Source organism: Paroedura picta, chromosome 1 (assembly GCF_049243985.1).
Source record: "Paroedura picta isolate Pp20150507F chromosome 1, Ppicta_v3.0, whole genome shotgun sequence".
Lineage (NCBI taxonomy): Eukaryota > Metazoa > Chordata > Lepidosauria > Squamata > Gekkonidae > Paroedura > Paroedura picta.
Window position 1 is genome coordinate 126,183,907 of NC_135369.1, and position 144,179 is coordinate 126,328,085.

A 144,179-nucleotide genomic window follows, 5' to 3' on the forward strand; every position below is an offset into this window, starting at 1 on the left:
ACCCAACAAGAGCAGCACCATTTAATATGCCTGATTGCAGCCATAAGTCCATGAAAAATTTATTAATGAAATTGTAGTAACTGAAATCCTGATGCAGAACACCTCAATATGGGACTGGTTAGATTAGTTCACAGGGATTTCAAATTAGCAAGAAAAATCACACAGTATAAACTTCTATCTACCAATCACAACTTGCTAGATTCTCTACAGTTGCAATGCAAAGGCATTTACAGTACTCTGGCAGGCATTATTACCAGCTGAACTGAAAGATGCACTCTGACTATTTCTGCATTAGGAGACATACCTTGTTTTATCCTCACTTTGGATTTCCTTTGGATGCTGCAAGTTGACTCTAAACTTTCCATGTTTGGGCTCTCCTCTCCTCATTATCCAGACTGAAATTCATGATAAGTCTTGCGCGTCTGAATCCCACAGAGGTAGCCCCCATCATGCTTTGCTTTCTTCCCCCTTTCAATTTCCCCCCTGCACAATGATGCATGCTTGACTCTTTCTTTTCATTGCACCCCTTAATTCCACCATTCTGTACCCTCAGTTGCCTCCCCTCTTCCCCCCAAAGTTTGCTGAATGTATTTTTTAAAACAAGGTTATTGCATTGCACTGCTGCTGTGCAAGACTGCTTTTTAAATACTTAGAAACAGTGTTGCAATGTGATTACGCTCCCCTTTTTTAAGCAGATTTTTTTGAATGGAGGGAGGGGAGAGGGAGGATGGCAGTAAGGAAAGGGGTGTACCCAAATGGCTTAAGATGGCAGGTGTGAGGAAAAACTCAAATGCATGCATTTCCCCTTGGGCATCCCTGAATTAGATTTCACTTTGACAGATAAAATGGCTGTAACTGGGAATTTCCAATACATGTGGTAAGTCAGAGGGCAATTCGGGACTATGACTGGAAAGGCATATTTTAATGAAATGAATGAAAAAGCCAGCCCTTTAAAAATGCAAATCCAAACAATATCGCTAGTGCAGAAATGGGCTCTGTTGTAATAAGAATTGTATACCCTGGTTTTCCCTGCTTGAAGGAGTCTCAAAGCAACTTACAATTGTCTTCCCTTCCTTTCTCTACAGCAGAGGTAAGTGGGGCTGAGAGAGCTCTGACAGGACAGCTCGGTCAGAACAGCACAATCAGGACTGTGAAGAGCCCAAGGTCACCGAGCTGGAGGAGTAGAGGATCAAGCCTGGCTCACCAGACTAGAAGCCGCCACTATTAATCACTGTGCCAAGATGGATCTTATTTACCTGAGCTATTGCTTTATCTGGGACAGTATTGTGCTAGACACTCATATCTTCCGGAGGAAAAGGCAAGGCAGGCTACTGGGGGGTGGGGATAAAAAGGAGATATAGAATTTCCTTTATAATAGGCAGTTGGCTATTGTGCAGATCTAGAAAGTCAGAATAAGACAACCTGCAGGGAACTGAGGGAAGACCAAACATAAAGCTTAATGAAACAATGAACATCAAACTTGGCTATTCCTTCTTCATGAGAGGCAAACCACTTGGCCAGCAGACTGAGGAAGAGTATAAAGCCTTTCTTCCCAATTACTTTTTAGGTAAAGAAGTACTTCCTTTTATTTGTTCTAAACCTACTGCTCAGCAATTTCATTGAGTGCCCACAAGTTCTTGTATTGTAAGAAAGAGAGAAAAGTACTTATTTATCTACCATATATACTCGCATGTAATCTGAGTTTTTCAGCACAGTTTTTAGCACAAAAAAGCCCTCCTCAGCTTATACGCGGGTAATTGAAATAACAGCCTGCTCCCAGCCAGCCAATTGTAGCATTGCCTTTGCAAGCTGAACTTTTTGTAAGCGAGATAGTTTTTCCCAGCCAACCATTGCCTTCTGCAAAGATCTTGAAAGCTGAGCTTCCTCTGGCAGTTTGTAGGACATCAATGGTTTGACTGAGGGATTTTGATATTCCCCCCCCCCCTTCTTTTCCTATTCTTTTGGTTTCTGTGGGTGGGGTGGGTTTTGGTGTACTTTGGGATTTACTGTTTCTTTCTCCTAATGTTTTTTCTTCTTCTTTTATCTGAGGGGCAGCATTGTTTGCCTTTTCTTCTTGGGGTTTCTTTTAAAAGTTTATATTTACAGTTCTTTCTTTCAATTTTCAGTTTTACAGTTCTTTATTTCAGTGTTTTGTTCTGGTGGGGGGCACTGTAGCCCCCAGTTTGGTAGCTGTTGTTGTAGTAGGTTGCCAACTTTGGGTACTGTTGTTCTGCTCTGGTTTGCTGGCCTGGGGGCACTGTTTGGTTCTACTACCAGAGCTGTTCTCACAGAGCAGTTCTGTCAGTGCTCTCTCAGGGTGTCTGGCATCAAGAGAGGAAGGGAAGGCAATTGTAAGCCACTTTGAGACTCCTTTGGTTAGTGAAAAGCGGAGTACAAAAGCCAGCAGCTATTCATCCTCTTGACTTTACTGTATTTCTTGGATCGGAAGGCTGGATGGGAGAGCCTGTAATGATGGTGCATGGATTAAGCGTAAATTTACCAGTAGCTGCTGCATTTCCCACCCTCGGCTTATATGCAAGTTTGCCCAGATTTTGTGGTAAAATTAGGTGCCTCGATTTATATGCAGGTCACCTTATATGCGAGTATATACGGTTCCTTCTCTGTTACATAATTCTGTAAACCTCTATCATGTCACCCCCTCAGTCATTGTTTCTAGAGCCATAACCTCTTTGACCTTTCTTTGTAAGGAAAGTGTTCCACCCCTTAATCATATTTGTTGCCCTTTTCTATTATTATTATTATTATTATTATTATTATTATTATTATTATTATTATTATTATTATTATTATTATTATTATTATTATTATTAGATTTATTTCCTGCCTCTCCCGATAGGCTCGAGGCGGGTCACAACAACTAATCCCATTAAAATTCCCATTAAAACATCAATCTACTAACATGACGGCTAAAAATCCCATCCCTCCCCCAATTATCAAAGAGGTGAAAAGGAAAGGATAGGGGAGTAGTGTACACTCCAACTCCTAGGGGGGGAGCGATGTCCCTGATTCGCTGACCCCAACCTCAACCATAGACCTGGTGGAAGAGCTCCGTTTTACAGGCCCTGTGGAAAGCTGACAAATCCCGCAGGGCCCGCAGATCACCCGGGAGCTCATTCCACCAGGTAGGGGCCAGGACTGAAAAAGCCCTGGCCCTGGTTGAGGCTAGGCACGCTTCCTTCGGGCCGGGGACGACCAACAGGTTCTCACCCGCAGAGCGTAAGGCCCTGCAGGGGGCATAGAGCGGTAGGCGGTCCCTCAGGTATGTGGGTCCCAACCCGCATATGGCCTTGAAGGTTAAAACCAAAACCTTGAACCGGATCCGGGCAGCAATTGGCAGCCAATGCAGCTGCTTCAGCACCGGCTGGATGTGGGCCCTCCAAGATGTTCCAGTGAGGACCCTGGCAGCTGCATTTTGTACCAGCTGTAGTTTCCGGATCAGGGACAAGGGTAGGCCTGCGTAGAGCGAGTTACAGAAAACTAGAATTTAAACCCGCTGTGACTGCAAGACAATGGGCGCTAGAAGGAAGCCTCCTGCGCTTGGCTCCCCTGACTGGCGAGTGGGGCACAGCCTGCCCGTGGCTTTCTGCGGCCCTGGGAGCATGGCCGACGCATCTGCGATGTGTCTGGCATGCTTCCTGGCCACGGGAGGCTGGGTGATCGGTGGGGAGGGGGATGGGCGTGGGAGGGTTCCCCAAAGTGCCCAACTGTATCCAGAATTAACATGGAAAGCTTTCTCTATTATTACAAATTCATTAAAATCAGCACCAAGGCTACCAGTAATCTTCCAAATACTGGATCAGAATATTTCCCTCTATATTTTTCTTGTAGGCCTCTTATTTTAAACCCATATGTATGATTCTTATTGCCCAAATTTTCCACATTGCCTTCAAGATCATGAAATGCTTCTTCAGCGTTTAGTACCCTAGCTTCATTAATCTTGCTTTTCAGATCTATTGCTTCTGCTTTTTTATCTATAGAAAGGCTACGGATAGTTTTAGCCCATTTATTTAGGTCATTTTATGTTAGTTTTGTCTTCAAGGAAATCCTGGAAAACAGTTCTGAGAAGTGTATGTATTCATGCAAAAATTGTGGTTAAAACTAAAATGACTGAAAAAGAGCAGAATGTGAGAGGGGGAAATGCACAAGGCACAAAGAAGAGGTCCAGCAAAAGTTAACATTCAGAATCTTGTACGTTTCTAAAACACACGTGAGCCAATAAAGATTTTATTATTCTTTTTGTACGTGACTAACCCCTCAGTTATTCTAAAGGGGAATGTCAGTCTTGCCATTAGATTAGCAATACAGGCCTGCCAGTTTGCATGGGTCTTCAGTTGCTTGTCTCTTCCTCACTGAGTATAAACACAGATAAATGAGATATCAAATACTCATCTCCCTGTGGGTGCTGCACAGGGTGTGTGTGGGAAGAAGAATCTGTGCATATTCATGTACTTTCTGTATGCGGTGAAATATTACCCACATGATGTACCAAGCTAAAGTTAAAATAAATTTTTTAGAAAGAATCTTGGCAGTTGCATGGTTAGCTTTGATGTATTAAAGTTGTTGTCAGGCTGTAGTCTTATTTGTCCTCAGAGAGCTGTACTTGCTGCTCATGGGAGCATTGACTTTTCATATGATAACACCTTAGCAAACATGACTACCAATGATATGACAAGAATTTACTCTTGTATGAATATACAAAATACGTTACAATGGCAAATGTTAAACATATCTTTATTAACATGGTTGGCATTCCCCCCCCCATTTACCTATGTGTAATACACTCACACAAGCATACATCTAAATAATCTTCTGTGATGTTCTCCCACTGAGCCCATCATCATTTGAGTCTCTATCCTCTATTACCCTTTTGCTATTCTTGACTCTTCTGGAGATGACAGAGTACAACATGTAGTTAAAAACACCCACAAGCCATAGGGGAAATCTGTCATCTCCCTGGCAAAGCCTGCAGAGCATGAAAGCATATAGCAAAACACCAGGCAATTATCCTCGGCTGGAATAATTACCTTGTAGTAAAGAAGAAGTCAGGTCTTATCATCCAGACACTTACTCAGGTGAGTAAATTTATGAAAATAAAATCACCAAAATAAAGCAAACAGGGCTTATTAGAATGCAAGAGGGTTGGTATTATAACTTAGAAATGTAGATTCATTGGGGGGGGGGGTAGCGGGGGAAGTGGTTTATGTGTATTGCTCCTATTTTGTATTACATATTCTTTTATTTTGTATGTAAAGACTAGTGAAAAATGTTCTACAGAAAGGGAATAGAGCAGGGTAAAGAGGAGCACTTTTTCTTGCTCCACTCACTCAGTAGTGGTTAATACGTTTGACTGGACCCAAGTGCAACTTCCTACTCAGTCATGAACTTCAGTGGGTGACCTTGGGCCAGTTACACCCTTTCAGTCCAGTCAAGCTACAGAACTTTACACTTGCTGAAGCTTCCAAGCACTCTTCAAGGGTAGCCCCAAGTAGAGTGCATGGGTGTGCATGGGAGTGCATCCAATCTAGATGTAACTAAGGTATGGATCACTGTAGCTAGATCTGATGAAATAGGTGCTCTTAATGCACTAGATGAAGCTGGGTGAAGGCAGTCCAAACCACTATAGCGATCTGACTACCTAAGAGAGCTGTTGTGTCAAGCAGCATTCCCACTCCATGAACCAGACTTTTCAAGGGGATTATAGCCCTATCCAAGACAGAAGGTAACTGAAGTCCCTGGTCTGCCTTTCTTTTAATGCAGAGAACCTCTGTCTTGTCAGGATTAAATTTCATTTTATTTATCCTCATTGAGCCCACTACTGATTCAAGCATGGGTTCAGAACAACAGCCTTCTTGGAAATCGTTGCAAATGAATATGGGGACGTATACAGTTTGGAAATGCTTGCTGGATTTTACTTTTTATTTTATATGTATCCCTTTTATTCTTTGAGGTTGCTTACCATAGGATTGGAAATATTCCTTGAGGTTTGGAGGTGGGGCCTCGAAGCAGTACAATGCCTAAGTGTCCACCCGCCAAAGCAGCCATTTTCACCTGCAGAGCTAATCTTTATAGCCTAGAAATAAACAGCAACAGAGACAATGGTAGAGGCTTGCAGGCTGAGATTGGGGTAGAGGTGTGCAGGTGTGTCCCACCTGGGCTGTGGGCTCTGGCCAGGCCTTACCAGCAACAGTGAGTATTTTTGGATGCAAACAGACAGATGAGCAAGGGTTCTGTGAATCTGGAAATTGCAGGAATATCTAAATAAGGAATATGTAGACCCTGTAACTGTAAACAGTTTACAAACAACTGGCTGGAGAGACATAAGGGCTGAAGTAACTTTGCTCAAGCTTGGCGAATAAAAATCAGTATTTGCCATGAAGGTCCTATGAAATCAAAGGCATAATTGGCCCAGAATTTCAAGTGGAGTTAGCTTGGGAATTCACATGCAAAGGATTTACAGGAAAATAGACAGTGAAACGTTCGTGGGAACTAGGCTTTCCACTTTTATTAGGCAACTGTTTGGCTTTGAGGACAACAGGAACTGCAGTTGCCACCAGTAGGCCTTAGGCTTCAGAAGGGCTGACATCACTAGCCAAGCAACAGACTGTGCTAGCTGAGTCCAGAGAAAGCAAGGTTTGGAGGTGGGGCTTCAAAAGGGCACAGTGCCTCAGAGTTCACCCTCCAAAGCAGCTGTTTCTGCCTGGAGGGCTGATATTTGTTGCCTGGAAATGAGCTATAATTCCAGGAGATCCCCAGACCGCAGCTGGAGGTTGGCTACCCCTGTCCTGGAAATATTCCTTGAGGTTTGAATGTATGACCTCAAAAGAGTATAATGCCTCTGCAGCCACCCTACCAGCCACACAGAACCCCCTGACGTATTTCACGTAAAGAAAATATTGCAGAAAGAAGATGGCAGATTGGTGTAGGTTCATGTTATGGAATTCCACATTTCCTAGGTATGCATGAACCTGACTTGGATTGCTGAGCACAGAAAGACTTCTTCTTAGGCAGTTTCCAAGTAAGGTACCAAACCATTAGCTAGCGCCCATCTTCTGCTTCACATTCCTTGAGATGAACAATATTGATAAATTACTCTCATTCCAGCATAGATTCCCTCTAATGTATTCCCCCCAATGTATGATTTTATATGGTTGAAAAATACCAAAATCAGTCTTGATTTGTCTGAATCCTGTCCAAATTACCATTTCCCAATAAGTTTAAATGGCCAAACCAACTTTGCTCAAATCGCCAAATTGTGATTTGGTGTGATTCGGCAATTTGAGTAAGAAGCCATTTAATCTTTAAAGGGGAAAAAAAATCCCCGTTTTGTCTTTCCTAGGCTCTGGGGTGGGGGTGGGGGTTTGAGGTAGAGGCACTAAACTTGCAGCATGGCTGCAGGACCTTCACCTCAAAAAGAGCCCCCAAGTTGCAAAAAGATTGTACCAGGAGATCCATCATTTCCTATGATGAGAAAGAAGATGCCTGCTCCAGTGTAAGAAAAGCTGTTTCACTGCCTGACATTCCTTTGTTAGGAACAGCTCACAGGTTGTTTCCTTCCAATAAAAATACATAGAAACTTCACGTATTACAATGAAACGGTTATGGAAAGGCTTAGTGTGTAGATTCTGTATCTTAAAATTTGTGACTCTGCTATTCCTATTTTTTTGCCTGGTGCATACCACAGAAACATGTTCTAGTGTACTGTTGGTGCAACGCAAACTCAGTGAATAAAAAAAGCTGTGTCAGCATCGTATAGTGGTTAAGAGTGGTGTCCTTTAATCTGGAGAACTAGGTTTGATACCCCGCTCCTCCATATGCAGTCAGTTAGATGACCCTGGGCCTTGTTAAAGTTGTTCTCACAGAGTAGTTCTGTCAGAGCTATTTCAGCCCCACCTACTTCACAGGGTGTCTGTTGTGAGGAGAGCGACGGTGGGTGATTATAAACCGCTTTGAGACTCCTTTGGGTAGTGAAAAGCAGGGTATAAAAACCAGTTATTTTTCTTCTCACCAGCTTCTGTTGTTGCATGTGAAAGTGTGCTTAGGTGTTCTGAAATCAAGGGCATTCATTGTCTTCTATTTGAAGATTGGAAAATCTTAGTGCTGGTGTAATGGCCACTATATGTTCTTACAGACTTATATAAATCAGTATGTTTACACACTTAGAGTCAATTTAATGGAGCATCTCTGTAGAGACAATGATAAATTGCCCTGAAGGAGCTTCAGCTTATTTATTTTCTAGAAGACACTGGTAAACCCAAATCCTTAAGGAACACTCCCTCTATGTATCACTAAATTGCCTGTTAGTTTCTCTGTTTTTGTTAGGTGATAGCTAATTTGAGCTTATTTTGAGAAGCTTGAAAGTACTTGAGAAAACAGTATTCTAAAATAAGGCAATGAATACTGGAGATGCAGAAATGAGTTTTTTGCTCAGTTTATTTCTCTTTATGGTGGTGTTCTTTGTATTTGTTAAGAAGGACATTCCTCATTCTGTCCTGTACATAACACAGATAACAACATGGAGCTAAACTAATGGAGCCTTTTAATTCTAGCTTCTGGGCATTCATGATGCTGGATGGATTGCAACAGTCCTGACCTGAAGAGCCACTTGCATCCCCAGTGGGGATATAAAAGGACAGAAATTTATTGATTATAGTTGCAGAAGTTTGGCTTGGCATGGAGTAGTGGATCCAGGTATCCAGCAACCTGTCTGCTACCCAATGGAAAAACTTTGTCCTTCAGCTCACCTGCTGCGGGGATACCCTGGAATGGCAGCTCAAATAATACCTGGGAATTCAAATAAGAATTCCTCTACCACCTGGAAGTGAGAGAAGCCTTTTAGCTGCAGAACTGGGCATGTCTCCCCAAGCCTCTGCCTCCAAGTGGGAGTGAAAGGAAGCCAAAAGTGAATGAAACCTAGTATGCTGGGTAGCAACTTAAATACAGGCCAGGCAGATCAGAGGAAAAACTAGCCCTCTCAGGTCTACTTTTCCAGATCTGACCACCATCTGCCTGGCCAGTGAAGAGGGCTGTAGGGCAGGTCTGTATATCAGACGCCACATGGAATCTGACCCAGCTTGCCATAACATGAGCAGGATAAAAAAAAACGGGGTCTCCCAGGACCAATGCTTATGAACTTATCCATTTGCTCAGGTCGTCATAGAGACCCTGCTTTAGGTGCTGCTGATATTTAGTGCTTTGGGAGCCCTATTTGGGTGGAAAGGTAGCACTAAAAATATTTGAGATAAATAAAATTTGTCTCAGTAAAAGACCGAGGCATAGCTCCAATACATAGATTCCATTCTTAAGAGTTAGAGCTGAGGTTGGGACTGATGGGTCCTTTACCAGTTTATATGCTTTCACTATAATATGCCCACTAAAGCAGCTTACTTCCAACTCAGTCACTAATTCAGTAGTCTCAGGGTCAAACTAGACATAATAGTGAATGCCACTATCATTTTAAGGCCTAACAATGTAATTTAAGAATGCTATAAGGGAAGCCCACAGTGTGGTGCCATGTGATTTTTCAAGTTCTGGAACAGTTATTTGTCTCTGTATATGTGTGAGGGTCTTTGGCATTTGAAAAGGAACAGGGAAAAAGACTGCATCATCCCATCATGCTGTAGGGCAAATCAAGATTGGGCTGTCATGGCATTTTTAATTGCCTTATTAAGCTTTAAAATGGTGGTAACATCCATAGGTACTGTCATAGCTCTATCCACATGGTCAAAAACATGGCATGCTGAAACACAGGTAGGGAATAGGACCCTATTTGATTTCATTGTTCTTTCCAAGTGTTCACTGTTATTTTGTAGGCTGACCCTGACACAAGTGAAAGGTGTTATGTGCATAGGCTCTGATTATACAGAGTCTTGTACATGAAAAGGCTCTGCTCACAAAAGGTCAGGATAAGCATAAAGATTAGGAGTAGGGTCACTTAGTACATTTTCACTCTGTATTTAGATCTTCACTATATCTAGATTTCTGCCTTGGAAACTGAATTATAACTAACTTGTAATAAGTGATTCTGTGAATACATTCTGCAATGTCCAGGGTGTGATGATGCCCCTTCTTCACTCATACAGAGTGCCTACCATCCCATACTACCTCTCTTCTTCAGGTTATGGTTTATACATAGATTAGGATGTATACTGGATATATACTTACTACCATTCTTGTCTCTTAAAATCTATGGAGAGTCATGACCATCTCACATCTCAGGTCAACTCTTTCACACCCAGAGACATCTACAGACAGCATAGCCCAGCCCCCATTAATAATCTGCCCTCACTCACACAGGGCTATTGGTGTAGGGACACCACCAACATCCCATCCAGCATGAGGTGACATAGGAGGGATGGGAAAAGGTTTGCTTGCTTTTAGAAGAATGCATCCCCATTCTTATATATTTGAATATTTCTGATAGGATTTTTGGCTATGGAAATTTATTCTCAGAAAATTATACCCCAACTATCAAAAATTTATTTTTTTTACCTGACCATATAATGTATGTTGAGATAGGAAATTGCCTTTTTGTATAACTATTTCACTATTAACTATGATGACCATTAGTTCTGTAGACATGAACCATGAAGAAATGACAGTCTAAAATATTTCATAGACAAGTGTTTGTTCATTCTATCTGCAGCTGCACAAGGAGATGTGATTATAGGCATGGGAGTTCAATTGACTGTGAAGAAAGCATCATGCATCAGTTTTACCAGTTGTGATAATGGCACATTATTAACTCTGCCTTGCATTAGATAAATTGCATAATTAATCTGCTTGTGTTGTACCTTTATTTTTTCCTAAAATGATAAACATATTAGCATTACCATACTGTCAATGCCATGCTTAAATTCTATAATTTGTTTTTTATAGATTCTTTAGAACAAAATGTCTTTTCCAAACATTTTTGGTTTTATCTAAATGAATATGAGATCATTTACCCAGATAGGTACTAAGTGCTCAATTGTGCTTTTCCGTAACAGTGTTCACAATCTGTTGTTTTCTCTTTATAAAAGCTACTGTTTCAATATGAACACATTAGTCATGTTAATCATAACACTCTGGCTGATGGCAGACCTAACTCTGCCAATCTCTTAAAAGCTGTTTGGGAAATAGGAAGAGAGTCATAGGCTGACACAAAGTTGAACTGCAGATCAGTGTTTTTTTAAAGGTACAACTAATGAATATATGAAACTGCCTTATATGGAATTAGGCCACTTGAACCTTTTAACTGGAGATGTAAGGAATTGAACCTGGGACATTCAGCATGCAAAGTAGGTGCTCTACCACTGAGACATGGTTTCTCAGTGCTATAATTTTCACAATTTTATCCTAATATATTACGAATCATCCTTTGTTGAATCAGAAGGGTTTATGTCTTTGATGTACCTTAATTAATATATAAAATTGTCTCTAAGTACTCATAAGAACTCTGAAATATAGGGAAAAGGGGACCTGCTCCTCTACCTCCAGTTTGTAAATTATCAGGGAGAAGGTTGAAACCATTAGACTTTACTGGGAATTAGATTCAACCTTGCAACATTTGTTACGCATTGATTTATGCTTAGAAAACATGGGATGCTCCACAGTTTACACCACTACATCATAAGCAACCACTTAGGATTATGCTTCTGTGATGGATTGCACTTTTAAAAACTTACAAGCGTTGTGTAATTTGATAAAGGACTGTAAAGGGTTAATTTTTCACAGAGACAGAGGAGTGAAAGGAGGATGATCCAGAGTCTGAAGACCAAGCCCTATGAGGAAAGGCTGAGAGACATGGGAATGTTCAACCTCAAGAAGAGGAGGTTGAGAGGGGACATGATTACTCTCATTAAGTATTTGAAAGTTTGTCACTTGGAGGAGGGCAGAGGAGCAGTTCCTGTTGGCAGCAGAGGATAGAATGTGCAGCAGAGGATGGGTTTAAACTACATGTAGAATGGTACTGGCTGTATATCAGGAAAATTTTTTTTAACAGAGTAGTACAGCAGTGGAATCAGCAACCTAAGTGCAGCAGACTTCACCTGATACTCAAGAGGTTGATGCAGAAACCATTTCTAGTGACACAGAAGAAAATTTACAAACAGCTCAGAATGGCAAATATGGGCAATTTGAGGAACACAGGTAACTTGTTTCAGGAAGTCCATGCTGCAGCAGAAACAGAAGATCTGATCTGATGGTGAAGCCAGAGAGACAGTCTTCAAGCCAGGAGCTCAAGTTCTTGTATTGAAGCCTTAGAGAAGCTGAAAATAGAAGAAGGATTTTTCAGTGTTATAAAGAAGGTTTCAACTGCAAACTTTATGGTAAATGTAAATGCTGAATGGGGGCAGTGTAAAATGTTTCGTGTAACCATGTTTAAGCTTTACCATGATAGAGATACCCTGGTTCTTAGAGGAGGGCAAAAAGAAGAAATTACATTAACTAGTTGGGGGGAGATAACCAAAGGTAGCATAGTTTGTTGTTGTTGTTGTTGTTGTTGTTAGGTGCGAAGTCGTGTCCAACCCATTGCGACCCCATGGACAATGATCCTCCAGGCCTTCCTGACCTCTACCATTCCCCAGAGTCCATTTAAGCTAACACCAACAGCATGGTTAGTGAGGTCAATTTGATATCAACCCTGACTAAATCTATTCCCCCTTGTAAAGACCAGCAATGGCACATTAAGACTGTTTTAATAGAGTTTTATTCACATGAAACATTTTTAAAGTCTGTGCATGTACTGATTTTACCTCAGAAATGTTCAACCTCTGGTTTCACCTGGCCTTTCCCCTCCATGTTAAATATAATATTGTACTGTGAGAGGGTAGGGTAGCAAGAGTTCTTCAGCAAAGAAGAAAACACATTGCTAGGGCAGCTTAGCCTATAATGTGAAAGAAAAACATAGGGGGAAATGGAGGCAAAATCTTGACTCTGAAGGTGGGAAGCAAACGGGGCTGTCATAGCCTCTTATTACAATAATTGGCTATTTTCTGATAAAACAAGCCTACAGTATAATTAGCATACAATGTGACTTTCATGCTGTGTTGCTCTTCCCAACACAATAAATGAAAAGGAGAAATCCATCAATGAAAATGAAGTCTAAAATGATACACTGAAGGTTTAATTATTTAGTTAAACATTTTTATACCCTTTCATTTCATAACAAGACAGCTTATCAGTCAGGACAAAAATGCTATAAAATCTAGCAACAAATAGAACTGAATGTGAGGAATCTATATAAGAACAGTGAATAAGAAAGGAAGCAGTATCGGTCCAGAAGAAAATTCTTGTTATCACCCACCCATGTCACTTCCAAATGTGCAAGATCCAAAACAGGGTTTCTGTTAACAACCTCAGTAAATGTGCAGACTTATGTGGCAGAAATCATTTAGAACGTTATGAGTTAAAACTGACATCTTGAATTGTGCCTGGAAGCTTAGTGATAACTAGAATTGGTGAAATATTGGAAATTTCCACACAGGTTATCTGTCCCTGGTTCAATGGTGCTAAGTGTGTTTTTCTTGCTTTTCCATTTGTGTACCTCCTGAGATTTCCCTGGCTTTTAAATGATCTTTCTCAAACCTGCTTTGCTCCAAGAGAAAGATCACAGTAAAAGCAGGATGGATGCTTTGTGGGAGAAAAAAAAATCAAGATTTTTCTTCATACATGGCAACCATTTTCCTTGAAACTGCCCCATGGCAGCCACTCCTCCAACACACCTAGGCCTCCTACATATCTGTGGGGCTTTTAAAAATTGGGTCTAGAATATAACAGGTTCTCTGAACTCTCAGCTTTCAATAAAAAAGAGTTAGTCTCTAGCTACTTCTCTCAGACCAATGCATAACCAATGTATGGATTGTGGCAGCGAGTCAGCCCCGATTATGCATCACGCTGCCACCATCCCAGCCCTGGCTCAGCACAGCACCCCGGAAAATCCGTGGCAAGGGAACACGGAATTTTCCAGCATGGCTGCTGCTGTATATAATGAGTCTTATAGAGATACACATCAATAGGCATATCCTTGAACAGACTTGACTTTTTAAAGTATTAGGAATTCAAAGATCCTATTATATCAATATAGCAATATTATAGCACTGAATTATTTAAAAAATTGTAAAAGTTCCAGTGGCTTAGAGGAGGGGATGCTGCTTGCTGTAGTGCTTAGGAGCGCGGACTTCTAATCTGGCAAGCCGGCTTTGATTCTCCACCTCTCCTCCACTTGCAGCCAGCTTGGTGACCTTGGGCTCACCACAGCACTGATAAAGCTGTTCTGACTGAGCAGTAATATCAGGGCTCTCTTAGCCTCACCTACTTTACAGGGTGTCTGTTGTGGGGAGAGGAAAGGGAAAGTAAATGCAAGCTGCTTTGGGACTCCTTCTGATAGAGAAAAGCAGCATATAAAAACCAACTCTTCTTCTTCCTCTTCTGCTTCTTTGGCAGGGAAACCATGGGGAAACCTGCCATATGAAAGCCCTGTTGCTGCTGCAGTTTGTTAGCTGTTGCAGAAGTAACAGGAAAAGCACACAAGGACATCTTAGGGTGGCCAGGGATATGGTGAAACAGTTATTGGTCTGGATTTAAAAGGTCATAAGGACTACTTCTGCAGCCTGGAATCTGAATTTACCAGGAAGGAAGTCCTGAGACCCAATTCTGCACAACCTTAACAAAGGACAGAGAAGCTGAAGACTAATATCACTTCTGGACTAATATAATCTCCTGCAGATTTAGGCATCCCTAGCATCATTGTGATTACACCACCAATATGTTGCTGATTGGATTAATTATTTCTGATTGTAGCCACTGAAATGTGTAGTTTGACTGGATTTTCATCTATGCATGGTTTTTTGAAGGAACAAGAAATTGTAATTTCCCACTCTACTTTGCATCTTTAACTGTGCCCCCTTCTCTCCCAAATGCCTCCAACAAGCATGGCCATGGTGTTACTTGTCTGATTTACAGATTTATTAACATATTCATTCAATACCAGCAGTGTAAGACACCATTTCTGGGACCACCTTTTCCTCCACCAGCTGGGCTTTTAAAATGTTATTCATTTTGACTTTTTTTACACATATATATGGGCAGGAAGATGAGTAAATGTATTGCTCCTCCATAGTCATCTCAGAGCCTGCTCAAGTAGGACAGTGTTGACTCAGAGCAACACTGAGTTCCCAATCATGGAAGGTTTAAATGAGTAGAATAGCTCTGGAGTTGCCTTTGTTATTAATGCCCAAATTGCAAGGGTTTTGCAATGTAACATTCCATTCGGCATGATCATTTTATCTATTCAATAAAGAATGATTGGGAAACACTGGCACAAAACAGCCCTCTGCTGCCTTTCCAGTACTCATTGATCAAGACAAACCTTTCCCTCTGCCCTGGCTCAGTTTGCACCTTTGCATATTCATGTTGCTCCAGGGCTCTCACTCCCAGGTCTAGAATTACCTGGTTTAGCAGGTTGCTGGATCCATCTGTTAATGATACAGGAAGTCCAGCTGGTAAGCTCAAAATCTACTAGATTAGAACTAGCTTCTAACTAGTTTAGAAGGGGTTTGGGATGTTTGCTGCACAAACAAACTAATCCTGGGATTGGCTCACTGGAATAATTCCTATCAGCTATGGTAAATTCGTCTTGTGAGCCCGTTCATAGCAAAGTTTGTGGCAACCTAAATACAGTTACATCCTTCTAAGACAAATGGGTCAGGATTTCACTGCCAGCCTCTGAGAATGAGATGTCTAAGAGGCATATCAAAGGGAAGTTTCATCTTTCAGCTACAGCGGACCTAATATTCATTTGAAATAAGTGTATCCAATAAGTTCTGCAAGGTGGTAATGAGTAGGAGAACCATAACGCCCACACAATAACAAACAAATAACATTGCCTTGAATAATTATGACCAGATAAAGGAGCATGAAGTCTTATGACACATTAAGAACCTCTTTGTTAAATCTTCATCAGTGTACTATAATACTCTATGCTTTCACTACAAGCCACCTTTAAAACTTTTTTGTTTGGAACGAACTCAGTTGCATCACATTGAAATGTCTCAAAAACTTATTTGTGTAAAAAATAAAACAAAAAACCTTCTAAGCAAAGAAGTTACTTCATTTGTCCAATCAGATTATGATTGATCAATCCTTGTGGGTATAGTTTAGCAACATTTCCAGAATATTTTCATGAAAAATCCCCCTCCCTTTTAAAGAAATATGAGCTCTTGACCCATTTTTCTCCCAATTATATAAAAGGAAACCACTTTGTGAAAACTGGAGCTGAATTTTGAAATAAAATATTAAACTCCATGGAATAGCATAGAGATGGGAAAAATCTTTTCAAAATATTCAAAGAGAATGTTTAATTAATTTTCATCATAATTTTGACTATTAAGGGAACATAAAAAGTTATACTTTGAAAAAGAACAGACTATAACTGTTTTCTCTTTACTGTCTGTTATGATAACATTGCCAAAAGAGATTGCGTGCCCAAGTGTGATTTAGTATGGGTAGAATTAAAATAAGGCATAAAACTTCCATATGTTTGTCATATGAATGTCAACAAATTCATGGATACAAAAAACTGTGAGGATCCAATTCTCACATGACATTGTGAAGACACTAGGGCTTCTACCCTGTCGCCATTTGTGTCATTGTGTAAGGTGCTCCTGAACTTTTGCTCTTGGCAGAGATGAAGAAGTGAGCAGCATCTCATGAAAGCTGCCCCCATGACCCATCTCCTTTGAGGGGGCTCTTTAAGCCTTGCATGATGGCTGTTACCCATAACAGCCATCCATGATGGCTGTTATCCACAGGCAGAATTCTCTTTGTACCCCTTCCTTTTTCTGATTCACTCATCCTCTACACAAAAACAAACACGTACACTCCTTTTCAGAAAAGAAACTATTGCTACAAGGAGCTGTCTTGAAACTGGCCACATTGCATATCTGGATGCAAAACATCAAGGGATGAGAAGAGAGACTTGTGTGAAGCAGTCACAAGCACATTTGGCATCAACAACTGCAATGTAGGGCTGTTTCTAGTGAGCTCCTTGTGGCAATTGTTTCTTTTCAGAAAAGGAAGGGTGTGTGTGTGTGTGTGTGTGTGTGTGTGTGAGGAGAGAGAGAGAAGGGAAGGGAAGGGATGGGAAGAGAATCCTTTTTGATGCAAATGACAGCAAAAAGCAGATCTTAAGTAGTCCCCTCCAAAGAGGATGCATGTCTAACACACACTGGGAACAAGGCAGCAGCTATTATGCAACTGGAGTGTGTGAAATCTCAGGGCTATTCCACACCCGTAAAATAAAGTGAAAGGCTTACTTTTTGCAGATGCCATATTTTTGGCATTTTGCATATCGCCAACATCCAGGTCCCAGCAGCAAACAGGTCCTCCATTTTAATGTGAAAGTTGGGGAATCCCGAAAAGTGGATTTCCCCAGCTATCTGGCACAAGCAAGAGAGCACCCAGCAAGCCACGCACCAAGGAAATGTGCAGAGCTGAAGTAGCATTATCTCCGCCTCCAGTGCCCACTCTTGCACCCACCTCCCTCTCCCTTCTACCGAATACGAGGATTTTCTTTTTCTTTTAAAGCAAACTATCTGGAGCAACGAATACATGTTAAATCACCCAAGCAAAGCAAAAACAATCCCCCCCCCCAGTTAGCACACAAAGCATGCCTCTCTAAAGTCGCCCCCCTAAAATTGGGAAAAAGACTGCTTCAAGGTTAATGATTCCAAAGGGGGTGTCATTAAAAAAAGCACTATGCATCTATGATTAGATGATTAGATGCATAGGTGTCTAAACAGAGAAGGTTTACTTTTTAAAAATTAGCTTGCATTGCGGGCCCTTTAAAACAGGGAGAAAGGTGATTGGCTGCCTGGCTTGATTGACAGGTCGCATGTATAGCACATTCCTCTCCTCTGCCATTTCAAGCCAGTGTGCTAGAGTGTCCAGAAGTGCGAGAAGCTGGCAGAGGGAAGGAAGAGAGTCAGGAAATGAGGAATGACCAGAGGTGCGTTATTTAATAACATTATGCCACGGCGCTGGCGTAACGCTATTTTTTTTCAATGTGCAGAAATGCCCTCATATTCTTGCCTCCATGCAAGATGAGGTAGTTATGGCCCTGCCCTAACTCGCGCTATAGGTGGGTGATTTGTAGCTTCAGTTACGTGGGAAACTGCCTTGCACTGTGGAGGTTGAACTTGGGCTCTTGGTGCTGGCCAAGTGCTTAGTGCTGCTGGTGCCCCAGCCCAGGCTGCTCACAATGCTCCACACCACCACCAGCCAGCCAGCATGGTGCAGGTGCCCCTCAAACATCCAAAACTCCCGCTGCTGCAATGGTATGGTGTTGGAGACAGCAGTCATTGTGGGTGCCCCCAGTGGGACTAACATCAGTAGCTTGCAAGCCCCTGGCCCACTGCTGTTCCAGGTGAGAAGGTCAGACTGGCCTCTGACCGAAGCAGCCCCCACGTTCTGCTGCTCTGTGGGGGTGGGCACAAGAGTCCTTCCCGTTCCATAGTCCGCATCCATTTCTCAGGTTAGCCAAGTGCTTCCCTAAAGATGTCTTCACATCAAAAAGATTTCATCATAAAATTTAGACAGATGGAGCTGAAAATGATTAGCATGGATAGCTTGAATTTTTCTTTCTGGATCTACTGAATATTCTAGTGAAACCCTAGAAGAGCCATCAAATTTTGCTGTTTGTGCACAAAAGCTTCTGGTATTTGTTGTTGTTAGGTGCGAAGTCGTGTCCGACCCATCGCGACCCCATGGACAATGATCCTCCAGGCCTTCCTGTTCTCTACCATTCCCCGGAGCCCATTTAAGTTTGTACCTACTGCTTCAGTGACTCCATCCAGCCACCTCATTCTTCTTTTGCCCTCAATCGCTCCTAGCATTAGGCTCTTCTCCAGGGAGTCCTTCCTTCTCATGAGGCTTTAGCATAGTCAATGAAGCAGAAGTAGATGTTCTTTTGGAACTCCCTAGCTTTCTCCATGATCCAGTGTATGTTGGCAATTTGATCTCTAGTTCCTCTGCCTCTTCGAAATCCTGCCTGTACTTCTGGAATTTCTCAGTCCACATATTGCTGGAGCCTAGCTTGTAGGATTTTGAGCATAACTTTGCTAGCATGAGAGCTTCTGGCATAGGATGTACCAAACAAAAATGTCAATTATCAGTTCCACCACATGATGCAACAGATATGGAGCAATATCTAACAGAATCCAAAGGCATAGTGGCTGGAAATCACACTCTTCTCCAAAAGCCAGACATTCGTGTATTGATTTTGGTTATTCAATGGAAAGCACTTGGCAAATGCTCAAATATGCTCTTTGTTATTCCTTTTAAGTGTAGGGATGCTAAATAAAGATAATGATACTATCAAGGGAAGAAATATGGCACATTTTGAGATCAAGTGAAGGCTGCGATCTTCAGACCATAAATAGGCCCTTCCAGTGATGTTACCAAATCAGCATATATGTGAAGTTCCTGTAGCTTGCAAAGGCATTCCCTTACTAGCATGGCACAGACAGATGCAGTTCTGACTAATACTAAATTTGGGATCTTAATCCTATATATACCAAAGTCAAGACTGAGGGAGAATAAGCTTTCCTAAAAAGAAAAAAAAAGATTTTATATAATTAACAGAAAAGAAACCAAATTTTTGCAGTTTGCAGAGTAAAATGCTTTAGGAAAACAGCTCCAAACTTTTCCCTAGTAAACTATCAGCCTATCAGGGGAAACTGAATGGAGAAAGCAAGACATATGAGTCAGGGCTCAAAGATACATCTCTGTGGAGATGGCCTCAGGCTACCCATGTGTGTGTATGTGGGAGGGGAGCTGACTTTTACCTGAAGTAGTGGTGGCAATAATAAAAGGAACAGCTAGACAAGACTAGTTTTGCCCACAATATGACAGAGATTATGACAATCTCTTATGTGGGGCTTTTGTATGATTGATGGGACAAACGTCCTGCATTCCATTACAGTCTTAGCATGACTCATGGCTATATTAGTTTAATACGGGACCCATGCTGAGATGTATACATGGGGAAACAAGCCCAATGGAGGTTTCTGTAGAGTGAGAGTCCCAAGGTTGGGCAGGTTGAAGGCAAAGGGACCCAGATTGACCCTCTGAGGCTTCAGGCCAATGCCTGATGATCTCTTTGTCTTGCATTCATCTTAGAGGAACTGGTGGACAAGATTCCTCTTCATCCTATACTACATATGATTCATGCTCTCTCTCTTTTTTTCTACCACCACCTGTGTATAACTTCTTTGTGCTCCACTATGACCTCCCTCCAACTATTGATGCTAGTGGTGGCTGCCCCAAGGGTTAATTGTGATCGATTCAGGAGGCTCAATCAAACTGATGTGGATGGAGCATTAGCTTCAGTAAGACTGCCCACTTGCTCCTTAGATACACATCCCTCATGGCTTGTTAAAGCAGGCAATGAGAGAATTAGGAAGCCTCTCTGGGAGATTATAATCTGACCCTGTCATCAGAGGCCTTTCTGGAAGGTTTGAAGGAGACAGTGGTCTGGCCCCTGCTGGAGAAACCATTGTTGGATCTGCAGGGCCCTGACAACTACTGTCCAGTTCTGCATCTGTCGTTTCTGGGTAAGGTGATTGAGTGGGCAGTTGTGAACCAGCTACAAGCATTCCTAGAGGAAGCATCAGTTCTGGACCCATTCCAGTCTGGTTTCCAGCCTGATCATGGGGTTGAAATGGCACTGGGCACCCTCATGGATGACTTTTGGAGGCAGTTACGGGTCTGAGATGGGTCAGAGCTGCCAGTGTTGCTCAACCTCAGAGCAGTGTTTGATACTGTGTAAAGCATGAGATTTTAGCTCACTGCCTCATCACCAAGGGGATAGGGGGGTCAGCCCTACAGTGGCTGATCTCCTTCCTTCAATGATGGGGACAGAGGGTGGCTGCCAGGGAACAGCAGTCGCATCACTTCAGTCCCATGTGGAGTGCCTCAAGGCACAATTCTCTCCCTGATACTATTTAACATCTATATGTATCCCCTTACACAGCTGGTCCAAGAGCATGGGCTGGAATATCATCAGTATGCTGACGTTGCCCTGCTCTCTCTGTTGATGGGCAACCAACTGAATACACTCCCAGTTTTGTTGTCCAGGCCATGAACGGGTGGCTCCAGCAGAGCTGTCTGAAGCTTAATCCCACAAAGACAGAGGTTCTGTGGCTGGGAAAGAAGAGACCTGGGCTGAATCTGCACAGAGCTTTTACTCCAATCCCAGGTTCAGTCCCTGCTGTCTTCACTGAATGTGATTTCCAGTTTGATTTTGGGCAATTTAAATTTTCCCTCTGCAACAAGCAGGATTGATCTGGAGTGACCTGCTTGACTCACAAGCGCGGGGCCGGGAAGCCTCAAGGCTTGTTGAAACCCCTGGAGGTCCCAGAACGCCCCTGGGAAATCATCTCCATGGACTTTATCACGGACTTGCCCCTCAGTCAGGGGAAGACGGTGATCTGGGTCGTGGTGGACCAGTTCTCTAAACAGACACACTTTGTGCCGTGCACAGGCCTGCCCACGGCGCAGCGCCTTGCGGAGCTATTCGTCTCCCACGTCATGAGACTGCACGGGTTCCCCCGTAAGATAATCAGTGACCGGGGGGCCCAGTTCGTTGCCAAGTTTAGGGGGTCCCTAATGCACCTAGCGGGCGTGTCCAGGGGCCTCAGTTCTGCCTACCACCCCACCACAAATGGCCAGACCGAGAGGGTGAATCAGGTGCTGGAACAGTACTTGCGTTGCTTTCTGAACTACCACCAGGATGATTGGGTCTCCCTCCTCTCCCTGGCTGAATATGCCTACAATAACGCCCCGCATGCTAGCATGGGAAAATCCCCCTTCGAGGTGGTGCACGGGTACGCCTCCCCGCCATTCCCCACTTTGACCAAGCCTCCGGGAGACCCCACCGCCATTCCCCCGGGGGTGGATGAATGGGCCGCTAGGGTCCTAGATGCCTGGGGGGAAGTGACTGATGCCTTGTCCAAGGCAACAGCCGATTTCAAGAAATGGGCCGACCGCAAGCGGCAGGCCCCCCCAGCCTATGCAGTAGGGGACGAGGTGTACATTTCCACAAAGCATTTGAAGAACCGGAGGCCCTGCAAAAAGCTCAGCTACCAATACGTGGGCCCCTTCAAGGTAATAGCAGTATTGAATGAGGTCGCTATAAAGGTGGAATTGCCCCCGGCCTACCGAAAGGTGCATCCCGTGTTCCATGTTAGCCTAGTAAAAAGGGCTCCCCCGCCCGACGCCTGGCACCCCAAGTCCCGTCCTCTGCCACCCGTCATGGTGGGCGAGGACACTCACTACGAGCTTGCGGACATAGTTGATTCACGATTCTTTCGCAAGCAGCTCCAATACTTGGTGTCTTGGAAGGGCTTCCCTGACTCCGACAACGAATGGGTGGACGCCAAAGACGTCGCTGCCCCCCTCCTCCTTCGCAAATTCCACTCCCGCTTCCCGGACAAGCTGGGCCCAACCCCGACCGCTGCAGAGGGATGAGTGGGTTGGAGGGGGGCCTTAAGGGGAGGCGAGTGTCATGAACCCCGATTCATGCCATCCCGATGCTGCATTTCTCACACTTCTCTGATCTTACCGGCCGACTCTGGCCAAGGCCATAAAGCGATAAACCTGTCCTCTGGTCTTCTTACTCCCTTCCTTTCCCAGCGGGAGAGGCTCCATGCGAATGTATCAATCTTACTGTAAGTGTTCTTGTGGAGACAACCCAAAGTCTCAACAAAGTGCCAACCGCTTGATAAGGTTCCGGGCCATCTGGCGGCTTGGGAACCAACTCTCCTCTGTTACTTTTCCACTCTCCCGCCGAAATACCTTCGGCCCCCCTCCCCTATTTGGTGGGCTCTATAACTGCCCCGCGTGTTCCCTTGTATTTTGTTATTAACAAGATCTTTGCTTAAGAAGATCTTGGCTTGCTTTAGCTTTCTGTGGACTTTGCCTAATAAAGCTCTTTCTTGAAATTTGTAACCGGCTGTTGGATTCTGAATGTGCTTTTACCTGGGACTCCACAGGCTGGGCTCAGCCTGATTCCTGACAGACCCTACCTTTGCCCCACAATATCCTGGAGGGGATATAACACTCAATATTTGAAAAATCGGCATGACTAAAGGTGCAGCTCTCTGCAAACCACACTGACACTCCAGTTTATAAGACTAGATTTATTTCAGATATTACCAGGGTGGCAAGGGATGCAGAACTATTACCAGGGTGGCAAGGGATGCAGTCCTTGCTGCCTGGCATCCTATTTCTATATGGTGGCCAACCAGTTGCTCTAGAAGTCCAACAAACAGACCATAGAGACTAGTGCCTTTTAGCACGGTTATTTTTTATAGTAGAGATTTATGGCAATGGCTTGTGCCCAGACCAAACACCACCATGTAACATATGTAAGACAAGTAGACTGAGGGAAAAATACATGTGACATTCAGGTTTTGTGACTGGAATTCCAGATATATTTTGAGGCATTAAAAAGAAGCCTTGGCAGGAATTCAACAGGAATGGGCACTGAAGCACTGGAGACATGTGAATTCATGCAGTTTCCCAGATCAGAAACATCCTCTACACCTCAATGGCACTAAGCCATAGTAGCAGTAGCGTATAGGGAGTAGGGATGCCAGTTCATTGGTATGCACTTAAAGACTTCTTGGGAGCCACTTTCTATTTTGACTGTCACAATCCCTGATCCAGGCTTTCACTTTTTATAATTTTTAACCACTCTAACACAAATATTTCAGGCTGGAGGGCTGTGAATCATTTCCCCATCCATACCTCCTTTTCTACTAAAAAGTCCACCTTCAACTTTTGAAATGTGAAACAAAGTGGGTCTCTTATTTTTCCTTTATACAAAATCCTTTAATCCTTAAAACATGGAGCATAGCAGCTACCAGTCATGATCTCATAGAATCATAGAGTTGGAAGGGGCCATACAGGCCATCTAGTCCAACCCCCTGCTCAACGCAGGATCAGCCCAACGCAGGATCTCTTACCCCTGGATCTTATAGTATTTGCCATGGGTTATGTGGATTGATGAGAATATGGGAGTCAACAAACATGCAGATGTTTATGACATTTGTGTGACATTTCTTGTGTTCACATTCTCGCATGAAAGAAAACACAGGTTACCAGAGCTGGGAGGTGCTCTATGGTTAATAGTTAACAAAGTAAGTTGTCTAAGAAGCTGAGATTTGGAAACAATAACAAGGCTTAACATTTCTCTTTTTTAAAAATAACAAATAGCAGTCAAATCCTTCCTGTCTAACCAATATTCGAAAGTTGCTATTGGACTCCCTGCCTATCTGTGGATACCTCCTATCCCTTAAATCATAGAGTTGGAAGGGACCTCCAGGACCATCTAGTCCAACCCCCTGCAGAATGTAGAAAATTCTCCCTCCAAAACCTCATTCCATTTTTAGTTGGTCAATGGGTGTTAAAGTACCTCAGCTTGTTTCTCCCACTCTAGTATTCTACTCTGTGTTTCATACCTGATTTGTCAGACCTGAATGGGGGGGGGGGGTGAAAAGATGGCAGAATATTCTACATTTCCTCACAATGAGTACATTTCCTCACAAGGAAGATCTTTATAGCTGAACCATAAAGATTTTGAAATTCCGAGGGAGTCATAATATCACTATTCTGAAACAGGAAGTGACTTTCATTCCACTGAGTGAGGGCAGAGGGCAGGGCACATCACTGACAGGTCTTCCACCATTAACAGGCAAGTGGCAACCCTACTGAGGAGAGTTAACCTCCCTTTCTACAGCACCATGGTCATGATCTAGATGTAGCTATCCTGTAACTTAGTGGTCCCCAACCACCGGGCCGTGGCCCGGTGCCGGGCTGCGGCTCCCTCTCCCCGCCCCCCCCGCAGTAAAAAACCTCCCAGGCCGCAAGCTTGCGGCCCAGCGAGCTTCTTACTGTGGGAGGGGGGAGAGGGAAGCAGGGCCGCGCATGTGCATTGTGCATGTGTGGCCGCGCCGCGCATGCGCACATGCTGAAATCGCACTCTGTGATTCTAAGGGATAGGAGGCACTTTCGCGCATACGCGGCATGCGCGGCCGGGCAATCACCCTCCCTGCTGCTGCTGGTCCCCAGCCTCAAAAAGGTTGAGGACCACTGCTGTAACTTTTATGTGAAGTACTAAGTCTAGCATTTAGGATAATACAGAGTTTGACATATTTGATATGTTAGTTTTTTGTGATGGTTAGGTGCAAAGGGAAGCAAGAGGATTTATCTTGGATTGTAGCATGATTTAAGGAGCTTGATGAAACAGGACAGAAAATAAACCCATGCAAGCTGGGAGAAAAATCCTATCCTTACACTTTTCCCTATCTCTTCCTAGCTATTTCTCTTCCCAGCTTTCACTCTGTCTCTGTTTATCTCTCCACCTCACTTCTCCCTCTTTTGCCAGGCCATTCTTGGCCCATACCAATTTCCTCCTCCAAACTGCTCATCATTTTCTCTCTCTTTCCTTGCTTTTGCTGCTTCCCCCCAAGGCCAGGCAGGGTTACCTAGACTCAGGATCTACAACTTATGTTACAAGAACAGTGCTAACTGTTGTCTTGTGAGACTTTGTGAGAAATCTCATTAGGCATTTTTAATTTAAGGAAGTTTGACCTGCTCCACTTGTTTTGATTAAGTGTTAGGATTAAAAAAAAAAAACTCTAGAGATTTTCCTAGGATGGCTGGTTCTAGGTTTGCAGAAAATTAACCCTATCTATACATGGCCCTGTTGTGCTGTATTTTTTATCCATATTCTAAGGCCATGTTTAGAATTAGAGATATTGATAGAACTATTCTCCATCCCTCTAGTAAACAACTTGCTAAGTCAGGATACATTCTCAAGAGTTTTCAGAGATGAAACTGTATCTCCCTGGTGAGGTAAATACCCAGTGCCCACACTTGCCAGGGGAAAGGCATCTAAGAGCTACTATTCTTGGTTGTGGATATATTTGAAGTAGTGAAATGTCAATTTAATTTAATCTAGCCTAACAAGAGATGGCTTGCTCTATCAGTTTGACTTCTCTAGAAGAAGGAAATTGCTGATTTTCTGTAGTTTTTCTTTCTTTACAATGTTGTGATTTTTGTTGTCTCAAGATCACAGCAAATATCACCAGAGAACATGTCCTCCTGATCCACTCATACACCATTCTTAAATGTTGAATGGTTCTGAGATGGAACAGGCCTGTTTTGGCCTCTAGGCCCTATTCAACCATGCCCTCCAAGGTTTTTACAACACATGGAGAGGTTTTTCTTTCTCTCTTGAGTAACTCACCACCACCACCTGACCTTTGTAAGGAATTACCCACAGAGAGGGTCAGGACTCCCAGCTTCCCTTCCCAGATCTGAGGCCTTGTCTCTGTGTCTCCTGCTGCCCAGTACTTGGTCTCCATGGGGACAGTTTACTGATTTGTGTGCCCCTTGAGAATTAGCCACTTCCCAACTGCCTTGACTTCTACCAACCACTCCTTTAAAAATAGCATGTCAGAGACAATGGAGGTCTACATGGTACAGAGAACTGCTACCAGTATCGATGTTGCGGTTAGTAAAAAGCAAATGCACTGCACCAGATTTAGTAAGGGATCTAAAAGAAATTCCTCTATACCTCTTTATACATGCACTACCGCGTGTTAAAATATAGGACAGGCTCTTTGGCTTAGGAAGCTGCTGATATTTACAGAGTTTCCATTACGTTGTGGCTTCCTTCAGCTGTCCAGGCCAACATGTGGCTAATTGTCTCCATCCCCAGTCCTCAGTTAAGAATTCTGTCTGCTCTCATGGACTCAGCACCAAAAAGCCCTTCCTTCTTGCTCCACTGAGTTTTATCACCTCTCTTTTCTCCACCCAATGACCAGGGTACTTTATGCATTGGGCTTTTTATCCTCTGTCAATCTGAATAAAATCTCCTCCTGTCCACCTTATTTGATTTCCATTTTGTTATTGAGTGCTTTAAATTTTCCCTCTGCAATGTCTATGATAGATCCATGATGATACTATCTTTTTTCCAAAATACCCAGGAATGAACATCATGTGCTACATCTGAGAAAAGTACTCCAAAAGCCCCAGAATTGCAAGTGTAGATGTTGCCATTTTTCCGGATTAACTCCCTTCCCCTTCTCCGCACCTCTAACACTAACGTAGCGTGGTGGTCTGTCAGTGACTGGTCAGGGCGTCAATTCATAAACTGCAGGAGAAAGTTTCCCAGTTGCTATTCCCTCACAGGATTTATTTTTGCCCACATTTTGCCCTCTGTTTTAAAGTGACTGTGCTCTAAAAGTCCACAGTTCTATGAACAGAGATTTGCCTTTTGGATTTACTTTCCCTCCCTTGTTCTCTCTGAGGCTGCTGCCTCCCCTACCCCCTGCTTATGCAGGAAAAGAAACAAGCAGCCTTATGCTCCTTGACCCTCTCCTAGCTTGTGCTGGCTGTAGAGTTTGGAGACAAAAGGAGCTTCACATAGCCATTGCTTCCCTCCTCCTGCACTTCCCCAATCAAGCAAGAACGAGAGAGACTGAAAATTGGGACAATGCAAGTACAGAAGTCTCCAGAATTTCCCTCCTGAAGTTTTTCTAGTATTTAACACCTCAAAAATATCTGTTTCATGCTTGAAGCAGGGGGGAGCTTGACCATCCCATTGTCTACATCTATTAGCATTTGTATGAAGCTGGGCTAAGTCCAGAAAGCATTCTAACTGACTCCCCCCCCTTCCTGCCTGTTCTTGGCCGAGAGAGGGGAAAACAACTTTTAAAACTCAGTGAAGGTTTTGCTCAATTCAAACCTCCAAAGAAAAAATGTATTTCTTCACAGTGTATTGCTTGCCATACAGACTGCAAAAGTACCTCATGAATTATAAAATTTCTGAGACAGATGCATGAATAGTGCAGAAGATATGAAAAGTTGGTTGTTAAACCCTTAACATTAATATAGTATAGAGCAGTCAAAGCAGTTTAAATATACAATGACATTAGTGTTATTATCATAACCACATTGCTGGTAGGAAGGTGAACCATAGAAGTTGCCTGGAGCCACACTGTGAATATGTAGCAGATTTGAAAAGAAAAATCAAGCTGAGATTATTTTTTTAAATCCTTAATCTTGTAGTTATTACATGTATTAATTTTCTGTACCCTGCTGGAAGTTCAATCCTGAGGGCTGTCTGCAACACAGAGGGAAAGTGTTGTCTTAACCATGACACTACTAATCCATATTCTGTAGGTGGAAACCCAATAGCCAGCCGTTGGGTGACCTCTGATAACCCTCAGTTTGCACAGGCCACTGCTGTAAATTTCTCCCTTCTGCCACACTCATGGCTACAGTGTCTGTACATTCACCATTGCGGCTCCACCCATGCTGTATGGCTTATCATACACTTGCAGTGCTGCGGGAGAGTGTGGGAGCCAGATACCTCCCTTCCCAGAGAAGCCATCCACCCCTTCAGACCACCCACCAGCCCATTCCAATGCATGCTATGCACTGCAGCAAGTAGTGTGTATGCATAGTTTGATCAGCCTCCAAGGGGCGATTGGACCTAAATTATGCTTTATAGACTAGCAATACAGCATCTGCTGAAAATCTAGTCACAGCCACCCTCTGAGGGGGTCAGAGATGGGGAGGAAGGGGCAGGGTGGGCATGGGCACAGAGCTGCTGTCATTCAGTGAAAATCAGTTAGAGACACAGTTACTTACCTGTCAATGGGGAGGCGTTCAAGTTTTGGGTTGCATGGGTGCCTATGGGCTATACTATGTTTTTTGCTGGTGTAACTTTCTGCCACTGATGGGGGCATTGATGGGTTGCAATAATTTAGAGAGCCTGCTAAATCCTGCCATGCTCCCTAGCCTGTGCACTTCCATGCTGACACAGTGATCTATGCCACCGGCTTTTTATTCAAAGACAGAAGTCAAGGATTCTATGAAGGTGTTCCCACAGACAAAGAAGAAATGAGCCTTACAAGGAATTTTCATCTTTCTATTTTTCAAGACAGTCAGAGAGAATAAAAAAAACTTTATGCAAATAAGAACGTTGTTGTGCTAAAGATGCATTTAGTGTTATTACTGTGGAAATATTACTCCACTTGAAGGGCAGAATGATTTATGTAGTTTGAAGAAGCTTTCCTGTTATTTGCAGGAAACAGTACGGAGAGTATGGAGGTGAACAGGGCTTTATTTTGTCTGTCCACCCTAAAATATGAGCACCATCTCATGACGAAGGCTTGTTTTAGCCGGAGAAAGGAGCAAACTTTAATTTTTGATCCCTCCTATAATATTACTGCCTTCGATCACAATATCTGTTTATTATCATTATTAACAGTTTTGATTATATCCCCCCCTCCTGGTTTTAATGCAAGACAGAGCAAAAAATGTTCTCTGCTGAAGTGTGCAGTCTGAATAATTAAAGATGGATTCATTTCTGTTGTCCAGCAGACAGTGGAGAATACAAAGACCCTTCTGCTGCTGAATCCCTGATCCTCATTGTTGAGAACCTAGTTGCATGATACACACTGATACGTTAGAAACTTGCACTACCCATTTTTCCTCCAGGAAAATTTACATTAGAATGAATGTTTGAAATGGTGAAACAGTGGATGTGAAAAGAGGGGCAAGCAGAGCCTTCTGCTTCTTCAGTAGTCCAAACTGTGTATTGACTTTGCTTGGAAAAAGAAATGCAATTGAGGTTCAGTTTTGCTGGTTTTAATGTATCATGCAATTAAATATTGAAATTAAGAAGGAACTACCTGTAAGGGTACAGATTTAATGGTTTCTTGTTCTCTGACCTCTCTACAACAGTGGCAAACCTGTGGTCACACAGAACTCACAAGCAAAGCAAAATGGAGACAGCTATCCTCCAATGAGTACCTCCTGCACCTGGGACATTTATCTACCTAATATTGGCCTTCTGGCTGAAAAAGAATCCAGACACACACGAGAGAAGCTAATTGCTCACTGTCCTTGCACCAATAAAACTGCAAGGTCCATAGTGGGCTGGCTGCTGCAGGGGAGCTCATGCATCCCAAGACCCACGAAGAGATCACAGAAAGATCTACTCTGAGCAGTTTTTAAAAATTCTTTTTCTGTGTGCCATTAGCTTCATTTCTATTGTTCTTCCTAGCCCATATTCTGTTTCTTTGTCAGAACAAAACTTGGCAACATGCTGGGAGTGTGCAGTGGGAATATCTGAGGATATTCATCATTCATCAGAAGTAGCCCATTAAAACACAGCCAATACTCAGCCTGGCCGACTGTTGATTCAGCAGAGGGTGGCTGGAAGTGGACGTGATCACTCAGTAGCCTGTCCGGGGTATTCGTTGCATTAGGCAGCACGTGTGCATCAGCTGGCTGGGTGGGACCAATGACACCTATAAAGGTGCCATGTGCATGGGTCCCACCTCTTGCCCAGGACGCAGCAAAGAAGAGTTGGTTCTTATATGCTGCTTTCCTCTACCAGAAGGAGTCTCAAAGCGGCTTACAGTCGCCTTCCCTTTCCTCTCCCCACAACAGACACCCTGTGAAATTGGTGAGGCTGAGAGAGCCCTGATATCACTGCTTGGACAGAACAGCTTCATCAGTGCTGTGGCAAACCCATGGTCACCCAGCTGGCTACATGTGGGGGAATCTGGAATCAAACCCGGCTCGCCAGATTAGAAGTCCGCACTCCTAACCACCACACCAAGCTGGCTCTCCAGCTGCTTGCTCTCCACAGTGGCTGGCACTGGCATGAGGCCTGCCCCCAAACCTCTTTCCACACCTTGTTGGTGGGTGGTGGCTGGGGCAGGCCTACAGTGGAAAGAGCTGTGGCCTCCTGACAGTGAGCCTAGGTGAGAGCAGGCCTGGAGACACCAGCCACTGCAAGCACTGCTGATCCTACCATGGGGGGTGGCTAGTGGGCTGCTTACTTTTATTCCTTCCCTCACTCAGAAGCTGGCATAACAGGAGAGCCATAGCTCAGTGACAGAGCACCTGCGTCTAATGCAGTAGGTCCCAGGTTCAGTCCCCAGGATCACCAGTTTAAGGATCAGTCAGGTGGGATCGGAAAGATGTATGTCTGGGACCTGGGGAGCTGCTGCCAGCCTGCAAAGGCAGTGCTGATCTTGGTGGACTAATGATCTGATTCAGTATAAGGCAGGTGAGCAGCCAACAGGGTGTCATAGGCTACCCTAAGCAGTGCCTGCATGTTTGCTCTGGTTGGGGACCCCTAGTACAGCTTAGACCAGCCCGATCTCAGGGATTCCGGGAGCTGAGCTCGTGTTGGGACTGGCCAGTAGTCAGAGGGTGAACTCATGGGTTAACAGGGTTATGACATGGAAGTAGACCTCCTTTGAATATCTCTTGCCTTGAAGACTGTCCATGGGGACATTAGGTTGCCAGGATGTGATGGCTGTCATGATGGGAATTCAGGTCTGGAAGAGGTAACCACCGATGGCTGGACACCCCATCCTCTGGTGAGTCATTTGGTGGGGATAAGGACAACGCCCCCAAGGGAGGGCGGTATGGGATGAATGTGAGTTAGCTCGCGAACACCTCCCTTGTGGCATAAATGGTTGGCCTCTGTATTTGGGGGATGTATATTTCTCTACCAAGCTCCATACACAGGGAATGGGCTGGCATAGCAGCTGGCATGCATCTGCAAAGGAGCCAAGTACTGTCGAGAAACCAAAGTACCAGTTTCTTCATGTGGATAATGCCACAGCAGGACAGAGTAGCCAGAAGACAATATGCAGACTAACTACCACCTGAAGCTCCTGAGGAAAAGCCATACAATTCAACCAAGCATACCCCATCCCATGGTTTCCCAGATGCCAATATGTCTTTCAGGAAATTACAGGGTGCTAAAAATGCATGTACCACCCATCACCTGATTACAGGCATCAGACTGGAGGGCAGGGATCAGGAATAACTAAGTTTTTTGAGGCAGCCAATCAAAGGTCAGGAAATTGAAACTATTTAGAACTGTCCTGTTTCCCTTATACTCTCCTGCAATATGGAATGGGATAGTCACTTGAGGACGGAACAAGAATGAGGTGTGTGTGTGTCTCTCTGGTGTGAAAAGGAAATCCCCCTCCAGGCTTCATGTGTGGTAGAGTTAGTGCCTATAATTAAGCCTGATTGTAAAGGGTTGTTTACACACAAGAGGGTTCTGGTTGTACTTGTGTGAGTTAGATTATTCATTTTTACACCAACAAAGCATCCTGAGGCATCAGAGGATGGGAGGAGATGCCCAAATATGCCACTCTTGGCTCAATGGTACTAGGAATCTGGAAGGGAGGGAAGTTAATGTATTAGTATTTACACTATGCAGTCTGTGCACTTGACCTATTATGCATGGCGACAGCTATGCCGTGCTACTGCCGTGCCGTTGCGGCAGGGCCAGAAGCCCCACCGTCCCCCATGTATCCACAGAGGGTGCGGGGAGCTCCACCAGCTGTGCCAGTGCCATGTCCTTGCACACACAACATGAGGCTGGAAGCACCGGGAGCGTTAATTAGTGGTGGCAGCAGCTGCTGTGGGGGGATTAGGGGCAGGGGCCCCTCACTGCATGATGGTGGGGAGCAGCATGCTGCTCTCCCACCATGGTGGGGGGGTCGCCCCTGTCGTCTCCGTGGAGCCACGGAGCCTGCAGGGGTGAGAGGCGTCCCTGCAGGACCCATTATGCAGAGGGCTAGCCCGAACTAGTCCTTGCCTGGAGTCCCAGAACTCCAGAAGAACCCGCGTTTCATTAATGTGGGTCTTCTGAGGGCCTGGGTCGGGCTGGGCCCTGGATGGCAGCGATGTCTGGCATAATCAGGGATTTTCCCTGTTGCCGCCATTTCGAGCATTCCAGCTCATGCATAATGGGTTGTTGGGAGGTGAGGTGACTTAATTTGACTCTTTGAGGCATGTGCAAAAAGCAAAGTGTGGCTCATGGTGGAGAATTTGGAGCCAGGGTAAGATTGCCCAATGCTGGTAAGCCTCATGGGTAGGCTTTTAGGAAACACACACAATGCTAGGCTAGTTCAATAAGATGGATTGTTAATTTTGTAATTTATAGACTCTCATTTTACTCACACATGTAACTATTGTTTGGGGTCTTTATTTGGAGGGTTTGATGATTTTCTTGGAGCTCTCCTTGTTTCTGTGAACTTTGACCTACATTCCTAATTTTATTTCTGCTTCTTTTTTCACAGAATGTATTTGTGTTAATTGTGTACACTGTGCTTATGGCCTACATTTGCCATGTGTGTCTTGATCATCTGTTAGATGACCTCAACCTGAATCTCACAAGGATTCCAACTAGCCCATTTCACCATATGCCTTGTTTCCCTTGCAGGCTGTCAGTGAACATGCTGAGGTAATTTTTAATATAATCTAATCTTGACATGTTTTTCTCCCACAGGAAATGAGTCTTGCTGGAAGAAAAATGTGGAAAGAAACCTTATACAATACAGTCCTGTGCCAGAGTAGGCAAGTACATGCCATGTTCTCCAATTTTGTAGCAGATAGATACCTCACCTTCCCTTTTCTTCATACATGAATGGTGATGGACATTTGTGTGGGGGTTGCTTGACTTTTTTCTCTACTCAGACTAAAAACAACTGAGATGGAAGGGATTCGTATCTGGGGGAAAGTCATAATTACTTTTAAATGAAAGTAAAGTTGTTGAAAAATCTAACTAATCTCTTGAATTTTTATCAAAGAAATGTCTGTGCTGCTTCTTCAGAACCCTGCTCAAGGTGGCTTATCTTGTCTGGCTTGGTAGGGCCTGCTCTCTCACTCCCTCTTTCTCTCTTGTGTGTGATTGAAAGTCACACACCTAAAGACAGCATGATAGACACTGCCTATGACCAGAGGAGTTGAAGAACTGGCATTTACCTTATTTCTTCCCCCCCCCCCCCAGTTTGCATTCCTTTCCCTTTTCCCACCACATTTGTTGTTTCCTGAGTCACTTGCAGAGTACTTTCTCCCCTCTTTCCCATTCACAACACCAGTACGACTGCCTTAGTAACAAAGAAGCCACTAACCCCCAGAGAGAAGCTGGGAATTTATTTTCCTCCTCCATGAGTTCTTTATTCCTAAGGGAGGGTGTTGTTTGAACTGGTTCTTGGAGGGTCTGGGGAGAGCAGTGTGCATAGCAATGGGAGATTTGCTGAGGCATCCCTCCTTTGGAAGTTCAGGGAAGCAATTCTGCAAATTGAAGTGATTGGGAAGAGAGAAAATGTAAAGCAGAAGCCCATGCCCCCAATTTTTTTACTCCTTAAAATAATGAGCACTTCAAAAAGGGAGTGGGGAATACTTTCCAGGTAATAAATCCACTTTTCAAAGTCTCTCTTGTCTTTGTTATTGCCTGGCAGTGTTGTAACATAATTAATTCATTATTTAAAAAAAAGGGGGGGGGGTACTGATGGAGGAGGGGAGGGCTGTAGGCAGGGTGAAAACAAGTTATTGGAACATGCAAACAAATGACCATTGCCAAGGCGTGAGGGGGGGAGGGGGGAGAATGCTGGATTTCCCCACAAAGAAACTGCGAGTTAACATTTGCAGAAAATTAAAAGTCAGGGTATCAGAGGTGTTCAAAAACATGTGTTAAAGGAGAGTGACATTTGAATTTCCTCCCAAATGCTTGGATTTATGTGGGGAAATGTTTCCATTATTTCAGTTTTTAACAATGCTAACCTGGTGGATAATCTCACTGTAGAAATGGTCACAGCCAGGCCTAGGTGAGTCATGCAAGTCAGATGATATCAAGTTATTCGGTGGTTGCTGTCAGGTCTGGCTCTGGTGACTCTTTCCTAAAAGATCAAAATAGCTGTGGAAAGAGTCCTGCCGCAGCCACACATTTTACTCAGAGAAACCAAGCTTTGAAAATTTGTGGTTCTCTATCACCTTTGTTAGAGCTATGTATTAGATATTGAGAATGAAGGCCCCCTAGGTTGTTCTTAACCAGGTTTCCTCAAACAGGGGTTCTTGAAAACATGGTTTTTCGTGCCACTGGGATAGTTTCCTAAATAGGTGGGAGTTAATTAAATTTGTATACATTTTTAAAAAATAATTAAACATTTATTGTATGTTATTACCATATGTGGTCATGTCGACTTGCCCCCAAAATGGCTAGTGATGGGGCTGAAGAGGGTAGGATGGGGAGGGGCTCTGGGTGGGTATTATGCCTTCCAACTGTATTCTGCATGATCATGTCACTTCTGGGGTTTCTCAAAGCCTGAAGAGCAGTAAAAAAGCGGAGCAAGGCTGCACTTAACCATAACAATACTCTTTATTAACCACAACAGGAACTGAACTGAACTGAAAGCGTAACCCATTGCCTTTATATAACAGCCCCGATACATTTCGATACATGTGGGAAGCAGCTCTTTGCCTCCAACATCCAAGTGCTCAAAGGAACAAACACCATGCAATATATAATACTAAACAGGCCCCTTTTATCATTTGGGTTTTTTAATCCCCCAACTGTGTGCTGTAGTTCTTTTAGATTCCAGATTTTTCTTGCAAATCTGGAACATTGGTCAGGTTTACAGTAAGATCTGTCTTTTTTGTTCAGTTTTCTGGTCGCCAGATATAAACATCTTCAGATCTGGCCAACCTCACTATTAGAACATACAAATGGGGCCCACACAAAATATTGCAGATTATGTTATGGTTAGTTCTCATTAGTAGTGTAAGGGTTTTTGTTTTGTTTTTTGGGTAGGAGAGGTTCTCTTTTGTGTGATGCTTTTAGCATTGTTACGTTTTAGAGTCCAGCATAATCCTTGTAAGGACTATATTCGGATTCCTTCCCTCATTGTTGTTGTTGTTGTTAGTTGCAAAGTCATTTCCAACTCATTGCAACCCCATGGACAATGATCCTCCAGGCCTTCCTGTCCTCTACCATTCCCCGGAGTCCATTTAAGTTTGCACCTACAGCTTCAGTGACTCCATCCAGCCACCTCATTCTCTGTCGTCCCCTTCTTCTTTTGCCCTCAATCGTCCCAGCATTAGGCTCTTCTCCAGGGAGTCCTTCCTTCTCATGAGGTGGCCAAAGTATCTGAGTTTCAGTCAGGGCTGATCTCCTCTAGGACTGACCGGTTTGTTCACCTTGCAGTCCAAGGGACTCGCAAGAGTCTTCTCCAGCACCAGAGTTCAAAAGCCTCAGTCCTTCCTCCATAGGATTACTGTTATATTGTTGCTGCCATTCCAATTAGATGGGATGGGAGGGACACATATTTCCCCCCAGTTTCTGTAGCTGAAGGAAGGAGGCAGCCCCGTGAGAGCCTTATGACTGGAGAACAAGGGAAGGCAGTAAAGCTTGGAGTAAAGTCCATTTATCATGGCTTGCTTGTTTCCCTTAGGCATAGTCAGGACGTGATCACTGTCACTGTGTTTACTTTAAGCGAGGAATAAATGTTTAGACATATACCTCACTCACTCCTGCAGCTAGAGGATTTGAAGTAACTATGTGCTTTTACTTACCACCTCCTCCCTCTCCTCTCTCAGCCTCTGCTGTTTGTCTGCCTTCTCTCCCTGTAGGAGAAAGCCACACTGTTTCATTTGTCTTTCTGTCCATCACAACAACCTTTTTTTGTCTATCCATAGACTCTTATAGCTAGAAGGGACCTCCAGGGGCATCATGTCCAGCCCCCTGCAAAATGTAGGAACTCACAACTACCTACCCACCCACAGTGACCCCAAATTCATGCCCAAGTGATCCTCCCACACACAAAAAGTCTCCAGAATCCAGCCTGGCCTGGAGGAAATTCACCTACCATCCCACAATGGTGATCAGCAATTCCCTTGGTATGCAAGGAAGGGCCACAAGACACAAACACTGGCACATCCCTTCTTGCCCACCCTCACATTCTACATCTTATTCATTTGGTGCATCTCAATGGTGAAACAGCCTTGGGGGATGAACGGTCCGGACTCTCCAGGGCCAATCAGGGTGCAGCCAGCTGCACCCTGATTGGCCCTGCCCCTACAGCTCCCACCCTCCCTGTCTGAGTTGGAATAGGGCCAATCAGGGTGCAACCAGCTGCCTTGCCTCTACAGCTCTCATCCTCCCTCACCAAGCTCTCACCCCTTGCCTCACAGACATGCCTGGTTGTTAGAGCCAGGCACGTCTGTGACTCCGCTGCTGCATTTGCAGGGCCCCAGGTAAGAGGCCCGGCCACGGTGGGGGTGGGGTGAGGGCGAGGGAGCACTTCCCAAAGGCCTGGAAAGCCTCTGCGAGGCCCTGGGTGTGCTTGCCATGCCCCCGGGAAGCACTCCCTCAACCCCCCTCGCCCTCAGCACCTCCCACCGGCCTGGAAAGCAGCCGGGAAGCTGAAGGGGAGGACCCTTTCAAAGCCCATTCTTATGAACGAGATTTGAAGCTAACTGTCAGGAACTTGTTTCAGATGTTTAGCCAAAAATTCTTTTGAATTAATTACAACCCATTGGTTCTGGTCCGACCCTCTGGGGCAATAGAAAACAACTCTGCTCCATCTTCTATATGACAGCCCTTCAAGTATTTGAAGATGGTTACCAAACAGACCAAGCTCCCTGAATCTTTCCTCACACGACTTGGTTTCCAAACCGCTCACCATCTTCGTAGCCCTCTTCTGGTCATGCTCCAGTTTCTCAACATCTTTCTTCAGTTGTGTTGCCCGAAACTGAACAGAGTATTCCTAGTGAGGTCTTACCAGAGTGTAAAGTGGAGTAAATCCAGTTTAATTTCTTCCAGGCAGCAGCACCAGCCATCCAGCTCTTCTTTTCTTGACTTTCACCTCTGCTCACTTACTGGCCTTCTCTTCCCCTCTTCTTCAAATGCTGCAACCTGCACCTGCCATAGCTTTCTGAAAACTGTTCCCTTGTTATCTGTGGCTGTGCAGACAATAGTTCACATTTTCAAGATTAAAAAAAAAACACACACACAAAAACTCCTACCCCTATTCTTCCTATAGTAAGATTTTCCTGCAAGCCCAGTGTCTCCCAGAATTGATGAAAAATCTGTTTAAATTGCCTTGATTCATGAATTTAGGTACATACACACACACAAACAAATGATTGCATATTGCTGGGAGGATAGCAATGTGGTATTTGTACCAGTCTGCAACACTGTCTGCCTGCATGACAGAATGTGTAACCCAAATTTTTTCCCAATGCATGGAAAACGAATAGGAGCATTTCTGCTTGCACTGAAACAAAACCAAGCCTCCTCAAGCCAATGAAAGATATAAACAACAAAGGCCTTTAATATAAAACTTCATTAGTAACATGATCTGTCTATAGATCTGCTGATGGATATACATCCCTATCACCCATCTGCTAAATAACTCTCTCTTCACTTTGCCTTCTGATTTTCTTGCATTCTAAACCATGCATATGGGGCGGGGGGGGGGGGGATCAGAATAATGAACAGATACAATTTTTCCAAATATTACTGACTGTAGTTTTTCCCCCCAATTAGGATTGAATTTAATAATGGTATTAAAGAATGGGATCGGCTCAGTTCTGGATTTGAGCACTTAAAATCTGACATATTTCCCCCTCTGAGCATTAAAATAAACTTTTTCCCATTCTTGATATGATAATTCAAAAAGAAATGAAATAAATGCTATAATTAGAGATGATCTTTCAAACAAAAATTGTAGCTGAGGTTATTAGTTTGTAAATTATCTCAAGAAGCAATCTATATTTAGATTTTAATAATATGCAAATATATTGAAAAGTAATCTGTTTATTAATCTATTACTAGGTTAAATGGCAGATGTTTAATCATGTAAAACTTCCTTAATTGATTCACTGTCCTAATAGTCTTGTTTGGTTTGCTGTTAAGTTAACCACTAGTAGCAAAAAATAATTACTACAGAATATTAATGAGAACATTTTGAAATTGTAAATAAATATTTGCTGCAGTCTAAATAATGAACAAATGATAAAAAGGTTATGAACCCCCCATTAACTTTTTAAAAGTATAAACTTTGCTGTTTTGATTCCACAGGAGAATAGTGTCAGATGGAAGATAAAATTAAATATTCTCGTGTGGTTTTACATGGGAACCAGTACTATCAATATTTAATGGGTTGTGGCAGAATTTAGTACCATTTGAAAGAATGCAAATAAAGGTTGTCATATAAATCACCTTGAGAGAATATTGCAGAGAAGATTATACAAGCTAAAATGTATGCTTTCTCATGTAAAAGCCCTGAGGATCTGGGCTTCTGTTTGCAGAAGATGCTGGGCCTGTAGAGTGAGAAGAGCTTTAACTAAGTGATGTGTGTGCATCCATGTTGTAATACTGAAAACAGATGATTTTCAATTCTTAATATTGGCTTAGAAGAAGGGATCATTCCAAGAACAATGTGGGTTATTACTATATATGAAAGAATATTTGACAGGTATCCTGAGATGTCTATAGATGAGGGTGGTTTTGAAACCAATCTATTATTTACTGGGTGGTCATGAAGCCCGGGAGGGTGTGGTGAACAGCATTTAAGAAGTGAGGCTCTAAGTAGGCATGTTCATAAGAAAAAAATTCAGATTCAGTCCCAATCATTTTGGACACAATCTGTATCATCAAAATCACCCTTCATTGGTTTAGTTTTGGCCAAATCGATTCAGCCAAATCTGAAAATGTCTGGTTTTTTTTACTGTGCATGTCCCCCCCCCCCCACTTTGACAGGCAGAAGAGATGTTCTCCACTGCCTGTGAAAGCAGCGTTGAGGACCGCCTCCGGGGGTGGTGAAGAGCCAGAGGCCCATGCACCGTGCATGCGCGTTAGCGCCCCCTGGTGGTGAAAACACACATTTACCAGTGCCGTGGTGAGCCCAAGGTCACCCAGCTGGTTGCATGTGGGGGAGCGCAGAATCGAACCTGGCCTGCCAGATTAGAAGGCCGCACTCCTAACCACTACACCAAAGTAGGAGCACCCTGCCTAGTTTTAAGGAAAAATCAGGAGTGTGTGTCCTAAGATACATGTGTGTGAAGTAGAGCTCTAGTAATCTCAAAATTTAGTGGACTACTGGTTCATCCAGGAAGGTAGGAAGTTGTGGCACAAGCTGAGTGTCCACTGTCTAAAAACCAGGGGAGTCCAGGGGAGTTCAGGGGAACTCCAGAAAGTGAAGATGTTTTGGGACAATTTTTTAAAGAACCTGAACAATTTTAAAGAATATTAACATCTGAAAATGAAACCTATAAAAATCTACAAAGCCTGTAATTAAGAACTGGAAACAAAAATGTAATCGATTAGTATAAATAAAAGGATTCCTTAATTCCAACAAACCTTTTCTCTCCTCTTTGTAAATAAAATCTTTACTTTGTTTGAAAAAATGTCTATACACCTTCCCAGAAGCTCCCAGGGCTGAAGAAAGTCAAAGAGATAAAACAGTGACTGGGTGGGACAGTGAGCTGCATTTTGGAGGAAATTTTTACCTGAGTACAGGGAAGGATGTAGAGAGGGGACTCCCTTGTAGCGGAACTCAGCCAATAATTACTTTCAATCCTGATACATCTTGACATAGTTTTCTGTGCAAATTTGAATAAACAAAGCAAGGAACAATGTTTGTTGAGCTCAGAGCTAGAGTGGTATTGCCCTTTCAAACTTTTGACTGTGGAGTAAGAAGACTGTGGAGGAAGAACCCTGAAAGATTCTTCAGGCTTCAAGTAACCCCAGGATTGATACAAGTTGGTCATTTATCATGCCCCTGAAAGTCACATGTTTACAGTGTGCCTGGCATCACCAATAAATAAAGTGCTTATTAAATAATAAGTTGTTTTCATTTTTGTGTGTGCAATACCTTGCCTGAGGAAAACAAGGAAGCATTCATCTGAGCTATCATAAAGTTCACCACACAAAGCACCCATTCTCCTCAGGGGAAATGATCCTGCATGATTTGGAGATCACGTGTAACTTTGAAAGCTCTCCAGTCACCACCAGGAGGTTGGTACTCCTAGCAAGATGCACTGGATCTTGGCATAGTAGAGAGCACTGGATCAAGGCATGGTAGAGAGCCAGTTTGGTGTAGTAGTTAGGAGTGTGGGCTTCTAATCTGGTGAGCCAGGTTCGATTCTGCGCTCCCCCACATGCAGCCAGCTGGGTGACTTTGGGCTCGCCATGGCACTGATAAAGCTGTTTTGACTGAGCAGTGATATTAGGGCTCTCTCAGCCTCACCCACCTCACAGGGTGTCTGTTGTGGAGAGAGGAAAGGGAAGGCGACTGTAAGCCACTTTCAGACTCCTTCGGGTAGAGAAAAATGGCATATAAGAATCAACTCCTTCTTCTTCTTCTCCTTCTCCTTCTCCTTCTAGCTCTCGGCTAGAGATACCAGCCTCCAGGTGGGACCTGGGGATCCCCTGGAATTATAGCTCATCTCCACACTACAGTAATCAGTTTCGATGGAGAGAATGGCTGCTTTGGAGGGTAGACTCTGTGGCATTGGACACAGCCATCTCCTGATTGAAGATCTGAATCCTTTTGCTTGCAACAGCCTTCCTCTGGCCCTTTTCTGCCAGCAGGGCTCTGAGAAGAAATTTTGAAAAGGAGAAAATGGGGGAATGCAGCAGATTCAGCTCTTCCCTCCCATTCCATGGTGTGTGAATTGAACGAGACCACTGAAGACCAGACAGATAAGCAGAAAGCCACTCTGTTCTCCTGACTCTTCCCTGGGGCTATGGAGTAACCCTGATTCAGAATAACTGCTTTATGGTAACTAATTTTTCTTGAAAGACTGCATAAATAAACCCTAAAATCAATTCTTTTTACGGAACACTTATTTTTACAGTTGCATGCCTCTGGTGTACTGCATACATGAGTGTGGGTAAACTCTTTTAAACATTTTGAGAAAAAATAGTTTACCTTTCATTTGTTTTCTTTTGACAACTGTAAGTTCAATACAGTGCAAGATAGAGTTCACTTGTTGACTTATGAAGTTACAAGTCATACTGTTTACAAAAGGTGCTTGAAGCAATGAAAAATGTTAAAAGCATTACAACAACTTAAAACACAGCAAGAACCAAGGGCTGGATCCCTAGCATCATCAGGAAAAAGAAAGTGGCACCGCAGGACTCTCTCTCTCTGCCCCTTCCTGCTGCACTGAGCCTTCCCCCAGTTCTGCTACTGAGTTGTCAAAGAACCCTCAGAGGTTGTTCGAGGATACACAACACAATGGTAAATAAGTGGGTGTCTGTAGTAGGAGAAGAGATTTGCAGAATTTGCTCTTTCCTGCTTCATGAATGAAATGTTATTCTCCTGACATAACAGCCATTCTCCAGGCAGAGGAGCTCCATTAAAGTCAATCTATAAAGTAGTGATCAAAGTGCAAAAAGACCACACTTGCCAACCAATACAGAAAAAAAAAACAGCTCCAACCAGTCAGTGAAAATAATAATTTAACTTTTCTTAAAACTGGAAGAAAACATGTAAACCAGAAAAGTGGAAATCTCCAGCAAGGGCATCTGATTCCAAATTCTAGAAACTGAGCTCAAAATGCTACCCACATTTATTCTATTATCAGAAAGCCATTTGAGAAGGGTATGGAAAAATAAAATGAGTTTTGGGAAGGCAGGTGCTGGTACACACACTAATGAGTAGATGACTGTTCAGCCAGTTGTCCTACAGGAACTTTATGTCATAGATCACATGGGACAGAGGATGGAAAGATACAGCATGAAGTGGAGGGAGAGGATATGTGAGATGTGATGTCACTCAGCCCTGCGTTTATTTTTTGATACATTTATTAATTGCTGAATTTTCTATGCTTCCCTTTAAGAACATGAGCCTTGCTAGCCAAGACCAATCTGCACTATCTTTTAGAACAGCATTTTGTTTCCAATAGAAACTGACAAGTTGGAAACTGACAATAGAGGGCAAGGGCTCTGCTGAATGCCCTCAACTCTTTCTCTTCAGAGGTAGACTACCTCTCAAGAGCCAGCTTGGGATAGTGGTTGAAAGTGGCAGCTTCTAATCAGGCAAACTGGATTTGATTTCCTGCTCCTTCACATACAGCCAGGTGGGTGACCTTGGGCTTGGCACAGCACTAATAGAGCTGTTCTGACTGAGCAATAATATTAGGGCTCTCTCAGCCTTATCTACCTTTCAGGGTGTCTGTTGTGGGGAGAGAAAAGGGGAAATGGTTGTAAGCTGCTTTGAGACTCCTTCTGGTAAAGTAGCATGTAAGAACCAACTACTACTACTACTACTACTACTACAAACTACTACTTCTTCTTCTTCTTTGTTCCATTTTGCCTTCCAGGCTAAAGAGCCATTGATTGACCTAACCTCCTATTGTAACATGATTTACCATGTGACTTATTCAGCTGTTATATGCTACCTCTCACCCTGCTGTTTTCATAACTTGCTTCTGTTTTCTCTGGCTGTTTTGGTGTTCTCTATTCCCAGGCCACTCAAGTGTTCTTTGTTCAAAACACAAAGATTGAATCTCCAAGTCTGGGAGGATATATGCTCAGAAATCTGCACATACTGAAGGCCCCAACAAATGAGGAGCCATAAATATATTTGCAGGCACAAGGCGACTTGCCAAGAGGATGGTGGGAGGAGAGGAGTGTAGGACTGGCAGAATTTTCAGCTATTTGTGGCCATTTGGTTCTGGTTATTGTCTTGGAACGCAAAGGGCAGACAGAAAGGATTCGCTGCAGCTCTACTGCAGTTTGAAGTGAGCTAGGCTTCACTTCCCTCGGTTGTTTTGTTTATATATAACTGCGAAAACTATTTAGTTGCTGGGTCTTTCCCCTATTGCAGAAGAATGATGCAGCAACCAGCCCAGAGGACAGGGCTGAATGAAAATGGGTCTACTGTTGTGTGTACAAATTATACAATTAAAAGTTTCAATTATTTTTCATCATCCTTTATACTCTTTCCAGGGCTCCTATCCACACAAGTACCACTGAGTTGTAGATTGCTGAACAAAATCCTTTTTTTTTTTAACTAGCCAAAAGGAAGGGCAAAGTGCTCAAGGCTACGGGTGTAATCAGTGCTAATGTTTCTTTTGAGCCAGCTTGAAATAACAAGTGGGCTGTTCCTACAGAGTCGGAGATCCTGAAGTAATAACACCTACATTTCTCAGGACACAGCACAATGTTTTTAGCCATGCTGCAGGCTTGCTTATTCCAGAATGATTTCACTCTTCCAAGTAAGCTTCCAGGGTTTTTGTTTGTTTGTTTTCCGACAGATGTTTTCTCTAAAATTTCTTTCATTCAACCTTTCTAAGCAATACAGTTTATCAAAAGTACAGGGTGGCATAAAGTATATATGGAAAGGTCTCTGTTGCAGCAAGAGAGCTGAATGAATGACACTTTCCCACTATTCTTTTTGCCTTTGAGGAGCTGGCTGTTATTTCAGCAATTATTATACTTCAATAAACCTGTTTATGGTGCTGCAAACCCCCTTTTTGTTTATCAGGGAGCAATTGTAGCACTCATTAAAATGCATTCTGCCATACAGCTGTGGTCCCTGTTAATGAATTCATAATAATAATTATTATTTAGATTTTTATTTCCCACCACTCCCGAAGCCAGCTCTTGGTGGATTACAAACAGTCTGTAACTAAAAACCCCAATAAAACTCCATTAAAACATCAGAACAGGACATAAAATCACAAGCAACAGAATAAAGAACATGGCGGTAGAACTCGACCCCCCCCCCCGAGAAAAAATATCCAACAGAGGAAATGGCAAGAGGGAGCTATAACCCAACACCCTAAGATGATGTATGGCGTAACTGCTTCTTAACACAGGGATAAGCATTATATATTATATGTAAGAGAAATTAAAAATAAGAGACAATCTGCCCTGAGTTTCTGAAGATCGGGCGGAATATAAAATCCAAAATAAATGAATTACAGTTATATCACAGGACCCTGTAGGTTCTTTTTCATGAAATCATGCTGATAAACAGAGAGAAGAACACAAATGTCCTCAGTATGGGGTGGCATGTCTTGAACCAGCCATGGAATGATGGTCAATGTGGCAACTAATGGAAATTATCATTATACTGATTTTACAAAACTGAAGACAGTTTTTTTTGTGGCTCAGCCACTGAGGCATCTAGTTGGAAACCAGGTGTTTTAATCACCTAACTCATTTGGAAGCAGCAGAAACATTGTGTGGGGTTGAGAAAAATGATTAGCCAGTTTTTTTGGGGGGAGGGGTTGAAGTAGTCCTTTGCTATGTTTGAAAGGTCAATGAGCATTCCAGTTCAAGAACAGTAAGTAATGCTTTCAGAAAGCTGCCCCAAATAATTATGGGACATAATAATAACAACACTGCATTTCTAACCATCCAAACCACCACTGTATTACAATGATGCTATAACGAACATAAATATGTCACTTTATAATATTAAAATGTCTAAACAGAAGTATTAACAAGCAAAATTACTCAAATCACAGCCTATATGTAATGTCTGTGCACATACTGTAAACATTTGCTCCTCAAACTGAAGGGCCAATCTAATGTAGGAACCAGACCTTAGCTCCTCTATAACAATTATTGCAGAAGGTTGTAATAGATAACTGTGGGTTATTGCACAAACATATGTGAATGAGCCCTTTCATACTGTATTTCCGGGGATCTCTCTCTTACACACACAAACACAACATTCTACTTACAAAGTTTTCCACCTCCTTGACTCTGAGAATTCTCTTTTACACCATATAGACATTTATGCATGTCCCATGAGCAACCATAACAGCTTCTAGAAGTGGGAGTTCAACTAAAAGCGAGTGTGTGTGTGTGTGTGTGGGGGGGCTGATATGTACATTTTTTGCTTCTGCAGAATCACACAATAGATGCACAATCATTCCATTTTTAAGGCATGCTTGACAGGGGACTGTAACTGGTAACAGAAAAGGTTGCTTCAGTTGTGGCAGGTATATTTGGCAAGTTCGCAGGAACATGACAGGGCTGTATTACGTTAAGTAACACAATTCCAGAAGTAACCTATGCGGAACATATTGCTTCTGCTTGCACATGTCAGGCAGTGGACTTTGATCGATGTTGTTGCAATACAAAACTACATAGTAAAACTTTTTAATTATGATGACAGAGTAAAAGAGGAGAGGGTGCTCTCCGGCAGTGTTTGTAGCCCTTTATAATTAACAAATGGACAGTGCAGCTTAATTTTGCATGCTGCTTGGGTTTTACAATTCTTTCTAGTTGCTGCCATCAGCATCTCTGTAAGCAATAAGGCATGACAGGGGGGCTAGTTATCATCACCTCTGGGGTGTTAAGAAGCATTCTCTAGGGGTGTGTATTTCATTATAACTGCACCACCTGGAGATACCATATTGCTGCTATAAAAACTCATTAATATGAGAAGAAAAACTTGTGTAGTTTTGTTAGAAAATGAAGTTTAGGAGTTTAGAATGTCAAGCAGTCATAGATTCAGAGTACCTTTATTGGCAGTCATAAGAAAAAGCTTAGTTTTCATCTCTTCATCCCTAACCGTTTCATCCCATTCACATCTTCAGCACTTACAGTGTACTGTTCATTGAATTTCCAGCCCTACGCCACAACTATACAAATGCAGGCTGTTGACTTAATGTCCCTCCCTATACAACCTCTGCTTTGAGGTCTAGGATATTGGGGAGAAGGCTGACAGCCTAGACTGTATACTAGTATATTTGTGTGTAGGCTTTCTTCTTTTTTTGCAATGGCAGAACATTCAGTTCCGTAAATTCCTACCCAATGTCTGATGTGGTACAGATGAGATCTGGATTTATTCCTCAGAACTAGGCAAGAGACAACCACCAAAAGTTGTACTTAGACTGGAGACAAGGCAAGATTTCATTTTGGAGAGTTAAATTTTTAAAATACAAATCATCATTGCCCATAGTGTATACATTTAAATGGTTTATTGTATTTCCTTATTTCCACAGTGACATTACACTGTGTGATGTGTTACATGTACTCAGAACTGCTAATGTGTTCATTCACTTATAAATATTACATGAGAAGTACCATGTTCGCCAAAAGAGGTATGCGTCCATCAGGAAATCTCTTGTAATGTATGTTTTTACAAACATAAACATGCATTTCCCATTAAATGATTCAGTTTAATCATTTAATGGCATCATTTTATTTTTTTTCCTTCAATTTAACACATATATTAACTACATCTCCAAGTGTTTTTTTTTAAGTAACAAAAAGGCAGGGTTCAGTGCTCAGTGGGGAAATTGCTGGAAAACTATAAACCCTCAATCCATCCAACAAGGTCAATCACACTAGAAGTCGATATAGATATAGATGATGCTAATTCCTATTATAATTCCTATTATAATATCTAGGCCCCATGGAAATGGCTGGATGAGTCATCTCTACCCAGGAAACTATTAGTTATCTGTATTAAGGCAACCTTTGATGGAGCTGGATTTGCTCAGCTGTAATGCATTCTCAGCTTTGTTTGCACTATTCTGTGGTAGAAATGGTACAGCTGAACCTGAGGCTTCCTTTGGGAGATCTATGGTTTTGTCTGAATTTATTGAAGGATTACCTAAATTGGTTAATGCCTACTAAATACCCAGCTCTCCAAAAATATAAAAAAGAAATAAAAAGTTGAAAAGGAGTTTAAAAATTAAATAGGGGTGGCTATCATTTAAATACATAAACTGCTCTATTCCTACCTGACAATTCATACAGAGTTTAATCTGAATTTATCAAAAAGTATAAAATTAAGCACAGGGAGATGCAATGGTTCATTCTCTACATCTCTCTTATTCTGGCAATAGTTTGGACATATGTGCTAATGCAGCAAAGTGCTATTTTATATTGTAATGACTCTTATGTTAATGGACTCTTTGCTCAATGACCTTTGCAGAACTGGATCTGTAAGTGCTTTTCCTTCCTTTCAATCTCTTCTACGCCTTCCTACACCCTCTCAGCACTCTGGGTGTCCTGTATTAGTTTCTTCTCCTTTATGCCTCTTTGTTTGCATTTAATTTCCCCCTCAGCAGGTGGGGAAAAACACACTAGGAATATATTTGGACTAAAAGCTTTGAATATATGCTATTAAGGTGGAGTGTTATTCCTATCAGTAGAAACTAAATAACTGTAAAATGTGACTATTCATCATTTGGGGTTACTTTCTGAAAATTCATCTTCCTATGGTAAAGTGATGTCTCTAGACTTCCTATTAATCTTGCAGATCACAGTCCCTTAGAATTGTGGACTTTATAATCAGCACCTATCATAAGCCTCTACTACTCCTGTCTGCTGACAGAATTAGTCCCGATCTTAATGGTGTTTTAGCTGTGAGCTTGGGTGACACCCATTGCTATATGTCAGAAGTGGTGTGTGGGTCAGAATATGATCTCTACCTTTTTAAAGTGGAAGAGTCTGGAAAATCAGGGCCATTGTTCTAGTGGGGTGTATAAATATGGTGTGGTTTAACAGTGGTGATGCTAATGGATTTGTAACCACCACACATAATGAATTTCATCAATAGAAGAACTAGCACACAGTTTCTCTTCCTTTCAGTGGTCACTTTTCCTGCATAACAAAGTTTGAGTCCAGTGGCACCTTTAAAACCAACAAAGTTTTATTCAAGCTATAAGTTTTCATGTGCAAGCCCAGTTATTCATATACAGGCATCTGAGGAAATGTGCCTGCACACAAAAGCTCCCGCCTTGAATAAAGCATTGTTGGTCTTAAAGTTGCCCCTGGACTCAAACTTTGTTCTGCTGCTTCAGACAAACATGGCTGCCCACCTGAATCTACTTTTCCTCCAAACTTGTAATAGACAGGACTAGGATTGTAATGCCAACTGACAATAGAAATGGCTTAAAATGTCAAAACATATGATCCCAGATTTGCAATAATATGCATGCAAACACATGATTTATGTTCATATCGCACTTACACATTTTACTCACAGTATCCTCTTGTGTTGTTCATAGAGGTCAAAGTGCATTTAAAACCTTACACTCTGAAATCATTTTAAAAGATTTTGAGAGGAGCAAATAAGAGGAATATTATACAAAGTGACCCTCTTAACTTTTCTGCATCAACATACCTAAGTGCCTACATTGCAACCAATTGGACTTTAGGAAGTGTGAGTAGCTGGCTGTTTCCCACCCACTGTGCCTCACACCATCCTATTATACCTTCATGCCCTTTTCAATGTCACATTGTTCATTTGCTTTAAAAATATCCTGTGAAATGTTACTTTATTCAGAAATTGGTCTTTTCAGATTTTGTGTGGAGGATTACATGGTTCATGAGTTCCGCCTAGTACGATTTCCTTATACATGCTGTAGCTCATGGTGAGCTTCACAGGTTTTGAGCATCCATACCTTTTGATTGATGTCACAACATTTCCTTAGTGGCTGGTTTTTATTACTTTCAAAAGATAACAATACATGCATCCATGCACTTGGATGAATGTGTGAAGGGCATCATACCCAAAAGATTAGATAATGCAACCCTTTCTGGGCAAGCAGTGTGCCTTGGGCATGTTGATGTGCTTCTTTCTGCAATATTAAATGGAACTTGAGAAAGGAAATGTTAAAATTCTAGCCATTCTATTAATTCCATCCATGGTTTTGCTGGGCTAGGACTTGTAGCTGCATTGTCTTGATGGCCATCCTTTTACAAAGAACTTTGGGAGTAGAAGTCTTTATAGTTCTTGGTAGCTTAACAATATTGCTCGTTTCAAGGTATTTACAATACCTGATGCTTCACTCCAAGATATGTTGCATTTATTGTTAAAGGTAGAACCCATATAAATATACTTAGGATTACTCCTCCCATTAATTTTTAAGGTATATGCCAAAGACTTTTCTCCCTTGATCCCATTAAAGCTAGTCATGCTGAAATTCCCCCCTTAAAGTCCTACTGTATTCCTCAACATGGTGAGGGGGTGAACTGTGGAGGTCACAGCCCGCAGGCCAATTACAGAGGCATGGGGGAGGACCTGGCAACACACCCCGTCTTTTTTGCCAAGGAAATTCTATGGAAAGTACATCAACTATGGTATGGTGTGGTAGGCTCCCCAGGCCATGAAGTACTGAACAAGCCACTGGGGAAGGGGGACAGCTCCCTACCAGTAACCTGGCATTTATGATGCAGCTGGGAGAACTCTCCGGGACACATAGCTGCCAATGTAGCCCCATGGAGAATGCAGAGGCCTGAGCCAAAAGAAAACCAGAAAATTCCATTGCAACATGGAATGTCACAAGGAAAATTGGATATTAATACAAAGTGCCGGCTAATCAACGCCATTGTCTTTCCCATTACAAGCTATAGATGCGAAAGCTGGACCCTGAAGAAAGAAGACGGGGAAAATAGATGACTTTGAATTATGGTGTTGGAGACGAATGCTGCAAATACCATGGACAGCCAAAGTTACCAACAAGATAGTTTTAGAGAGGAGCAAACCAACTATTATCTATGTCATTAGAAAGCAAGATATTATGGCTAAAGCTCACTTAGGACACATCATGAGATCAAACTCATTGGAGAAATCATTAATGCTTGGCATGGTCAGCGGCAAAAGGAAACATAAGTCACCAAAGGATCCGCTGGCTCGACATGATCAAAGCTGATACAGGGATGACCATGAGCCAACTAAAAGAGGCGGTCATTGACAGAAACGAATGGTGAAAACTTTCCTATAGAATCACCGAGGGTCGGACATGACTGAACGGATAACATCATCATCATCATGCTGAAATTCAGTAGAAATCAATAGAACAAGTTGGTTGTATCCTATACATTTAAAGGGGAAGACTCTTTCTCTGGACTAGGAGCCTTAAGTGTATACATGGAATTGTGAGGTGAAAATGCAGCACATATAAAGTATACCATACACCCAATAGGGCATTGAGACTGGTTCTAGATTCCTGTTGACTCTATATGTGGTGACAACTTCCTATTGAATCTACATGTGGTTGCAGATTCAACTGTGAAATGATAAATAAGTATTTTCATCTTTGTGTACATTACCTATAGTACCTACCTAGATGCAATTTTGGCCAGGTAATGACCTGGTGGGGTGCAGGAGGCATCGGGGCATGCCCACTATCTTGGTTGGAAGTAAACAGGCCCAGGTTGAGGGGATTATCAGGAATTAGCTGGAAGGGAAGGGCTCACTCTAGCCATGCACACCACAAGAGGATGATCATGGGCCAGAAGGATTGGGGAAGAATGCTCTGGAGACAAGAGAAGGGTGACACAGGCTGGGAGGAAGCAACACTGACACAGGCAAGGATGTGCCTGTCATAGATGAGGTTGCACACCTATCTCCTCAATGGATTGGAATTAATTACAAAGAATTTTCAGCTAAACATTCAGAAAAAGTTCCTGACAGAGCGGTTTTTCTGAGTTCCTTCTTCTGAGTTCCCTCTCCTGCACAGGGTCCATTCCCAAATCTCCAGGAATTCTACAAAATGGAATTGGCAACCCTAACTGAAGGTCAAATAGTTAAACAAGGTCAAACAAATTCTTTGTTTTTCATTTATGAGAAAGGTATACCAAGGCTGGATGATGTGTGTGTAAAGTGCTGTCAGGTTGCAGCCAACATATGGCTACCCCAGCAGGGTTAGAAGCAGAGGTATTTTGCTACTGACTTCCTCTGCAGAGTCCTCCTTGATGGTTTCTCCTCCAAGTATCGATTCTGCTTTGCTTCCAAGATCTGACAAGACTGGGCCGCCTTTCCTCCCTTGATACCTTGTAATTGATTAATTTTCAGTTACTATTTTTAAAATCTTCACTTTATTATTTGCACTCATTCATATTCTTAAGTACATTGGTTTTCCTTTCCATCGGTTTGAATGAGATACACATTTCCATTTGTAGCGTTCTTTTCTACCAGTCAACTGGGATGAAATTCTCAGGGACTGAGTTTAGGTTGCCTTTAAATTAACCATCACTGTCAAATTTCAGGCAGAGTGGAGAAAGAGTCCAATTAATAGCTGATTAATATTTTCATTGGTAGAGTAAAAATACAGAAGCATGAATACATTGGTATGTGTATTTCCTGGGACCCTGAAATGGAGGAAAAGAGAGAGTCTTCTTTAGACAAAAATGGAGAACACAGATGAGATCTGTTCACCCTGATGCTCCAGTGCTGTTTTAAAATGCATCTGTTGTCGACAGCTCCTGGCAACTGGTTTATTGTATGTATGTGTACCTATTCGTTGGCCTCAAGAAGATACCTTAAGAGTGATTACAAAGTTCTGCAGGGAATTGTATTGAAATTGAAGTGCTGAGGAAGAAGCTGGGGCAGGGGGAGGGGATTAAGAAAAATAATATTTCAGGAGCTGAGTTTCCCAAAGGAAAGCTGCACTAAAGCAGTATTTTCTTGCTAAAATTCTACATTTAGATAAACACTGCTGACAGGATTCTCTAGGAGGCGAAAGGGGGTATCTGATGATGGAAACGGTTCTAATCATTAAAGCGAGATGCCAAAACAGCAGAACAGGAAAGTGGTCCTCTGTGTGTCACAGGCAGGTAAAGCTAATAAATCCATGCCTGACAGCTCGATACACACCGGAATGTACAAATTATATGCTTTTATCCATGGAGATTTTTCTGAGCAAGATTAAGGTTTTAATATGAATGCCTTCTCCTGACAATTATCAGCTGGAAGGAATGGCATTATGCATTGGAGCAAAGGGGCTGTGAGCTGAGGTCACTGAATTTCCCGCTATACTCAGGTCATTTCCCAAATAAAATGGCATGCTTCATGTTAAATAAGGAAAACAGAGGCAAACTGAAGCAGCTGTGAGGGGAAAAGAGGTTGCTACACTCACAAACATCAGATCTGCATCAAATGGCATGGAAAAGAGGAAGCAGCTAACAGAACAAAATAAAAATGACACATATTAACATTTGTTTAGGAGTTTCTGAAATACTCTTACATTGCTTTCTTAGGCAGTTGTTAAAGTGCAGGGATTTCTAAATTGCAAAATAAAATAATCAAATGGAAAAGACAATCTCCCTCCCTCCACCCCTTCCCCCTGCCCTTGCAAGCTATTCTCTTGGCTGCCATCATTAAAGTGTTTCCACGGCTTTGATGTTTAGAATTCTAATTCCTGTGTTGTGATTTTTATGGTGGCTTTTGAAACTCACTTTGTGGTGCTGTTCTGTGCATTTCCTTCTAATAGTTTTATGCGGACGTACTTCTATTATGTCTCGGGTGGCTTAAACGAAACCCATTATTTCAACACGAAATGGGAAAGGAGACCCTGCGCAGAGTGAGTCTGTTCTTTGCTTTGTCATTTGGAGTCAACAATGGAATGGTTTGAAAGAAATAATAATAATAAAAAAAATACCCAGAAGAAATGAAAAAGAGCTCCAGAAAATACTTGTCAGCTTAGTTTATCTTAGCTCATTGCTAGTCGCTAGAGTTGTGCTAACAATATGGATGTTGTTTCCCCCACCCCCCAATATGCAAGAGATTAATAGCTTATAGCTTAATTTTCATATCTCGTGTTACAAAAAGAGTGATCAAATAAGGTACATGGGGAAAAGCCCATGCTCTAATATATTCATAATCTCTCCTTTGTGTCAAGGGGTTCTCAATCATAAGTCTGGGTTTCCTTCAGCTGGCCCCTGCACAAACATAATAAATACTGCAGTCCCTGCTTTAAAGAGTTTATACTCTTAGCAGATGATGGGGGGGGGGGCAGGAGCAGAGAAGAAGCAATCATGGGAGAGGAATGGAGGGCCAGGTATTGGTGAGGCTAATCTGTGCTGTAAATAAGCTGCTGCCTCAGCACGCCAACTGTGGAGCTATTGTCAGAGGCTTTATACAATCCAAAGAAGTCATTTCTACTGTGTTTTTCTCTGCTGCCCAAAGTTTAATATTTGAACCAGCAAATGTGCATAGGAAGCATTTCTTCTGAGAAAAGAAGACTCTGAAACAACCTCTGTGCTTGTGAAAACTGATCAAAGGAGTCTGAATATCCATACAAGGAAAAGACATGGAGGGCGGTAAGGATACTGCTACTGAAGAGGGCCTGCATGGACACCCTTCCTCTCACAAGGAATGCTACAATCTTAAGGTCCCTGTTAATCTAATCCTAGTCCACAGAGCACATAAAAATAATGATATCAATCAGAGGCTGAAATCAATGATATACTCAAACTAGTCAAGGGGAGGGAGAGAGAGAGAGAGAGAGAGAGAGAGAGAGAGAGAGAGAGAGAGAGAGAGAGAGAGAGAGAGAGAGAGAGAGAGAGCGCACTTGGCACTTACAACCAAGGCGGAGATTACACCCACCTGCTCTAAATGTCACCCCATCTCAGGTGACACACACTGAAGGTAAACAGGACTTGGCCCAGGAGTCTGCACCCATCTCCCCCTTCCCTTTCATATGCACCCTAGATGCTGCCTCAACAATGAGGACTCCTATAGCCAAAGCTGGCAGTGTGTGAGTATGGGGGCAAACTGAGGCTGTTGCTCCCAGCAGTATTCCCTTGTCATGTGATGGGGCATATTTACAAGAAAGAGTACCAAGGCTTTGATGCTGGAGGGAGCAAACGTATGATGTGTAAGGCCTGTACCAGGCTGTTAACATGGCCATTTGCCATGCTGCCCCCAATGGAGGAAAAAGGCATAACTAGAGTTTGAGGAGTGATTGGTGCTGGCCCGTTATGCTCTGTGGATCGGCTGGCCAAGGAGCCCTGCCTTGCAGGATCAGATTCCTGTGCAGCAGCAGCAGATGGAATGGATACAGTTGAGGTGCAACCCACAGAGAGGATGAGTAAATGTTATTTGGATAGCCATGGCATGCACTTCAGAGGAGGGCCTCGTCAGCAGGTAATAGAGTGGTGCTTGTGTGTGCTGCTCAGGGGCATGTCAAGGGGCATCACTGCATGACTGGTGGGTTGCTGGAGTCCCTATGGAGCTCACCATGCTCAGTATGCCATCTGTGCCTCAGAGTGGAACACATATTGTTTTCTCCCATGCAAAATATACATAGGGATCTGACTAATGCCTGGACATTATGTCAGCAGTTTGTTGGCACCACCAAAGCAGCCCTCAGGATTGGGTTGCCCATTGTAAAAAACAATTGCATTAACTTTCATTACTCATACTTCAGATTAATCTGCAGTAATCAATATTTGCCTGGACCTGTGATGGCCTGGTGGTAAAGAAAATGATTGCAACCCTCTTGCAATAATATAGTTATTAGGGATTGGCTATAATTTTACATTCTGTCCTGGTTCAAGTCTTTGGTTCTTACCAGGCAGAGAAAACGGCCTGTTCCTCTCTGGAATGTAGTTTTTGATAAGCTCTTTCACAAGACCAAAGTTTATTTTATAGCTGAGATAGTCCTTCTCAAGGCTAGAGAAATGGGAGAGGAGTGTGTCACTACTGTTTATGTAAACAACTAGGCTTCAAAGCCTGCTCGTAAGAGGGGGGCCCATGGTAGCGGCCCCCACACACCCCTGGCCCCCTGCACAGGGACCCCCCATGCCCGCCCACCCCCTCCCTGGTGGATAATAATAATAATATCATGTAAAATCTGGAGAGAATAACTTTATATCCCAGCCTGAAGATCTGTTGTTTGAGAATCATTTAGCTCTAACTCATTAAGCAATTTTATATTAGCACTTTCAGCATTTCAATTTTTGAAAATGCCCTACCCCACTCATATTTTAGTGGAAATGTAGTAGTCTATGATGAATTATTCATATTTGTTAATGTTCTGTTATAATTTAGAGCCTCTTGTGGCGCAGAGTGGTAAGGCAGCTGTCTGAAAGCTTTGCTCATGAGTCTGGGAGTTCAATCCCAGCAGCTGGCTCAAGGTTGACTCAGCCTTCCATCCTTCCGAGGTCGGTAAAATGAGTACCCATCTTGCTGGGGGGTAAACGGTCATGACTGGGGAAGGCACTGGCAAACCACCCCGTATTGAGTCTGCCATGAAAACGCTGGAGGGCGTCACCCCAAGGGTCAGACATGACTCGGTGCTTGCACAGGGGATACCTTTACCTTTACCTGTTATAATTTGCTATATATTATTTTTAAAAAAACCCACACATATTGTTTTTAGACCACCTCAGATCTCCAGTTTATTAATTTTTCTCCTTGCTAAAACAACTAGCCTCAATTCTTTTCTTATTAATGAATTTGTCTGGAAAACATGACCCTAAAGCTATAGTACAAACATAGCTGTCTACCAGGAATTAGGGCTCTGCAACTTGCATTGAGTGATTAATTTCTGCAAATTGCTGATATATTTTATTGGCTAAGCGGAGTTTTCCCCATCACTGGTTTCTTGTTCAGATAAGTTTATGAAGTTACTATCCTTCTGGGTAAAACAATAGGTCAGATTTCAGCTCATTAAAGCAGGCGAGTCTTGAAATATTTACATCTCTTTTTATTCATTGTCAATACTTTGTCCAACTGCGTTTAGACTTTAAAAGTATGTGTATGTTTTCTATGAGTGTATATATACATTGAATGTCAGACACTACTGTTGTATATTTTTACTTCAGAGAAAGTCCTATTGAATACAGTAGGGCTAATGTATTCTTCAACTTGAGATGATTTGTGCTGAAACTACACACTTTTACATTTATATTACATCTGTTCCTGAAATCACAGCTGTTCCTTCTTCACCATAAAAGATACTTTGGTATATTCCATAAAATGAATGGCTAGAAATAGTAATGTTACAGATACTGGGTGTATTGCTCGCTAATGGTCACAGATGTCAGAAGGGTATTTCGACAATAAGAGCTCACGGAAAGGAGATGTGTTTCCAGCGCTGGCAATTTACTGCAGGGTGGGGCCTGAAACCAGTACCCTGGAGGATTCTGGGTTTGTGTAAAACAGAACAACTGGAGGTTTTGAAGCTGAGAGAGAGAGAGAGGAATGTATCTGGAATCAACATTACTTAGAAGGGTAAATTGTGGGGTCTGTAGGGAGCCTCACACAAGACTGGTAGCTATAGTGAACTATTTTGTTTATGTTTAGTTGTTAATTTGTAACTAAAAAAGCATTCTGTAGCCCCTGTCCTTGGACTCCTTATTACTCATGGGAAATTGGGAATTCATTATAACAATAATAATTAAAAAAAACTATTGGAGTGGAAAATCTTAGATTTGGTCTATGTCAATTAAAAGCAAATCAGAGATGCAAATGCTACATCAGCACCAATCTTCTCACTTAAGAAGTTTAAGATCAGAAGGAATTACGTTCAATAGCACCTTGTTTTTATGTGTCTACCCTTCATAGCCTTGGCAAATAACATGGCTTACCCCATAATTTACACTGACATCTAATTTCAGCAGATCTGCAAGCAATCTAACAGAGGATGGAGACACCGAGAAGTGAAGAGTCCGGCTTTATCACTGCAGACATAAAGATTCATTATTTTTGCTGATTTAGAATGTAAATGTTATAGAAAACATTTTTTAAAAAACATACATTTGTATATTAACTTGATTTTTTGCGGGAAGGTTCCATGAAAGTGAGTTCTGCTTTTAACGGTCTGCTTTTAAGCACCTTGTTTTCTGAGAAAAAATCCGCAAGTAGGACTGCTGTATTAAAGAGAAAATATGTTTCAGAAAGAAGTTGATGGGGAGGGGGACAAAATCATTTTCTTTGAAATATAGATGAGACCTGGAGATTCTGTATTGTGTGTAAAATCTTATTAGGGCAAGATTATTTTAGGCCATGCTTTTATCATTTGGTAAATGATGGAAAGGGACAGTCTCACCAGCCATATAGTTTGATGTTTCCTTCTGAAACAATAAAAAATAAAATAAAAACTATCCTTCCTAGTGATGTGATTAATGGCTCACACCAGCTTTTTCTTCCCTGATCCCCAGACTTGAATGCTGAGAACACATAAGATCTTTACATTGTTATCTACCCTCCTATTCAGGCCAGATTAATGCCAGCATATCTTGTTTTTCTGTAAGGATGTTCTCTGAACAGAGCTATTTGCATATCACAACATGAAAGGCTATATGAAGGCAGAGCTATTTCTAATAGAAATTTCAAGGTAGTCTTGCAATAATAAAATATTTAAAATGATAATATAATAATACCCTACTTCATAGTATGGTTGTGATAATAAATGATATAAACATTTATGAGACATTTTGCATACAAATTTTGCACCCACATACCTACTCCCACCTATCAGTCCTTTAGCTGTCCTTTTTTCATCCCAATATTCCTCTAAGAAGTCAGGTCAGCACACATTGTTCTCTCCTCTCCAACTTTTTACCTGTAGAGTAACTGAAACCAAGAGAGCGTAACTGAGCTGAAGTTGTTCAGTGCACTACATGGCTGAGTCAAGATTTGACCAGGATCTTTCCTGTCCTAGTTTGGCACTCTAACCTCCGTTTCATGCTTGAAGAAGCTCCAAGCATAGGGATACATTTTTGGATTGTTTGTTTATGTATTTGGAAAAATTATATGCTTCTCTGGAAAAATGTTAGAGATGGCTTTCAATTAAGGCAATGCAACAAAACCAGTTTTTAAAATCTGTTAAAACCCGAAGCCAGACTATATACATGGTCTGATGGTGAGTCCATAGCATGTTAGTCATATTATTATACTAAATCACAAACTTTAATATATCACAAAATGAAACTTGCTGGACCCTCTGAAGCTCTATTAATTCACCCCCCCCCCCTTCACCACCTCGTAAGAAATCACAGGCTTCTTTAGTTCCCAATAAGTTCCCTTCCTCCAGTCTTGAATTCATGGGGATTCTTACCGATCTGGATACTATTGGAAATAAATAAAAAGCTCATTGAATCTGAGAATGCTCAAAGAATTTTCTAGAGAACTTTGTGCAACCTTTGTTCATCATCTTCAGGACCTCTCGGAGAACTGGAGATGTGCCAGAAACCTGGAGGAGAGTGAATGTTAGCTCCATCTTCAAAAAAGGGAGGAGAGATGACCCAGGAAGCTATAGACCAGTGAGTCTGACCACAGTTGTAGGGAAGAGGATGGAACAGATTTTAAAGGAGATGAGCTGCAAACATCTGAAGGACAATTTGTTGATCTGGAGAAGTTAGCATAGATTTTTCTCCAATGATCCTGTCAGACCAACCTGGTTGCCTTCTTTGATGGGCTTACTAGATTGTGGATACAATGTTGTTTATCTGAATTTCAGTAAGGCTTTTGACAACGTTCCTCATGATGTTCTGATGGGTAAACTGGAGGATTGTAGACTAGACTTTTGGATGGTTAGGTAGATAGGGAACTGGTTAAAAAGCTGCACCTGAAGAGTAGTTGTCAGTGGTAGTTCATCAGATTGAAGGGAGGTGAGCAGTAGGAATGGGAAGGCGACTGTAAGCCGCTTTGAGCATCCTTCGGGTAGGGAAAAGCGGCATATAAGAACCAACTCTTCCTCTTCTTCTTCTAGGGTGCCAATGGGCTCAGCACTGGGTCTGATATTTTTTATTACAGATCTGGATGAGGGGATGAAGGAACTAATTAAATTTGCAAATGACACCAAATTAGAAAGAATAGTGAACATCCTAGAATATAGAGTTTAATGAGATCTGAACATGTTGGGAAAGCATGTAAATGAGAGCAAGATGAAATTCAATAAGGATATATACAGAGTTCTACATCTGGGTCACAAAAATGAGAAGATACACTTCTGGGTAGCAGTATGTCTGACTGAGATCTTGAGGTACTTTTGGACTGTAAGCTAAATATGAGCAGACAGTGTGAAGCAGCAGTAAAGAAGGTGAATGCAGTCTTGGGCTGTATCAACAGAGGGATCACATCAAAATCACAAGATGTCAAAGTCCCACTATATACTGCATTGGTCAGATGCCACCTAGATTATTGTGTGCAGTTCTGGAGGCCTCACTTCAAAAAGGACGTACACAAAACTGAAAGGGTTCAGAGGAGAGTGACAAGAATGATATGAGGGCCTGGGAACCAAACCCTATGAAGAAAGGCTGAGGAACTTGGGAATATTCAGCCTGGAGAAGAGAAGGTTGAGAGGGGACATTATTGCTGTCTAAGTATTTGAAAGTTTGTCACTTAGATAAGGGTAGGGAGTGGTTCATGTTGTCAGCAGAGGATAGGACCTACAGTAATAGATTTAAACTATGTATAGAACAGTATTGACTAGATATCTGAAAAAAATTATCTGTCAGAGTAGTTCAGCATGATCTTTAAGCAGTGGCTGGACAGAGGATCATGAATGCTTTATGTTAATCCTGCACTGAACACGAGGTTGAACTAGATGGCCCGTATGGCCCCATTCAAATCTGTGATTCTAAAGGCATTTCATATATTCATACACATGGGAAACTGGGTGAATTTAATACACAGAGGGAAATGTAGCATACCTGGTTAATTCACCAGTTAGATATACTGTCTAATGGGATACTGTGATCTGCACTTAAGGATCAAGGTAAAATGCTGTGTTCTGTGTAGGCCAGGAAAGTCAGGTCAAACAGAAGGCAAGAACCCTGCAAAGCATTACAATAATTAGCGTCTCATATTTCATAGAAGAGCTGCTCCTCAAAAATCTTCAAGCATACGATAACAATGTATACAAGGTGGCTCAAACATTATACAAATCTGTTTCTCTTTATTTTCAGGGCACACTCATGGGTAAAGTGGGGTTTTCAGTCTACATTAGTGGACTGATTTTTAGTAAACAGCTTCTAGACTGTAATGTTACATGGCCCATCACCCCCCCCCCGATATAGCTTAAATGGAATGATGATTTGTGACAGAATATAGGTGTACATCTAACTTTTAAATCCTGAATTGTGAATGGCAGTGAACAGGCCCACAGAGTTGACATAATGCCACGTAGTGATTGTTTATAATCTCATCATGTAGCACATTCATGCACGGAAGAGACAGCATTCTGACTGTACTGACTGACATTACTTTATCCTCACCCCTGTGTGGAAATGTGAAAGGGCAGAGATTTTAACAGTCCTGCTACAAGAGTTGCATGAATGATTCCTCTGAGCTGGCAATGAGCTCTCCGGGGAAATGTGCTGCATTTTGAGCAGTCTTGTCAGTTCCCCAGTTCTTTAGCTTTGTGTTAGGCAGAACTTTTCTTTTTTAATGGTGTGGCTGGCATGGTCTATCCCATCTATCGACTGCAGGATACTAGTGCAGCTGAGAAATACTGCTAAGTAGTCCCTTAGAATCAGGCAAAATAAGATCCCAGGAATAATGGTATTACACTGAACAGTAATGGGTCTCTGTTGGACTTTTGAGCTCTGCATTTCTAGAACCCCACGGAACTGATTCATAGGGAAACTGCCACACTCCTGAAATATCCTGTAAACCTGACAAACAAAGAACAGAATGAGCTATACTGTCAGCTTTTAAATACACAGATGGGGGTGGGGGTGGGAGACTCTACTCATCTTAGCTGTATTCAGCATAGCATCCTTTTAAAACCTTTTGACTGGATCTCCAAAAATGAAGTCAGCTGGCCAAGCTTCCCTGCCACACCCCCGAAGTGGCATGTCATTGGAAGAGACATCACCATCTGCATTAACAGGCAGGCTTGAGAGGAAGGGGGGGGCAGAACAGGAGACAGTTTAATGTGGGAGTAGGCATGCAGGCTCTGCCCCCCCCCACAGGGGCACAAGTCATGAGAGAGTTCACACATTTGGGGGAGGGGAGCAAAGGAAGCAGCTGGTTCCCTACCTTGCAGTTGAGTCCATTATGGCTGAAGGGAAAACGCCACGGGCCCCCTCTGGAGCTCCACCAGACCGCTGATTGGGAATCCCTGCAGTATAGAGTACAATGCAAATAGTAAGATTTAGTGATTAGACAAATGGACAGAATGCATAAATGCTAGCACTACCTTGTATAATTCCTAATATTCAGTGCAGGAAATCTCCAAAAGTGGGATAGGCATTTGTCCTTTAGATACTGATGTGTGCATCTGGGGGGTGGGGAGCAAGAAGGGGAGAGTGGTTGGGAGGACAAGGTTGCAACATTAGCTTACTGTTATACTTGGTGTCTAAGGAGAATAGATTGATGTACAACATGTAAATATGGCCTCTTGAGAAAACCTGCTTGATGCAGCCAACAAAGTGAAACAATACAATCGAATCATTAAAACAGTAAAAATAATCAATAATAAACTGCCATAAACAAGCAATAAAACCAGCTATTAAAAGCAAGCCCGAATATAAAAAAGCACAAAACACATCCTAAAAAGAATATTCATAAAATTCCTCTGGCTGGAAGCACACCGTAAAAACAGATTTTGGAAGCTTGATCACCCATCACATTTTGGACCAATTAAAATTTACAGACTTTTAAAAACAGCAACCCCACATAAAGTGTGTTACAGGAATTTAACCTGGACAAGGATCGCTAAGGCCAGATCATATTTTTTGAGGAATAAGCATTGTTGACATGTCATCTAAAGCTGATAAAAGCTTCTATATGCTGCAGAGGCCCTGAGCCTGAAACCATAGCCCAAGATCCAATAGCACCCTAAAGTAACAAGCCTACTTATTCAGGGGAACTACAACCAGAACAGGTTAATAGTCCTCAAGTCACTTGTCAGTCACTTATAGTCATTTCTGCAAGTTTCTTGGCTCTCATCCAGAGAGACCTTGGATTTAGCTTTTGCTTCTAGAATCCAAAATAATATACTTTCTCTCAAGATCCAGCTACATATTTATATCCCAATCCATGACTAAGCTGGTTCATATAGTCATGCACATTACTTGATTTCTTCTCATTCAATTACTCACCATTTGGGAACTTACAGATGATTGTGTGAACTGATCCACTTGGGAGAATTATGTTTGTTCTGTGCTGGTTCATACACATGCCTAACATTTCTATCATGAGGATGAATATGCATGTACAAACTAACATGATGAGGAATGTGCATGTACAGACTAGCTCTCAGTAAAACCAAGGTGATCATTAAATTTAACTCTGTTGGTGAACCTTCCCTGGTGATGTAGTGCAACCCCTCAACCTTTAGATGGAAAATTGCAGGATACTTGCCATTGTTTTTGGAGATGGTGTAGTTTTAATGGAAGGAAATAGCCCATAAAATAGGCTCATCCCTAACTGTATAGAGTTTTAAAGACCAACACCAACATTTTGAATTGGATATAGGATCAATTATATGAGGGGTGTCATTAAGCTGTGGGCAATAAACCATGTATTACATTTTGGACTATATGTAGTTTCCAAGTATTCTTCAAAGGCAACAGGTTACACTTAATCTGTTTGTTAATGTAGCAGCCAGATTTTTGCTGCAATTGTGCAGTAGCATAAGCTGTAAGAAAATGTTCCTGGGAAGAATCCAAGCACAGTATCAGATGTAAGCCCATCTAAAGCAGTGGTCCGCGACCTTTTTTAGGCTGCGGATCGGTGTGGGGGGAGGGCGATCTGGGGGCCGCGCATGCGTGGCAGGTCTGCACATGCGTGTTTGCAACATGCGTGGCCACAAACGTGCATGCGCGGCACTTCCGCACATGCACACATGTGCAAAATTGCCGTACATGTACACATGTGCGAAATTGCCGCACATGCACACATGTGCGAAATTGCCGCACATGCACACATGTGCGAAAATGCCGCACATGTGCGTTTGCAGCCGTGCATGATGCAAACATGCATGCACGGGCCTGCCATGCATGTGCATTTGTTCCGGCAGCCATGCTTCCCTCTCCCCCCCTCCCGCAAAAAGAAGCTTGCTGGGCCACAAGCTCATTGGCCGCTAAAGCGGCCGATGTGCTTGTGGCCTGGGAAGTTTCTCACTGTGGGGGGGGGGGGCGGGGAGAGGGAGCCACGGCCTGGTGCCGGGGCTTTCATGGCCCGGCACCAGGCCTTAGCCCGGTGGTTGGGGACCACTGATCTAAAGTATGTTGTTCCCTTATCTAGGAGACCCACAAGGATGACCTGGTTTGTCTACCATCGGTAACAGCCACTGGTGTACCTGACTTCCATGAATGTGTTCAGTGACATTGAAAGTCTTTTGCCAGTGACAAACCTCACATCTTGTTGCAAGAAATTCCATGAAATTTTGTATTTGGGATGACATTGAGTTCAGGAGTCTTAGGAGAGGAAGGAAAAGAACGCTCATTTCCCCCCAAATCTACATAATATTCAAATTCCTCCCGAGCCATGTATGTCTGTCACAGCATTTTGAATATCATTTTGAACTAACGTGTACTGCTACACCTGCGTGTGCACTCACACACACACAGAGTCCAAGCTAAAAAGGAAATACGAAATAACAACTCTATTTCATTTCTTCCAGTGTTCATTCTGCAGCCCAAGTTGCCTTGCACAAGTAACAACACTGTGTCTACTAAACCGCAGTGCCTCCTATTTCTAGTTTACACATATTACATTAAAGTATGTTTAAATGACAAAAAGCAAAAAGCAAAAATCCCCTAGCAGTATCCCTCTTATACTTTTCTGAATGCAAATATTGCATTCTTACCATGATTGAGAACTAATCCTGAGCAATAGGAAAACAAAGTCTTGCTCTAATGTAGTATAAAGCCCATTGAGATTATTGTGTGTGACGTTCAGGGCATTTCTTTCAGCTCAGATAATCAGCAATGGGGAGAAATAAATTGTAACTGACAGTCAGAATCTATTGATATGATGGAGACAAGTGAGAGACTGCTGATTGACTTAATGGCTTCCAGAAAGAAAATATTAAAAGTCTGGACAATAGCAAAATGATTTATATTTTGAATGACTCAGTGCTAGTATCTAGCCTGCTTTGTTGACAGCAGGTTTTGAGGTTCCTGTTTTGCAGAAATAGGCCTTTCAAGCCTTAAGTGAGTATTAAAACAGCACTTTCACTAGCAAAATGTGCTTCCCCACTGGCTGAGCTCCTGGTTTAGTATTCCAAGAAAACCTAAGATAAAATCACAAATGTTGATGCACTAGTACTTATCAGGAACTCTTTGTTTACTTTCCTCTGTGGAAAACCAATATTACAGGCAATATGACAGTTTTGCTGGAACTGGAATAATAAAGAAGAGATGCTTGCAGAGTGAAATGGATTTTTAAAAGCTGGGTTTACCTTTGCCCTGTGTTGTGGACATATAATTTATTTTCAAAGAACCAGTTCACCAAATTGTCCTACTGTTGTAAAAACCACAGAAAGAAGAAAATTAACTAAAACTGGGAGATAATTTCAATCTAGGTGCCTAGCATTCTTACACTGATATAAAGAACCAGATTCTAAAATAGCTAGTGCAATTTTTATGCAAACTGGAACATACATGAAATATGCTGATTTCTAGTTCTTCAGAGATGTGTACCAAAACACTGTTGAAGACTGGGGGCTCTTGACTATGTTGAACACTGTCAATTGAGCTTCGCCACAGGACCATGGGTCCTTTTTGTCTAATAAGTGGTACAATGGCCCAGTGATAGCTGCATTGTTGGGAAGGAACAAATGGTAGAAGTTAAGCAGACCCAAGAAGTTATGCTTCAACTGAGGCACTTGGTCTTTACTTTGGATGCCATGGGGTGCATACCAACAGCATTGATCCAGAATCTGAGGAATTCCACATGCTGTACCCCAAGGTGACACTTCTCATGCTAGTTCTTTATCCCAGTGGACTGGAAATGACACAGGATCTCTCACAGATCCAGTTCAATGTCAGAGCTGCTTGACACAAGAGCATCATCAAATTATGGTGTCAGTGTCCCCTGTATAGCCCAGATCATGTCCCCCTGCCATGCAACAATTAGATCTAGACCAGTGTTGTCTGCCCCGACAGGGAGGCACAGAAAACATTTGCCTCATTACTGGCTTATACTTTCCCCCCCAAATGTAAGGACCTGCTTTAAACCATCAGACCACATTCCTTATAAGCCAGTTCAGTCTACCCTATCAGCAGCTCTCAAACTGAGGTCATTCCCAGTTCAGCTATTCTCAGATCCTTAAACCAAGATGTAAACGATTGAATTTGTAACCTTGGAGATATAAAATAGACACTTTACTACTCAGCTGCAGTCCCAGTTTTGCTGTACATTTTCTGTAAGTGCATTAGATCAAAACAGTTCCAGTACATCAAGTGAGCACTTCACATAGACACATGTAAAGGTTACTCTGCTTTATTCATCACACTTGCTCTATACATACTTTTTCATGTATTAACTTCTTTATTTTCTTACTTGCCACAGGAGATCCAGCTAACCTTTTTTTTTTTAACTTTAAAACTAAATTCAACTCATTGAGTGACATATAACTTAGAAAAGGATTCAGTTTACTTTAGTGGCCATCCCACACTGAAATATGAGACCAAAAATTATATGGAAAAAATCATATGTAATCACATTTATCACCCATCTCAACATACATTCTCAGCAAAATTTAAAAAAAAAGAATTTTGAGGAGTTTGGATCAATAGGGATTCCATGTATGAAGGGTACGTATTTCAGATAAAAGCAAATCAGAAAGTCAAGGTATAACCAATGGGCATATTAGTAAAAATATACTAATATACATACTAATATAAGTGTACTAATGTACATATTTAGTAATTGCTGTGCTATGTATGTGGCAGAGAGAATAAGGCTTTTTCAGTAAGGCATCTGAGAAGGTTCCCCATGAAATTCTGATGGGTCAACTGGAAGACTACAGACTGCATATTTGCATGGATAGGTGGATAGGGAACTGGTTAGAAAATTGCACCCAAAGAGTAGTTATAAATGGTAGTTCATCAGATTGGAGAGAGGTGAGCGGTGGGGTGCCACAGGTTCCAATACTTTTCAATATTGTTATCAATTATCTGAATGAGGAGGTGAAGGAACTCTTCATTAAATTTGCAGATGACACCAAATTAGGAGGATTAACAAACTTAGAGATAGAATTCAGCAAGATCTGAGTATGCTGGAAAAGTGGGGAAATGAGAACAAGATGCAATTCAATAAGAAGAGCAGAGTTCTACACCAGGGTCACAAAAATAAGAAGCATGTATACTGGATGTGAGATACACTTAAGGGGAGCAATGTGTGTTAACCTGGAGCTTATCTGCACTGGGCTTTTAAATCTTTTGGGTTCAGTTCATAAAAAGCCATCTGCACATGACTCCGATTTCCACTCTGAAGCTGCTCAGGTTTTTTCTCGCATCTGTACAGCTGCAGATTGACTTTGCAGTCACAGTACTTACTCCCTGGCATATCAAAGAGTGGATTTTCTGTTTCAACAAGGAAACGTGGGTCCATGGCATTCTCTTCCAGGTGCAGATTACCCATGCCTTCAGCATGGACATTGTGCTGAGGTCTCTACTGATTGGTTGGCTCCCAGCAGCAGCAGACCCTTTCATTTCCGGTACTGCCTAAAATATGTCTGAGCTAAGCTGTTTACCCTAATATACAAGTCCTTTAAAGCAATGTGAGAAGCACTCCTACAAGAAAGAGTTAAGGATCAGCCCACATGTGCTTCACAGGGAGGTGGGTGGAAGAAGAAATTCATAAAGTGAGGAGGGGCCATTGCCTGTCTTCTTTTTGGAAAAAAAAGTGAGAGAAAACACCAGAAAACCTGGCATAGAGACTTTGAATGCAGTATGTCTATGGTGGTTTATCAGTAAAGACTTTTGAAAAGTGTTCCCCCCCACACACAATTAATTGTTTTAAAGAAAGTGTTAAGCATTCACTTAACTCTAAAACAAGAAGCACTGAAAAGCAAAATTCAAAGCCCGGAAGAGAAAGTCCAGCTCCTGCTGGGAACCAATCAACAAAGACCAGTTAACAGCTCCAACAAATAGAGGGAGGGGCTGAAAAAATCTTGCCAATCCAGGTTTTCTTATTACCATGCAGATTTAAATGCTGCAATTTGGAGGAGAATATCAAAGGAAGAGCATAGATGCAGAGGGCAGGAACAGATGCAAACAGAATGAAGATTAAATAGAAACTACTTCAAACTGGAATTAAATTTTGAGTGCAGACAGGACCCTGGTCAGATTGCACCTGCAGTACTGTGTGCAGTTCAAAAGACCTCACTTCAAAAAGGACATGGACAAAATTGTGAGGGTAGAGAGAAGAATAATGAAGATGATCCAGGATCAGGAGACCAAGCCCTATGAGGAAAGGCTGAGGGACTTTGGGAATGTATAGCCTAGAGAAGATGAGGTTGAGAGGTAACATGATTGCTGTCTTTAAGTAACTGAAGGGTTGTCACTAAGAAGAGGGCAGGCATTGGTTCAATTTGTCAGGAGAGTAATAGCCAAATGAAAAAGAAGAAGAAGAGTTGGTTCTTATATGCCGCTTTTCCCTACCCAAAGGAGGCTCAAAGCGGGTTACAGTCGCCTTCCCTTTTCTCTCCCCACAACAGACACCCTGTGGGGTGGGTGAGGCTGAGAGAGAACTGATATCACTGCTCGGTCAGAACAGTTTTATCAGTGCCGTGGTGAGCCCAAGGCAAGCCCAGAGAAATAAGGGTTCTTTTGCCCATCCCCAATGAATCACAATGAGAGAAAAACCTTTTAATATTTTTACTGTAGAAGAAATATAGACATAGAGGAGTCCCCATATTTGTGTGTAGAACAATACAATTACATGAGATTAAGAAGAACAGGAAGAGAAGAGTTGGTTCTTGTATGCCACTTTTCTCTACGCAAAAGAGTCTCAAAGTGGCTTATAATCGCCTTCCCTTTCCTCTCCCCACAACAGACACCCTGTGAGGTGGGTGAGGCTGAGAGAGCCCTGATATTCCTGCTCGGTCAGAGCAGTTTTCTCAGTGCTGTGGCTAGCCCAAGGTCATCCAGCTGGTTGCATGTGGGGGAGCGCAGATTCAAACCCAGCTCACCAGATTAGAAGTCTGCACTCCTAACCACTACACCAAGTGGGCTCCCATTGGAGGCGGGGTTATGTCCTTATGGGTCAAGCAATAACCTCGTGTCTCCATCCCCCTTGGGCATCCCACAGGACCACCCTGCAGCCACCAAGCCAGCCCCCCCCTCAAAAAGTTGATGACAGGTTCTGAAAAGCTGCTTCCATTATCTCCCCCTCCTGCCCAATTATTTACATAAACGGTAGTGACACACTCTTCTTCCATTTCTTAAATCCTGAGGACTATCACAGCTATAAAATAAACTTTGGCCTTGTGAGAAAGCTTATCAAAAACTACATTCCATAGAGGAATAGGCCATTTTCTCTGGCTGCTCAGGACCAAAGACTTGAACCAGGACAGGATGTATAATTATAGCCAATCTCTAATAACTATATGATCAATCAGAAAGTTGCAATCATTTTCTTTACCACCAATCCATCAATCCCTCCTCTTGAGACTTTCCCAGTGTCCTCAGCTTGCTTAGATGTGGGGAAAGTCCCAATTTGCCTTTCCTAAAGGCCTAAATGATTACAATCTTCTTGTGTATTGGGATAAAAACCATAACCTAAGTCAAATTTAGCAATAAATTGCTCAGACAGCCAAATATTATAGTAGTTACAGGTGGAAATCTATTTCTAAAAAGTTCCAGCAAAATTATTTCAGGTAGCGTTTAAACTGTTGGTTTTCAAATCATCTTTCAATATTAATTCCCAATTTGCATGAAGTCAATTACTATTTCATCAAGCTCTCAAAGGCCAAATTTATCCTAAAGAATTGTTGGAAAGATTTACATTCTTGTGGAAGAAACATAATGTTGGGCCAAACTGCCAAAATCTCCTTCAGAAGATATTTCATTAATATAAGCATAGGTGGTAACTATTACTTCAAATTAGGTGGAGTCTGGGAATCCCATACAAAAAGAAAGATATTTGCCTAAACACAATAACTCTATAAATATGATACCAATAAAATACCAAGCTCCAGAAAAACGCTTGAAAGTTGGGTGTGGGAAATAGCAGCTTCCCCAATATCCCAGTAGATTCAGTACATATGAAACAGTTCTCTTGGCTAATGGAGCCAGTTGGGCCTTTGTGTCAGGAAGGAGTTGGTCCAGAACCCAAAAACCACAGCTGCAGACAAAAAGGATGTCTGGGCACCTATAGCAGTGAACAGGGGTCAAGACCAATTCCTTCCTGAAGAGGCAACCCTTGTTGGGCACCATCAAGAGGATGGGACTAGGGTTGTGCGATTCGGCCGCTTCGGTGGCCGTTCCCTCCGGGTGCAGCCAGTGCCGTGCCGCGGGGGGGGGGGGGAGAGGGCGGTGCCGGCAGCGGTGTGTTTGTGCCCGCTGTCATGCTGCTGCTGGCACCGCCCTCCTCCCCCCCCGCGGCACGGCACTGGCTGCACCCGGAGGGAACGCCCGCTGAAGTGGCCGAATCGCACAAGCCTAGATGGGACCTGCAGTAATGACTAAATATCGGGGCGGGGGGGGGGGAATTCACAGTCAAAGTAGTGCAGCAGTAGAATAGGCTGCTTAAGGAGGTGGTGAGGTTCCTTGCTCATAGTCTTTAAAGCAGTGGCTGGACAGATATTTTTCATTGATGCTTTAGGTTGATCATGCATTGAGCAGAGGGCTAGATTACATAGCTGATATGTCTCCTTTCAACTCTGTGATTCTATAACAAAACTGCTCAAGACTTTAATAGTTATGTGTCAACAACAAATCTTTGTGAAACACTGAGTATCCACCATGCTACCCTTACAGTGCAAACCTATGCATTTTAACATTATAATACATTTAACTGCATTCTGTCAGGATTGTAGAATCTCTGTCATAAATTAGCCTGAGTTCCTCCATGTCAGTTATATTACTAGATGGGGCCCGGCGCCTGCTAGTCCCGGCCTTGTAGTTTGTAAGCAATAAAATAGAATAGTGATGTTATGTTAACCTTATCTTGTTATGGGCAGAAAGGGCTGTTTGTCACCTCTTTCAAGGATGGGAGTTTGGAATCCTGTTTTGGTTTCACATATGTCTTTTCTCACTCACCTCCCCCCCTTGGGAACTGTCAAGTTTTGGGCGGGAGAAATGTATTGATAAGCTGAGGCAAATCTGGCTTCTAGTCAGATTTGACTTTTCAGTCCATTGCGTGTAGTGCTAATCAATAAAACTATTTTTCTTTTGAATAAGTTTTGTTGTGAGTTTCCTGTGCGCTCGACATCAAGTCAAATCTCACAACTCCTTTCACCTGCAAAATGCAGGGCGAGGGACATACTTTTTCTGATCAGGGAGAGGGCCTGGATTGGGACCTCTCCCAGGCCGAAGGCGCTGGTGCGGGGCCGCACAGCTCGGCCATGATGCGGGCTGTCTCGGGGGCAACCCCGGGACCCGAGGAATTTTTGGAACGTCACATCACCCAGCGCAGGCGGTTGTCAAAATACGACCGCCCTACTGGGGATGAACGTTGGCCGGAGCACCTGGGACTGCCTAGCTACGCGCTGGAGCCTGTGGGTGAGACACAGGACTTGCAGTACAAGCTGGACAGGGTGACTAACTGGCTGCAGGACCTCTCGGGTCGGCTGGATCCGGAGGAGAGACGCCGAACACAACGCCTGCTAAAGGACGTGCTCGGTGGGGGTGCACACGATACCAGTGCACGGAGAGAGAGCGGTGGGTTTGCACTGCAGGAGCACGGCATGGCGGCCGCGCAAGCAACGGCAGAGGCGGCTGAGGCGCTGGCCAGAGCCCGGGCTCAGCTAGAGATCGAAGCCGAGGCGGAAGCACGCGCAAGGGCGCAGAGGGAGAGAGAAGACGAAGGCGAGGAACGAGAGGACGAAGGTGGCGCTGGCGGCGACGGTGCTGGTGGAGACGGCGCGGACGGAGGCGAGGACGCAGCAGCGGCGGCGGCGGCACGGGCAGCGGCGGATGTCGCGGGAGCCGAGGCGGCGGCAGCGGCGGCGGCGCGTGAAGCAGCGCGAGCGGCCGCGCGAGCAGCAGCAGCGGCGCAGGCAGCGGAGCGAGCGAGAGTGGCGGCTGGGAGAGGGAGAGGCATTGGCCGGGGTGCAAGACCCCCGGCCCCGGCCCCAGCACCGGCGGACTGGGGCCCAGGGCGCCTACCTGCCCACCTCCGTGGAGTGGAAATGCGGAACACCTATAAGTTCAAGGCAAAGTTTTCTGGGGACCCCTCCGATTTCCCCACGTTCCTGGTGCACCTCCAAGCCTACATGATGGACATGGGGTTCACTTTCCAAGACGACGCCGAACGGGTGCGTTTCGTGGGGCAAGCCCTGGAAGGCAAAGCTGCCAAATGGTTCGTGGATTTGTACCGTTACCACCCCCAAGCCACCCGCGACTACAACCATTTCATGAGGGCCCTGCGCCAGATGTACGTGGAACCGTTTGAACGGGAGACTGCGGAGAAGAAACTCCGGGCTCACCGGCAAGGAAAGTTGTCCGTGGTTGAGTACGCCAGGGAATTTAAGGAGCTGGCTTCCTCTGTACCAGACTGGACGGAGCCCCAACGTGTGCTGGCGTTTGTAGGGGGCCTCAATCCCACTCTGGCTGACAAGTGCCTCCTCCTGGAAGACCCACTCACTGTCGAAGGGTGGGTCCAGCTGGCTGGAGAAATGGAAAACCGCTTGGAACGGGCCTCAATGGTGCAAGCCCTGGCCGGGAAAACCATGGCGAAGACTTCCACCCCGGTGAAGACCAAGCCCCGAACCAAATTGGAACCGGCGGAGCGCACTCGGCGCATGGAGAAAGGGCTGTGCTTGGGATGTGGCCAAGCCGGGCATTTCCTCGCACACTGCCCAACGAAAGCGGCATCAACCCCGAAAGCTGCGAGCAGCGCCCCATCGAAAGCCACGCCTGCCAAGAAAACCACCACCAAGAAAAGCACCAAATCTCTCCTGGTTCCAGTGGCTGCCGTGCCAGCGGTGGACGACTCGGAGGAGGGAAGCGGGCTGGAGGACGAGGATCAAGCTGAGGAGCAGTCGGGAAACGAGGACGGTCTGCTGTAAAGGCGCCCCGCCAGCAGGCCGCCAACAGGGGCAAACGCGTGGTGAGTGATTCCCCCTTGCTACTCCTACCGGCCAACCTTTCTAACCCCAAGTCGGGGAAAACGGTGGGAATCCGATGTATTGTGGACTCGGGGTGCACCCAATCCCTAGTGAGCCCGGCACTGGCCGAGACTTTGGGGGTGGGGAAAGTGGCACTGAAAGAACCCTTGCCAATCACCCAGTTAGATGGGAAATGCGCTCCCGGTGGGGAAGCCACGGCAAAGACTCGCCCCATGGACTTGGACATTAAAAAACATTGGGAGCAAATCCAACCTTTGGTGGCCCCTCACTCTGCCTTCCCATGCGTGTTGGGGTTGGATTGGCTGAGGGAACATGATCCCCTTGTGAAGTGGAAGGAAGGGACTGTGGAATTTACCTCCGCCGCTTGCGAGCAGCACACGCGGCAGCAGGGTCCTCCGAGATCCGGGGTGGTGGCTGCTTTGGGGGTGGGGGTGGACGCGCTCCCTCCTGAATACCGGGACTTTGGTGATGTGTTCGCGGAGGTGGAGTGCAACCAGCTTCCCCCCCACCGCAAAACTGACTGTGCCATCGAATTAAAGAAGGGAGAGCCTCTCCCCAAAGCCAAACTGTATTCCATGAGCCCGCGAGAGATGGCAGAGCTTAGAGAATTTTTGGATAAGAACCTAGCGAGGGGTTTTATTAGACCAGCCACATCTTCCTTGGCAGCCCCGGTCCTTTTCGTTAAAAAGAAGGACGGTTCGCTAAGGTTGTGCACCGACTACCGCGGGTTGAACGCGGTCTCCACCTGCAACGCCTACCCGCTTCCCCTGATAAAAGACTTGCTGGGCCACTTGGGGAAGGCGCGCGTTTTTTTCGAAACTGGACTTAAGGGAAGCCTACTATCGAGTTCGGATCAAGAAGGGGCATGAATATTTAACAGCTTTTAATACGCCCCTGGGGCAGTTTGAATACACCGTAATGCCGTTCGGCCTCGCCGGCGCTCCGGGCGTGTTCATGAATATGATAAATGAAATTATGCATGATTTATTGTACCAAGGGGTGTTGGTTTACATTGATGATATTCTTGTGTATTCAGAGAATGTTGAGAGTCATACTAAGCTGGTCCGCGAAGTGCTCCGCCGCTTGCGGAAGCACCAGTTGTTTGCTAAACTGTCAAAATGTGAGTTCCACCGCGAGGCAGTGGAGTTCTTGGGTTTCCGGGTCTCCCAGGCTGGGATCGAAATGGACCCTGGCAAAGTGCGTGATTTGCTGGCATGGGAGCCTCCCCGCACCAGGAGGCAATTACAAAGTTTCTTAGGATTCGCCAATTTTTACAGGACCTTCATCCCCAACTTTGCCAAGGTTGCGCTGCCCCTCACTGACTTGTTAAAAACCAAAGGGGGGAAGACGGCAAGCCGACCTGGGGCGCCTCTCCCTTGGACTCCCTCCTGTCAGGAGGCGTTTGATAAACTAAAGCTGTTATTCACGTCTGAACCTGTGTTGGCCCATGCCGACCCCTCTAAGCAATTTACAGTACAAGTAGATTCCTCGGACGTAGCAATGGGGGCCGTGATCCTCCAAGAGGGGGGGGACGGGAAATTGCACCCCCTGGCCTATTTATCAAAGAAATTTTCAGCGGCAGAAAGAAATTGGGCAATTTGGGAAAAAGAGGCGGCTGCAGTGAAATTGGCCCTTTCCACGTGGCGGCATTGGCTGGAGGGGTCCACAATCCCATTTGTAGTCTGGACAGATCATAAAAACCTTCAGGCCCTCAAACAGCCCCGCTCGCTTTCAGCCAAACAAATGAGATGGGCGGAGTTTTTCGCTCGTTTCAACTTCTCCCTAAAGCATCTTCCTGGCAAACTGAATTTTTTGGCTGATGCACTATCGCGCCTGCCTCAGTACAACAGCAAACGAGACCCATTGGTAGATACCGTCTTTACTCCCGCCCAACTGGGGATGGCCGCTGTGACGCGCAGCCACACAAAGACTGTTACGCCCATCCCAGGGGGCTGGGTCCAAAAGGACTTGTCAACTGACCCAGAGTTTTGTTCCCTCCGCCCTGATTTGTCTGAGAAGGGGGGGCTCTTTTTCAAAGGCGAAAGACTCTTTGTGCCTGCCGCGGCCCGGGGGAAGGTTTTGAAACTTTGCCACGATGCCAAAACCGCTGGACATTTTGGTTTTGTGAAAACTCTGCACCTGGTCAGGAGACAGTACTGGTGGCCATCCTTGCGTAAAGATGTGGAGAAATATGTGCAGGGGTGCCCCATTTGTATTGCCTCAAAGCCAATTGGGGGCAAGAGGAAAGGACTTTTGCAGCCGCAGCCCACCCCCTCACGTCCATGGACTGATGTAACTATGGACTTTATTACAGACCTTCCCCCCAGCCAAGGGAACACTGTTATATGGGTTGTAGTGGATGCTTTTTCCAAACAGGCTCATTTCATCCCCTGCACGGGCGTGCCCTCAGCACCAAAGCTGGCCTCTCTTTTTATTAAACACGTGGTACGTCTGCACGGGATCCCGACACGTGTCCTGACGGATCGGGGCCCCCAGTTCGTTTCCAAGTTTTGGAGGGAGCTTCTTAAACTATTGGGTGTGGAGCAAGCCCTCACCTCGGGCTATCACCCGGAGTCAAATGGCCAGACCGAGAGAGTAAACCAAATCCTGGAGCAGTATTTACGCTGTTTTATCAACCACCAGCAGGATGATTGGGTTTCTTTATTGCCACTTGCTGAATTCGCCTATAACAATGGGGTCCACTCCTCAACGGGGGTATCGCCCTTCAAGGTGGTGTATGGAACTGATTTAGTGTCAGCCCCCACTTGGGGACTTAGCTCCGCAGAGGTCCCTGACATAAACAAATGGGCAGCCTCCATCAGTACGGGCTGGCCAGAAATCGTTGCTAGCCTCAAGGAAGCCAAAGATGCCTATAAGGCTCAAGCTGACAAGAAGAGGGTACCTGCCCCTGATTGGAAAGTGGGTGATTTAGCCTACCTGTCTACCAAGAACTTAAGGTGCCAGCAGAAATCCAGGAAACTTGGTCCAAAGTTTGTGGGACCATTTAAAGTGGTGAAATTGATAAATGCTGTGACTGTGGAGCTAGCTCTACCAAAAACTTATAGGAATGTGCATCCGGTTTTTCATTCCAGCCTGCTGCGAAGAGCTCCAGCCCCGGACGAGTGGCACCCTCCTCCATCTATGCCTGTTCCAATTTACATCGATAAGGACACCCACTATGAAGTCAACCAAATCTTAGACTCTCGCTTGCATAAGGGTCGCCTTCAATATTTGGTCGATTGGAAGGATTTCCCCTCTGGGGATAAAGAGTGGGTTGAGGCTGGAAATGTGAAGGCACCCCGCCTTCTCCGGGCTTTCCATCGAGCATTTCCTGATTGTCCTCGCCCGGTTGATGCCGGCTAGGTGGGGGAGTGAAGTTAGTTTTAATGCGGAGGGATGTCAGGATTGTAGAATCTCTGTCATAAATTAGCCTGAGTTCCTCCATGTCAGTTATATTACTAGATGGGGCCCGGCGCCTGCTAGTCCCGGCCTTGTAGTTTGTAAGCAATAAAATAGAATAGTGATGTTATGTTAACCTTATCTTGTTATGGGCAGAAAGGGCTGTTTGTCACCTCTTTCAAGGATGGGAGTTTGGAATCCTGTTTTGGTTTCACATATGTCTTTTCTCACTCACCTCCCCCCCTTGGGAACTGTCAAGTTTTGGGCGGGAGAAATGTATTGATAAGCTGAGGCAAATCTGGCTTCTAGTCAGATTTGACTTTTCAGTCCATTGCGTGTAGTGCTAATCAATAAAACTATTTTTCTTTTGAATAAGTTTTGTTGTGAGTTTCCTGTGCGCTCGACACATTCAATTAGTAGTATAATTTTGCAATCTAGTTACTTAAACTGGCTGTGAGGGAATAAGTTTTTTTTCCTTGAGGCTAAGATGTCCCGGAGAAATTCAGAATGTAAGGGAGGTCTGAGACCTTCTGTGGTTGACTAGTAGACATCCACCCCCATGCTGATGGTTATGCTATTGTGAGGATTGAATCTTCAGGGTAGACGGCATCAGGCTGAGGAGAAGGGACATAAATCTCTCAGACTAACAACCTCTTAAGATACCTTCCAGGGGATGAGGAAAGGTGGGCTTATGGTGTCTACATGATGTTACAGTTGTTAACATTATGTACTTTTTAGAACATATTGACACCAATGGCAGTTTTGAGATGGATGGTTAACTAACTGAATCTTAATTCTGCCAAACCTAGGTGCTACTTGTAGGGGAATGCATGACCTAGGAACTGGAATAGCTGCTGTTCTAGATGGTTGCATTCCCCTTAAAGGAGCAGGTTCATGCTTGAAAGTGCTGCTGGACCCAGGTCTCCTTTGGACAGATGATAGCAGTGGACAGGATGCCTTGCAGCAGCTTTGACTAGTGAGCCAACATTGGCCTTTTGTGGGCAGTAAAGGACATCTAGATTAAATGACTGCAATACACTGTACATGGGGCTGCCCTTGAAGTCTGTTGAGAAGCTACAGTGTCTTGAAAAAGTAGTTACCACTCCTTGGCATTTGTCTTGTTCTGTCACATTACAATCTGAAACAAAGTTGGGTTGGGGGGGGGGTAGCACCATTTGATTTTCACAACATACCTACCTCTTTGAAAGTGCAACATCTTTTTTATTGTGACACAAACAATGGAAAAATGTTCCTGTGATCAAAAATGTCTGCACTGAGAAAGGTTCCTCTGCTGTGCCTTGCAAGTGTGCATCTCTCTCTCTGGTCTGGTCTGATTTGGTCTCCTCTCTGTGCCTCTCTCTCCAGTCTGAACCAGAACCATATCACCCTCTTCAATACCGAAGTCAATCATATGAATAAGTTATCTTTTGTCCTTCAGCTACTGTGCTTTACATGAAACTGAATGGGACTTCTTTTATGTAAAGAAGGTGGTGGGAATAAAGCTGCTGAAATGCTCAAATGCTTCAATGCAAAAAAAGCGCAAAAAACAAAACACCCTCCAATCTGGAACAGATGGACCTCCTGAGGGAAATTGATCCCACAGATACTGTGATCATCAGAAGCAGTACAGTGTGCACAAAAATGCAAAAGCTTGCTGCAGTCTGAATCCCCCCCCCCCATTGTTTCAGGAAATATTGACTGAACAGTCATGAAAAAGGGAACCTATTTTTGGAGGGAATTTCATGACATTTCATCATTTCCAAATAAGAAATAAATAAGAGGCATTCACTTGTCCAAAAAATGAGATAATGTAGCACATGACTCTGTAGGTTTAACCATTAAAAAGATCTCCTGAATCATAAGGTCCCAGTGTTAAAGATGGAGGTTTATACTTCTTCCAGTTTGTTGCAATACACAAATGTACCACTGCCAATAAAACACAAATAAGTTTAAGCTTTGGAACATCAATATACTTAAAAGAAGGGAAATCCAATAATAGCCACTTGGGATCTACTTCTAAATTTATATTATGAATCTTATAAGGACTTTGTTCCAAACCATTTGAATGGCTGGATGTTTCCACCAAAAATGATAGAAAGATCATTACACTAAAAAAACAAGCAAACATACATTTGTAAGAGTAATGATGCAACTTCTGTGGGGCAGGATAGCATTTTGACCAAATTCTGAAAGATAAAGTTTGAATATTTAGTGCCTCTGAGGTGAATGTATATGATGTCCCAGACCTCATACCAGTTTTTATGAGTTAAAAAACCCCAAGGTCTTTTTATCATGCATTCATAACTATTCTTATTAGTTAGTAATCAAGCCCGCTGTATGACTAATACAGCGGGCGCTAGGTACTTACTGTCTTGCGGCTGCTCCGTGGCGGCGGGCTGTCGGCGGGGGCTCCCTTGGGCGGCGGGGCTTCCCACGGGCGGCTGTCTTTCAGCGGCGGCTCCCTCGGGCGGCGGCCTGACGCGGCGAGAGGCGCTTTGCGCCTCTCAACACGTCAGGGCGCCAGGCAGGGAGCCCCCGGCAGCCACACTCCGTGTGACCACCTGGCCCCTTTAAATCCCTTCTCCTACCTTTGCAAGGAAAGTTGCCAGTCAAGGTGGAGGGGTGAGATTTAAAGGGAGTGGCTGGCTGCCTACCAGCTGAGAATGACAGTCCATACCACCTGATCCTTTAAATGTTCCCTCTACCTTTGCAGGCAGCTTTGTTTGGGAAGGGGGGGGGACACAGTCTTCAGCCGGCTTGCCAAATATGCCAAACCTTCCTTGCATTGGCAAGGCTCTGCCTGGAGGTTTTGGAATGTTCAGCATGTTGTTGGAAGCATGTGCACTCTTTTATACATTATAGATAAGAATGACTGAAGACTGAAGACTGCATCAGAACTCCCTAACCAGCCTAAATGGCTGCTTCTCTGTTAGGGCAGTCCATCACTGAATTATTGCTGGCTTTGGAAGCACTTGAACTATTCAGGATGCCTATAATTAATTGAGGTGATAGTCCTGGATAACTGAAGAAAAAACATTTCTTTGTCTTCCATAGAGTATCCCACAAGGATTTTGTAAGTATTTCTAATGGGGGGGGGGGGGGGAGGGAAGGAAGCAGCATGTGAAGTTTGCTATTTTCATCCATGTAAATATCATAAACCTTAAAACGTACATTTTTAATAACACTGGCTGGTTCATGAAGCTTTAGCTGGGAAAACAATCTTTTCTTTTCTTAGTCAGTAAAGAAAACTCTTATCACCAAGGCTCAGTGTTAAAGATTCTCTAGGGGAAATTCTTCCTTAATAGCTTGCATTCAGTGGATAGCTATTTTTAGTCAGTGTGGCATAGTAATGCTTGAAAATATAATAAGCATGCACAGAATTTTCGAATGTATGGCCAAACCAGTTTAAAGGTGCGGAAAATATTGGTTATGATAATATGCAGGCATCCCAACAATGTAGTAATACAAGAAACTATTTTCTCACTAAATTGTGTGTTGGTGCATATCTAATGTTGCAGCTCAGTTATCACATGCACTTTTCGGAAGGCAGTTTGCCTTACATGGGAAATTGATACAATAACTTTGTGAGCGTATATTTAATATAGAAGTTCTGTAATTTAAATGTATTTTGGGAGTGAGATGTTTTCTGCTAGTATATGTCTCACAATACCTGAAATGGTATCTTTGAATTACTGAGAAACATCACATGTGATGCCAACATGCTCATATTTTTTTGGATTAAATAACCCCTGGATTCTAGGATGACTCTAGAGTGCTTGTCATTCATAAAAAAACATGAAGAGGGCTGTGCTGGGAATCTCAGGATCCCATGAAAGAACACTGACAGGTTGTCTATTATAATTATGTTATAAGGCTATAAGCATGATGGATACCTGGTGAAATCAGAGGGCTCTGTGTTTGATTCTGTGCTTCCCCCACATGCAACCAGCTGGGTGACCTTGGGCCTGCCATGGCACTGATAAAGCTGTTCTGACTAAGCGGTAATATCGGGGCTCTCTCAGCCTCACCTGCCTCACAGGGTGTCTGTTGTGGGGAGAGGAAAGGGAAGGTGACTGTAAGCCACTTTGAGACTCCTTTGGGTAGAGAAAAGCAGCATATAAGAACCAACATTTCCGCTGCTGTTGCTCCCGCTCACAATATAGTGAGTTTGTGTTTAGAGTGACAGTCCTTCAGCAAGTTACCAATCTTATGGAACTCCCCGAAGTCTGTCTTTCTTGACAGTATTTGGATGCCAAGTCAAGGCAGCTGCCTACCCTTTACGAAGAGTTTTTGTTTGTCTTGACTCCCTTGGTGTGGATTGCTGCTGTATAATCTGATATTCTGCTTTGTCAAGTCCTGGCTGCTTGGTTTTATTCTTTTTTACTATGATTTTAGTTCATTTTGAGGGGTTCTTGATAAATGGTTTTTATTATCCTGGAAGTCTTGAGTTTTATCAAATAAGCTATACATATTCTTAATACATAACTAGAACAACCTATTATGCAAAATAAGCATAATGCTGCATAAATATGCAAAATTAAGGTTAGACAAGTGTAGAATTGAGGGGACAGTAATTTGGTGCATTTTTTAGAAAGCATTTTTTAAGAGCCTCTTGTGGCGCAGAGTGGTAAGGCAGCCGTCTGAAAGCTTTGCCCACAAGGCTGGGAGTTCGATCCCAGCAGCCGGCTCAAGGTTGACTCAGCCTTCCATCCTTCCGAGGTCGGTAAAATGAGTACCCAGCTTGCTGGGGGGTAAACGGTCATGACTCGGGAAGGCACTGGCAAACCACCCCGTATTGAGTCTGCCATGAAAACGCTAGAGGGCGTCACCCCAAGGGTCAGACATGACTCGGTGCTTGCACAGGGGATACCTTTACCTTTACCTTAGAAAGCACAGAGACTTTAATACTAGTTTCAGAAGGTAGCTGTGTTGGTGTATAGTAGAACAGTTAGAGTTGATTCAGTAGCACCTTAGAGACCAAAAAGATTCCTGGGTATGAGCTTTTCAGAGTTAAGGCTGTCTTCATCAAATACTGTATCTAAAGAATGGGGCTTTGACTCTTGAGAGCTTATGCCCTCAAAATCTGGTTGGTTTCCAAGGTGCTAGTGGGCTTCAGTCTAGCTTTTCAGACTTTGATTCAGAATTTCTTGTGCACTTAATATAAAACAAGTCTATCTTTTTTTCCATTGTCAAACACTAGAGGGTATGAAACATAAGAAAGAGAAAATTAGAATCAGTACCTGCAGGCTTTGTTTCCAAGGATTGTTGTTGGTGTATTCATCAAACCTAGTAAGTCCATGTTTTGCTCGCACCCAGAGCTATTGTTACTATTTGTCTGACTCCTGTCTTCAGTTAAATCTGTCTGCTAGATTGTTTGTTATGTATCTGTATAACCACAGATTCATGCACTCCTTTGATTCCTCTCAGCTCACATAAGATGCCTTGCTCATGGCTGATCACATTGCTGTATCTACTGAACATTACTTGCTTCTCCATATGAACAGTGGAAGAGCTTGTTGCATTGAGGAAGGCACAGATCCATAAGATCCATCCCAGTGGTTTCTATTTTTCTCATAATGCTAATGTATCACATGGGAAGGCACATGTGGGGGGGGGAGTTGGACATCTACTGACCGCTTCATATATTCATAGAATAGTCTGTCTTCTCTGGACCTTCTTAAATTATGCTCCTGATGTAGGCCCATTTAATCACATATTCTGATTTGCTCCTAGACCACATATTCCTAATTTGCTCTCATGCTATGAATGTGCTACTGCTGTTGATGCATTGCCAACAAAAACACATATTCACAAATATTAAGGTTAACATGGATAAGGATGTATATGTTGTCTAATTACAACCAATTTATAGTTACCCCAGAAAGGTTTTTTTTAGGCAAAGGAAGTTTGTCACTGCCTTCCTTTGCAGTGTCTTTCTTGGTGGTCCTTAGATGGGGATCTAAGAACTAACCCAGCTTAGGGTACTGCCTTACCCAGGCGCACCTGATGGGAGTCTAAATTTCTACACCCTCAGCCGAGAAGCCGATATCCAAATCGTGTTACAAGTGTTTAGTCAAAGTCCAGTCCGAGTCTTCTTACTAGCTGAGGAAGTCTGAGTCCAAGGGGATAAGGCCAGAGTAGCCAGAGAATGAGCCAAGGTTAGGAGCCAAGTCAAGAGTCTGAAGAGTAGTCAGGAGGTGCGCCAAGGTCAGGAGGGAGGTCAAGAGCAGAGTCAGAAGTCAGGCCAGAAGTCTGAATACCAAAGCTGAAGTCCAGGAGCTGAAACAGGAGTCTGGGAACCGATGAGCAAATGGGCAGAGCTTCGCTGAAGCAGGGTCAAGACTGAAATTGGAGCTCAAGGCAATGGGTAGATTTAATGCACAGTTGCACCGACAAACAAGTGCAGTCACTGCCTTGCTTAAATGCAGATTCCAATAACCAGTTAAACATCTGCAAATGTAGCCTCAGGCGTCATCTGCCTAAGTACCCTCACCTGGGCCCCATCTAACTTTGTATACTCTGTTTTGATATGGTTTTGCTCCCCAACAGCAAACAGGAAATATCTCCAGTAAGTACAGTGATAGCTGATAGATTTAACTCTTTGTGCGTTTCTACATTCACTCTTATTTTAGGAATACATTTCTAATAAATCCTTAACCTTTGTGCATGTATTGAGATTTTTTAATGTAGAAAAACAATGTTTATAAATGTTCAGACTACTGAATGCTTAATAGGCTTGAATATTAACACAAAAGGTCAAAGAGCTCATCTAATTTCCATCTTGTGCATTCAAATGCCATTTACATTTAAATTATTTTTGTTGCTTAATTTTCTTGTTAAAGCTTTGTAGAAGTACCTACATGCTTTAGATCAGTGGTCCTCAACCTTTTTATCACCGGGGACCAGTTGACACTTGACAATTTTACCGAGGCCCGGGGGGGGGTAGTCTTTTGCGGAGGGACGTTGCCCCGCTGCCTGAGCCCCTGCTCCGCTTGCTTTCCCACTGGCACCCCTAACTTCCTGCCGCCCACTGGGGGGCGCTGCCAGCAGCAGCTGTGCAGTGCCATGCCAAGGGGGAACCCCAGCCATGGCGGCCGGTGGAGAGCACCAAAGGTGAGCTGGCAGCAGAGTGGCAGGGCAGCCCCCGAGGCAGCAACCGGGGAGGAGGACAAGGAGCAGCGGCTCGGTACCGACTGATCCATGGACCAATACCGGTCCCCGGACCGGGGATTGGGGACCACTGCTTTAGATGATTTGTACACATATCATGTATGGTATGATAGGAAAAAAACTTTTTGTGAAAAGAACACCCACTACATATGTCAATATTATTGTACATATGTCAATATTATTTCATATTTTATAACTCCGTGAACATTTGATTTTTAAAAACTGACACACTAAAAGACTCATTTCAAGTGTTTTGTCATAAGATTTCTGCCTGGTACTTTAAATTTACTTTTAAAAAATCCAATACACTGTACATCTCTGAGTTTTCAAGAAGAGAAGAAACAAAAAGTATTGCCATGTCTTGTAAGAGTTACAAAAGCATGTAAGAACCAAAGTGGCATTTCTTTAGAGAAAGTGTATGCCTCTGACACAAGCTGCAAGAGAAAGAAAAGAGACTCACTAACTCATATCCTTCCGATGTTATTGCTAAAAACTAATGAGCTACATCGAGAGACAATGAAGAGTTCTGGTCTGACTTCTTTGAATGAATAAAACCTCATTAGGCAATCAAATCATTTTTGTATCATAATGTGTTTTGACACTGAGCATGAATACCATGGTGCTCTTCCTTCTTTACATTTTTTAAAAATTTTATTCTTGTAGAGTTCCAAAGTCCCCCACTGTAATTGTAAATTTTACTATTTTTTAACATTTTAAATCGTATTTCCTTATACTGACAGAAATTTTAGACCAATTTTTTTCTTTTACCTTGATGATCATAAACCTTCTCAGGCAAAGCAGCAGAAAAATGTATTTTGAGAGCAGAACTCCAAGGAGATAGAACTCTTCTCCCTTGCCGTCCACCCACTTACAATAGCATATTTATTTTATCAGGGTTGCAGGAACCATGTAAATAGGCTGCAAGCAATGCCAGTGGGGCAAAATCACAAGAGACGAATCTTGAAGAGATTTTATTCATTTCCAGCACTTATCAACTGTGATTGGCATGAGCCTAAAAAGAGCAGTTCAGTTTGCAGTGGCTCACAAACTGAACCCCTAACTGAACTAACCCCACATGAACTGAACCAGTCTGGCAAATTCAATTCTCCCTTTCTCCTGGCCATGGCACCACCTTGATCAGGAGAAAGGGGTCAGGGATCTCTTAGGAAGGGGTAAATGGATTCCAGCCATTTAAATCTAACAGCTGAATGGTAAATGTTCAGGGAAGGCGCCTTCCTTGAACACTGGTTCCCAAACTCTGAATTGGCCTAAGTTTGACCCAGATTTTGGCTCATGAATCAATTCATGTAAATTAATTTACTTATCAAGTTAAACAAGTACAGAAGTTGATCAATGGTTCTGTTGCATATTTGAGAGAACAGCATCATATGAGGACTTATGAAATTGTTATTGTCAGCGAGTTACCCAAAGGGTTTCTGCTCCATGCATAGGGAATGTATGTGGATCTCACAGAAAAGAACATCACCACTACGATACAGAGTAGACTGAGGGAGTGGTGGACAACAGCAACATTGTATGTGGCTACATGATTGTATACATCAACAAGATGGCAATTTATTTATTTGTTTATAATGAGATTTATATTACCACTGCTCCCAAGAACTGGCTCACGGCGGTATACAATATAGTCATATAAATCATACATAGTAATATATCCCCACAAAATCCCGTTAAAAAAACCATTAAAACAAAATAGTAAAATTCTATAGAAGTCATGGCAATACAAATATAATATAATTTATATCCTACACAAGTCCCTTGGGTGGGACTAGGAGGGCCAATGGAAAGTTAGGATGATATCAAGGGGGATCAAGGCCTGTCTAATACCGGCCCCGGTCCTAAGGGGAGAGGGGTGCTTGATCTAAATCTCTGGGACCACTTCCCAACCTCAGACAAATGCTTGGTGGAAGAGCTCCATTTTGCAGGCCCTGCGGAACTCAGAGAGCTCCAACAGGGCCCGCAGCTCTTCAGGGAGCTCATTCTACCAGGGAGGGGCCAGGACTGAAAATGGCCTGGCCCTTGCCGAGGCCAAGCCTGCTTCCTGGGGTCCTGGGATCATCAGCAGATTCCTACCTGCAGAGCGGAGTGCCCTGTGGGGGGCATAATGAGGTAAGCAGTCCCTCAAGTAAGTAGGACCCAAGCCATGTATAGCCTTAAAGGTTAGAACCAAAACCGTGAATCTAATCCAGAAACAGACGCATAACCAGTACAGCTGCTTCAGCAGAGGCCAAACATGGGTCCTTCAAGATGATTTAGTGAGAACCCGTGCAGCTGCATTCTGGACCAGCTGTAACTTCCAGATCAGAGACAAGGGTAGGCCCTTGTAGTGCATGTTACAGAAGTCTAACCTAGAAGTGACCATTGCATGGTTCACAATGATGAAGGCTGTGCACCTCAAGAGCATTATCTGGTTCATCCGCATGCTTCATCAGGTGGTGAAGGAAGCTCTAGGGCTCAGGAGCACTGTCAGGGCCACTTGGGATGCTGCTACCCTTGAGAGATGGGCCTTGATGGGGACTGTCCAGCACCTGGTCACCCACTTTTCATGCAATATCAAGCCTGCCCATTTGCTGCATGCGAAGCAGGGAGAGGAGGCTGAACACCAGCTCATCCTATGCAATGATTGAATGCTTAGTAGAGCTGAAGAGCATGGTGCAGGATATCATCTCCTCCATGACTCTCCTGCACTGAGAAGAGGAGCTCAGCATCAGCTCCATCAACTGGTTACCTCCTCCCAAATGATGCTCTTTTTGGGTCACCAGCCTGGAGCAAGTCAGTTCCTCGATATGAGGGCTGGACTGCTAGCTATGCCCTGAGAGAATGCCTGTTCTCTCATAGGTCAGGGCCTTGACAGAGAGGTTTCAGGTGGGCATCATCAACAGTTTGCAGCCTTTCTGCAAGGAAGGACAGTACACACTGGCCTGTGTGTTTGGACCCTGACAAACATATAGATAAAAGGCAGCATTGTTCTTTGGAATGCAGAGCTTGGGCAGTGGAAGTGCAGAGGTTATAGGCCATCAGTTATGGCCAAAGGGAACAGTGGGTATAAGAGGTAGGGGGAGATCCAAACCAAGGAGATCCTTGATACTGGCTCTCAGTGGTGAACTAGGAAGTCACCAGTGGTAGGGATGCCAGATGTGTGATGATGGAAGATTCAGCAAAGGCAACGATGAGATACTATTTATTTATTTATATTTTAAAATACACAGCCAATATTACATGAGAATCCACGTGCATTGCATTCTGATTCATCATGTAGCTAATTCTGAAAGTATCCAATATATGCACAATGGGATACAGCATGGATGGGGTATTTCTACAAAACTAAGGGATGTGAAGATATCCCAAAAGTTTAAAAAGGGATTTAAGCCCGCCAGTGGAGAAGCAATTATTAAAAAGAGGGCTAAACAAGAGCTTGTTATAGTCGCATGAGACTGGTGTTGCCATGTGGCCAGTGTTGGCTGGGATGCTTTCTGCACGCTTTCTGCTTGAAGCACAGCTGGACAGCTGTGACTGGGGGAAAGAGTATTAGAAGAGCAATGTGTTCTGTATGCTTTCTGATCCAGGCCTTTTCCACTGCTGGCCAGCTGAGGTGAGCTAGACCTACAGCTGGAAAATGTACTTTCTGCTCCAAATCACATCTTCCACCAGCTGCAGGCAGTACCACAATTGTTACTTACCACAACAAAGCTTCCAGGGACTTCCAGTGGAGGGGCGTCGAGGATGACCCTTCCTTTGAGGCCCTCATGGGTCCCCCTCTTGTATTTTTTACATTTAAATGTTCTTTTTCCCATTTAGGTATCACTATGAACAGGAGGATGCCCTAGTGATGGAAGCTGGTAGTAGTCAACCTCTTGTTGCAATACATTACCATGCACACTCAACACATCTTTGTGAATACTATAAACTTTAGTTTATAGTAATTAAACTGATAATATTTTTCATTGAAACGGGATATGCATGTGAAGTATTATGCAGGGAGAAGTTTCAATGATATAACCAAATTTCAATTAAACCCCCTCTTCAAAGTATTTTATTTAATAGGAGTTATAAACTGAATAATACATCTTTTTTAAAAAGTGAAATGATTGTAACTGATGCTGTGCGCTTCACTCCCAATTTAGCAACATCACAAAATAATTAGCTAATAACTGTGCAGAAGTGCATGAGGTGGAATACAGATTGGCAGAGGTTTCTGTTTAATTTAAAGATTTCTAAAATTATATTCTGTTCTTTTAATATCAATCTACTTTAGCTAATGTGATAAATACCACTTGGCAGTAAATTTCTTTTACTTCCCACTATGCGTCAATCTAAAGCTCATAAAAATGGTTCCAAAATTGCACCTTAAAAAAAAAACTGTAATCTTAACTGTGCATGTCTTGCTACTTTTGTTTTGGATAATGCAATCCTAAGGGGGTGGGGAGAAACATTCAGGGAGCCAGCTAACTGCTATGTTGGCTTATCTCTGAGATATGCCTGCATAAGTGGGAGTTGTTGCCACACTGGTTCTGCCTGTTTGGTGTAGTGGTTAGGAATGCGTACTTCTAATCTGGCATGCCGGGTTTGATTCCATACTCTCCCACATGCAGCCAGCTGGGTGACCTTGGGCTCACCACAGCACTGATAATGCTGTTCAGACTGAGTAGTAATATCAGGGCTCTCTTAGCCTCATCTACCTCACATGGTGTCTGTTGTGGGGAGAGGAAAGGGAAGGCAAATGTAAGCCGCTTTGAGTCTCCTTCGGGTAGAGGAAAGCGGCATATAAGAACCAACTCTTCTTCTTCCTCTTCTGCTGGCACAGCCCTACCATGGCTATCTATCATCAGCCCAGCAGCATAGGTTCTTGCCCAGCTGTAGAAATGGGAGGACCAGGGGGACATGACAAGAAAGATACATCAGTAGAAAGATACATCATCCAAAAAGGCAGTGTAGCCCAAAGTGAAAATCCCCCCCCCAGCTTGGGCCCCCCTCCCAAGGCCCAGTGAGCACCAGATATTGACTACAGCTGAACCCTCACCTGCAGTGGACAAACCTCGTCCCCAGGACGTGATCATTGCCCTTCCCAGCCCTAGATAAACCCCTGCTAGGATGCCCCCATAATTCATGGGGCTGTGTCTCAGAACTCCCTACCATGATCAAAATCTGCCCAGGGTCCCAACCCCAAGGAAGTAAAATTGGCCTCAACCAAGACCAGAGCTTTCTCAGCTCTGGTTCCAGCCTGGTGGAATACTCTAGTGAGATCAAGGTCACTGAATGTTCCTGAGAGAAACTCTAAATGCCACAGGTATCATACTGGAAATGATATGCAGTTTATTATTTATTTATTTGTTTGTTTGTTTCTTTGATTTATTGCCTGCCACTCCCTTACAGCTCGTGGCAGGTTACAATAACTGGATAAAACCCCCATAAAACCCAAGTTAAAACCCCAATTAAAATCCCGTGGCTCTGGGTCTGTCGCTTTATCGCCTGGCCTCTGAACCCCTTTCCCCGGGGCAGGGGCCTGTGGGTTCCTCAAGACAGGCGCCGGTGAGGAGTTATCCCACTCTGGCCTGGAGTCCAAGACACCTGGGCTCCGGCAGCCTCCTCCAGAGTCAATAAAGCACTAGAACACTTTCCAGATGCATGAGTGCTCTTTTATTGTTCCCGTCACATGGCTGACTGCTTCACTTCCCCTTTCTCTCCTCCCCCCTTTCCCCAGCCTTTCTCCTTCTTTTATCTGTGCTTTTTGCTTCCTGTTTCCTCTCCTCTGCTGCGTGCCCGAGGTGTCATAAACCCCACCCCTTTCCTGTGTTCCGTGTTCAGCGTCTTTCCCCAACCCCGCCCTCTGTCCTTTCCCGGCTATGGGTGAGCTTGTCCGGCTAGCAGGCCTCGTTCCCCAGCGTCTTCTGCCGTGCTGCCCTGACTAGCATCCGTCACTGTCACTCCCATGGGGTCTCGTCCGTCTGCTGCCTCTTTACACCCTCCCCTCAAGTGCGTTTGGCGTGGGTGCTTTCAGACGAGCTGGTATTGTGCACAGGGGGGCGGGGCGGTTGGTGCCTCATCTGGGTACACCGGACTCTTTGGTGGGGGGGGGGAAGGGTCAGATACATCTGGGCTCCTGGCCTGGAGGCCAAGCGGACCTGGACAAAATCTGCCCATCTTTTCCCTCTTAATAAAACAGTAAGGGGTGTTGGGGTGGGCTCAGTCCGTGATGGGGAGGGGCAACAATTGGTCCCATGGCCCTGGACTGACAAGTGGAGGGGCCAATCGGAAGGCACGAAGTGCCTTCCAATTGGCCCCTTACCAGGACAGACCAAAATTCCATCCAGCCAGGGGTAATCTGGAGACATGGCTGCCAGTCTGCTCCTGACCAGCAAAGGGAGAGGAGGTCAGTAGGGCTGCCAAGGGGGATGAGAACAGCGGCTTGAACAGGCTGCGCCAGCCCTTTTCGCCCCAAGGCTGTCCTAACTGTCAAGTCCAACTGCAAATTGCCTCAGAACCCTGACAGAGCTGGCAGGAGGCTGCAGAGTGCTCCCCCCCTCCCTTCAGGCCTTCTGCAAAGGAGCCTCTGACAGGCCCTGACTGAGGGGAGGGAGGCCTTTTCAAGAGCAATGCAGGGGAGCCTGAGGGCCTTCCTTTTGAGGGGGGGGACTTTCTATTTCTGCCAAACAGTTGCCTAACAGGGAGGCCACAGAAAAGCCCCTTCTCACTTAAAATACTGCTCTGGCCGGGGGTTAGACACAGCCAAGCCATGTGTCTTTCTTCTTTGCAACTCTCTGCAGATTTGAGGCCACTGCACAGCGTTATTCTGCAGAGGAAGCTGACTCTTTTGTCTCCTGTTTCATCTGCACAACAACCCTGTGCAGCAGGCCTCAAGTCTTTCAATTCAACAACAACCTGTGTGGGAAGCCCTAAATGTTTCTTCTCTACCTGCAGTTGGGAGGGAGTGGTGCAGGCGTGTCTCTCCTGGGCTATTGGTTATGGCCAGCCCTTACCAGCAACTGTTTGTATTCTGGGGCGCAGACAGGCAGACCAGCATCAGTCCTGTGAGTCTGAAAAGTGCAGGAAGATCTAAATAAATACTTACTGCCTGAAACTGTAAATAGTGAGAGGGAGAGGAAGGGAAGATGATTGGAAAATGCTTTGAGACACCTGAGGCCTGCTGGGTCACTGTGGCCCATTCCCAGTTCTCTCAGACCTCTCACAGCTCCACATACCTCACACGTTGACTATTGTGGGGAGACGAATGGAAAAGGTGTTTGTAAACTGCTTTGAGACTCCTTTGGGTAGTAAGCAACAGGGTACAAAAATCCGTTCTTCTAAGGAGCAACCATGAAAGAAGCATGTGGGCACATAACGTTTTATCAACAGTGAAAAAAATGGAGAAGGAACAGGGTGGACACCTGTGTACTGTGACTACCCCATGTGTATTAGGGCAGAGGGGCATTTTGGTGTCTGTGGCCTAATTCACTCAAGAAGGGAAATGACGCAGAACTGGGAGGAATTGGTTGCCATGTAATCTTCCCCTAAGAAGAGTCTCCAGTCTGATTTTCCCTTCACATATCTGAAGAGATGGCTCTGGAAAGCTCATCTGTAACCACTATGCCACAATTCCCAAAGGTCAGTCCTGTCCCACACTCAACGAACATTCCACACCATAGGTTCTTGACACCCATATCTCCACACCCATGCCCTCATTTGCCACCACACCACCACAACCTCCCACACAACACACACATTCAACCCCATGACCTTACAGACTGGACAACTCCTCCCCTTCCTCTTCCCACTGCCAAGCTCTAGCACCCGTTGTATTCTTGGATGCAACGGGCTTTGCCCCTAGTCACAGTATAAAATCACACACAATTAATCAACTCTCAAAGATACATGGCAAAATAATAATAATATCCTCAAAATCTCAGTTAATGAAGTCTGCCTTGTTCCACAACTATGTCCCTGTCAGTTTGTTTGTGCAAGGGATGAAACTTAGCAGTACCACTTCCACTGCCTCAGTGCCACTTCCACTTCCCCTCATCTGTGACTTCCCTGTCTAGGGCTGCCCCTTCACATGTCCTAGAGGATGGGCTCAGTCAGACTCATGGATGTTCATGCTGGGTTGTCTGCAGTTGGTGGCACATCGGTGTTGTTTAGCTGCCAAAAATAGCTAAAAATGAGTGAGCTAAAAAGTCAATCAGTCAGTGAACATGCATACAGTCCTTATTCTTTTTTTTAAGTTTTATCACTGAGTATGTGTGTATGTCTGTTATTTTTGTTATTTTGCACATGTGAATTTTCTCACACCGTATTGAGGGTAGTATTCCCTTTTACATCATTTAACTACTGAACAGTGAAAAACAGGGAAACTCATGCACTTTTATACCCTTCAGGCAGCCACCTGCTGCCTCTGATTGGCCCTAAGCAGAGCAATCAGATTGGCTCTAGCAAAGCGATCAGGTTTCTTTGATTGGTTAGTTCCTTGGCTGGCAGAAGTCCTCATTTGTATCAGTGGCCAAATACCCACAGACATAACATTTGCCATGAAGATATTGTATGAAATATTACATTGTGTATTTTAGGGGAAATTGACATGATGTTCAGTCCTTACAGTTCTTTCCATGTTTGCTGTGACTTGCCATAGGTGACATGCCTTATTACTACAGTACAAAGCTGCTTGATAAGAGATAAACTCGTCCTTGTAAAGAATGTCTTATACAAGTGGTAACCTTCAAGAAACTTGTAGAGAGGGATCATCTTTTACTTCTTTTTGCTTTTTTCTCTCCTCCTCCTCCTCTAACCATTTTCCCCAACTTTCCCCCTCCCCTTCTGTCAGCCCACCCCCATCTCTTCTGCCCTTCAGCCACTTCTGTCAATCTACCCCTCTTCTCTGATATACCCCTCTATTTCCCCTTTTCTCCCTTCCCTTTATCTGTCAACCTATCCCTTATTTCTGTTTGTCTACCCCATTTTTACCTGTTAGTCTACTCCATCTCTTTTGTCCCCTCCCCTTTTTCTCCATTAGTTCTTTGCAGTTCTCCCCACCTCCCCCACATCAACTTGGCATTCCACTCACCCCCACCATTGTTGCTCTCCTCACCTACTTCCATCCTTTGCAATTCACTTTACAGCTCTCCCTATCTATTCCCCCCCCTTTGCATTCACCCCATCCTTGCTGTCTCCCTACCTACCCACCAGCAGGCCAGTGATAGTCTGCTGATTTGGTGAGGGCCTGTGACAGCAGTCTGAGGAGGGGAAATTATATCTGTTCTATTGACTGCGTCTCCTGGACTGCTGTGCCAAGTTACTGCTGGACCCAGAGCAGCCCTTAGGCTGCTGCATCTCCACAGCTGGGCCCAGCATAGTTTATGGGCTGCAGTAACTTCACTACTGGGAAGCAACCTGTAGGTGACATCATACAACTTGATTTGCATGACTCAGCCAGGCCTGACTGCTTGCTACTGTTCACCCTATGACAGCCAGTGCTGTGTAGCAGTTAGAACTCCAGAGTAGTGTCTGTGAGTCCTAGCTTCAAATCCTCATCTTGCTGTGGAAGCTCAATAGGTGATTTTTGAGTCAGTCACATACTTTCATCTTAGCCCACCTCACAGGGATGTTGTCCAGATAAAAAAGGAAGAGAGAAAAATAATGCAAGCTGCTTTAGACTCCATGGTGGAGAAATGGGGGTATAAATAAAGTCAGTAAATAATAAATGCAGCTGAAGATGAGTGGCAGATAGAGAGTAAGTTGGTGAATGGCCAAGAAAGAGGGAATGAGGGAGTGAAATGGCAGGGGATAAGGAAATTGCCAGGAAGAGGAAAGAGGAAGTAATGTGGAGGGGATTAGAGGGGGAAAGTGAAGAGCCATGTCACAAGTCCTTGAAGGTTCCCTACCATGCATATGGCCCTGGCCCTGTGGCTGATACCAAATAACTGGGCCATGGTTTTCTTAGGGACTGCCAGGGAAAGGGGTCAGTTTAAGACAGAGGAGTAGATTACTGTAGGTTAGCTGTTGGATGGGAAAGATATAGGGTTGCCAACTCTAGGTTAGGAAATTCCTAAGGATTTGGGGGGTGTAGCCTGGCATTTGAATAATCAAAGTAATGGAACCATCAATTCCTCTAATAGTCAAAGCCAAGGAATTCTCCTATTCCACTGAATGTGTATATTTTCTCAAATAAATCCAAAAGTTTGTTTATTTCTATATTATTTCTATATTCATAAACTTCTTAAGCAAATAATGTAGAATTAATATCTTGGGCAACCAGAATGGGGTCCCGAGTATTGGATGCATCTGTTTTCATGAAAGCTTTTTCAATGATTGCCCTTTTCTTCTTAATTTGAACAATATATGCTCTCTTGTAAGTCAGTAGAACAATCTCACTACAATAGAGCAGATGCCTATATGATACCCTTGATTTGTATTGTTGAAAAAAAAAGTTACAAGGGCTTAATATGAGGAGTGGAGCCATAGGTTTCAAGGATCCTGAAACATCACACTTGTTTGGCTGTTTACCCAATGTACTCCCCACCTTTCTCACCATTGGAGGCCCAAAGTAGTTTATATCCTCTTCCCAAAGTAGTTTACATCCTCCTGCCTGAGAGCCAGTTTGGTGTAGTGGCTAGGAGTGCGGACTTCTAATCTGGCATGCCAGGTTCAATTCTGCGCTCCCCCACATGCAAACAGCTGGGTGACCTTGGGCTCGCCACAGCACTGATAAAGCTGTTCTTACCGAGCAGTGATATCAGGGCTCTCTCAGCCTCACCCACCCCACAGGGTGTCTGTTGTGGGGAGAGGAATGGGAAGGCGACTGTAAGCCGCTTTGAGCCTCCTTCAGGTAGGGAAAAGCGGCATATAAGAACCAACTCTTCTTCATTTTTATCCATTCATCAACCATGTGATGTAGGTTAGGCTGCCCCAAGATCACCTAGCAAGCTTTGATGGCAGAGTGGGGATTTAAATCACCCTATATTGGCTCTCCTTTAGGGTTACCAACTCTGGGTTTGGAAATATTTGATGATTTGGATGTATACCCTGGGAAGAGTTGGGTTTGGGGAAGGGAGGGATCTCTACCTTCCATAGAGTCCATCTTCTAAAGAAGCCATTTACTACCGGGGAACTAATTTCTGTCACCTGGAGATCAGTTCTAATTCTGAGAGATATCCAGGCCCCACATGGAGGTTGACAATCGTATTTATCATATGCACATGTTGTGGAGGGCTTAGAGGCCTTTTGGACCTTTATTGTTTTCTCCCAGGTATCAAACTGGGACAGAGAAAATTAATCTTTCCTGATCAGATATTTCCAGAATCCAGTGGCATAAAGGATTATAAGTTGCATAAATTTAAACTGCTTAAAATTACCCTTGTGGTGGGAACAACATACCACAGAGCAGATTTTAGGGTTTCCAGGGTCCACCCACAGTACACAAACTATTTTCCCTACCTTCAATTGCCTTGGATGGATTAAATGAGCAGTGGCAGAAGAATTCTGGGACTTCTGCAATGCTGCAGGAAATCCCCCAGTCTTTGGGGCCTCAACCATGGTTTACAACACTTCCCCTCACAGGGTCTTCCCACTCCCAGCTCCCAGGATTTCTATTTGCAGGCCTGGTAACTAGAGATGCCAGTCCCCAGGTGGGACCTGGGAATCCCCTGGAATTATAGCTCTTCTCCAGATGGCAGAGATCACTTCCTCTGGAGAAAATCGCTGCTTTGGATGGTGGACTTCATAGCATTATACTCCACTGAGGTCCCTCCCTGCCCCAGATCCCACCCATTCCTGGCTCCATCCTCAAAGTCTCCACATATTTCCCAACAATGAGCTAGCAACTCTGCTGGTAACCCTAGCACGTCAGTAGTATGTATTGACCATTGTCATTGTTCTCAGTACAAAGCAAGTTGAAACAATACACTGCTGCTGAATATGCTGCACTTTTCTTGGTGGCATTTTGAGGAGATTGTGGTTCAAATAGCAATTTCATGGGCATTCAAAGGATTTCAAGAAAGTCAAGTTTAGCTGGAGAGTCAATGCAAAAATACAAAATGAAATATAGATGAAACTATACTTTGTCACAGTAAGTTTAAATATTAATATTGACCTCCTATTGAACTGAAATGTATTGTGTGCATTGACATTTTATAGACAAAGTGATCTTTCCAAATTATAACAGATATCAATGGAGAAGTTAGGAATCTTTCCTTTATGTTTAGGCAGTTTTACCCTAGAATACACTTTTGTGTCCAAGAAGACACAGGTTAAATAACAGCACAGACCCCCCTCTTGGCAAGTTGAAAGTCTTTAATTTAAACTTTAATGAGACTGAAAAAGCCCAGAACTAGGTCCCTGTATGCATGCAAAAAGTAGTTGTGAAATTCTCTGTCAGAATACTTGTTCTTACTGATGGATTCATGTGGGTAGCCTTGTTTGTCTGAAGAAGCACAACAAAAATTGAGTCCAGTAGCACCTTTAAGACTAACAAAGATTTATTCCAGGTGTGAGATTTTGTGTGCTTGCATACTTCCTCAGACAATATGGCATAATATGGCATAATTTGGATACTATGACACAGTTTACTAATTTGCTACCAATTTACCTTTTCTATATATCTGTATATATACAGTAGAGGTGACAAATAGATTTAAGGAATTAGATCTGATAGACAGAGTGCCTGAAGAACTATGGACAGAGGTTCACAACATTGTACAAGAGGTAGCAACTAAAACCATCCCAAAGAAAAAGAAATGCAAGAAATCAAAATGGCTGGCTGAGGAAACTTTACAAATAGCTAAAGAGAGAAGGGAAGTGAAAGGCAAGGGAGAAAGAGAAAGATACACCCAATTGAATGCAGAATTCCAGAGAAAAGCTAGAAGAGATAAGAATGCCTTTTTAATTGAATAGTGCAAACAAATAGAAGAAAACAATAGAATGGGGAGGACCAGAGATCTTTTCAAGAAAATTGGAGATATGAAGAGAACATTTCATGCAAAGATGAGTATGATAAAGGACCAAAACGGTAGGGACCTCACAGAAGCAGAAGAGATTTTAAAAAGGTGGCAAAATTATATAGAAGAACTATACAAGAGCGATGACCACAATGGGGTAATTACTGACCTGGAGCCAGACATCCTGGAATGTGAAGTCAAATGGACCTTAGGAAGTCTGAGCAACAATAAAGCTAGTGGTGGTGACAGCATTCCAGTTGAACTATTCAAAATCTTAAAAGACGATGCAGTAAAAGTGCTACACTCAATATGCCAGCAAATTTGGAAAACTCAACAATGGCCACAGGATTGGAAAAGGTCAGTTTACATTCCAATCCCAAAGAAGGGCAATGCTAAAGAATGTTCAAACTACCGCACAATTGCACTCATTTCCCATGCTAGCAAAGTTATGCTCAAAATCCTACAAGCTAGGCTCCAGCAATATGTGGACCGAGAACTTCCAGAAGTACAGGCAGGATTTTGAAGAGGCAGAGGAACTACAGATCAAATTGCCAACATACGCTGGATCATGGAGAAAGCTAGGGAGTTCCAGAAGAACATCTACTTCTGCTTCATTGACTATGCTAAAGCCTTTGATTGTGTGGAGCACAACAAATTGTGGCAGTTTCTTAAAGAGATGGGAGCATCTTTTTTGTCTCTTGAGAAATTTATATGCAGGTCAAGAAGCAACAGTGAGAACTGAACATGGAATCACTGATTGGTTCAAAATTGAGAAAGGAGTTCGACAAGGCTGTATACTGTTGCCTTGCCTATTTAACTTGTATGTGGAGCACATCATGAGAAAGGAGGGATTAGAGGAGTCACAAATTGGGATCAAGATTGCAGGGAGAAATATCAACAACCTCAGATATGCATATGATACGACTCTAATGGCAGAAAGTGAAGAGGAACTAAAGAGCTTGTTGATGCGGGTGAAGGAGGACAGTGCAAAAGTTGGCTTGAAACTCAACATCAAGAAAACAAAGATCATGGCATCCAGCCCTCTTTTTTCCTGGCAAATAGATGGGGAAGAAATGGAGATAGTGACAGATTTTCCTGGGCTCCAAGATCACTGCAGATGGGGACTGCAGCAAAGAAATTAAAAGACGCTTGCTCCTGGGGAGGAAAGCTATGGCAAATCTAGACAGTATCCTAAAAAGCAGAGACATCACCCTGGCAACAAAAGTGCATTTAGTCAAGGCTATGGTATTCCCAGTTGCAATGGATGGCTGTGAAAGTTGGACCATAAGGAAGGTCGAGCGTCAAAGAATTGAGGCTTTTGAACTCTGGTGCTGGAGAAGACTCTTGTGAGTCCGTTGGACTGCAAGACGAACAAACCGGTCAGTCCTAGAGGAGATCAGCCCTGACTACTCTTTAGAAGGCCAGATCCTGAAGATGAAACTCAAATACTTTGGCCACCTCATGAGAAGGAAGGACTCCCTGGAGAAGAGCCTAATGCTGGGAGTGATCGAGGGCAAAAGAAGAAGGGGACGACAGAGAATGACTTGGCTGGATGGAGTCACTGAAGCAGTAGGTGAAAACTTAAATGGACTCCGGGGAATGGTAGAGGACAGGAAGGCCTGGAGGATCATTGTCCATGGGGTCGCGATGGGTCGGACATGACTTCGCACCTAACAACAATAACATATATCTGTACTCTCATGATCTTTGTTCCATTTTGTCTGAGGAAATGTGTATGCACATGAAAACTCACATCTTGAATAAATCTTTGTTGGTATTAAAGGTGCTATTGGACTCAATTATTGATGTTCTTACTGAGCCAACTCATACAAAGAGTCAAATGACCATGGACCATCAAAACCCATTCTTCAACATCAGGGAGCCAATTCTTAAACATGACAGAGATGTTAGATACAGCAATCAGACTCCCTTCCTGAGTTCAGTAACACTAGGCAATTTCATCCAACCCCCAGAGTGAATTTCAGTGTTGCAACTTCCTGAATGACCAAAAATTTCACTCACCCCCAGTTAAGTGATTCCCCAACAACTCCCAAATTAGGTGAATTTCACTCAAGAATTTCCCCTCTGCCACTGAACCTGCACCAACAAGATCATCTTCATTCTCTGAACCTAGGCAAAGTGATATCTAAATGCCCCTTTTCAAAATTCATGCTACTTTCAGGTGGCTTGTTTCCACTTTCTGTTCCCAAAACTTTGCTACTATAGATGGATTTATTTATTCAGTGGCTATACCACACCCTCCATGCACAGCCGATTTCCTGCATTAGCAGTTTCCTTGCTATTTCGTCCTCCATCTTCCCATCAGCTCACGCTCTCTCTTTTTTCCCCACTATAAGGCCTTGATAGCTCCTTTTACATGGGTCCCTCAAGCTTCCCCTACCAATGCTTTCTGTCTTTTCATTCTTTACAGATAACTCCAGAAATTTCACTTTTGGGCCCTTTCCATTCACTCCTCCCTAAATCCTCTTCCTTTTCCCTCTCTCCTTCTGTTCCCACAACTTTCCTTTCTCACCCTTCATCAAATATTGCCATGTTTTATACGTTACAGTAAAAGCTGACTTTTTCTTAATGAACAACCACAGATTGGTAGAATCATATAATCTTCATTTGATTTCCAGTCAGTGGTGCAGTCTGAGGGTTGGCTGAACTGTGGCTCACCAGATGTCCATGAACTACCATTCCCAGGAGCCTCTGCCAGCACATGCTTGCAGGTGCTCATGGGAATTATAGTCCATGGACATTTGGAGAGCCACAGTTTGGCTACCCCTGGCTCTAGAACAAAAAAAAAATACAACAATATTTGCCATAAATTCTTTCCAAGGTTTCACACAGGAGAAAGTCACTGTACCCATCACATTTTCAAATGAAACATGAGACCCCCCATATTGGCCCAGAGGGTAGAGGAATTAGTTATTATTCAGCCCAGTCAACACCCCTCTACTGGTTCCCTTTTGGGACCTGTAATCCTTAGTGTTTTCTTGGGACCTTCGGAAGCTCTGCCTAAAGCCCCAACTCTTAATCTCTGGATCATCTAAACAGAAAACTTGGGTCCATTCCGCATGACTTACATGTAGCCTTACCTTTCATAAATGCTATTAATTTAATGTTCCGCATGACATCGTAAGCAAACTGCAAAACCCCCACTGAACTCCTGCAACAATCGAAATTTTATAGCGCTTAGGGGGTAATCCAGAAAAATGGATTCCCCCTGAAAAAACCGCTACACTTCTGAGCACAAGCTGCAACACATCAGCGAAAGACATGTGCATTCTCAAAATAGCGGTAGAAAGAATGTCCCTCCCTCGCTCTCGCCCCTAAGTTTCCGGAGACGCGATTGCCATTTTTTCCCTTTAGACCGGCGAAAGCAATGAAGAGGTGAGGCTTCTCCGGCTGAAGTCCCTTCACAGTCGTGATTAACAGTAAAACAAAGCTCCCTACTGCAAGTGTCTTTAAAGTTCCCAAACACAATACAGCCTGTTCGACACTGCCCATAATTTCAGCCACAAATTGCGCCCATTGGATTTTTTTTTTACTTGAACAGCGTGTAAACAATTAAGCGCCAGCTCCTATGCCAGCAGAAAAGGTGTTTCTGAGACAATGATTGAACAAATATTGGTTGCAACTGGTGTGTTTGCGTTTTTAAAAAACAGTTTTTAAAGGGAAAGGGGCTTTTCGGGAGCATGAACAATCCATTGGCTGTTCTGTTTGATTGACAGCCAGGGGCGGGAAAAAGCGCAGAAAAATATCGCTTCCTTTGTTGCGATTCCAGCGAGACCAGAAACCTGTGGGGAATGAATACAACGCTACTGGGACTTCAATATTCCACTAGAATTAAAGGTATGCGGAATGACAAAATTCCACTATTAAATATAGCGTTTCTGCATACTGAAAACATTTGGCAACATTGGTCCTTGTGCGGAAAGGCCCTTAGATCTGTTTTGTGGAGATGTTGCTCTGCAATGTAACATAGCACTAATCATAAACTAACAGAACTTTAGGGGGTGGCAGTAGAATAAGGTATACAGTTGCAGTCTCTTTTGTACATTCAAATTTGGTACAGCAGCCCTCTGGCTCTGCAAAGATTTTAAATATTCTGAAATGAATAAAGGTTAGATCACCCTGCTTTAAAGAACTGAGTTTGCTTTCAACTCATTCCTGCTTTTAGCTATTTTCTGTGGCTTTTTAAAACCAGTAAATTGCTTTGATTAAACTTCAGCCTGAGGCTTTGTTTTCCTTGATCAGTGACAGAAACTTGTCTTCTGGTTTTGATTCTCTCATGTACATAGTTTGATTTCTGTTCTCTAATCTAGACTGGAATGTTCCATAATTGCTGTTTATGTACTAGTGGTCTACAACCCCCTATGTTTTTCTTTAAAATGTACTTGTGAACACAATTGGAAAATATCTAAGTAGCTAATAAGACACTAATCTTTGTTTTCAGGTGAGTATTGATCAACCTCTTCCCTTGCATTTGCCCCTATTCATGTTAAGGTCATATTTTAAAAATCTTTCTGTCAGGAAGATTTGGCCACTCCTTGCACCTTCTTTACCCCAGTTGCACTTATTCTCTTGCTTCTTTATGGATTACATAAACTTTTGGGTTATTCAGGTATGTGATACATTGCACAAATCTTGTGTATAGCTGTTAACTCTATGTTGCCATATGGACTCAAACTGGATTTTCAACACTCAGAGAAGCCTGCAAACTGTAATTCTTTAAAATTAACTAGGAAGCTCTTCAGCATTCTCTGTGAAAATCCATTAAATTTAAAATGTTATAAAAGAAAGATGATTGCACAATGTATATAAGCACTAGAACTGGTTCTACATTGCCATTTGCAAATTTCTCTGACCCAAATGCTACTATAGATCTGCAATGAGAGTGAATATAAATCAGTTTTACTAGATTTCAGCAGTGTGGTGCTCGTGGCAGTTGAAAACTTTGGATCTGCTGCAAGAGATTTGACAGATCAAAAAATCTCTCCCATGTATGCCAAAAGATGTCCTAATTTTACAGGCATTGTGTAGGTGTTCAATTAAAAAGAAAGAAGAGATTGTGTAAAGGGAAATATAATTCAGTATCTATGCTCTGAAACAGCAAAAAGCCAAGCACCGTATTTGCCGGCGTATAAGATGATTTTTTACCCCTTAGAAACATGCCTCCAAGTGGCGGGGTCGTCTTATACGCCGGGTGCACTACAGTTGGGATAGACATAGCTGCCCATAGTGGCCTCCCGATGCTCGCCCAGTGCCCATAGTTTAAGGTGACCAGAATTAAGTGATGCCGAGGCAGAGGCAGCGGCGGTGGTGGTGGCGGCGCTCCCCCCCCCCACCGGGCTCACCAACTCTGCTGCTGTCTTGTGAATTCCTCCTGGCTCGGAACTCGCTGGCCCCGCCAAACTTGTGCCTGCGTGCACGCCCCAACTCGCCATGGCAGCGACGGGCCCTCCCTCCCACAAAATACTCTGAAGCGGGAGGGGGGAGAGAGAGAGAGCTCCCGATGGGCCGGCTGGGTGAGCCAGTGGCAAAGGAGTGGAAAGGAGGAGGATGCTGGGGAGGGGGGGAGGTGCCAGCCTCTGCTCCCCTCCCACGGTTTCTGGTGTTTTGAAGCCGCCCCCATTCAGGAAGAGAGCACACGCGGCCAGCCTGGCGCGCAGCCCTCCGCTCGCTTGCTCTCTCCCTCTGTTTGCAGTTTGCAGAGGAAGCTGTTTCAGTTCAATGCACAGAGGCGCCGGCTCTGAGAGAGAGAGAGAGATGACTCTCGCCTTTTTTGGGGGAAGGGAGGTAATCACTAATCCGAGCATAGTTTCTTGCTTTCTTTTCTTTTTTATTTGGTGTGTGGAAGAGGGGGTAGTCTTATACACCGAGTATATAACAAACTCTATATTTTGAGTGGAAATGTTGGGGGGTCGTCTTATATGCCAGTCGTCTTATACGCCGGCAAATACGGTATATGTACCAATTAAGAGGCTCTGATTCATGAAAGTAGGGTTTATATATAGTTTACTTGCCAATTGAATGCCTCCCCCCAAGTGGGTGCTTTATCTGTGATTCCTTTTTTGATCAAGTATTAGGTACCACACATGGATAGCTCACCAGAACATCAGCAGCTGTGATAATAAACTATTTAGGAAGGAGCCTAATTGCAGCTTCATTTCCCTACTGAGCTTCTGATTGGCATAGTTGGCAATTTCTTGACAAAGCAACAGATATAATGTTCAAGGTATGCTGAAGACACCCTCCATGCCACTCTAGGAACTTTAGGCAACTCCTAGAGTGTCATGGAGGATGTGACATCTTGATGGAAAGTCAATGAATCACATTTGGGCAATGCTGTGGGAATCCCTACAAACACAGAGAGAGTTGGGGAAATGCCTACAGCATTCTTGGATGTCATTCTTCCCCTTTTGAGCCCACTTCTCAAATGATCAAGGATGGGAGCCTGAGAACAGAGGCAGTGATTGCCACTGAGCAAATGGTAAGCCTATGTAGGATCAAGGCAGTCAAATACAGCCGGGAAATAATGTCATGTTATTGTAGTCTTGTAAAAATTTGGTTAGAATTGTTTTAGTAAAATAGAAAAGACTTGCAGGTTGTGGTATATGAAAAGATTGATAGTAACAAAAGGCATGCTTAACATAATTGAATTGTTAAACAGTTGCATTTGCAGAAACTTGGAGATCATTTAATCTTAATCCTGCAGTCAGTAATGACCCTTCATTAATCAACATGACTAAAGCTCTCCCCTTCCAAATTATAGCAAACTCTTTTGTTCTACCTGAAGCAAAGTTGAGAAGTTATAAAAATCTGAGAAATAGAAATATACTTCAGATGACCCTCTGCAGCACCTGTATGAAATGTGTGTTACCCAAATAGGAGATCTTCTGATTTAATTATGAAAATTAACATTTTAATCAGAGACTTAGTGAGAGGGGGTAACTTCAGGATCTCCACCAGTTTTCATGGGGATGTTCCCCAGAAAAATTCTAAATAAACTAGCAAGCCATGATTAAAAGGATTAAGCCAGGAAGTCAGCATTCAAGTATCATATGGGGGCATTATTAAGACTAACTGTGGTTAGTAAGACAACTTTAGATCCTGGTTTTAGATCCTGATTTGATGGACCTTACCAACCTGTACTTAGCAGAGTGGACAATCACACTAATGATATTTGGAACAAAGTCTGAGTCCAGTGGCACCCACTCTTGAAATGGGAATTGCCAGTTCATGTCATTGCATCTGAAGAAGTGTGCATACACACAAAAGCTTGTATCTTGAATAAAACATTCATGGTCTGAAAGGTGTTACTGGACTCAAACTTTGTTCTGCTGCTTCAGACTGATACAGCTACTCACCAGAATCTATAAACATATTTAGGTTAATTAAATCATGGTTTTGCATAATATCTGAAGTGAACTAACAAAGTGTGCCATGTCTCTTTTTTGGTGGAAAGGTAATTGTTAATTTTTTAGATGAAGAATATCTTTTGTGTGTTCTGTAGTTTAATCCTGAAACATTAGATCAAACAATTGCTGTTGTTAGTAACAATGAAGATGATTGCATTTGGTTACACAGGGAAATTCTGAAACAAACAAATAAACAAAAAAACCCATTCTCTTCTATCTGATCTAAAACCGATATAATTTATATTTTCAAGAAAGGAGAAATGGATTGCACTGCAAATATTATGCAAATGCCCAAACCACACAAATTGGATTACAGGCACTCCTGAGAGGAATGAAAGCAGAACAGCATTTCTAATAGAATTTAATTTATTAGGGCATTAGAAGCAGAGCTGGTGGATAAAATAAATATGAATTTGTGAGTATTCGTGCTGGTATTTGGGATTCTTTATTTATCCCCCCCCCCACTAACGGACTGTCTAAAATAGCTTCACACTCCTGGTTTATTTAAGTAGCTCTCCCACTTTACAACAGAAGGAAGATGAAAGCTATGCACAAGTGTGCCATCTAATCCCAGAACAAATGGAGGAGGCAGAGCATTGTTCCTTGATGATTTATCATTTCAGCCCTCTGACCACTAGGAACAACTATTGAAACTGACACTGAATTTGTTCTCTACCTTGCGTGTTTTGCAAGTAAATCACTGTGCAGTCTGTTTTTCCTCCTTCTCTCCCTTTCTTCCCTAGCAGAACAAGAGAAATAGAAATGGCTGGTTTGCTGCATTTATTTCCTGTTCAAATGTATTGAGCATATCTTTGTTGAGCTGAAAGTGGCACACGAGGCATCCATCCATTTCAAAGCATGTGTTTTAAGCTGCCATTTGAAACATTAGGCAAAACGGAGTGCAGATGACATGGAACCAGTCCTCCAAATAATCCCTTTTAGACTGAATAGAGGTAATATCAGTCTTTTTATCAGTAAGGAAACATATTTCAGTGGAAATTGTATTCATTCTTAAGGCTCCTCTGCACTTTATGTGGCAGACACAATTATACCCCAGGGTTTCAAACATAGAAATTATGGACCATGCATCAACATCTTTTTCCATTATAGTTATATTCCATCATTGAACTCAAGGTGGTATTGTTAAGAGTTAGAGAAGGTCTTCCATCTAGGAACTGACTTGGATCTGCACTGTTGGTTTATTTGCCCGCCTACTTTATCCTGAGGCCAACCCTACTGAGAAATTTTTAAATGCATGTATTTGTATTTATTTATTTATTACATTTGTATACCATCCATTCCGGAGGCTCAGGGAGATTCACATGAAACATAGGAACATGCAGAGAAATCAATAATCATAAACAACAGTAGAACAATAATATACAGTGAGAACAGTACATTCATAACCATAATATACAATGCACCTGTAGTTGGTTGGTTCAAGAAATGAAGCTCATGGACATTGAAGTTTGTGGGAAGAAGGCTTGGGGGCCCAGTGGAAGCTGTTGGATTTGGTAGACTTCAACCAAATGCCTGGTAGAAAAGCTCCCTTTTGCAGGCCCTGCAGAATGGTTCTAGATCCATTAGGGCCCTGATGTCTTCAGGGAGCTCATTCTACCAGGTGGGGGCATCTTTCCCAGAAATGCTAAGATGGGATGATAGTTTTTGGGCTCTTGAGAGTCTAAAGATGTCTCTGTGTGTGTTTTATTTAAAGCAATAGGCAAACCACTGCCTCTTTTAATTCTTCCAGGAATTCTTCCATTGAGAGGGAGAGGTTAAATATCTCCTTGAAGGAAGTCACTGTTCTTATATCAATTGACATTAGCAGCCATGATAAGCACAGCTCTAAAGGGCACATGGTTGGTTTCACTGCCATTATCAACGTGTTTACTTCAGTCAGCATGAGTTGTTTGAAGTTACTCAGTGTTCCCTCCAAAGATGGCCAAAGGGCCTCTAGTTTGACAATGAGCAGCAATTCCAGGAGATCTCCAGGCCCCACCTGGCTGTCTCTGGTCTGAACATATTCTTTGAAATCTGGAAGTGGGGCCTCAAAAGTGTGTAATGTCCCTGCAGCCCCCTAGCACCCCCTGACCTATTTCAGGTCAAGAAAAAATTGCAGAGAGGAGGTCAGGTTGTAAATGGGTGTTGGTTCATGTTCTGGAGTTCCACACTACCTAGGTGTGCATAGAGGACAGGGGAGAGGAAGGGAAAAGATTTTGTAAACCGCTTTGAAACTCCTCTGGGTAGTAAACAGCAGGGTACAAAAATCCAGCTCTTCTTCTAAGGAGCAACTGTGGAAGAAGCATGGGGGCACATAACATTTTATCAGCAGTAAAAAATGGAGACAGAAGGAACAGGGTAGACACCTGTGTACTGTGACTTCCCCATGTGTATTAGGGCAGGGTGACATTTTGGTGCCTGTGCCCTAATTCACACATAAGGGAAATCACATTGAATGCAGAACTAGGAGGAATTGGTTGCCATCTTATCTCCCCCTAAGAAGAGTCTCTACTCTGATTTTCCCTTCACATATCGGAAGACATGGCCCTGGAAAGCTCATCTGTAAGTACTATGCCACAATTCCCAAAGGTCAGTCTTTTCCCATACTCAATGATTTTTGACACCCAGCTCTCCACACCCATGCCCCCATTTGTCACCATGCCACCCCAACCTCCGCACAACACACACATTCAACCCATGCCCTTACAGATTGGACAACCCCTCTCTTCCCACCGCCAAGCTCTAGTGATCGTTGTATTCCTGGATACAACGGGCTTTGTCCCTAGTTATAAAAGGTATCCCCTGTGCAAGCACCGAGTCATGTCTGACCCTTGGGGTGACGCCCTCTAGCATTTTCATGGCAGACTCAATACGGGGTGGTTTGCCAGTGCCTTCCCCAGAAGGTAAAGGTATCCTATCCCTAGTTATATCATATTCCAATTATGAGATGAGGAAATCTTAAATCCAGTGACTAGAGTTCTGAACAAGCAAAACAGTTCTTTCTTCAAATCTGAGAGGAGGCCAAAGTTTGCAGGAAGATGTGCAACCTAAAAAACAAAAATATTAAGGGGGTTAAAATGTGAAAATGATAAAAGGAATGCCTGTAGTGTTATTCAACAGATTTCCTCAGTGGCTCTTGCTAGGCAACCACAGTATTCCAATCTGGTTTACAGAGAGTCAAAAGAAGGAAAAGAGGACAGGGCATTTCCAGGTTATTTTGGCTTTTGATGTAGCACTTTTTTGGGCCATGCCTGATTAGCGTGACAGTTCCGGGTTGGGAAATTACTGGATATTTCATGGTGGAGTCTGAGGAGGATGGGGCTGGGGAGGGGAGAGGCATCAATTGAATATAACGGCATAGAGTCCACCCTCCAAAGCAGCCATTATCTCCAAGGGAACAGATCTTTGTTGTCTGGAGTTCAGTTGTAGTTCTGGGATAGAATTATAGAATCATAGAGTTGGAAGGGGCCATACAGGCCATCTAGTCCAACCCCCTGCTCCAAGAGAAGTGTGTATCCAACCTTTGCTTGAAGACTGCCAGTGAGGCAGTCTTCAAGCAGTGCCAGTGAGGCTCACCATCTCCTTAGGCAGCCTATTCTACTGCTGAACTACTCTGACTGTGAATTTTTTTTTCCTGATATCTAGCCTATTTCGTTGTACTTGTAGTTTAAACCCATTACTGAGTGTCCTCTCCTCTGCAGCCAGCAGAAACAGCATCCTGCCCTCCTCCAAGTGACAACCTTTCAAATACTTAAAGAGGGCTATCATGTCCCCTCTCAACCTCCTTTTCTCCAGGCTGAACATTCCCAAGTCCCTCAACCTATCTTCATAGGGCTTGGTCCCTTGGCCCCAGATCATCTTCGTCGTTCTCCTCTGTACCCTTTCAATTTTATCTACGTCCTTCTTGAAGTGAGGCCTCCAAAAATATCCCGCTTTGCTGCTTTCACTGCCATCTCATACGCTCTCATAAGTATGCATTAACACGTTCTTAAGCCTCATCATGAGTTTTCTACCACACTCGCTCTAGTCTTCTCACTTCCCTCTTCCTCTCCCGGAGCTCCCCACAGTACCAGGGTGACTGAGGCGAGGATGGAGAAGAAGTCTAGGGGCAATCTCATCTATGGCTGCCATCAGAGTAGTTCAGAGTAGGCCCACTTATGAGTCCTCTCAGAGCATCTTCAGCACAGGCATAACTAATCAAGCGGACTCCCTGGTGGCTTGTTTGTAGAAGGGAGAAGGGAATTTTCTCTATCTTTACTGGGGTGTTGATTTTAAGAGCGATAGTTTTATATTGGGGGTATGACTTTCTTGTAACCCACCTTGAGCTTTGGAGTAAGGAGGGCAATAAATTGAATAATAAAATAAATACATAAATTCAAGTTATATTAACACCTAGCATTTGTATATAATACTTGCTCAGGATTCAAAGTCCTTTATGACTCAGTATTCCCTAAAGTAACCTGAAAGTTGTTGGTGGAAAGAACTGTCAAGTGATCTCATAGGGTTTTCAAGGCAAGAGACAAATAGAGGCAGATTGCCATTGCCTGCCTCTGTATAACGGCTCTAAACTTCCTTTGTGGTCTCCCATCCGACTAATACTCAGGGCTGACCCTGTTTAGGTGATGATGAGATTGGGCTATTCTGGGACAACCGGGTCAGGTCAACCTGAAATATTAATAGCAACAATATCACAAGCTCTATAGCATAGGTCTGACTTTGCCAAGAGTGGCAGGTAATAATAATAATAATAATAATAATAATAATAATAATAATAATAATAATAATAATAATAATAATAATAGTTTCCCAACTGGCAGAAACAAGTCAGCAACTTCCTGGCTTTGCATTATGAGCTCTTGGCCTCCACTGCTATTGTGCCTTTGTATGACTCGGGTGAAGCTCATCTCTGCAGCAAATGTAGGATAACGTTTAATCTACAACTGTGACTGGGAATGTACAGGCCTATTACTGCACCTAGAGTGAACACAAATTCATGCAAGATGAAATGAGAAGGTGCCAGCAGTTATCCTTTTCCACACATCATGAAACAGAAATAAAAGCTGCATGCAACTCACTGATGAGAGGCACTGAACAGGAACTAGAGTCACTCACAATAGCTACTTCTATCTTAAACCATGTCTCATCTCCAAGCATTCTTGGTTTTATTTGTAAAGAAACGTATTAAATACTTGGTGGTTGGCTTTGGTCCCCCTCCCCTTTGAGAATAATGGTAAAACATTTGGCAGGATTATCGAGCCGTTGCTACAACATGCCTCCAGGGAACACAAGGCAGCTGCCAATGGCTGAATGAGCTGGAAGCCTTAAAAATTAATGACAGCTAAAACAAACCGTGGAGGTGTGAGAGTGCATGTCAGTTTAGAGTTATCAGCAGTGGCAAAGGAAACATTGTTACCAAGGTTCCTGACAGTTACTAAACCAGAGCAGACAAGAGGTGATTTTTTGGCAACTTAACCTGTACTAATTAAACATTTCCAAAGATACAAAGCTGCAGCAGCATCAACTAGTTATGGCTTTTCTGTTTCTGTTTTGAAAAGAGTAGATTCAAATGAGAAGCCGTGTTGTTCTGAATAGCACAATAAAATCAGAGTCCAGTAGCACCTTTAAGACCAACAAAGATTTATTCAGGACGTGAGCTTTCGAGTGCAAGCACTCTTTGTCAGACAGGGACTCTATCTATGACAGGGAATATATAGCAAAAATCAATTTTGTTACATCAGTAGCCTGTGTTACAACCAAATACAGCCAATGATAATCCTTTGTCAAAACAGTCGAAGGATTATCATTGGCTATATTTGGTTGTGATACAGTCCACTGATGTAACAAAATTGATTTCTGCCCATTTGAATCTATCCTTATGTGAAGAGAAAGACTACTCTCACTTTCTTATTGCAGCTTTGAAAACTTTACCTAAAGAACACGGTTTACATATTTGAGGGAGCAATAGTCTTAACACACATTATTAAAAAATGTTAAGAGAATTCCAGCAGAATGATTTTCTGTGACAATGAACTTTACCTCTATAGGACCCATTATGCATGGGCTGGGACGTCCACGCTGGCGGTGGCAGGGCATCAGGGAAAATTCCCGATTATGCACACTGCTGCCAGCGCAGGCGTGCCCCAGACCAGGCCCACTGAAGGCCCGCGTTAGGCGAATGTGGGAACTTCCGCAGTTCCAGAGTTACTGTGGGCGCCAGCAGGGGCTGGGGTGGGCCAGCGCCGTGCATAATCGACAGTGCTGGGCCCTGTTCCAACCAATGGTTCTCCGTAGAGCTGGCTGGGCCATCCCCCTGCCCCCGCCGTGGTGGGAGAGCAGCATGTTGCTCCCTACCATAGTGCAGCGGGGGGGCTTGCCTCTGATCCCCCTGCTGCCACTGCTTCCAAGCGCACCAGGCGCTTCCGGACCCACGTTGCATGCATGGAGCCATTGCCCCGGGGCAGCCAGCGTGTGCCTGGGATGCTCTGCATCCGTGCGTACTCAGGGGGTGGCGATGCTTTTTACCCCAGCACACCAGAATGGCGGCAGCCTGGTGTGGCTGCCACCATGCAGAATCTGTCTAGGTCTGTCTTTCTGCATTCCTTGAGAAATTGCTTGTGAGTCCTGGAGAGGATCTCTGGAAGACTGAGAGGGAGTAGAAGACAGTGGACTACCCTTAAAGCACTTCCAGATTTTCCTAAAAGGAGACATTCAAGTTCCTCTCATTGTAAGAACTTTCTTCTAAAGCCATATTTGAAGTCCTGTATATGTACAAACAGATAAAATTTGTAGTGGAAAAACACCTGCCATTTTCCTGCTTAAAATCATGCTTTTCTGAAGCAACTTTTCCATTAAAAGAAGGTTTCTTCTTCTCATGTCCTTCAGTATTCTCATTAGAAAACATCTATTCAAACTATAACTGAGACCAAGGGGAATGCTTCTTGTCAAAGTTTTTATCAGCTATGAAAAGCTGTCTGTGGGAAGAATTAAGAGGTAGGGAAGATGAGAATGAGTCCCATTCAGAATGATCATGAAAAACATTACTTTCACTGTGAATTGGCTTCATAAAAAAGGGTGTTTTTATTCCCTAATCATACTCAAAAACGTTTGCTTGTAAGTACCGGGTACAATCCTAATTTAAATGATGAGATTATTAGACACCTTATCATTTTAATAAATATACATAACAGGGGACAGATATTGGAACTAGGGTTGCCAGCCTCCAGGTAGGACCTGGCGTTCTCCCAGGATCACAACTGGTCTCCAAACGATGCCTATTTATTCCCCTGGAGAAAATAGCACTTCCCAAGGGAGGGCTGTGGTGTACCTTCTCAGGCACTGTCCCCAAATCTCCAGGAATTTCCCAAGCCTAATTGGAGATGATGGGAAAATAACTCTATCTGGGACAAATAATTTGTGGGACAGAATTTGTGGGACAAGGTAGCTTCTATAAGCATTGATTCAACAATGATACTCAACATTTGGAAGAAACTAGGAGGAACATGTTTTAGTTAGAAAGTCAAAACAGTCCTGGGGGAAAAAATCAGAGTATCAGTGTGAATGTTACATGGAGAATTGTAGTAAGGTAAAGGTAAAGGTATCCCCTGTGCAAGCACCAAGTCATGTCTGACCCTTGGGGTGACGCCCTCTAGCGTTTTCATGGCAGACTCAATACGGGGTGGTTTGCCAGTGCCTTCCCCAGTCATTACCGTTTACCCCCCAGCAAGCTGAGTACTCATTTAACCGACCTCGGAAGGATGGAAGGCTGAGTCAACCTTGAGCCGGCTGCTGGGATCGAACTCCCAACCTCATGGGCAAAGCTTTCAGGCGGCTGCCTTACCACTCTGCGCCACAAGAGGCTCTTAGAATTGTAGTAGGAGACCAATATTAACAAGTAATGGAGGAATTCATCTGAGAACGGAGAAACCATTTATAGTGACATGACCACAAGAATGCTATGTTAACTGGGGTGTAAACTGCACGGAGCTTTTATTCCAACCCCAGGTCGATTCAGTCCCTGCCCTCTACACAGAATGCGATTTCCGTTTGGATTTTGGACAATTTAAATTTTCCTTCTGCAGCAAGAAGGATTGATCCGGAGGGACCCTACTTTTATTGTGCGATATTTTAGAGTGCTTTTAATCCTCAATATCCAGATTGGGAAAGAAAGCTCCGTGGTAGAGAACCTCTGATAGGTTACACCTGGTCATGTGACATGCTTGCCTTAAAGGAGAAGCCCCTAATTTCTCTCAACTTCTGTCGGTCCTGGATTTTTCCTCCCTCCTCTGCCTTTTTCGATTCTCTCCCCACCCCCTCCAAGAAAATAAAGAGGCTCCCTGGCTAGCTCCTCTCCCCCCACCTTCAAGAAAAGAAAGAAAGAGGCTTGGCTCCCCTCCACCTTCTGAGCCTCCCTAACCACGTGCAGAAGACTTTCCTGCTTCAATGGGGAGGGGGGGGGGAAGAGGAAGACCCGAGTTCAAAGAGATCTGAATTCAACAGGATTGACAATGGAATAAAGAAAGTAAGTGCAGACTCTGCCCTGGTCTGTCCCCTAAGAAATTTTCCAGTGTATTTCTAAAGACAAATGCAGATTCGAATCTTGAAATATGAGGTAAAAATAGCAACTTGGTTTGGCCACGTTAGTAAGGCTTCACTTCTGGAATGCTTAGTATGAATCTGCAAAAAAGTCTGAAAAGTGATCATAGTACATATTTCATTCCACAATGCAGTTCCTATAGAATCTCCCATGTCAAAGCCCCTGTCCTAAGAAAAATGTTTCTCTCTGTAAACATAACACCCAAGTCCCCAAATAGGCCAGGCATCTCCCCGTCACCCTTTAAAACCTTTGCCTTTGTGACATGTTGTTGTTCTTGTGACATGTTGTTTTGTTTTTTGCTGCTGCCTCAGAGAGTATTGTGATTTTTCACACCTAGTGAGTGAAAAGGCAGGCAATGTGTATTGTAGCTTATAATGTTAAAAAGGAAATCCTGTCCAACAATGACAACAACAAAAAGGATGATATTTTAACATGGCAGCAAAACATTTTGCATTTATTTCTGGAGGCTTAGAGACAAACTGATGGCCATCATCAAAAACGCACACTGCCATCTGCAAGAAGGGAAAAAAACCCCTAAAATATGCAGCTTGGATTTTGAGTGAGAGCTGCTGCCTAAAATGTCTAGAAGCAAAGATGATGAGCTGGGGGCTTTCATTTCAATTTCCTGGGAGCTTTTCCATTTCAATATAAATGAAGAATTTGGGATGTTCTCCTGCTGCAATCTAGCTTATTAACCTCAGTGGTTAAAAACATTATAAGTGTATAGAGACCAGAGTATTTAGGTATTCATACAATTATTTCAGTAAATTATTCTGAAGTCATATCATCTTTAATGCTCTTTGTATACTTATGACTGTTATGCTAAACAAGTTTGCTTCTACATTTTCAAGGCAGTACAAGTCAGAACTGAGCAGCACAATTCCCATTGATGTAACTTGTGCAGCTGAATCTACTTCTGCAGTGCTTTGAAAAACATGAGAGAGGTACATATCAGAAGCAGTGTATCTGAAATAAAAAGGAATTATTCAGCAATCATGGAACATGATCAGTATTTAACAAATAAATTGCATGTAAGTATTTTAACTGAAGTGTTTACCATCTTTACACAGCCCGCGGCACCACAGGCGCCGCGGACTGAATAAAGCTGCAAGGGCTTAGGGGGAGGAGTTAGGGCGGGCTCTGTCCGGGATGAGGAAGGGTGCCGATTGGCCCCTTACTCCGGACAGACCATCGGCCGGGCCAATCCCTGCCCTGCTGACAAGGAAGCAACTGCGAGCCACGCGGAGCGCGGCTCACAGTTGCTTCCTTGCCGGCGGCCTGACGCGTCAGGCCTGACGTGTCAAGCCGCCGGCCAAGGGAGCCCCCACCAGCCATGCTCTGCGTGATTGCCGGGGGCTCCCTTGCCTAGCGCCCACTGTATTTATTTTACAGCGGGCTTGATTACTAGTATAAAATAATGGCACATAGACATTTATCTGCATGGTCTGAAAATAAAATGTGTTCATCCCCATAACGAACCCTGTAGTTGAATCGGTAAACAGAAGTGCTCTTTTTTTTAGAATAAAGCACAAACATATTGAATACTATCCCATTGCTAGTTTGTATTGTCCACTAGACAAATTGTACTGTGTTTTAAGAAGTGTTGCATAAGAATTAAGACTGTCTGCTAGTCAACCCCCCCCCCCCATTTCTATGCAGGACCACTTCCGCATAGAGGTGGAAACTGCGCAATAGTAAACTGTCTATTTGCATGCTTACTGATGGGAGACACCTCCTGCATTTTCCCGCCACCCCGTTGTGGCTTTTTGCCTCCCGTTGAGGTGGTGGAGAAACATGAAGTGTGGACAACCCGAAATTTCCCCCCAGCTTCCTGGTTGTCAATCAACGCAAGCCACCAATGGTTTTGGGGACTCAAACTTCCTTCTTCCCACCCCCTGAATTCGGAAATTAATTAAAATTAAAAATTAATTAAATTTAAATAAAATTAAATTAGAATTTAAAAAAAATAATTAAAAACACTTTCATGTTGCCACGGGGACATGCCACAACACTAAAAGAGGTTTTTTAAAAACTTATATTTCCTTATTGCTATGGGATCACACCACAACAATAAAACATGTATTTAGATCTATTTGGGGAATTCTTTGTATAATGATCTGTCGTTATGTTTGGGTAGATTTGTGATAGGCTGGCCATGGTAATTGGACTCCAATGGTTGTGTGTTCACAATAAAGATTTAAAACACAGAGCAGGGGTACTAACCTAGGGGCTGCTTCATTGCACACATCCCTTTCCCTGTTCATACCCCACCACCAGAAATTTCAAACAGGAATGTGTTTTAGATTGGGTTGCTTCATAATCATAATATTACTGTGCACAATGAAGAGAACATCTTATTTGAACTTAGGGCATGGCACTTTGTGGTCCCATTGCAACATGGACCACATCATTTTTTAAAAAATTGCAATCCAGCAATGGAGTGGGGAGGGCAGATGTGAGGGCAGGCAAAACACTACTGAGACTGTTGCTCATTTCTCCTTTCAGATGGGCTTGCCCCTGTTTGCACATGGATTTGCAGTGCAGCAAGAAAAGAGAAGATGGATTTTGCAATTTCCCTCATCTTGGAGCAAACTGGAAGAAAACTTTCATCAAATCCTGCACAGCTGCAGGTTGCTGCCAGCATTATGAGGAAACAGCACTAAAACCCGCAAGCAATGAGAGGCTGTGCAGGAGCAAATTCATCATGTGGAATTGGTCAGGACGATATATCAAAACATACTAGGAGTTTCAAAATCTGTATTTATTTATTTATTTATTTATTTATTTATTTATTTATTTATTTATTTATTTATTTATTTATTTATTTATTTATTTATTTATTTATTGCCACCACTCTCGGAACCAGCTTACAGCAGGTTACACAAAACAATACGTACAATAAAAACAATAAAATCCCTTAAAACCCCATTAAAACCCTAATTTTTAAAATACAACAATACAACTTCAACAGATGGAAAAACCATAATCCCCTTAAGACAAACCCCTATGAAGGCAGCATGTGGGGGGGGGGACCAAGATGTCCAGCACCAAGATGTCCAGGTGCCAATAGGAAAAGAGGACCTGTGTCACCTGCTCTAGCACTGGCTTTGGCGATATACCTGGCAGAAGAACTCTCTGAAAGGCAGAAAACTGTCTGAATGCCCACAGCTCCTCTAGGAGCTCATTCCACCAGGTAGGACCCATGACAGAAAAGGCCCTGGCCCTGGCTGAGGCCAGGTGAGCATCCCTAGGGCCAGGAACCATCAATAAGTTGGTACCTGCAGAGAACAGGGCCCTGCGAGGGACATAGGACACATGATGGTCCCTCAGGTATGTGGGTCCCAGACTGAATTGCCTTAAAGGTAATTGCCAAGACCTTGAACATGATCCGGGACACAACCGGCAACCAATGCAGCTGCCTCAGCACAAGCTGGATATGAGCCCTCCAAGATGTTCCTGTGTGGACCCTAGCAGCCACATTCTGCACCAGCTGTAATTACAGCTGGTTCAAAATGTGGCTGATAGGCTCTTTACTGGGACATATTGGATGGCCCATATTCAGCTGGTTCTTCATCAAATACATTGGTTACCAATCTGTTTCTGGATCAAGTTCAAGGTATTGATATTAACCTTTAAGGCTAGATGTGGCTTATCTGCAGGACCACCTATCTACTTATGCTCCCTGAAGGATGCTATGCTCTGCAGGTAGGAATCTCCCGGCCCCCCTGGGATGTTTGCCTGGCCTTGACCAGGGCCAGGGCCTTTTTGGCCCTGGCCCCAACTTGGTGGAATTAGCTCCTTGAAGAGCTACGGACCCTGTTGGAATTGTCAGCTTTCCACAGACAGGGCCTGTAAGATGGAGCTCTTCCACCAGGTTTATAGTTAAGGACATGGTGAGTCCTGGAGTTTCCATCAGTGGATCCCTCTGCACTGGTACATCTGGACCCTCACTCCCAACAAAGAAGAGCTCTGGCCCTCTATAGTTGGACAGAGGGAGGGGGGTTAGAACTATGTATCACCATATTTTAATGCTTAGTGTTAATATTAATTTTAATGGGTTTTAATGGTGTCATACTGTTTTTTAATGTTTTACTGTGAACTGCCACAAGTCCTAACGGAATGCAGCGGTATATAAATACAAAATAAATAACATAAATAAATAAAGAGATATAGTAAAACCATATCACCCACCTCTCTGTCTGTCTGTCTGTCTGTCTGTCTGTCTGTCTGCCATTGCAAATGCCTCATAAATTGAAAACTACCAACAAAATCATAGCAATAACAGTATAAGGATCAAATCAGCATAAAAGCAGCATAAAGAAAATTCTGCTGCCTAAAATGATGGTCCAAAAATAGTTTTCAGGCTAGAAACAGACTAGAACAACCACAAAAGGAAAAGGAAAAAGGGATGGAACTTCTCCTTTTAAAACCAGGGTTTTAAAAAAGAAATGAAACAAATGTTTTGGCATCATGCCTAAGGGCATCAAGGTATCTATCAGATGAGCTCCTGCAGAATCAAAAAAATGGTGCTGCATATCTTGTTCACAGTATTTTATCTGCTTCTAGCATTTGGGATGGTATTCACAATTCCTTTTGTTGAAGCATACCATATGCACGAAATAAAATGGTCAGCGTTGTGTGTTTACTATAGTAAACAGTGTGTTTACTATAAGTACTACTGAAATCTATTTGAGGTCTGACAGATGGTCAGGGACAGATTTTGGTACAATATCAGCTGTGACAGATTACTGGATTGGAGGTCAGATCCAGAATGCTATCATGTGGATCATATGGTTTGGTTAAGACCAGGTGCTAGTGCTAGGTCTCTTAATCTAAAGCTAGGAGCTGTGTTTTAGGACTGATTTTCACTTTTATAGGAACTTAATATATATCTTCTGCATATGTCAATAAACAGAGCTGAAAGTTTGAGATGATATGTGATGACATGGAAGTCCTTGCCATAGTGCCATTTTGTGATCGGTCTTTCAGACATTCAAGCCATTCATTGATGTTCAACTGCCCAATGAGATCTTCTCTATAATATTTTTTGATTTTGCATTGGACCAATAGGGCTATCTTCAGCCTCCATTACTTTGGGAGCATAAGTTTCTGAGCTAACCTCAGGAAGCACTGACCTCATGGATCCCACTGACCCATGATTTCAAATAGTATATTATCACAACCTTCTTCCTGACAGAGGATCTTCCTGGCAGTCCTTCAAAAAAAAATAATCAAGGACAACTTAGAGTCTCTTTCAAAAGCAAGCAAACAAACAAATTTAAACAAATGAGAGAAAGTATGTTTGGTTCTTTAAATTATGGAAATGATTTCCCCTTTTTAACTAGGAAAAATTAGCATGGCAAAAGCTATTCTGCAGGGTAATTCTTCTTCTTTAGTATGTACTCTGGGAGTAGTTCTATATGTTTTGCCAAGTCTGATTTCTGCCTGTTATAAATCATCAGTGTTCCATATGGCACAGGCATGACTTGAACTGTGTACCCACTGGAAAAAAAATTACATTGTTTTCCAGAACTCTTTTCCCTTATCCCCTAAATTTATAAATCATAGTGTCAAATGGATAAGCTCAATTTATTATTTTTCAAGTGTCTACTGGCATTTAGAACTCTTTTCAAAAAGGTCTCAAGTCCCTGAACTATGTTTCATTTCAGTGCTAACTTATAGCTGGTGAATAATTCACATAGTATTCCTTTAGAACTTGAAGGTCAAAAATACATATAAGCAGATCAAGTTTTTTTTTCTTCAGACAAATGTAACAGCTTATAACATCGAGATGTAAAAAATGGCTCAGTGTAGCAGCTACTGTTATGAATAGGTTGGCCAACTTCCATTACAACTAATCTCCAGCTATAAGTTCCCCTGGAGAAAATGGCTGCTTTGGAGGATGGATTCTTTAGCATTACACACTGCTGAAGTCCCTTCTCTCCGCAAATCGTGCCTTCCCCAAGTGCTACTCTAAAATCTCCAGAAATTTCCCAATTCAGAGATAGCAACCTTAATTGTGAGATTGACTGGTGCTAACATACACCCAGCAGTGTAATTAGCAGTATAGCAGTTGTCGCACTGAGCCAAAAATTGCAGCTGAAAGTTGTTAGGTTACTTGGCTTATGCATGAAACTTTGGAAGAAAGTCTATCTCCAGGAACTCCTGCTGGGACAATACACAATATTTTACACAATGTTTAAAAGAGGCAAAAGGCCTTTCCTAACTTATTTGATGGCAAACTATCATTATCTTTGACACTTTACAAAAACACAAATGCATGTTATGCATGAACAGCTGCTCACATATAAGTGTAACATTTGATAGATACCAAGACAAGCTTTACTTTCTACAAACTCCCCCTCCCCCTGATTTTTAATACAAAAATGGGAAATTAAAGAAATAGTTTTGCCTTTAAAAATGACTATTGCAGGGTTAGTTTGACTGTATTCGGTTTCGGGGGAAAGATCCCTGCTCCCCTTAGGGCCATAGTATTTTCATGTGTCCTTGGGCATAGTCTCCTCTGATTCTTGGAGAGTCAAAATAGAAATAGACGTTGCAAGTAAAAATTGGAAATCATCTAAACCGAACAAGTGTTCTGTTTGTTTTGGTACCGGTATGGGTTTCACTTGTTCTTTATCTGAGATAAATTTCCCATAGTCTCTATCCTTGGCCCTATCTTCCTCATCTGAGGAATCAGAATGATGAGGGGTACAGTGGTGCCACTTTTGAGCAGCCTTAATTGGCCACTGGGGACTATCACCCCCCATAATTACTTTCCCTATCCCCTGTATTAGATCTGGTAGGGGGGGGAGGGGATTGGGAATGGCCAGATCTGTGGAAAGTAAAGGGTTGGGGAATTAGATTTGTCTTTTGTGCTCATAATGAAGCAGAAACCTCAGCTCTTACAGAGCTCTGGAGAAGAGAAAAGAATTCTGGTGGAAGGAAAATTTGCCCAGGTGTGGCAGTGCCATCTAATGGGACATTGGGCCTCTCCTTTGAATTAGTGTCCTTCTGATACATCCTGGAGGGATTAGCCCTGGACGATTCTCCCTTCATTGACTTGGTGGACTTGGAAATGCGGATTGTCTTCTTCTTCATCATTTTAGGAGGGGGGTATCCTCTCCCTTCCCAGCCTGCTCCCCGACCTTGGGATCAATATTTATCAGGACCATCATCTCTTGGTTGTCCCTAGGCTCAGATTGTACCTTGGGAAACTTTTGGCTTCCAGTCTCCTCTTCTTTCCCTTCAAAGGAGGGACCTAGCAGACAGGCAACTGTAATCCCTTACCTGCTGAGGTCAGGTGATACAGGACCAAGTCAATTAGTCAATTTCATAGCTCTAAGGCAACTGAATAGCCAGTGAGATTCAAACATGCTGTACTCCTTCTTGAGGCAGGAGAAAGACTGGAGCAAAGGGGGTGTTTCCCAAGGGTGACACGAAGTGCGCAACTTGACATGCCTCCCTCAAAGAGAGGTGGAAAACACCCACCACGATGTCTTCCTAACCTCTGGGAGAACCATTGTATTTTTTGTACAATGGGCTTTTCTGGTAGTCGTGGTCGTCGTGGTTGTCATCATCATCCAGTTTGTGGTTCACATCATCATGCAGTTTGTGGTTCATGGCATGACTAGTTCACGAACCATGGGCAATCACATACTTTAAGGTCTAAACATACTAGTTCAGTCCTTGCTGCACCCTCCATTACCTGGGGGTCAAGCCCTGGCAACCATGGCCTTCCCTGATGTTAAGGCCGCAAGCAGGGCACCCACGGCTAGCTGTCAACCTGCCTGCCTGCCTGCCTGCTGCTGCTGCTGCTGCTGTAGCCCTGTGGCTCCCCTCTCAACATGCTCAACTCTAGCTGAAGAGGGCACATTGGCTCAGCCATAGCCGGTGCATCCCTGGACACCCCCACATCATCAAGCCTTACACATTGTCTTGGCTCAGGTCCTGTCACTGCCCCCCTATCATCTGGTACCCAGATCATATACCCTGGCTGCCCCCTAGATGCCACTGAGAATAACAAAATGTACAAACTGCTTGCTTCAAATTCCTGAACACCTTTGTGTGCTGTGAGGGTGAAAGTGGTGCTCATAGTGTGAGGTGTTCACAGTGGGAGGAAGAAGTCCTACACCCTCTGCATACCACAGGCACTAAACCCATCCAGCCAGACCACTGGAGCCCAGCCCTAACAGAGCAGCATCAGGAGTCTCAGAATCTTCTTACTTTGAATGTTTCACAGAGGCAAGAGTTATTAGCTAGCGCTCTTTGGAGAAGAGGACTCTGACAGCATTGATTCAGAGAGTGGGGGGAAGCAAAAGTAACTGTGCCTCCCACCTTCTTCCATCCTGGAGTCACTGTTTGGAAACATTTCTGCACCTTTTACAGTGACCTCTGCGTAGTAGGGTGCCAGGTGTGTCACACCCATGTCCAAAGGGGCATAAATTCGTCCCAAGCCTTGTCCTCCTCTTTCATCTGTAGGCACCTACAAAGTATTTACCCAACTATGTTGCCACTGGAGGAAAGAATAAAGACCAAAACAGCCACAGAGCATAGTTAATATATATAGGTGTCCTGCTGAAATATGTCCTCCATGTAGACACAGACTGCTGAAGAGCATGCAGCTCCACAGCAACACATCGGCAGCCGCCCATCGCAGTGTGGAATCATCCTGGGAGGATCAAATCATTAGGATTTGAGGAGGGGAGAGGGACTTACTGTTCACAGTTTCTCAGTGCTGTCTCTACTGAGGGGGCTGGAGCACTGTTCTTCCCCAATACAAATTGCCCAAATCCACATCAATCTGCCACTATCAAAAATTTATTCATATATCTTATGGAGGAAAACAGAGGTACATATTAAGTTATGCTGGCTGTGAATTTGTTGCAGCTCTTCCCACTGTCACTTAATTCCTAACTTGACAACAAGCCCTGGAGCAGCCTAACTCTGGTATTCAGACAGATGGGAGAAAGCTTCTCTGTCCTATATAGTGAAATAAAATGTCTCTAGGCACAGAGAAACATGAATTGACATCTTTTCACTCCTTTCCCAGGATGCTTGACCTAGAGCAGGGTGCTTTCAAATACAAATGGATGCACAGGTGGGGATAGATAACAAAATTCTCCCCTCTCCACACAGACCACCTTACCTTACTTGTGCCACAGAGCCTTCAGCATATTTTCCCCTATGGCAACTCCGATATTGGGTCAGCCAGAATGAGAAAAAGCATTGAAAGCACTGCAGTAAAGGTGAAAGCAGACAAGACAAAGATCATGTATCTCTGTCCACCTCTTTTACAGGCTTCTGCACCCATTGTTTGTCTCAGGATTGTTCAGGGAAGGAAGAAAGGGTTTAACCCTTTACCCTCCAACCAGTTTTATTTATTTAAACTGTGTTTCTTCTTTTGTTATTATGATTTTAAAGGGGAAATGTTTTTAAAGGACACTTGCCCCTTTAAAATACTAATTTCAGAGTTGGAGAGCTGGTTTCTGTTAGCAAAACCGAGTGCATATACTGACAGGCTACAAAGCCAACTTGGTGTAGTGGTTAAGAATGATAGCTTCTGATCTGCTGAGCTGAGTTTGATTCCATACTCCTCCACATGCAACTGTCTGGGTGATCTTGGGGTAGTCATAGTCTTGATAGTGCTGTTCTCACAGAACAGTTCTATTAGAGCTTTCTCAGTCCCAATTACCTCACAGAAGAGGTTCAGAAGAAGAGTTGGTTTTTGTACCCCACTTTTCACTGCCCAAAGGAGTCTCAAAGGGACTAACAATTGCCTTCCCTTCCTCTCCCCACAACAGACACCCTGTGAGGTAGCTGGGACTGAAAAAGCTCTGATAGGACTGCTCTTTGAGAACACACACTATTAAGACTTCTAGAAGAAGAAGAAGAAGGGCCACCACTTGTCACCTTGATCCCTGCCTGTCTTGGCTCCTCAAAGGGGATGGCCAACAGATAGGAGGTCAGTTCAGGGATATTATTAATCTCTCCCTTTCTACTGAGGAGTTCCATGAGCTGCTGAAGGGGGTTGTGGTTCATCCTTTCTTTAAAAAAAACAGGACCCTGCAGGCTACTGCCCAGTTTCGCATCTTGCATTTCTGGCAAGGTAGTTGAAAGGGCTGGACCAGCTCCTGGCATACTTGGATGAAACTTGGACTCTCAATCCATACCAGTCTGGGTTCTGTCATGGCCATGGGGTGGAGACGGTGCTGGTCACCCTGATGGATGATCTCTGGTGCCAGCTAGACAGGGCGGGTTGGTCATCCCCTTAATGTTAGATCAGTCATCCACCTTTGATGTGGTCTACCATGAGTCTAGCCAGGACAGGGATACTGGGTACAACCTTGTGCTGGCTATGCTCCTTCCTCTATAACCAATCCCAGAGGGTACCAGTGGGGAATGAGCTATTGTGTCCCTGTTGACTTCCTTGTGGAGTTCCTCAGGGAGTGGTGCTCTCCCTCACCTTAAAATCAGAGTCCAGCAGCACCTTTTAGACCAACAAAGATTTATTCAAGGCATGAGCTTTCGAGTGCAAGCACTCTTTGTCAGTCTGACAAAGAGTGCTTGAACTTGAAAGCTCATGGCTTGAATAAATCTTTGAGCCATTCTGCACTCGTTCAAAATTGCACAATGGTTGCAAATTGAAATCGCTACTGATTTGCTGTTATGCACAACGTCGTTGACAATCTGCAACACTCCTGAAACCGATCCGCAAAAAGCGCTTCATTATAGCGCTTTCAGGGAAATCCCAAAAAGTGGATTCACCCTCTGGAAAGCGCCACACTCTTGCAACCAATCTGTGAATTACCATTGTTGCGGTTTCTGCAAAGTCCCTCCCTCTGGCTCTCTTCTCTGATCTTCCGGCGAAGTGATCGCCATTTTTTTGCTCATAGCGAGCGGAGACCAATGCACGGATGAGCCTTCGTTTACCCAGCGAGGCTTCCCTGGCTGCAGTCCCTCCCCGGAGCTGTTTAAAGCAACACACAGCCCCGTTTGCTGGTTTATTTTCCCTTTATTTTTCTATCTATTTTTGGCTGAAAATCGCGCCCGTGCAGGGGGGGTGTTATTTATTTTTTCACTCGGGGGGGAGCGTGGCAAAGATGAAACAGCAGCTCAAACACCACCTGCTAGCTAGATGGGTCTCTCCGTTGCAACGAATCAACGCAGATTCGTTGCAACGTGTGTGTTTTTTTAAAGAGAAAGGGGCTTTTGGGGATCATGGCTGCTTGACGACCAGGGGCGGGACGAGCTCAGCAATATCGCTTCCTGGCTAGCGATTTTTGCCGAGACCGGAAACCTGTGGGAAACGATAGAAACACAACTGGATTCCACTACAAAGGCAGGTATGCATAACGACGAATTCCACTATTTAAAATGGCGTTTTTTCGTTCTGCAACCAATTTGCTACATAGATCCTGTTGCGGAATGGCTCTTTGTTGGTCTTAAAGGTGCTACTGGACTCTGATTTTATTGTGCTACTTCTGACCAACATGGCTACTCATTTGAATCTCTCCCTCACCTTGTTTAACATCTTTATGCACCCTTTGACACAGCTGGTCCAGAGCTTTGGGCTGGGCTGTCATCAAAATGCTGATGACACCCATCTCTATCTCCTCATGGATGCCCAGCCTGACTCCCCCCCCCCCAAACCATTTGCCAGATGTTTGAAAGCTGTGACTGGCTTGAGCAGGGCTGCCTGAAACTCAACCCTTCCATGACAGAAGTCTCATGGTTGGGAAGGAAGAGGGCAGAACAAGAAGCAGATTTACCAATCCTGGATGCAGTGCAAGTGACCATCACAACCCAATTTGGGGGTGACTTTGGATGTCTCAGTGACCATGGAGGCACAGGTCAAGAAGGTAGCCTGCCAGGCATTTTTCCATCTTCACCAGGTGAGGCTAGTAGCGCCTGTCTCCTGAACCATGTTGATCCATGTGATCCATCTACTTTTCCTTCCTGTCTGCCCATATTTTAGGCATCTACCTATCAAAGTATGGGCGTCTCTACAATCCTGCCTGCTTACCAGCTAGTGCAAGCAAAGTGTTTGCCTCTGTCCCTGAATGATATGAAAGCAGGCTGGTGTTGCTTTCTTCTCATAAGGAGGTAAAGGGGGCAGTAAGCTCTGATCCTAACTTCTCAAGCTGCATATCTGTCCAGTTATTTATTATGGGGGAAGCAATTTCCTGTATCCCTGGCCTTTTCTGCCTTGATCCAGCAGATACAAACAAAGCCTTTATCTTGCTTGCCTCATACCCACATTGTCCCAGATAATGGGTCAGTTCAGGCAAACAAACTCTTTGTCCAAAGATTTTCCAGAGTCACCAACACAGTACAGTGATTATTGGAAAGTGAAAATACTGAGTGACATGACAACTGGTATTAAGCTTTTCCTGATGTCCCTTTTGCTGAGTCACTCTATTGCTTTGTTGCCCCTGTCCCGCTTGCTTTCTGATGCCTGATAATTTGAACGTGGCTACGAACGCAGCCATTCTCCTCTGAATAACTGTCAGATCGGAAGATGTGATTTCTGCTCTCAAATGAGAGAAATACCTCTACTTGGAGCACTTCTGATATTTATGCATGGCCGTTGTTTAGTTCAAATCTTGATTAGTAAATTTTGAACACATATCCATACTCTTTAATGAATTACTGCAAACTGAATTCCAAGCTTCATGAAAGCTATCCAATTTGCCCTTGAAGAAAATTCTTTTCAGACTTCTGTTTCAGTTGTCAAAAGCTTTAGCATAGCCCACCCATTAACACTAAGATGATGAATAATAATATGCTTTCCGTGCCAAGAATTAGCCGAACTTCTCTAGAGCAGTCCTGTACTCCAGGTCCCAATAATTATACCAACATCATTTAATATCCAAACCTTACCATCCATAGCTTAAAACAGATCATCACATAAACACATACTCAGTGCTGAAATGTGATTGACTAAAGACTTGTCTGAGTAGAATTCAAAAAGCTCATAAACATCTAGATGTGTTTTTGAAGATGCTGGTTAAGCAGTTATGAAAAAGACAGCATGATCTATTCATTTTCAGAAGGATAGCAGATTTGAGATTCATCAGGTGCTCTGACATTCCTCAGGGACCTAGCTAGCTTCTTTATGATATTTGCTGAAGTATCCCCTTGGGTCATCTCCTTTGGGTAAATATCAAGTTACCAAGTCATAGCTTATTATTTCCCAAAAATGTCAACAGTTCTTTATTATGGTAGAAGCCTTATCTTTTCCTAGTTTGCCTCACCCTATCCTGTAGTTTCTGGAGAGCTGGCATAGTGGGTGAAATAGGCTGAAGACTCCAAAGAAATGGTTGGGAAACTGTAACAGAATTTCAGTAATTATATTCTGCAGATTACCCATGTTATTCTACAGCAGCCAAAATAACATAAGAGTTTTCTGGCACCTTAAAAATGAATATATTTATTGTGACATAAAGTTTTGTGAATCCGAGTCCACGTCTTCAGGGGCCATCATAATGAATGTAAAGATATAACGATATTATTGCTAAGTAACATTGACTCAAGATACTGATTATGGGATCTAGTTTATGAAACCCATAACCTTGCCCTGTGATCTTCAAAGCTGTTTTCACAGACAAAATTACAAGTTCAATTAAAAGAACAAAATCCTTTAAGTATTCGCCTAGTTTACTAAGTATAAAGGTTGTGGTATTTTTTAGCCCTCAGGGAGCAGAAGATAATTGCATGGTCAAAACCATTCTGATCTAGGATAAGCTGTTTAATTTATTATCATAAGTTAATTTATTAAACACTTTAAGCACTTGTTTAATAACCTGCCTGAGGAAGGGAAGTGTATGTGGCTTGCATCAAAATACTAATAAACCCTATGTGCAGAAAGGATTTGGTACTGCAGTTACATCTTCTGTGTTTATAGTTAGGATTTTTGCTTCCCCTCTGGGCTCTTTGAATTACATTATTATGATGAATCTCAGATGAATGTGACAAGAATATTGTAAGACACAAAGAATAAGTGTACAAGGATTTTCTGTATTTAGATGGTGATGCACATGATTATGCATTCTTAGGTGGAGTAAACTAATTCAAGTTAATGGTCACAAGAGGTAGAATAAGGAGACAAAGTAGACAAAGGTAACAGCAAGATGATATAAGATGCCAGTAAGGATGTTCAGATCTGTACTGGAACATTGGGAATATTTGGCAGTGTGAATACATTTTGACAATCTGTTTTAATACACTGTTTTAACAAACTGTTTTAATAGTGCACTCCTAAGCAGAGTTATACTGTTCTAAGAGAAATGTCTTCAATGGACATAGAAAGATGTAACTCTGCTTAAAAATGAATTGTAAATGTGTTAATTTAAAAGTTAAAATCAAGGCCAGATCTACTCTAACCTTCAAATAAAAGCATTTTGGAGAATATCATAAATGTCACTAAAACAGTATAGTTAGAAACCTATATTGGCCAGATCATTTTCATGATAGCAGAAGAATATATCAGTGACCTTAGCCAGGAGATCACTGGCCAGTATAGGTGGCCAGTAGCTTCCATCTCAGGGTTAGTGCACGTTATGATACACACTATAATAAAACATGTCTGAGACTTACCTTGGTCACTAATTGACATGCCAGAGGGCCAGCTGGAGGCAGACATGGCCAGCCCAGTGGCCTGTCTGTAGGATAGCATCCATGCAGTGTGCATGGAATTGGGAGGTGAGGCAGGACCCATGGCACCTCTAAAGGAGCCATGTGCGTGGGTCCCAGCTTCTTCACGCAGGATGCCACCATGAACTTCCCTCCCACCCACCCTGTTTTAATGTGGAAACAGCCTCGTTAGAGTTTCTGAGGTGCATGTTCCATGCTGAATATTTCATCACAGCCGTGGGTAGGCTGGACTCCCTGGGGCTTGGAACCTCCATATGAGGTGGCAAGTAAATGAGCACTGCTGACCTGGTGGGACAGACAGGGACTCGTTTGTCAGGCAACCTGGGGGCAGCCGGTGGAGGCTTGTGCCCCTTTGGCTCCTCCACACAGGTCACTTCCCTTAGTGGTGGATTCCAGTAGGCAAGGGGATCTGCTCTCCTGGTGGGGAATGGTGTGGATCCCTAGGACGCCTCTGCACTCTGTGGGTTGTGGTGCAGTCTGCTGACTGCTAGGTCTGGCTCCCTCTCCCATGCTGTGCCAACCCTCCTGTGGGAGGTAATAAAGCTGTGGCCTTGTTTATATCCAGTATTCGTAGGTCACAGCTTATTCTAGCCCAAAATGTCCTCCTGCAAGTCAAAACTAAAAAAAATGGTGAATAAGAATGTGCCGGCTTTCAAGTTCCCTAGAATCATCAGACTAATTTTTAAAGTCCAAGGAGTCTTAGGCACTGAGCTGATCCGTTTTGATATTATGCCACTGCAAATGCAAAAGTATTCATGGTGATAACAAGGTCCAGGGGATTTCTGGGACATTCTGAATGTCACAGGAGAGAGGAGGTCAGAGTTTCAGATGCCTCCTGACAGTTTCTGATTTACTTCTATTTAATTACTTTTATCCACTATTCAGAGGCAAATTTAGTGGTGCATAAACAGAAAATGTAAGTTTTCTGGTGAATGGCGACCAGAATGCCTCACAGTTGTCATGACTTTATTCAATGTGCATGTAGTGATTACAACGAACATATGGAGCTCCTTACATATATGTACCCATTCTATGTATCAGGGAATAAGACAGAATTTCAGTCAAAGAGGGCCAGCTAGGATATTTTGAAGCCTAAACCTAAAACATTAACATGGTGATTTTAAGATCTGTACCAGCAAGAGCCAGGGTATGATCAAGATAGGGAGGAATCCATCGATGGAGGCCCATGTCACAAATGGCTTTCTACCATCTTTACCAGACATGGCAGTTGGTACCTTACTTGTCACTGTCCAACCTGGCCATGGTGATTCATGTAACAGTCACCTCCAGATTAGACTACTGCAACTCACTCTATGTAGGGCTACCCTTGTATCTGATCTGAAAACTTCAGTCCAGAACACAACCACCTGGCTCATTACAAGAATCAAGCATAGAGCATCTGACCATTGTTCTTCTAGCTGCACTGGCTCCAGATTGAAAACTGAATCTGGTTCAGGATCCTACTTCTTAGCTTTAAGGTCCCCTGTCTGGGACTTCATATGTGCAGGACCGTCTTCTCCATTATGTTCCCCCCAAAAATCTACAATCAAGCATACAAAATCTGCTCAAGATCCCTGGCCCTAGACAGGTCAAACTGGCCTCAACCAGAGCCAGGTCTTGGGGGAATGCACCCCCAAGTGAGAACAGGACCCTGCTGGACTTTAAACAGTTCTGTAGGGACTCCAAGACACCTGTTCCATCAGGCCTATGATTGAGGGCTACAAATACCACCAGTAAGCTGGCCTCCATACACAAATGACAAACACCTGTATGGCATTCAGTAGCTAAAACCAAAACATTTTATCTCCCCTTCTCTCATACCGGAGAGAAAGCAGTGCATTTTTAAAGCTGATTTTAATATAAATTTTATTGTTTCAAAATGTTTAATATGTTTTAACCATGTTTTAGCTTATGAAATGTTGTGAGACACCCTGAGCTCTCAGGAAATGGTGGGCATATAAATTCAAAAATATATATTTTTTAATGGTGATATGTTAAATATTGAAGGAAATGCTATCCTTTAATGCGCCTCAAACTCCAGTGAGGACATCTGTTGTTAAAGAGATTGTGAAGGTATGCATGCTGTCTTCCTGTCAAGACTTCCCCCTTCCTGGTCTGTTGGCTGCTTCCATGTCCACTTCCTGCCTCCTGTTTATTGCATTATTTAAATAGCAAGAAAAAATTACATTCCAAATTTAGTGGTTTAAAATTGTGAGGTCTGTCCTATATGTTTCTGCCATCAATGTCAAAGATAGGACTATTAGCCACATCTAAAATGACTGTCACTTCTGCTCTCTTATTGATTCATGGGAATTCTATTTAAGCTACTGCATCATTTTTATTCTTACTGTTTTAAAGTGTATCTAATAAAGAGTTGTCTTGAGACTGGCTGACTTCTGTTTTCTGTTTTCTTGGCCTTTCATGCCTGCATGATTGGAAGGTATCTGACTATGCAGGGACAAAAAGCTGCATGTACACCATATGTCATTTTAATGAGGCATTTCAAACGTGTAAGTGCAAAGATAGATGATCTATGAGTGAAATGTTTTTGAAAAGGAGACAACTTTAATGACCCAGTAGTGTCCCTGAGAATATGTGCCTTTACCACAGAGAAATTCCATGTGGTGACTGTGTAGATGCAAAAGCTAATGCTGGACACAACATATCAGCTTAGCTGGAACAGTTGGCTGTTCCCCACCTGAGGCACCTGGTGGGAGGCTGTTGAGCAGGAGGGGGTAGGTGAGGTTCTAGGTTCGCCATCTGGGAGGATTAGGGTTTTAAACTGGGGATTGTTCTACTATTTTATTGTGTGGTTTCATTTTTTGTAACCCACCACGAGCCAGCTTGCTGGGCATGGCTAGTAAGAAATATAATAAACAAACATCATATGACACTTATTAATCAAGTCTGCTTCTTCATGGATATAGTCATGGCAGCAGCACCAAGCAATGTGAAAATGGGTGAGAATGGTGTGCGCACACCTACAGTATAAAAGCTGCTCACTGTTGCTTCTGTCCTTACTACAACTCCTCCTTCTTTAACCTGCCACACCTATGCAAAAGCACAGATAGTTTGCTGGAACTATCTGTAGCATGACCCCTCCTCCCTTCCCCTTTTCTTCCTCTGTCTTAATTGTCATATGGCAGCACAGTGAGCACACCATGGAAAGGAAATGGGGGAAAGCCTTTTAAAAGTTTGGAAATGTGCAGAAATGTAGGGCTCAGCTCTGTCACTTAGAAGTAAGGGCTTTGTTTCCCTATTTCCTCCCCCTCTGGTGGCTATGGGGTAGTGTCCAGATGAATGCTCCACCCTGCTGTTTTCCCTTAGGATAAAATGAAGCTTAAATGTTCTCTTGAATAAAAGGATTTTTTTTAAAAAGGAGCCAGAAAAATGCACAGATTGGACAACTACATGTTGGACAACTACATGCTTCTCCCTGAGTTTTCTTGCTGGATCCAAGCTGACTGTCCATTACCTTATTGTACAGGAATGCACAGTCCCGCTTAAACTGGGGCCACCTGTTGACGCCGTGTCAGGCCGGCTGGAAAGGGTGCAGCAGAGGATGAGTGAGAGGAACGTGTGCAGCAGCATGAGCATGTTTGGCACATTGGGTGGGCACACGGGTACCTGTTTAAGGTGCCATGTGGCCCAGGTGCCATGTGGCCCCTTTGCTTGCTGCAGCCACTGGAGCTGCACCTCTCCCACCCTGTCCCTATCTGTAAACAGCCCGTGGCGCCACGGGCGCCACGGACTGTATAAAGGAGTAAGGGGTAGTGGGGAGGAGTTAGGGCGGGACCGGTCCGGGATAAAAACTCGGGGGGGGCCAATCAGGAGCCGCGAAGCGGCTCCTGATTGGCCCCTCCGAGTGTCAATCCCGCCCCAAGCAGACAATGGGGAGCCGCGCGAAGCGCGGCTCCCCATTGCCTGCTTCACTCGCTCGGAAAATGGCGGCCCGCCTGGTGAGAGCCTCGGCTGGGGGGTGGGCCGGGAAGCCTTCTCTCGGCCGGCGGAGCGGCCTCGCAGCGTTGTGGACGCTGCGAGCCCGCTCCGCCGGCCGAGAGAAGGCTCCAGAGAGCCTCGGGGGGGTGGATGGGTGGGTGGGGGGGGAAGGGAAGCCTTCTGCCGCCGGCCGCAGCGGGCTCACAGCGTCGTAGACGCTGTGAGCCCGCTGCGGCCGGCGGCAGAAGGCTCCAGAGAGCCTCGGGGGGGTGGATGGGTGGGGGGGGGGAAGGGAAGCCTCCGATTCCCAGCCCCAGTTGCTCCCGGCCTGACGAGACTCCAGCCGGCGAGAAGCTGAAGAGAAAAAAAAAACACCCCTGTAGGAGCCTTTCGCAGCTCCAAGCCGAGAGCCAGCAGAAAAAAAACCCTGTAGGAGCCTTTCGCAGCCCCAAGCCGAGAGCCAGCAGAAAAAAAAACCCTGTAGGAGCCTTTCGCAGCCCCAAGCCGAGAGCCAGCAGAAAAAAAAACCCTGTAGGAGCCTTTCGCCGCTCCAAGCCGAGAGCCAGCAGAAAAAAAACCCTGTAGGAGCCTTTAGCAGCTCCAAGCCGGCACGCCCACGAGAGCCAGCAGAAAAACATTAACCCTGTAGGAGCCTTTCGCAGCCCCAAGCCGAGAGCCAGCAGAAAAACATTAACCCTGTAGGAGCCTTTGGCAGCCCCAAGCCGAGAGCCAGCAGAAAAAAAAACCCTGTAGGAGCCTTTCGCAGCTCCAAGCCGAGAGCCAGCAGAAAAAAAACCCTGTAGGAGCCTTTCGCAGCTCCAAGCCGGCACGCCCACGAGAGCCAGCAGAAAAACATTAACCCTGTAGGAGCCTTTCGCAGCCCCAAGCCGAGAGCCAGCAGAAAAAAAAACCCTGTAGGAGCCTTTCGCAGCCCCAAGCCGAGAGCCAGCAGAAAAAAAACCCTGTAGGAGCCTTTCGCAGCCCCAAGCCAAGAGCCAGCAGAAAAAAAAAACCCTGTAGGAGCCTTTCGCAGCCCCAAGCCGAGAGCCAGCAGAAAAAAAAACCCTGTAGGAGCCTTTCGCAGCCCCAAGCCGAGAGCCAGCAGAAAAAAAACCCTGTAGGAGCCTTTCGCAGCCCCAAGCCGAGAGCCAGCAGAAAAAAAAAACCCTGTAGGAGCCTTTCGCAGCCCCAAGCCGAGAGCCAGCAGAAAAAAAAAACCCTGTAGGAGCCTTTCGCAGCTCCAAGCCGAGAGCCAGCAGAAAAAAAACCCTGTAGGAGCCTTTCGCAGCCCCAAGCCGAGAGCCAGCAGAAAAAAAAACCCTGTAGGAGCCTTTCGCAGCTCCAAGCCGAGAGCCAGCAGAAAAAAAACCCTGTAGGAGCCTTTCGCCGCTTCAAGCCGGCGCCCTGGGAGCCCCGGCAGCCGCCCACAGCACAGCTGCTGGGTGCTCCCTGCCCTCATGGCCCCAGAACACAATGGAGCCGCCGGGAAAGCCGCAGAAGAACAAAAAAATGCAGAGGAGCCGCCACAGCCCAGCGCACCACACCTGGGACTCCCGCCTCCTCTTTCAGGTAGCCTGTCCCTTGCTCTGTCCCTCGCCTGCCGCTCGCTCTGGTCCCCACCTGCTAGCGCCCATTGTCTTCTTCATACAATGGGCTTTTTTACTAGTTATTATATAATGTTGGTACCATCGTGGTTTGGAGTTTGAATTGGAGTCAAAATTGCAGTTTAAGGGGGCACAAGACCAAGCTTGTTGGTCAGGAGCCCCAGTTTGTGTACTGGGGCTCCCGGGAACATGGGTATCTCTATAAGAGATCACGAGTACAGCCTACCTGGCTGGGAGGCTAGGGACTCATGGCCAGGCAAATTGGGTATGCAAGAAGGGGGTGAGTGCCTTGTTGGCTCCGTTAGTCGCCTCCTGCAGAGGGCAATACAGAGGCAAGGGGTCTGCTCTCCTGGCTGGGAAAAGAGCAGGTCCTAGGGTGCCTATGAACCCCATAATTGTACAGCTGGACAGCTGTGGGGTTAGCCTTAATGGTTCTAGTGCCGGGCCAACCCTCTGAGGGGTTGGGAGTTGTTAATAAAAATGGTGGACATGTTAATGCCAAAGCACGGTGTCACGTCCTATTTCAGCCAAAACATGCCCGACTGACAGTCAATAAATAATCTGCAGAAAACACCTTTAGAAACTTCTGGACAGGTGCAAACTGTGCAGGCAAAAAGCTTCTGGACATGTATCAATTAGAATTCCCAGTGAAAGACAGAGGCAATCTGGTGAGGAGCTCAACTCTCACACATAATTAATCAGCCTGATCATAGTGAGTTCCTCCCAATTTACAGCATCCTGGTTTATGAATGACTCCTGCAAAGCTGACTCTTCAGTTTGATGAGGAAATTCTTATTTTTCATTTGGTTTGGTTTTGCTTTACTGCTGATCTTTGCATTTGTAATTTCATAGAAACCATACTTGGTGCCACAACTCTTTTTCCCACTTCAAAGTTTCCACTCCTGATCTACCTTAACTCTTCTCTAATTTCTGTTTGACTAGCAGGGTGGCATCAAAGGTCTCTCTTGTGTACTTACCCGCAGTTGCGACGAAAATAACAGAATCCAACAAATAACCATATCTACAGGATAACAGAGGGAGGGAGGGAGGGTGGAAAGATGTCCTGGCGGCAATTTGCAGCGGAATGGTGGGCCCCAGCCACAAGGTGCCTATATAAGGTTCCTGGCCCTGCCTCTGCATCGTGCATTGCTGACGCTTCCCTGCAGCCTGCCGGAATAGCTTACCAACACCTGCCGCATCTCTTCTGTGACTCACCACCCATGTGTCAACCGGCGGGTGAGGCATGGCCACTATTTACAAATCATTCTTTGAAGTTGGCATTTCTTTCTTATTCTGCAAATGAATTTGAATCTTTCATTGTAATAGAATCAAAGGATCTCAATAATGGTCATTTTAATTCAGATAGATGATACACATGTATTGTAGTGATGGTTTGCATGTGCTGCATTCTTCCTTGTCAACAGTCTTTACAGCAGATCTTTTAGCCAACAAAATATCAAGGCTGCTTTAAGTTCATCCACTTTAAGAAGGGACCTGCTAAAAGAGAACAGAACTACATTGTGAGTAGTTGAATTCTTTTGCCTCTTGAAGCTGCTCTGGAAACTCCAACCAGACTGGAATGCTACAGCTTGGGTCTTCAGTAAGACCCAATGAAGAGCAAATATTACACTTGAAGTAGATCTGTCATTTATTCTCCTTTCTCTTGAAGGGCCCAGTGACCCCTCAGATGCTGATATTGTAGGGGGGGGGGGGTTAGAGAAAATCACTCCTCCTTTTTCTTCCAGTGGACCTTCCTCTCGTAAAAGGGCTTTGCTGGTGGAAAAAGGAGAAGAGGTAATTCCACCCAATTGCACCTGTTCACTGCAGCTCTTCTAGCATTTTTGACCCACTCTCCTGACCTGCAATGATAGGGTTACCAACTTTCACGAAGGGGCTAGAGGTCTCCTGAATTACAATTTATCTCCAGATTACCGAGATCAGTTCCTTTGGAGAAAATGGCTGCTGCGGGGGATAGATTCTATGGCATGAATGCCCCTTCCCTTCCTAAACCCAACCCTCCACAGACTTGATCTTCAAATCTCCAGGTATAATGCAAGAAGCCATTATTAACCCTATTATTATTAATCAGCTTTTCAGAGAACTCAAGAGTACCCAAAAAGATACATAGAGAAGGAAAATCTAACCCAAGTGAAAAATAAAGAACCAGCATCATAAAATTGCCATCAATAACAGCAATAACATACCAGGAAAAATCAACAAAAGAAGAAAAGACAGAATAAATAAATGTCAACAGTATACAATATAACACCAGCAATCAAAACTGAATACAGGTAGAACAGCCCAGTGCTTTAGCTGAAGACCAGCTGTAAGAATAACTGAGGTACTGGCGGAAATCATACAATCATAGAATAATAGAGTTGCAAGGACCTCATGGGTCATCTAGTCCAACCCCCTGCACTATGCAGGACACTCACATCCGTATCACTCATCTGCTATAACCTGCCACCCTTTTGCCTTCACAGAATCAGCCTCTCCGTCAGATGGCTATCTAGCCTCTGTTTAAAAATTTCCGAAGATGGAGAACCCACCACCTCCCGAGGAAGCCTGTTCAACTGAGAAACCGCTCTAACTGTCAGGAACTTCTTCCAGATGTTTAGGTGGAATTTCTTTTGAATTAATTTCATCCCACACCTTCTGGTCTGTCCCTCTGGGGCAAGAGAGAACAATTCTGCTCCATCCTCCATATGGTACCCTTTTAAATACTTGAAAATGGCTATCAGATCCCCTCTCAGTCGTCTCCTCTCTAGCCTAAACAGAGCAAGCTCCCACAGCCTTTCTTCATATGTCTTGGTCTCCAAACCCTTCACCATCTTTGTCGCCCTCCTCTGGACACATTCCAGTTTGTCAACATCTCTCTTCAATTGGGGTGCCCAAAACTGAACACAGTACTTCTAGGGAAGCTGAACCAGAGCAGAGTAAAGTGAGCCTAAACCTAAACCTACCGTGATCTGGACACGATACTCTGTTTGATACAGCCCCAAATCCCATTTGCCTTTTTAGCCACTGAGTCACACTGCTGACTCATATTCAATGTATGGTCTACTAAGATTCCTAGGTCCTTTTCGCACACACAACTGCCAAGACAAGTCTCCCCCAGCTTATATTGGTGTATTTGGTTTTTCCTACCTAAATGCAAAACTTTACATTTGTCCCCATTGAACATTTTATTCAGTTTAACCCATTTATCGAGCCTATCAAGATCATCCTGTATTCTGTTGCTGTCTTCAATTGTGTTTGCTACCCCTCCCAGTTTAGTATCATCTGCAAATTTAATAAGTATCCCCTCTAATCCCTCATCCAAATCATTTATATTTATGTTGAACAACACAGGCCCCAGGACAGATCCTAAACAATATAGGCAGTATAATTTAACAAGTGGTTTGGAGAAGAAAAAATGTATTTGCCTGGTAATATCAGATTTCGTGCCAGGAGAATTCTATGTTTGTGGGGCGGGGGTGTGTGTGTGTGTGTGTGGGGGGGTGGGATTCTAATGCTGCTGTGTGTAGCAACCATAGGGGCTTTATATTTTTAAAAGCTGGTGGAAAACCTCTGAACCTCTTCTTGTTGGGCAGCTCTGCATGATAGAAGGTGATCCATCAAATTAACTTGGTCTTGGGCCATTTAATAACTAGGACTTGAAGTATGCCAGTTAGTCAATGAAAGCTGGATAGATTGTTTCAAATCAGGCAAGATATGATTCCTCTAACTCACACTAGATTTTAATGATGCAGTTTGCCACGGTATAGTCATATCCAAAGCTGCTCTTAGATCACTCCTGGTCACATGCTAATTACACAAAATTAAAAAAAAACATGACGAAAATAATAATTTCATATTAAGTTCACGTAGCAATGTAAACCAAGGCAAAATATCACTATTGCTGCTATTAATAAATAAACACAGTAAACTTTCTTTGTAAACTATTGCACCCTATGTGTTGATTTTATAATTACTTTGTAGCAGCTGGCATTCAGTCATTTAAATCACCCATTGCTCTGATGGGAGGCTATTGTTCCATTAAGTTGCAGCTCACTGCTTTCTTTAACTCTCTCTTCTAATATTGCAAATCAGATAAAGCTCAGCAATGCAGATATGTCAAAAATGTCCTTACCCCACTGATTTTCCCAGTAGATCTTATGCTTAAAAATCATTTGTCAGATAGGTTCTGAGGTGCTGTGCAAACCATGGGAACATAACAGAGAAGGGCTTGGTGCACATGAATAAAAGCAGAAAGGGAATGGGGGAGCAACATAATTCAACAAATAGCGGCTAGTAGTTGGTTGATGGTAGGCTGTTTGTGGGGCGGAACTGAGATATTCAAAAAGATAATGTGTGAGCACACTGCTGTTCTTAAATATTATTTCCTTATGAAAAATTCCTTTCTAGCATGCTTTCAGTGAGTGGAATAGTAACTGGGCCAAGCCTTCTGGCACGATAGTGTGTGTTTGGGAGTGTTGTTTTGATAGTGTAAAGCAACGGCTTCTGCAGAACTTTATGTGTCCAATTAGGAAATTTATCTTCAGTAGTAAATCACATCCAATAGTTTGTAGGTAATAAAGAGATGGCCTCCCAGTGTACATTTTATATGTTCTTGATCTGTATATAAGGGTGTTTGTTTTTTTTACAAGAAATGTCGCTCCTTAAAGAATATGTGGCTGAATGAGGTGAGGTAATTTTCAACCTCCTGTAAATATGTCTGAGCTCCAGCAGGTAAATAATTTTGGAAGGTCTCCTAACAAGTAAGCCTCTAATAGAATTCAGGGAAATATGTACAACATTGACAGTCAGCCTCAACATTGTTATAGTTAGCCTCAGATGGCAAAATAAAATTAAATACTTATGATGCAAAGGCAAAAAGAGTTAGCCAGTGGTCCCCATAATTGCTAGAAGTGACAATATAAGTTCTCTGTCCCTTGAATGGAGACTATCTGTCTTTTACAGACACCACCCCCCTCCCCCCACAGCAGCACCAATACCAGAAAATAAGCATGTTTCAGGTTAATTTTCCAGGTGCAACAGGTTTGGGAATATTTTTCAGGATAATTTCAATAGATTAAAAATTGGATAGCTGGAAATGTTTCAGTGAAAGACAAACTTTTGGAACAAAATTCAAGGCCGTCAGAAATGTTTTCATGACATTTCAGTCCTTTTTTAGGTGACAGTTATGGGCTTAAGATCCAGCTTTTCTTGATCATGTACAATAAACATTATGAAATATCACAGAAACAAGAGGCTATGGAGCAAACTTGTTAATAGAAAGAGTATCACCAAAGAGAGAGAGAAAGAGAAATGGGAGGGAGAAAAGTTTTTCTCAGTGATATAAATCATTTGTCTGCTGTCTCCAGAGACAAAGTTTTTTTTCCCCCATTGCAAATGCAAATTTATTTCAAGGCACCAGAAATAATTAGGGTGCAATATAACTAGTATAATGTATTATGTTTGCAGTTTTGCAGCTGCATTAACATTACTCAATATTTCAGTTAAATGCTAATTAATTGCTCTTGATTAAAATTAATCCAGCTATTTTATATACATGTCACAGGTAATAAGAATCATTAACAAAAGACTGAATTAAGTAGTAGCTATAATTTAATGTAAACATTATTTGTTATGTAGTTTCTACTTCCTCAAGTGGGAAAGTTTAGTTGCCTTTGGACGACAGTACAGGGAATGGGAAAGTATTTGTAAAATATCCTTTATTTACACATATAATGAGGCCTGACACCTCTCAGCACATAGTGCATGTGCAGGTGAGGGTAAATAAAGCTAGCAGGAGTCCTGGCCAATTCTGGAGCAAGGGTGGGCTGCCCCAGAAAAGGCAAATGCTGGTAGGCTGTCTGGAACTGCTTGCCTCTAAACAGGTTAACATATAGTGATAAACAATGACATAGATCAGCAATTTTAATAAATAAGCTAGTTGAATACATACAATTTCATTGTCTCAATGCTAGGAATTCCAGTATCCCATGGATTAGGAGCACACCTAGAACAGCATCGGAAACTTTCTGCTATATTGCTGATCACCCCCTCAAAACTGCATCAGACATGGAGTTCTTTAAGAGGAGAGACCAGACTTCATAATGAATGCCTTGGCTACCACCAATAAGGATGTGTGGATGAGCAGACAACTGGAAGCATTGATGTAGGACATGTTCCTTGCTTTCCAGTTTGATATGGGAAGTTCAGTCCCCATCAGAAAGAAAGAAAGAAAGAAAGAAAGAAAGAAAGAAAGAAAGAAAGAAAGAAAGAAAGAAAGAAAGAAAGAAAGAAAGAAAGAAAGAAAATATGGTATGTGGTCTGCCTGTGATGTGTGGTACATTCTGTAAAATTGATAGCGCAAGATCACTGTTGTTCATGATTAATGCTATTCCTATGCATACTAATTTTCCCAACTCATGGGACTATTGAATTAGTATTGAAATCGCACATGTATTCTTTTTAAAAAAACCTTTTTGCAGTGTTCATCCTTCTAGTAGTATTTTCTTTACCCGCATTTTTTGTGTAGGCAGGCAGACATTAGAAAGTACAAGAGTGTGTGAAGAAAAAACAACAACAACCCCAGTCATCCCCTGCAGCACATTGTGGTGGCTTCTCATCTTTTTTTTTATGAGCTATCAGTTGGCATTATCATGCCTGTTGCTTTTAAAAAATAAACAGACAACTAAAACGGTTTGGCTTAACTTGTGGGAGTGAATTTCAAGCAAGGAGCTCAGGGACAGTTCCGAGAGGCAAGCAGTAGGCAGACAAACTATTGCAAATAGAAAAGAAGAATGCGTGTGGAATTTGTTTGAAGGGAACTACCACCTCTCTTTGAAGCCAGGGGCAACATTCTCACTGATTTAAATGAAACTGAATTGTATCTAATGCAACAGGTGCCACTGAACGAGTATCTGTTATCTTCTCAAGACCCAAGCGATCCCTTTTGAACCTCAATTAAGCTCCGTTTGTATATAGACTGTGATTCTCCTGCTGCGTCTTTGATGCTCCAGTTTTGTCTTAGCAACTGGCAAATGATTTGGGAATTGTATGGTAAACAAAGTAAAAAATTTAAAGGGTGAGTTTCTTTAAATGGGGCTATTATATCCAGAGATTCATATATCATGGTAACTACTTGGCAAGTATCTGAGAAGGCACACCACAGGTGGTGTTTCTTTTAATTTAGGCAAGAAACAGCTGGAGCTTGGAGATTGCTTGTTTCGAATCCATTTGCTTGTTGAGTTGACAGATTTGACAAAATATTGTGACTAATACACAAAAGAACTTCCATTCAGCCACAATACTGGATGGCAAGGATGTGCACAAGTGGTATATTAAGGATGCAGTTGATCTTGCTACTGTGGAAACATGGATTGGACTGAGAAGTAGGGTATTTGATCCTGGCAGACCCTGCTTAGATTCCAAAATCTGATGAGATCTGACACAGACTTTAACAACTTCAGGACAATGACACCCCCCCCCCCAACCCTGGACAGAACAAGGAATGGAATTCTTATTACCTGGGCTATCCAAGTCAGGGTGAGTAGTATATCTAGCTCAGATATGATGTATAGAAGGAGCGCTCCAATGGCTACTTTGCACAAGGTTCTCTCTCTATATATATATGTATTGGATGGGGAACAAGATTGCATTCTTAAGAAACAACATTGTAGTTTAGGCTTGACTCCAAGTCAGCATGAAGGCAAGAGTGGAAATAAAAGGAAAGCTTTGGCATAAGGAAGTCTATTACTTCATGAGCTTGTACAACAAATGAGAACATAAAACAGTAAGAGTAAGGTCTAAAGGGCACTGTCACCTACTTAAGCATGCAAGGAGGGTATACATTCAACTGAATTAGGTACCTAATTGAGCGCCACAGTGTAGTTAATGTATTTTTCTGTGTAGGGGGTTATGATAAGTCCTTTTTGTTGTTTTATATTAGTATGCAGAAATGAAATGATCAAGTATGCCTCATTTAGAAATTATTGCTTTTAAAAACTATTCTTGCTATAGATACAATTTCATTTCTCCCTCTGAAGGACATATAGCTGTCCTGGAGAGGACCCACATTTCTCATCACTGGAGGTTCCTCCCCCATCGCCACAGCCACCCTCAGCATTCCCTGGAAGCCACAGGGCAGTCACCTGGACACTTACAATGATGGCACCAGAGACGCTCTCCATTGCACCAGCAACCATGCCCTTTGGAACCTTTAAGATCCCCTTGCAGGTGCTGCCAGTGGCAGCCAGTGGTTCAGCCTGTCCAAAATAATGTGTGATTCTAGCTGTAAACATGTCACATATGTCACAAGCAGAGAGCGTTCAGTTTTCCTACTGATCATTTTCTGAACCCAGCTTGTGAGGGTTTTGTTTCCCTATAGAAAGAACCCTTGACTAAACTATAGAAATGTCTTGGTTTAAATACTTCAAAGTTGACCTCAGCACTATAGGTGCTCGGTGCTCACAGTAACAGCCTTTATGAGACCCTGGTGAAAGTTTACTCTTTCTATCTTTAGAGATTATGTGTTGATATTTCTCTTCTTTGTGGTTCTGGGAGCATTTCTCTTTTAACCGGAGGTTTTAAAGGTCACATTCCAACCCAGATGGGGGTCAGTAAGGCTAGGCATATGTCTTTTAAAAGGTAGCTTGTCGTTCCATTTCCCCAACTGTTACTAAGTTTTCACTAAGTGAAAGCTGAGAGGGAAACTCTGACAAACTAATTTCCTTGTTGGTTCTATTATATGCTTTTATTTTGGCTGCTGCAGACATATTCCATCACAAAAATGTGTATGAAAGAGAATTTATCCATTTGCTTAACAAACTGAGGAAAGATGTTGAATCCATGTTAGCCAAAAGAGAAACTGAGTGGTTAATGCACTGAATCATAGAGTTGGAAGGTACTTCCAGGGTCATCTAGTCCAGTGGTCCCCAAGCCCCGGTCTGGGGACCAGTACCAGTCCGTAGATCAGTTGGTACCGGGCCGCGGCTCCTCCATGTCCTCCTCCCCGGCTGCTGCCTCGGGGGCTGCCCTGCCACTCTGCCGCCGGCTCACCTTTGGTGCTCTCCAGCGACCGCCATGGCTGGGGCTCCTCCTTGGTGTGGCACTGTGCAGCTGCTGCTGGCAGCACCCCCAGTGGGCATCGGGAAGTCATGGGCGCTGGCGGGAAAGCAAGTGGAGCAGGGGCTCAGGCAGTAGCGTTGATGCCCCTCTGCAAAAGACTACCTCCCCCAGGCCTCAGTAAAATTGTCAAGCATTGACCAGTCCCCGGTGATAGAAAGGTTGGGGACCATTGATCTAGTCCATTGATCTAGAGCCATCCAAATCGATTTGGAGCGAATGCAAGTCAATGGAGCCACTGACTTGCATTGGAAATACTTCCCCCAACTTTCCCGGGGGCTGGGGAGGAAGGGTGTATATTGTACTCCTGAAACTTCTTGGACAGATCAGGGAGGGTCTTCCCCGACTCCCCTGTAAGTTTCAAAAAGATTGGACCAAGGAGTGCAATCCTAGGGGCTCCCAAAGAGAGTACCCCCTATCTGCTCCATTGGATATAACGATGAGTTAGATTCTTTGGTTTTAACTTGATTCCCCATAGACTTCTATGGGGAATGGTCTTTGGGAACCCCTAGGATGGGACCCCCTGGTGCAATCTTCCTGAAACTTGCAGGGGACTCAGGGAAGACCTGCCCTGAGCTCCCCTGCAAGTTTCAAGAAGATTGGACCAGGGGGTCCTGCAAACAAAGAGGGTGACACCATTTCCCATAGACTTTAATGGTGAGAAAAAATAATTTCAGCAGGTTACTTAACCAGGAAATAGGCAATTAACCTGCTGAAATTATTTATTCCCACCATTTAAGTCTATGGGAAATGGTGTCACTCTCTTTGGGAGACCCTAGGATGTGACCCCTTGGTCCAATCTTCTTGAAACTTGCAGGGGAGTCAGGGAAGACCCTCCCTGAGCTCCCCAAGAAGTTTCAGGGGTGCAATTTACACCCCCTTCTCCCCAGCCCCCGGGAAAGGCAGGAAAAAATGAAAAAACCCAGAAGCAGCCAGGAGGCTGCAGCAGCCACAAGGCTGCCAATGGCTTGTCGATTCGGCTGAATCTCTTCAGTAGTGATGGTCCGATTCGGACCGTTTTTGATTTGGAAACATCCAAATTGGCCCCGATTTGGCCATTTCTGAATCTGAACTGCAGATCCCTAGTTCCCTTGGCTGGGTCAGCATATATCTAAATACATTCAAATGACTGTGTGGGACTGCCAGAGAAAAACAAAGAAGAAATAAACTAGAACAAGATGAAGGGAAATCCTGTAAAGGAGGGGTAAACCATCATGAAGGTCTTTGTCACTTTTTTAATTACAAATGTGACTGTTTACCTGGCCTATAAAAACCAGAAAATCTTTGCAAGTTTTGAATTAACTAGAAATTCTATTTTATTTTCTAAGCTCTTTGTTTCCCTTTCTCTGTTTTATTTTCTATATATCTGAGGGGCTGTAGAATAAACATTTTAGGAGGCAGTTGGTTTGTCACAGTTAAAACACTGGTCCAGTTCTCTTTCCTATGACAGAGTAGGTACTTCTTCTGCCACACTTGAATAATTTGGCTGTTGAAAGTAAAGGACTGTTCTGAGCTAGTCAGTCACAATCACAAAGTGTTAAGCCCCAAGTTGCTGGCTTATATCTTACTGCTTGGTTATGAAGACTTAAGGATGCTGGGATCATTCAACCAGTTCTTATCTCACTGAGTATCCTACACATGGCTGAACATGCTGTTCCTGAAGGTCTGCTGAACCATGGGGACAACATTCGGGTGCAGGTTCAGTGGGCTGTATCAGAAAACTGAAGCATTGAAGACCCACTAGGCAAGGTTCACTCAGGAAGCAGATGCCATAGGCTACAAGCTACTGTCTCCTCAAAAGCTACTTTCCAGGGGAGCTGTGAGCATAAATGGAGACGAGAATCATGTGGCCTTCCCTGAGATCCTGTGGAAATTAATAAATTGCTATAGTTGGCCTGAGCTACAGATCACACAGACCAGCCTTGAGCTTCAGTAACGCACCATTTCAGGAAGACGGACAAGTAGATGTACAAATCTGTAAAGAAATCATTATAAAAACATATTATTAGAATTGCAGCAAGTGGAGAATGAGCAGAGAAGGAAGGATGCGAACCTTTGTCCCTGCAGTGACACTGAAACCAGTTATTGTGTATGCAGTAATATATTTAAATTCAGGTGCCAAAATGACAGTCCACACATTTATCCTAAGTTAAAACATATTCAGTCTTGAAAAGACAAACCCATGCAGCTTTTCCTGCTTGTTTCTGGGGAAAAGAATGTCCCAATGATGCATAAAGTTCAGAAAATGTGGATTGATCATTTCTATCACGTACACACATTTAATGGGAATTTCTGGTTACTAATCTCAGCTCAGCAGACTTAGTCCTTACCTTGTTGCAATTATAATTCATAGGCAATTATAATTTGACAGCTTCAGTCTAACACTGTGCTGAACCTTCATGTAAGTTTAACATATTCAACCGCATACCCTCCTGACATTATTATAGTTTCAAGAAGAATATGCAAACAGTCAGTTCCACATACCCTTCATCTGTATGTCCAAAAATATTCTAAAAACAGACCCACAATTCATTCC

The 144,179-nt window shown here is 43.5% G+C and overlaps 1 long non-coding RNA gene across 8 annotated transcripts; it reads right to left on the reverse strand.

Annotated features, from left to right (window-relative positions):
* Positions 1–11,975: 11,975 nt before the first annotated feature.
* Positions 11,976–101,846, reverse strand: LOC143820456 (uncharacterized). 8 transcript variants are annotated; one of them, XR_013225354.1, is made up of 8 exons: positions 101,675–101,846; positions 61,593–61,674; positions 60,263–61,448; positions 58,070–58,800; positions 57,194–57,286; positions 37,674–37,854; positions 36,466–36,516; positions 11,976–12,266 (listed from the first exon to the last, which is right to left on the reverse strand). It is a non-coding gene; the product is annotated as an uncharacterized LOC143820456 (long non-coding RNA). The 8 variants fall into 8 exon arrangements; XR_013225359.1 differs by having other exon boundaries at positions 58,070–58,181; positions 58,666–61,448; XR_013225351.1 differs by adding an exon at positions 34,678–34,793 and having other exon boundaries at positions 58,070–61,448.
* Between the last annotated feature and the right edge of the window lie 42,333 nt (positions 101,847–144,179).